Raw genomic sequence first — 144,179 nt, 5'->3', positions numbered from 1 at the left:
CTTATTCTAATTTTTTAATTCTTCAGTGAAATCCTTGCCGGCGGCTTCTATTCCTCCTGATATTTGCCTCATTCCTCGGTTTGCCCCAACTTAACCTTCTCTCTATTATTTCTGTGAGTCAGGTCATAATTGCAGAACATGGCAAACCTCTAATGGGATGAGTCTTCAATTGCGGGTTCAAAAGTAAAAAAAAAAAAAAAAAAGCCCACCCATCCCTCCAGACAGCAGTCATTAAAAACAGACAGTTTCCCCTCTAGAGTCATGCTCCGCCATTGTTTGCGCCGCATCGTTTCTTCTTCATGTCTGGTTTCTTACTGCCGTGATTGTGCCGACCTTCTACTTAAAACAGACAAAATGTTCGCTATGAGTTCAAAGCCCTCCGGCGGAGCGGCTACTGTGCAGTCTTGTATGTTGAAGCCACAACAGAGATTTGGGCCATCCCTGCATGCCCTTTCTGAAGGCGTGTTCATCAGCCCGAACCTTGGAGTTCTGCCACCTGAAGCCGAAGTCGGGACTCGAGTTCCGGCTTTGACCGCAAGAGGTGATGTGGAGGCAACAGCAGATGGTCAAAGTGCATCTTTTCATAACATCTGGTCCTCAAATTCCAAGTTTTGACCTCAAAAGATCCAAACGCGCACACGTGGAGGACCCCATGGCTTTGTATTCGGACCAGCAGAGTTCAGTTTTGCCCTTTTTTTTTTTTTTACAACAGCAGGCATTTGCTGATTTCTGGAAATAGTCTGTTGATGTGAGTTTTGTTTGCTCTAAAATGTTGAAAGGTGTTAACAGCCGGGACAGTTTTAATGCTGAGCGGATCGGACAGACGACGACCCGAACAGCGAGTTGGGGGTCTTCGTAGGTCACAGCGAGGCACATCGCAGCAACGTTTGAGCTGAACGGGATTCCTCAGCAGAAACCTCACTGAACGATTTCAGTCAAAATGAAAAGGCTCTCCGAAGCCCAGAGGCCTAATTCATAAAAGTGATTTGCAGACTCCAAATGTGCTGGAAGCAACACCAGAGACGATGAGCTCATACTTGCAAGTCGCTGCTCGTGGGTTCCTGAAAAGTCTTTTTGCTAAATATTTCTGCGGAAAGGCTGGGAATTTGTTCACACATCCAGAATTGTGTCAACCACTGGAGAGTGGGGAGAGTGAAATACTCTCCCCACTTGATAAATATGGTTTGCAAATTTTGAGGCTCGGTTCACGACTTTAGGGTCATTCGGTTTATGTACGGTTTTAACATGAAGGTTTTCTGTTCATCTCAGTTCTTGGTTTTTGCTTCAGCTGGGTTTACCACTTCGGGGGTCATGGTAATCCAGTTGGTTCGGTTCCGTTTGCGGTTTCGGGGTCGCACCTTTCAACTTGGTTTGGCTCACCGTTTTGAGGCCATGTTTTTTTGGATCATTTCATGGTTTTCGAGTTTTCGTTTCAGGAGTTGTTGGTGCTCAGTTTGGTTCAGTTCTTGGGTTTTTGGGGTGACACTTTTGGTTCCGTTTGGCTGGCTTTAATTTATCATCATGTTTCCTTAAAAAGTCTGGGAATTATCCTGTTTATGAAGCGTCGATGAAATGTAATTCTGCACTTTAAACATGTAAATCAAACGTTTTCCATACCTGTAGTTTCAACATCTCACTGTATTAGTTACAGCTTTTAACTAGTCTGATATTTAACTAGGAGGTTGTTTAAAATGAGTAGAAATTGTTCCAGTTGTTTTCAAAAACACTCTTGTACTGCGGCAAACTAATGTGGCTGGCAAACTGCTAATACAAGAAATGTCTGAGTAACATAATACTGACTTAAATGAAGGCTAAAACCTCCAGAGCCCATCAGAGAGAAAACTTATTTGATAATTAATTATCAACATACATGTCTAAATAACGAGGTAATTCTTCCAGTAAATAAAAGAATTCAGCAGATAACTGTAATTTTTCAGCATAGAACCATTATTATATTTGGCAGGAAATTTTACACAGATTGATAAATTAAAAATCCTAATTCATTCACAAAGCAAACTCTCTTACGAAGGCTCCAGCGAATCGCGTGACACGGTAAGAGTGGCACGGATAACAAAGCAGCAGCGCATTGCCGACGTCTGCGTCGTTTCTTTGCCTTTTGCACCTATATCGCGTTTATATTCCTTCTCCACAATTAAACCAGATGAAGCAATAAAACAATTAAAAATGTCTGGCCAGTCTGGTGTTTTCCACATGACTATAAATGGTAACGGGTTCAGGGTCGAGGCTCGAAACAAGCCGTAAAAACCTCTTTCTGAGGGAAGCCGCTTCCATCGCTGAACAGCTCTCAGTAACTCAGAGAGTCCTTGAGATTCTTCCCAAACAGGAAAGGTTGCTTGGCCTGTTTTCATGCTCACTCAAAGACTCAGTGTCCATCTTTTTATCCCATTTTTTTTTTTGGACAATACATAACGCTCAAGTAGAAATGAAAAGTATTTACTAACATTGTGTTATATTGCAGTGAGATAGAAAAAGAAAGGGAAAGAATGTCGCCTCCTACCAAGACACCAGAATTATGTGGGAGCCTTTAAAGAAGAAACATTTAAATCACAGCAGTGACAAAAGAAAAAACCCTATACTGTTACCAAGGTCCAAGTATGTGTACATATAAGTATCCTGCAGCCAGACACACACCCCCAGCTATGGTATAGGACCTTTTACCCCACCACCACCTCCACTCCTTTGAGCTGCTCTCAAAGAGGTTAAAATATCACCCTGACGCTCCTTCTTTTGTGATCCGACCCACCTCTCTTTCTCTCCCTCTGGCGCGCATTTCAGTTCACGGCCCCGGCTCTCTGTCCCCATGCGCGTCTGTGTGAATGCGTTTGCGTGGAGCCGCGCGTCTCGGGGAGCAAAAGAAAAGAGGCCGTGCTGCCCGGAGAACAACGGCGGTACCTACAGGCCGTGAGGCGTTTGATGGAAGGCAGCAAAATGGATCCTGAAGCTGTGAATGGGGAGGACAGAAAAGGGGCTGTGGGAAGGAATGTCACGGAGGCTCGAGGACGGGCCTGGAAGACGCAACTGTCCACCGGATGCGGCGTCTGGATTGTGCAAATAATTTCATTTATTAACTTTTTTCTTTCTTTTTTTTTTATCTTTTTAGGTCAGATTTTAACTGTGCTCAATGACAATTAAAAACATGAGTGAATAAATAAATAAAAGACTGCATATGTGAGTTAAAAAAGACAAAGTGAGAGCCAATCACAACTTATTTACATTTTAAATAGTGAAATAGTCTTTTCTTTCGTAGCAACTGGTGTGGAACTATCGAACTCTCGCAATAAATCAATTAGTTGAATGATAAATTAAAACCAGTTTGATCATTTCTCCCTTTTTCTACCAAAGACTAAATAACAAAATGCTTCAGTCTGGTGCATTGCTCTTTACCAGCCCTTTGTCGATGGCCATTTTTCTTTAGAGTTTTCAGTATTCATTGTATTTCTTATTTCGGATTTCATTTAGTTTGGATATTTAAAATATCTTCCAGTTTTAGTGTTTAATGTTCATTAGAGATTACTTGCACTGCGACCCCATTGCCATTTTTATGGACTGAAAATGGCCTCAGAACAACAATATTATCGTTTATCACAATAATAACTGGGACAATTTATCGTCCAGAAAAACGTGCGACTGTGACAGGAAGAATCAAACTGTGAAAGCTTTACTTGCATTTCCCCACCAGCTCAGCGGACCTGTTAGTGTGGCGTATAATCTATGCAGAGAACCGGTCCAAACTGGTGAGGCTTTAAATTGGCTGTTCCAGTTTCCTAACCCTATCAGTTAGTTGGGATAACCCCAATTATCATCAGTACTAGTTAAATCATTCACAGACACAAAATAAATGTGTAGACTAAGCAGACATGTGAATAATTAAATCAAAACATTGGACAGATATCCCAAAAACATTAAATATGGGGAGTTGTTCAGAACTTAACTCTGCTTGGTACTTCGGGCCGAAGTGGACATTTGAGAAATTTGTAAGTTTCTGATTTGCTTAAATTTCTGACTTGCTTTTATTTAAAGAAAAAACTGTGGGAAAGTAACGGCAGTCCATTCATTCACTCATTCAATTGTAATCACATCTGGCAATATTTAGTAAACATAAAACACTATTTGAACAACACACAGTGAGACGGGGAGTTCCACAAAGCTCATTTTTCGGCCCCACATCTTTTATTCATACATGCTGGAATCTGGCCAATGGTTTCCACCATTATGCTGATGATACGCAGCTTTATTTTGAAGGTCTTCTGATGATCCACAGCCAGTTAGAGCAGTTTGTAATTGTATTTAAGGCTTTCTATTATTATAGTTATTATATCTTATTATTTTTACATTGTGTTATTATTTAAATATAATGTTTGTATTCCTCTTTTTTCCACTGCCATCAAGAATTATATTATATTATAATATCAGAGGAAAATAAAATAAAAACATCTTATAAAATCAGATTGATAGGCCAGAAAATAAATGTATTTTTACAGAAGGACCCAAACTGGAGCGTCAACAGAACTGGTCAATCGGGTTTTCTCAGGCAACAAAAAGGGCATCAACAGCCGTGAACTACCTACATCTGATCATCTTCACAAGACTGTAAATATATGTAAATTAATAAAGTGTCAGATTAAAACTCGGCAAAGTTAGGAGAAGTCAAGATAACATAATCTGCAGAAACGCTGGAGAATCTGACCACAAGCCTGAGGCTTTGACATGATGTGTAAGGAGGAGGATTAAGAAAATGAAAAGCTGGAGATTATCTGCTGAGTCTTTCCTTATCTCATCGTTTCACAATAATTCATCACAACCGTCACCGGAGAAAAAAAAAAAAAAGACCGCCACACACACATGAAAAGAAACTGGAATTCCCATTCATCACCGTAAAGCTTCCTCCGTCTATGTTGCATGTGTAGCATCTAAAGAAGCAGCTCCTGAGATAAATCTAAGGGGAAACTGCGGTTGTAGTTAATGATGAAAGTAAAGCACTGAAGGTGAATTTTTTTTGGGGGGGGGAGGTTTTCATGTGGGTTTGGAAAACGTTTCCTGCGTCTCGCTGGTCTAAACTTAAAGACTGAGAATGGAAAAGGAAGTTTAAGATGAATGAATTAAAAGCCATCACTTAAAGCTCAGCACATAAAGAACAGCGAGGGCCTGAAACACCGCAGACCGAGTCAGGCAGGATATGAAGAGCTTCTTTGGGGTCATAGATTTTCAGAAGCAGTGGAGACACTTCCATATGCATTTCTATACACTTTGGGAGAGTAGAATCAAGTCTTTCTACACCATCCTAAATTTGGCTTCCATTTGTTCTTTTTGTGCAGTTTGTCAAGAATTTATTTCTATAAATAAGAAAGGAAAGACACACTTCCAGACTGCCGTCTGCACAGGTTTTCTTTAGCATGCTTCAACAGAGTAACACCAAACACAAGATGGATACAAACTGGCAATGTCCCTGTTCCCTGGAGGTGCGTTGGAGTCTACATACTTTTATTATTAACAAAAACACCAGCGCGGATACCGCAGACGACATCTCCCCTGCAGTAACGGCAACAACAACAAAGCTCTCGCTCATTTTCTTCCTTTTATCTCCGAAAGATTTATATCTGATGTCTCAAAGCGAGCAGAGACAGTCGACTGCCTGCAAGTGATGAAAAGGGGAGAGGGAAATATGAATGGCAACATATTAGGTCCGCAGGTCAGTGCAGCAGTTTCCTGTAATGCTACAGGTTAATGCAAAGGGTTTGGAAACGTGCGGTCGGTGGGCCTTGGGGGCGCCAAACAACATTCCTGAGCCAAAAAAAAACAAAGACAAAAACAAAACAGTTGTGGAAATAAATTCCCATCAACGGGCATCAACGCCGGTTCGCGCTGTAGGCCGACCGCGATGCACGTCTGCGGTTTCTCGGCAGAGTGACTCTCAGCCGTCTTCTACTCCTTTCATACGAGCAGGATTTACTAACACCGACCCGTCTTCCGTATCCAAGTGCGCCGAAATGAACGCGGCACCCAAGCGTTTCCCTCAACATACACTCTGGAGCCAGCCGAGGCCGTAAACAATCCCACCGCGCAACGCCACTCCGCCCGGAGCTCAGGCATGCGCTCAAATGCACAAAGCTTCCACCTCAGCTGCGCTTGGATACCAAACGAGCTCCGCAAACATGAGATGTGTGAAGCTGATTGAACAAGCGAAAATGGTTGTAAGTCACCTGGACTGGAGCGAGTGGAGCGCGGCGCCTCAAGAGGCCCACCGGGAGGCGTACGAAGGAGCTCGATTGTTAAACCGTTGTGCCGGCTGTAATCGAATGCTGGAAAAGTTAAGCGAATGTAATTGCATAATCAGAAATCTTTATCTTGACCTCACAGTGAGCATCGCAATGGTATTTCTACCGACTGAGGTCACACACGCTGCAGTCCAAAACTTGGGATTGTAGTGACAAAAAGAAAAAAAAATGTAGTTTTCAACATTTCGGCTAATAGAAATCTAAAAATGAGATCCGTGATGAAGAGAAGAATCTGTAGTGTTTCAAAGTAAGGATGAGTGTTTGGTAGTGTTCCTTCTGAGCATAGAGTAAAGCATGTTGGTTAAAAAGCTCAATCTTACCAGATAACATCTTCCCACCTCTTTGCTGTGTCCACAAACTGTTCAATGGCTTCCTCTGACAATGGATTTCTTTCTTATACTATAAGGCAAAGATCTGTCACCGAAAAATTACAAAGGCTCAAAAAACAACTTTGCGTTAGTCTATTGCATTCTTCAGCGAGGAATTACATATGGAAAATAACAAGGAAAAATAGAAAAAAGTAAATATTTTCCTTATGGAGGAAGTTTTGTTTTGTTCCCTGCTCAGGATTTCATGCCAGTGAGCTCTGGATAATGTTTAACACACTTCCTTTCCGTCTCTGTGTGTGGTGAAAAATTTAACTAGGGAAAATGTCTGCAAGCGTCTAATTTATGCTGATTTGTTTTTCATTTTCACGCAAAATCAGCATAAAAGTTCTACAGCAGGATGATGCTAACGGGAGAAAAAAAACATACTTTTTTGATTTCTCAGTCATTTCCTGTCGTTAGGCCAAAAAATATGTCACTATTGTCTTTTTCAATAAAAAACAAGATTTAATTCATGTTAAAGTTTTTCTTTACTTGTTCTAAAATATTAACAGGAATAAAATCCTGGTTGATTAACAGTAACAGAAACAGAACGTGATCAAACATCTGTTTTCGAAGGAGTAATGTTAGTTTATTGGCACTGGATCAATGTTATTTTTGTTATAGTGACGGTAAAAATGTCTTTTTGTAAAGTAAAGCTCGCTGATCCCTAAACCGAGGAACTTGCCTGGCCTCGTTTCTCACTGCTTCAGTTGTTTGACTTTTCATTCAATGCTCTGACTGTCAGTAATTTAGGTAGGAAGGTATTTACTTAAAGTTATTTCCTGACGTAGTAAGATCAACATACACCTGGCATGCTCTCCTGTCCTTCACATTTTCAACGGGGTTTGGTGTCACACTTGTTTTACGAAACTAGTCAAACAAATGTGCTCAACTGGACAGCCGAAGCCATTTCTTCTTCGTGAGCGAGTGTCATGTTGTCACTGAGACGTAAACACAGATAGTGTTTTTTTTTTTTCACCTAAAGAGAAAAAATCAGAAAACACAGAAATGTAAAAGTGGCCAGAAAGTCGCGCTAACTGCAAGACGTAGAAACGCCGAGGCTTAAACTGGTTCTTAGCTGCATATGTTTGTTTTGTTTGTGTTTCCTTAATCTAGATATGAAACAGATATCCATCAATGAAACTTTTTTTTAAATGCCAGATAAAGGAGCTTATTTACATTCAATCTTGACATATATTCAAATGAAGTGGCCGTCACCAGGCACCTTTTTTTTTTTTGGCTTGTTACAAAACATTAGTGAGAGTGAAACTATTTAGCTTCAGCAGATTATTTCTTTTTAAGGATTCATAAAAGGGACATTTTTGCTTTGAATGTTAATTCTTTATCAGGAGCTATAAAAGAAAACAATCAGCAAATATGGTTACATCAAATATCTTATGGATCAATGAGGAAATTGGCTAATGCTAGCTGGGTGTGTACATCAGTCTTCCCTGAATGTGGCTTTGGGAATATTTCCAAAAACAAGCTGATCAATGGTCAAAGTATAAAAAACCCACAATGAAATTGAACATTAATCCCACTTTCTTTGGTTTCTGACCAGTTTCTTCTGACATAAACCTAAACTCTTACGCTTGCTGCTGCAGTTCCCTCTAGAATGACTGGATTCATTGAAAATATTTCCCTCTGATTAAGTGACAAAGAAACGTACCTCAAATATAATCCCACCTGTCAAATTAAGGCTGCATGATAGCACAGCTGTTAGCACTCGAAGGCCTCGGGTTTCAGTCTAGATCTAGAATCTTGCTGTATGAATTTTTAATGGTGTACGCATTGTTTCTCTTCAGCTACTTTTGCCTTCAGTGAAAAACCAAAATCAAATAATCCAAACAGAAAGAAAATGGCTGAGCTTCCTCAAACCATTCCTCCAAGATTCAAACAAAATCTGAGCAGAGCTACGCTTTGCTTAATGTCTTCGTTTTTCTTAGTTCAAACCAAATGAAAAATCAGCGTAGCATTTTCTCTACACACTGAACACGCAGGTTTTTCTTGTCAGTCTTGGAAAGATCGTTTCCTCAAAACTGTCAAACTGGACAGAACCCAGCGGACAGAAGATGACATCTGTCCGCAACTCCCACCTCCTTCCTCGACCTCACATTTCATCCCTTCCTTTGAATCCCTGACCCTGAAAGAGAGGAAGGATCTCAGGAGGAAGGGAGGATGGCATCGTAGGAGGGAGGAGGGGGGTGAATGAAAGTGAGCTTCATTAGAAGCTCCAGTAGAGTGGACTGGGAAGCCGTGTTATTGGCTGTACAGGGGGTCAGGAGCACTGGGAGCACTGGTCTGGAGAGAAAATTGGGGACTCAACTTTTCCCCAGTTTGAGGAAAACAAAAGAGACACCAAAGGAGGGCTTCCACCTTGAATGACTGATTTTATTTCATTTAGTCGAGACCTTGGAAGATCAAAGAACATGTTGTGGTCTTGATAAATAACAGAAGTGAAAAATTAGGACCTCAAATAAAAAGATTTTGGTTGAATTCTTTCTGAAATGTGGTTTACATAGGATGTTTAATCAAAACCTAACTAGAAAAGTTACCAGTGGAATACCAATATGTTTTAGTCATTTTGTTCAGTGGAAGGGTTCATTTCAGAACTAGCCATTATTGTTCATCACTGGGGAAATTGTCCTGGTTTCTAATATCTTTTATTTTGACAATCCTCCTTCGCTCAGGTGTTACATGGCAGGAGAAAAGCATTACAATTTAATCCTGAAACAAAAACACAACAGATTGGATAATATAGGTCAAATGTTATATAGAAATGTAATTAAAAATGTCGTTTTACGACTGTTTTCATAGACTGAGTGCAGCATTTCCATAACCATTTGCATACGGTCGTTCTGAGCATCATTAGTTGTACCTCAATTTTTGGCGCTCTTAGTAAATCCTATAAAACAAATACAAATCATTCTTATGTAATTACTCGTCCAAGTTAATCATCGTGTCTAATATCTGTCTGTCAAACAGAATCACTTCCCTCGAGGCGTAAATATGACAGAGGCAAATTTTGTCTTATTCATTCTTCCAAAGAGCAAAGACGAGGGATTTAATTAGAACAAGAGCTGTGGGCAAATAAATAAACGCTGGAGAAGGAAGGAAGTTCGTGTTGCACAACAGTAAGCAGGATGTGAAAGCAGTTAAATCTTCGGCAACAAAATCATTTCACAAAGTACTTGACTTCTCGCCTGGTAAAAACCAACTTCTTGTTCTAGGCTTTTGCTGCATTTCCTTTGTATGGAGAGTCTGGACTCTAGGCTGTCGAGAAACGATTGTTCCTGGAGGCGTGTTTCTGTTCAAGTTTTGAACTTTACACAGTCGTTAACGTTTCGCCCTTTTGTATGTAACACGCCAGTTCGTCACTATGAATCTCACCAGAAATAGCCTGCGCTGTAAACAAATATCCTCAACTGGGAAGAACGACGTACCAAGCCCAACAAAATGGCTGTTGTCACTTATTCAATATTTGGAAGCGTGGCCAAAACAGACTAAACATCTCCGTTCACTTCCATCGCTGATATTTATAAACTACAGTCAGACTACTATCCTAAAACCTAAATTAAATCGGAGAAATTCAGGTCAATGGGAGAAAGCCCATTGAGAGATGAAGGGAAATGAGAATTGAGCAGAATTGCATACAAAGCCAATGGCCAGGCTGCTTGACTAAACTCTCATGTATTGACTGGGAATGTCCACCAAGGATATTATGAAGCGAAGGGTTGTTTTTTTTTCTTTCCATTACCAGTCGCTGTCTTAAATTCCTGAAACATACCACCATCCATTGATGTCCAGCCAACAACAATAAGATCCAGGTAAAGAAGCTGGAATCTGGACAGAGAGGGAGGCGATATCCTGTCTGGGTTCTCACCTGGGTCTGTCGTGATGTAGGTGTACCGATTGTTTGTTCTAGCTTTGCACCAATAAAAACGGGATGTTAGAGCATGTACATAAATTTCCTGCTTTGTGTGCTTCACATTCTTATCTTTCAAATCCTGTTTTCATATGTGTCGTCCGGCAGTATAGTGCCGTGACAGTCTTACGTGCATGTGGGCCACGCCTGGGTCAAACAGCAGCTGCAAATACCAACTCTGCATGTTTTCATCTTAAAGATCCAAGCCCAGCAATGTCCTTAAAGTGAACTGGAAGGCCACTTATTGTACTCTGGCACACACGGCATCTTCGCTGGAAGCGTCAAACAAAGCGAGCCGCACATTAAAATAAGCACAAACAGATTTTGGCACGTTTTTCTCTTCCCTACCTCACTTCACTTCACCTCTGATGGAGTGTGGACAAGATGGCATCTGCCTGGCCGTAGACACATCCAATTACTGTTCTGCACCACTGCAGCTCAATGCCATTTGAGGTGAGACCAAGTATGCAGGATTAGATGTGATTGAGTTTGTGCTTCGCCGGAGTTGCGCAAACCTGTTGTTTATCAGCGTTGGCTTTCTAAGATCGCGTACTGAGGGACACGCATCCTGCGAGCGTTAGCACAAATCGTTATTAAAAAAAAAGAAGAAGAAGAATTGTCTAAGCTTGCTCATGCAATAAGTCAGTTTTCAGACTCAAAAACTAAATGAGAACGGCTAGAAAACAAAATGTACCTGCAGGGGATGTTATTTTAACTCTAGGTCGACCGCACGGCTTGTATAAAGGCATGCAACGTCAACAGCAGCTCCTCCACACTCTGAGGCACACACCTCCCCTTCTTCTGTCCAAATGCCTCAATAATTGCACCCTCTGTCCAAAACAGGGGGTGGGGGGGACATATGTTGAAATGATGTTAATAACCTGCAGCAAATAATGGGCGATGTGCAGGTCTGTGAATGTGCACACCCCTACACACACACACACACACCCGCACACAGGCTGAACTGGGCTCAGATCACATCAGTGCGTTTAGATGAAAGGCGTTTAACACATCGGTACATCTGTACTGCCTGCAAGCCAGATATGCGCAGGCAGATAACTGAGGGTGGAGGGAAGTGGAGAGAGAGAGAAAGGAGTTAGGGAGCGAGGGAACGGGGAGAGATGCGGGTGTGAGATTTAACAACACACTTATCTCACGAACTGAACTGATGGTTCACGCCGGCTCGTGCTTTTCTGGATGCTATGCTAACCGACTGCTAGGCAGATAAATCCTTCTCCTTCCAAACTAGAGGATTATTTGAAGCCACATAGGTTGAAGAGTAGCTTGTTTGATCTTGATGCAATGGATTATTCTTGGGTGGGAAATAAAAATAAAAAAAATGTTTCTGGATATTTCTTGTAAAATCATTTGGAAGTACCTGATAGCTATTGCTCTTATGTCTTCATTTTAATATGTATTCACATAAAATGACTTCTATGAATATAAGTGTGAATGAACTTGAAGAAAAAAACATGTTTGGACTGATTTAGGAGCAGTAACTTTAATATCTATAAATAATAAACATATTTCATTACGCTGCTTATTCAGCACAGTTTTAATGGGTTTTCATGTCCCTCTGTAACATGTAGAGACATTTATGAAAATAAAAAAGAGAAAATACAGAAGAAAAAATAATACGTGCACACACAAACTTATATTCACAAAACGAGACATGCCAATTCAAACTTTCTATCAAAAATGAGAATATGTGAAGAAAAAACAATCAACTTAAAAATGCAGAATTAAATCTGAATTTTCAATCATTGCAAACAGCAGGAACCAAAGAAAACGCTACCATCTGTCCTAAAAAGAAATTATATCAAATATTAGTTAGAAATGACATAAAAAACGATATAACTTATAAAATAACTCAGAAAAGAACCAAGCATAAACCTACATATTTACATAACTCGTCAAAGTGAAGTCTGATGTTTATGCTAGCAAAGTTTCATATGAAAGAAAAAAGAAATAAACAGAGTGAGGTAGATAAATACACATACGAATTAAAAGAGATGCCATAATTTTAAAATCATTGATATGGCAGCGTTTTGGGTAGTTGATAGAAAAAGAAGCAAAGTACAGTGAACACACAACGTCAAGCTAACCCTTAGCTGCTAACGATGCTAACATTAGCATCAGTTTTGGAACTCCATTTTAGTGTGACATTAAAAAGCTGCTTCACAGTTTTCACTGATGACGGCATTTGATCCTCTGTATCAAAATATATGACTATAATTGGACTGATAAACTCTGAATATGGTAGCTCTGCACTGAAAAGAAAATATTTAGCCTCAGTCTGAGATGACTGAAATCTCTATTTTATCTGTGAAAACCCAAAAGAATAAAACCCACACAAAAACTTCTACATCTGGACTGATAAAGCAGTCTAAGATATGTCGAATGAAATTTTCGTGAATAAATAAACATAAAAAATTTGGCCAATATCACATATCATGCATCATCTGTTCTTGTGAGCTGGATCTAATTGTCACATCCCTAATATCAAAAACTATTTTCCTCTGATCTGAAACCCCACAACCGCATCCTCTCTGTACATATGACCCCTGGCTCGCTCGCCACTTCAGTTTAGCCTCTTTCATCCTGCTGTCCAAGTCCTCTGCCCTGCTGCCCTCCGAATGAGCCCTGCTGCTAACAGATTAATAAAGACCGAAGGAGAAAAATAAAAGAACAGACATGCACAAACCGGGGGCGGGGGAAGGAGAGATGAGCAGAGAGAAAGAAAGGGTGGGGAACTAATCGGCATCGCCCCGGTAATTTACGGCCCTTCATAGTGATGCAAAACAGTTAATAAATTGAGTTTATGTGGGGCTGTTGACTTGATCGCCCTTCAACACACACACACACACACAGTTGTGTTTTCATCACTTGTGGGGACTTCACATCGACTTCCATTAATATCTACAGACTAACCCTTATCATAATCCTAATCCTAACCCTAACCATCACAGACCTAACCACTAACCCTAAAACAACAATTTCCCTCATGGGGACCAAGAAAATGTCCCCACAAGGAGCAATGGTCCCCATAACCCCACATTGTAGACAGAAATAGGTTCCCATAAAGATATAAAAACCTGGTACACACACTGACTACATGCATTAATAGATAAAGTACAAATAAATACTCGGATGTGCAACAGCTGTCTTACAGACTAATAAAAATGCTTCCTGTATGTGTGTAATGAACAAAGAATTTGTCCTCTGCACTTCACTTCAGTCTTTTTCCTGTCTCTCTCTGCTCTACTTTAACATCACCTGCCTCGCTGTGTTTGTCTCCGTTTGTCTCTGTGAGCACTCTCTGTACATACTGCTCTTCTCTTGGAAGGAAAGAACAGGGAAGGCAGGCGTTTTCCTGCGCCCAGCGTTTATGAATCTGAAAGAGAAGGCCACACAAAGCCGGGTTGAAGGATTCTCTGGTGCTGCAAATGACCTTTGACCTGACTGTGCACATTCACACGCACACGCAAACACAGGACCTCTGCTGGCGGTCTCTATTAGTTAGTCTTATTCCCCTGGTATCATTAGCAATTGGGGATTTTAGTTGAGCTTTTATTTGTTTTAGAGTTTTTTTATACTTTTGGCTAGCTTCAACACCCCAGATTTGAATTGAGATTTATGCAATTATCTTTAAATCTGAACTTTATTTGGTGAAATATGCCTTTTTTTCATTCTAATATCCAATTGTAAATCAAAGAAGTTAAGTGATGCTCGTGTTGGGTCAGAGCAGTTTAGAATCAGAGGCAGGAAACCATGTTAAGCCCCCTTCAGCCTCGACAGCGGGCTTTTGAAATGGTAATGCTATTCTCTCTGTTTCCCCTCCGCGGGTAAAACGCCGCACCACAATGCACCGCTCATCTTCCTCGCCGCAGTCCACTCTCTGCAGGGGGTCCGATACACACCGACATCCACACGCAACAAAACCAGAGGAATCAGAGGAGCAGCTGCAGAAATGTCAACAAAAGTCAGAAAGAAAGGTAGATATAATAAAACCTTAGGCTGAATTTACACCTTAACTCCCTGCAGCGCACACACACACACACACACACACACACACACACACACACACACACACACACACACACACACACACACACACACACACACACACACACACACACACACACACACACACACACACACAGTCTTTTACACTCTGTGCCTTTGGTTCTCTTTGAGGTTTAAAACTGACTGGCCCCCAGACAGCACATTGCTTCATGTTAAAGGGACTTAAGGGGCCCCCGGGTAAAAATTCTGACCCGGTGACTTTGTAGGTCAGAGAGCGGCTGGTGGCTGGAGAGCAAGCGCGCTGCTCGGCCTGCGGAAAACCTTCTGTAAAAAAAGTCTTTAGTAGGTCTTGGTGGCATGCAAAACATGACTTCTGTCTCCGCGCTCCAAACCAGCGCATTGAAAAAGTACGAAGGACAAAACTGAACAGTGACGGCTTGTAAAAGTGTTCCCAACCCTTATACTTTTCCTCATTTGTAATGTTTGTAATCACAGACATTAATTGTGGGATTTTGGGTGATAGATCAAGACAAAATACTTTAGAACATCATCTGGGATAGAGCAATACTTTAACAAAAATAGTATAAACTTTAGGATCTGGTTGTACAGCTTACTTTTTGTGTTTTTTTGTTCTAAAAAAATAAGCTTAGCAAAAGGAAACCTAATAAATGTTGAAATAGTTTGAAAGAAGGAGCTCCTATTATTCTCTAAGTCTAACTCAGATCTATCCAATGAGTTGAACATAATCGTCCGTGATTATTAGCTTTTCTTCTGACATTCTTGCATGCAAAAAAACACGAGCTAGGCTGCCTTAGCATTAGCATGGCGGGTTGGGTTTCAGTTATATGTTAGCTTCACCTTGTGTAGCTGGCTGTGTGAATGGTGGCATTGTGGAGCTAAGACATTGTGCAACCACTCAATGAATGAGGCAGAAAAGAGTTAACCGGCTCGCTTTTTAAAGCTGAGCCTGGTACCTCCGACCCTTCAGGTGTCAAGTTCCATTAAATCTTTGCATATTTTAATCCAGACTCTCTTTAAAGAGCTTGGTGAGGGGCCAACTTCATAAATCTGAAACACTTTGGTTTAAAGATTAACAAAACAGACTCTTAAATAGGTCAGTGGTTTCCTTTTTTATATACCCAGAGGCTAAGGGTACATGTTTTCTTTATTTTTATGGTTCCAGGTTACGTGGAAATGGAAAGTGGAAAATAATTCCAGTTTCAGAAATGTAAAATAGCCAAAAAACTCTGAGTGACGACACTCAATGAGAGACTAAAGGTGTGCAAAGCTGAGTGCTTGATTTCTTGAGAGCTGCATGCTGTAGATTCACAAGGACCACCCAAGTAGAAAGTGGAGCATTAAGTGTGTAAGTGCTGCAGGCAGAAAACCTAAACTTAAGGGCTATCTTTAAAATCATTCATTCTGGTTAGGAGAAGTCCTATTATTGCAATCAGACAATAATAGGACAAGGTTCTCGTTATTTCATCGCAAACACCAATATTTATTTATGCCTTTATTCTTCTTGAAAAAGTCAAAACCTTCTATCACAAAAGCACAAACAGCATTTGTGGTCCACTGACTTCCACGTAGTACACGCTGGTGAGCAAGGTGTTGACAAGAGACACACACTGCAAACTGGCAAACCTTCAATCATTACAGGCAAAATATCATCATAAGAATATAATTAAAGCTACGAGGGGTGGTGCTATTGGACAAAAGTGTACAACCAGCTTCTATTTTAGCTTTTTGTTATATGTGTTAGCTTCTGTTTGACAGCCTAATTGGTTTGCTGCTTATTCTTGAAATACATTGCATCACGATTATTTAGGAAAGGCAAAAAGCAGGTCTTTGTTCTTTATACTAGTTGATGAAAGCCCAAAAATACGTTTGACCATCAGGAAAGGTCTCCAAAGTTGTTCATGTCAATTTGTACCTTTCCAGGCTCCAGAACACATTTTCTGAAACACCCATGAGGCTCTCTTCGTGTTTATCTGCCTGCCTGAACTGAATTAACTGAGAGCGTTTTGGAAACCATGCCAGGAACGTGCGTCTTTCGGTTAGGCTCGACTGAAAACTGGTTGCGTGTGCTGCTGCGATTTGCCAATGTTCTTCGTTATTTTTGAAAATACCCATGAGTCGAACTATTACCACTCAGCAACGTATTCCGGCGTAATACCTTGCTGTGGACGACCTCTCTTTCAAGATGCGCCCCGATGAACTGCTGCAATAAATTACAGTAATACTGTGCACCAACATGCTTAGGAGAAGAGTGGATTTCTCAACGGTGAATTTGGTAAGCCTGACGGCATGGAAGTACTGCCAGGAAAGCAGGTAATAAAATTATGTATTCAGCTATGAAGAGGGAAGAACTTCTGTTCCCAGCCAAACATTTTTAGCTTCACATTCTGTAATGCCAAAAATCTGACTTGACATCAAGTTCCATGTATATAAACCTGAATGCCTTAGATATACTCCTTAAACTTTGAAGGCTGAGTCACAGGCTTCCTCCAGTCTGTGAGAAGTACCAGAAAGGTGATTCTGTGAGAAAAGCATCGTTGGACAATCAGGCCAGTGATGGTTTTTTACGCCCTTCCAAAATGTAAAAGGCTGCAGCTCAGGAATGAGAAAAAACTCCAGGGAAGTATTTTAGGTATAGAAACTTCCATCTTTATGCTGATGAATGTAAAATCAAAATGCTTCTTATTACATGGTGAGCACCTATTAGCTGCTATAGCCAGTGATGCATTACTATGCATTGATTTATGTCCAAAAACCACATTGCTCCGATGCAGGATGAGCAGGAATCTGTCTGCGGCGCTCTTATTTCTTAACCGATTTCTATCAAATATGGCTTAACTTAAACCTGAAATTGCCAACACTTTGGCAGGTAAAATGTGTATTCGTCCTTGATAAAACTCTATAAACAGTTTGGTGTCAAATGAGGATTTAAAAAATGTCCCCTTTATATTGGGTAATATGTGTAATTTTACATACTGGTAAATGCTGCTCCTCCGCTAGGTGGACGTAGTTTGTTAAAAAAACCAAAGAGGGAGTCGATGTTTTGTCGTTCATTGAACTTTCAGAAATTCAGCTGCCGCGCGCCACAGCATAGGCAAAGTAACGTCGAAAAAACAGGTGAAGAAAAACTCAAGAGAAAAACTTTCTCTTGCTGTGTGTGTCAGCATCGCTCCACACGACGCCTTTTTTTTTTTTATTAAAACTTTTAACTGAACTGTGAAATGATTTCCCCTTGTACTTTGTCATCTAGTTGTCATAGTGTTGACAATTAATACTAAAACATTGTGTCCCTCAATTCAGATTCTTTGTGTGGTTTTCCAGACCACCAATATCCATGACTGGGTGCAAAACGATGCCGCGTATGTGACATTGTTTTGATAAGTCACCTGATGTCGATGATGAGCACGCACCAGCAGAAACATAAATCGGCGACCCTGCTCCCAACGAACATGTACGTTCATCACGACAACCAAGTTTAGAAGACGAATCCCAAAATCAAACCAGAAGAGGGCGACGGCGCGCAGTGACGCAACGCAGAGCAAACCATCCAAAAAACTTCAAAGAATTTGCCACTGAAGACCGAGCTCCCGAGCTCCCTCGGTCATGACATGATGAGATGTTCAAACTGCTGTATATTTAGCCTCTAACGATTATGTACTGCAGTGCACCTGACAGCGCTGCAGTACATAATCACACACCCATTCTTGTACCATTAGACGTACAAGCAGTACGAGCGCATACGGGATCTTAGATCTGTCGTGGCAGGCCACCTCGGGACGTTTTTCTGACAGATCCCTAAAACCCGTCTGACAAACCTCTGTTTACTCCTTGGTCTAGCTATCCTTAGAGGCAAACTCTTATAATAAAACATCACAGAAGACAATACAGGCATACGTTAGATAAACACAACGAGTTATATTAAAATTGCTGCAGAAGGAGGCGAGGAGGGAACTCTCGATGAAAAGGCAGACAAAGTTATGTGATGGCAATCTCACTTTACATATCTTTGTGGTGCTGTAGGACTTGTGTAAACCTGTGGCGTAAACCTGTGGTGAGTGACGCCAATTGACAAACCCTATATATTTGTGAGTATGTACTACACATGTCAGAGTGTAGCTAGAAGCTACAGAAAGTACAGAGTTCGTGTCGGGGCTGGTTTTTCCATATTTGCAGGCTAATCCTCCTTAGAAAAGAACCCGAGGAGCTTAATCTCGCATCTTAGTGGAGTGGAGGAAAGGGGGCGAGATAAAGAAAGGGGAGGGGGAAAAAAAATCGAGAGAAGGGAAACGCAGGAAAAGAGACGGAGGCGAGACGGTTGTCGGTTAGAGTAATTATATTAAAAGATGTTGACCAAAAACAGTTAAAAACTAAACATAAGATGAGATATTTAATGGCAGGTGAGCATCGAGTTCATCTTTCCGTGCTCGCTGGAGACAATTGTGGAAGTCACTGATCAATTTCTTCACCAGGCAGTTGTCATCACACTGCTTTATGTCCAAGGCAGAGTTTCATAGTTAAAACCTTAGTGTCCTGCTTTAGCTGTGTAAAGGACAGTCAACGTGAAGTTAAATGGAAAATGTGTTTGCTGAAATCATTTGATCCTAAAGAGACATCACACTTATGTACAGCTACAATCTTCAATAAATTCACATCTTGCCTTTTCTGGTAATGTGATGTTAGCCTCTTAACTTTATTTTGATACGACTTGCTGATATTTTCACTTGTGTTATAAACTAGTAAGGGTGAAAAACAAACGTGAATGGTTTCATGTGAGACAACTACAAAGTGAAAGCTAAGCATTCACTTTGAATAAGATAAGATAAGACTTATCTTTGAAAAGATCTTATCAATAAGCCTAAAAGCTATTAAAAGTACTTTAGACCACAACCTATCAGGTTTAAGTAACAAATATTACCTTTTGTAATGCAAGAAAATTACATTTCAGTAGAGAAACTTTTGTATTTAATTATTCTCTTCAGTCCTATGTTGTCATTTCCTGTTTTATCCCATCTTGTCCTTTCATATCCTGTCCTGCCCTCACCTGCTCTAGCCTAGATTTCTTAGCCTACTCTAGACTAGCCCATCTTGTCGTTTTTCTATTATATACAAGCCGAGGTTTCCCACAGAAAACCTCCTTAGCCCATTGGTAGGGGTCCATCAGAGGCCCACCATGTTTTAGTGTTAAAAAAAAACATTAAAAGTTACAAAAATTCAGAGATGCAGGAGCAAGAATCATTATTTGGGAATAATAGCCTCATATGCTAACAGACAGGTGCAAGCGCTCCCTCCCACCCATTTTAATCTGTCAACTATAAACCTAGCTTAATCCGTCTTTACTGTCACTGTTACTAGTGTATTAAATAAAACCTCTTTAAAATAAACAAATGATGCTCAGCCTGGTGGGGGTCATGTAAACCCTGGTGGCCCGCCAGGCTAAGAATACACTGGGGGAAACCCTGAGAGTCTCGACTTGCCTAAGCTAGAGTCTTTCATCCCGTCTCACTCTATTATTCTGAGATGTGGATTTAGGTTGTTGGATTACAATTTGGCCACAATTTTGTTGCAATAAGATGAAGACAGCAAAACCAAACCACTGATGAACTCCTGAAAGCAAAAATGTTTGGCAGACAGCTTGCTGCCCTGAGGTCTTTCTAGGAAACCTCACAACAAATCTGGCTAAGTCCTTTTCCGAGAGGTATTGAGATGACAAGGTTTTTATTTTTCCAGTCTAACATGTAAACTCTATCAAAACCTTTGGAGTTTTCTTCTAAACACACCGTCATGCAACCTCGCCGCGAGAGACAGCCAGACACAAATACACGCAAACACACTCAAAACACACGCCAGCACGCGTTCTACATAAATCTCCAAGACTTTCGTGACTATAAGTAACAGGATGCTTGTTTTAAAAAGCCTGTGAGAAACCAAAGACTTTGTTTAAACCCAAACTTCCTTCCCTGCATGTGGGTAACAGGAAGCGTCAGAGTGAGGACTTTTGAAGAGAAAAATGATGGAAGAGAGGTGAATGTTGTGTGAGATGGATGTGTATAGATAAAGCAACACTTGCCAGTCCTTGAATTAGCATAAAACAGTTTTCCAGATATTATAGTATTTAAGTTTTAAGCGCAAGAAAAGTAGCAACACAGGTGAAAATCTGAACAAAGGAGGTAGTTCCCTTCTTGCTAGGCAGATCATTCACAGAAATCCAATTTTAAGCCAACATAATAATTAACTTTTGGTCAGTTACAACAGTTAATGCAAACTCAGGTTCAGAGCAATAGGTAACGAGTAGTTGAAATGCTAGCAGATGCAGCTAAACTATATCAGTAATGTCACAGCTTGAGCAGATTTCAACTCTAATTCCTTCATTATCTGTTCCCAAAAGTTTGATTATGAACTGCAATGACAAACAAGTTAAATAAGCATTCTAATAAAACTAATAAGAATCAAGATATAGCAACATTTACCCTACTGGAATTGAATCTGTAATCCTCAAAGAGGTCATGCTGTGTGCGATGTGTGACAAATTTGAATTCATTTAATCTTCATGTTGGCATAAAGGAGCTCTGTACAAACGCCTTCCATCTCTTGATTCCTGCAAAAACATCCCGTCACGCTCAGGTGGGACGAAACATTCTTAAGCAACAGAGGTAAATACTCCAAGAGGGATGTTTTGAGTTTGGAGGTGTGGGCACGCCGGATCATCCATCCATCACATCATAAACCGGCCATCAGTCAACACAAACAGGTTTACGACAACAGCTAACTCTTTCATTCCACCCATTTGCAATTTGTCTGTTCATGCCTCCCAACAGCGAGAGACGAAACACAACCGGGGTTATCAATCTTGATTTATCGGTGCTTTCCAGCAGTTCCCAATGGAGATTACAGTAACATTTTTTTTTTTTTTTTTGCTTTATTATACGGTGCAGTTATAGATGCGTTTTCTTTTAGAGGTAAAATGGGTCAGAGAGTTTACTTCACAGTTATGCCGAGCAGCCAGTTATCAAATTAGCACCTTTCTAAACAACCACACAGACATAATGTATACGAACCAGGCAAGGGCTGGTGTGATAGACTTTAATGGCATGATCAAACTTAGCAAAACAAGTGTGGTTTTACATGAATTATCAGTTTCTTCAATTATGGGAGAATGGTGATCGGCCAAAACTTAAATGTGAAGTCGATCTTATCCACAGATCTTAAACACATCAGCAAAAGTCTAAAAATCAACCACTGACCTCTTGCGACTGATAGACCCAAACATCTTGCGATGTCTGCACATTTCCAGTTAATAGTCACCCCACCGTCAGCAACTTTTTTGCAATGTCAGATTAAAAAAAACAAACAAACAAACAAAAAATCAGTCAAAACCGGAATTGGCAGGTCAGGTGAAACACTGAGCTCCTTTAAATCCAGACTTAAAGCGTTTAGAGTTGCTATTGAAACGTTATAGATGAAACATTGATAAACTTTCTGATGTGTATTACTTGACTGTGTTTTCTATCACTGTATTTATTTTGTGTTTTTATGATGTGAAGCACTTTGAACTGCCTCGTTGCTGAAATGTGCTATGCAAATAAACTTGATTGATTGATTGACTTTTAAATATCGGTAATCAGCAGTCGGCCCGAAAACTGCAATCGGTGCACCTCCATTAATGACAGAAAAATTTCAAATGATAATGTTACTTCATTTAATTAAAATAGAACCTCTGTATTTCTGGTGCTGCTAAGGATTTAAATACAGATTTTCTTTTCTAATGCTACTTAATACATTTTTTGCTGTGGTTTGATTCTGACACACCCCATATGCAGATATTAAGACTAAAAACTTGCTAAATTTAGTTGTAGCTTCCAGGTTTTGCTCAAAATATGTCGACTGTTTTAGTCAGAGCAGCAGAAGTCTGACATCTGGTGAATTAGACTATCGGCTCAGGTAAGTTTGCCGCTTAAAAAAATGTGCATTTTTGTTGCTTCCTAAATGAAACGTTGCACATATTTCTAGTCTTACTGTGTCGTCAATAGACCAGTTTATGAAATCGATGGCTTAATGGCGTAGGCTTCTGTTCGTCTTAACAGAAGCAACAGAGATCTGATCTGGTGTCAATGCTACATGTGAACAAATGTGGTCACTGGTCCTGGTTTACTGGTCCTGTAAAGTAAAGAATTACTTTTTTTCACATCTATGTGTTGGAAAATTTAAAGATGGGAGTTTTGAGGTCGCTTTGAAGGAATTGCATGTTGCTTCTTCTCACAACAAAGCTCCCTCAGCTACAGACGCTTAAACACCTAACCTGGTTCCTACTCCGAAACATACAAAGAGCTGACGGAGGTGACGTGAAGTGACAGTCGCAGATAAAGACATCTGATTGCATAAATCCGATAAGCACACACTAAAGGAGGGAGACCTATTTTAGGAGAGGTGATGACTCCGTCTGCCGTAATGGACGCTCTTAGATTAAAATAACCAAGACGGAGTAACGGCTGGCTCCACGGGGAAGAGGAGACCCAGATTCTCCACTTATCTGTCTGAGTCATTCAGAGACGAGCTGGGATGGGCGGCTGAAAATAATTTGTGTCATATATATGAGTCTGAATTGTTTGGTGCTTCCTAGGAGACGAACTGTTGAGTCGGATAATTAAAAACAAAACAAACGAAACTCATTTTTGTCCTTCTAAAAAGAAGATTTGTCTCTAAAAAGAGAAGATAGCACTAAAATATTACATTTCAGAGAATCAACCAACAAACCATCTGCATTTCAGGAACCAGATCAATTATATGAGAATCACTTGTCCGGATTTACTTGTCCTGGAAAAGGTGCCAGGAAGGTGTCGAATCAGAGAAGAGTCAAAGGTCAAGGGAGCTTTCATGACTTCCTGCTGTCTGCGGAGCAGCTGAGTTGGTTTGGCTCAAAAGTGATGACAGAAAGGGATCACGACTGCAACAGACTTCTGATGACTTATTCAACATATTCTGTGTTGTCAAGGTTTAATAAAAGTCCTAACAGCTAAACATGTCTTTATTTTAAAATGAAGTAGGACTTAAAACAATCTTAATAGCCCTTAAAAGTGTAGATTTTAACCAAAAAATCTGAACAAAAATGACACAGGCATGTTCTAAAGACTAATGATATATCCTGTCTTATAATATCAAGAAACATGTTTGAATTTTATCCCAAATTAGCTTGAATTTTGTTCACCCTCTTCTCCTTCATCGAAAGCTTTACTGGCATTCCCAGCTGTCTGCATGCGTCCACTAATGTTCCGATAATCTCTCTTTGGTGATGACCTCCGAGTCTTAAAATTCAAATCCCCCTTTAGCTTCTTCATGAGACTCTACATGATTACAATTTGTAATAATCATACCCACTGTGTACACTCACTGCGCAAGACTCCACTGCTGAAGGAGCAACATGTTTTTAGGCTCGTCATGACAACAAATTTTTTTTTTTGCTGGACGATAAATTGTCCCACATCTTACTGCAATAAACGATAACATTGTTGATTTGAGACCATTCTCAACTAATATGATGGTGATGGCATGATAATGCAAGAACACATTCTCAAAGGTCAACAAACTGGAATATCAAGAATAAATAGACAAAGCAACAGAAATAACAAATAAAATGAATTCTAAAGTTTCTGTAAACAAAATTGCCCTTCAAAAAAAAAAAAAAATAATATATATATATATATATATATAAAACCGGCTAGTTGAGACCTCAGCACCCGACTGAAGACTTTTGTCATCCAGTCTTTGATAGAAAGAGAGAGAAAAAAAGAGAACAATTATAAATCATGCAAATGGAAATTACTGAGTTCGTTTTAATTTGTAGTGCAACTAATTGATATATCTTTGTAACAGGTAAACATGCTGTATCTGATGTAAAGTGTAATAATGAGCATTTGGGCAGTTCAATAAAAAGCTGTGAATACTAAATGTCACTGCTGCACAGAGGCAGCGTTGTTCAGTCTGGGCATCCACATTTTCCTTTCTACCTGCCCTCTTCCAAGATAAATTCCTGTTTTGGGTCAGTGGCAACCTTTCACTTCAAACACCATGAACTGTAATTTCCACAGAACGAAGTGGGCGAGATTCCTCAAACATCTTTTCCTTGATGGTAAGACACAGCGGAACAATCACCTGGTCGGGGCAAGGAGGAACAGGCAAGTTTCAAAAGCTGAGGAATGCGAGCAGCGTGTTTGCAGTCCATAGGGTCCATCAATCCACGAGCTGCTCTACAGTTTGGAGTGACTGGCGGGGATGGGTTGATGGATGGAGAGAGACGGAGGAAGGAAGGAAGTGATGGACAGCAAGGGTTGGGAAAGAAAGTTGAGAAGTGGATGAAGGCGAAGAAAAAGACGGAAGAATGGATTTCCTTTCCAGTGGGTTGCAAGCGGCGCCTTCGACTCCCACAAGTTTTCACTCCCTTCTATCGGACTCTTTACATTAGTCTCAATGTGAGTCACAGCAGTTGTGAAATCAAAGCCTCAGGCGACGACAAAGATGAAAACTATCAGCTCTGTCACCTCTGAGCCGTGATGAAGGTGGCGTGGAGCATGTTTGTGACAGGAAACACGGGGAAAATAAAAACATGTTGTGTGGTTTAAGTAAGTGAACAAGCCAAACAAAGACTGAAAAGGGAAGGGACGAATTAGGACTTCGCTGACTCGCACTACGAGAAATTGCTGAAACTGATTTTAAGTATGTTTTTGTATATATCAACAAACTTTGACTTGACTTTTAGCTGAACCAGTAAAAATCAAAGTAATGTATGCTAACGTTCTGATTTAAAAAAATCAAAAATGAAAAAATTGTTTCAAAAGCTTGTTTTTTAGTTTGGATTTTAAGTTAACATAAAATGATAATTACATCTTGCAGCTACAGACAACAGACAGGGCTGTCGTCTGCATTTGCCGGTGATTTAAGATCCTTTGGAAGAGAGAACGGCCCACAGCACCACAGATCCCACACTCTATTCATAACTTGCTTTCCTACATGTTCATCTTGTGTTTCACACCAAACCAATCTGGAGTTATTTGTTACCTAAAAGCTCAAGCTTCTCATCCGAGTTCAACCACGGGGTTACATTTAAAGTCCTAGGAAATGATAATACATATACATTTCAACATATTTAAATGTTTGAGAAACAAATATGCCACCTCTGATAAAAGCACTTGCATTCTTACAATCCAAGTCTTGTGAGAAAATTGTGAACTGTTCCATCTACTCAAAATGTGTTCCTTCAAGCTTGACGTGCTTTCTGTGAAGGAACAAGAGACAAAAATAAAGCGAGAAACCTAACATGCCCTCAACCTGACACCCTTGAAAGAACTTTTGAAATGCCTTTTGTATGAAACCTAAATGCCAACAAAACACCTGGTTGGAGATAAATGATGTTACAGTCTCCTGCAGCGCTCCAGCTGGCTCCGGCCCAACGCTGTTTGTATAGCTCTGTTTGCACAGCCATCCATCACAGAATATCTGCCGGCATTCCACAGACATAAAGCTTACGGCGCCGTAAAACTCTGGTAAACATGCGCCATTTGTGCACTCTTTCCGCTGGACGTCCGCGGCGGCCGTATTCGTGGAAAAGATCTCCACGGCGACAGAAACGAGTCTGGCATAAGGATCACAAACGGCGTCATCGGTGTACAGTAGATGTGAACGATATCTAAACATGTTCATACGCTAAAACCCATCCTATCTACTGTGTCCTTTGTTTTCAAGGCCTAAGATGGGCAGTTTCAGGACTCCATGATTGGAGGTGAGAATCATTTTATTTATCATTAAAACGTTAAAGGGTTATAGATAGATAGATAGATAGATAGATAGATAGATAGATAGATAGATAGATAGATAGATAGATAGATAGATAGATAGATAGATAGATAGATAGATAGATAGATAGATAGATAGATAGATAGATAGATAGATAGATAGATAGATGGATGGTGGCGCTGCACCAACAACCACTGAAGGAAGCAAAAACAAAAACCTCTGAAGGAGACACTAAGCACAACTTCCTTCTTCACGAAATGTAAACAAAAATGGATTAGCGTCTGGTTTTAGCGGTTGTAGATTTCTCTTTTGTCTTTGATAAATGACCACAAGCCATTTCTCCTGCTAGCGCTAGATTTACACGTTTGTTTTGATGGTTTTTACCCAGAATGCCCTGCGCCACGGTTCACTTCCTACTTTTGTAGCGGTTTCTGGTCCGCTACAGTCGAGCTGTGGCCGAGGTTTTTCCGTGCAGGTTTGTTGCTCCGCATCGATTTCGCATTCACACCTTCGAAAACAAACTTTGACTTTCCAGTCAAACGAAGTAGAGTTTGATTAAAGACGACCAAACAGGGTTCAACTCGAGTTTCAGGTGGAACATCACAGCACAGACCAACACAGTGAAAAGTTTAATAATGTTTCTCACTGACCTCTCTTCTTGGCAGAATGGAAAGAATTTATTTCAACTGTGCCATTTTTGACTTTTATAAGTTTACACATTTTCAACACTGTTTAGACAGCGTCTTTACTGTCTAAGCTAATGAGTATGCAGTCTGATCTTCTACCACAAACTTTGTCCTACAATCTGCAGTTCCCGTAACCTGTCGTGATGCACCTGGGTTGAACGTTAACACGTCAAATGTGCATGCAGAAACCAACGGACAAACTTGCAAACTCTTTCCCGCAACAGTCAAGCTCTGTAAGTTGGCCGAGGGGTGCGAAGGCTGGACGTGAAAAGCCACAGCAATGTCACAGCCACTTGTCAAGGAAGAGGACAACCCAGCGACATGGAGATACCGATACGGAGTGAGAGCGGGCATTCCACAAAATATGTTCAAGCCGCAGTGGCAGATAGTGGGAACATCTTTAGCGTCTACTCCAGGGGTGTCAAACTCCAGTCCTCAAGGGCCACTGTCCTGCAGTTTTTAGATGTGCCACAGGTACAAAACACTGGAATGAAATGACTTAATTGCCTCCTCCTTGTGTAGATCAGTTCTCCTGAGCCTTGCTAATGACCTAATTATTCCATTCAGGTGTGGTGCAGCAGAGGCACATCTAAAAGTTGCAGGACAGCGGCCCTCGAGGACTGGAGTTTGACACCCCTGGTCTACTCTGACTGCTCAGTCTGAAACCAAGAGCGGTTGGCATGGCTACCAGGCAAGAAGTGCTGAGTCGACGCTTGGATAACAAGACGGAACATGTCTTACTTGGCTACTGTCTGAGCGTAATGTTTGAGTCTTAAATTCTTTGCATTTTCTCAAAAGTTGGGCAACATGCTGCAGGTTTTCCATTTACAGTAAATACTGCAGTCTTAAGCAAATGCTTCACTGATGACTTCGAACTCCCAATGTCTGAGAGCGTGTCTCTGTGTGTTAAATATAAACCACTAAAAAAACTCATGTCCTTCATTCATATGTTTGGTATCAGTTAGCTCATGCCATCTTAGTAAAAACGTAAAAACGCAGCTTCTTGAAAGTCCAGGCTGTTCAGACGAAATAAAAACGATCCGGTGGTAAAACAGGTTGCAACGTTAATCAAATCTAAGTTTAAGAGCACAAAAATGCACATCAGTATAAGATTTCACTCTGCTGTTAGGCATTAAACGGAAATAAGGCCAAAATGGAAAAGCGATGTATGAAACATTTTGTTGACCCCAAAGTGTGTGCGTGGTTGTCCAACAGTTCAGCACTCGTTTTCTCAATGATTTAGTCAGCTGCTCGCATCGTTTTGCAAAACTGGTCACAATGTGTTTCACTACTGGCATGAGTTGTTTGATATGTGTTTGGTTGCCAAGCATCATGACCTATCACCATCAGCTCTAACTATATTATCTTTGCAAAATAATTTTTGTTGAAAGATTTCACATGTCTCCCATCTTCTGGGGTTCTTTTTATTGTGAGGTTCACCTTTTTGAGGGATATTTACTCTAAACCGAACGCCAGAGCAACCTTGCAATGAGGAAGGGGGGAAAAAAATCTGGGAAAAGATGCAGAAACATACTCTACAAAGTGCATACTTAAAAAAACAAAGATCTATAAATTTAGAAAACTGTGTCAACTATCATTTTCCTCCACGTCACCAGACTTAAGCACAACTTTATGTTAATGTTAAATCCCAGCAACATTAAGTTTATGGTTGTGACGATAAGGAATTGAAAACCTCCTGCAGAAGAAATTATTTCACTACCCAAGAGAGCAAAAAAATAATAATCCAAGAACCTTTTTTTTAAAAATAAAATAAAATGATAATAATAACAATAACAAATGAAATTTCTCGGGAAAAAATTTAAAGGTGTATGTAAAAAGAACAGCCTGTGGTGCAGGTTGTCCATATTGTGCCATTATTCTGTAACACATTAAAAAAAGTACTTTCTGGAGCTAATTTAGCACCGTCAGAACGATGCTTTAGAAAGTTTAAAACCTGCTTTGATCCATTGCTGTGGGACGTTGTTTGCTGCCTAAACCAGAAAGCCCCCCTGCTTCTTGCAATCGCCCCTGAGACAGACGACCACGTGGGTCACCTAAAGCATGTATGAACTCCATCTGCGCCGCATTAAAGCTGTTTAGTAAACACGCATGTGTACACACGACGGAAGAGTTTACAGAAACTCTACAGCTTAAAGCAATCTGTGAAGTCGCACATGTAAGACGTGACGGCGTGTACGCAAACAGGATTTGAAGGCACGGCTTGATGGATCGCACGCAAACGGGAGGTTTCAGGAGGCTGGAGATTGTCACGGAAACACAGAAGTCGATGAGAACGCCGCGTCCTGCGTGAGCGTGGTGGGCAAGAAAAACGAAGAGGAGGTCGACGTTTTCCTTCCCAAAGTCTGAGAACAAGCATCGAAACTCTTAGAAGATCTTGACGGAGTTCTCAAACCCTATATGTCAGGTCTGAGAAAGACATAAGTTATACTAAAAAGTACATCTCCTAAAGCATACCTTAAACACTGGGGATGAACAGATGTTTGGATTGTGCAATGAAGCTTTTTATGTTATTATTTGAAGAACTGAAGGGACTTAACTGGGCTTTATAGAGCTGACAGTCAGTATGCTTTCAAGACCTGCAGGAGTCCTGCCCCGACAAGCCGCTCTATGGCGGTTCCTCAACTCACTTTTACGACGGAAAACCTCGATACTCTTGGTTGGAGGTGCTAAGGCAACAAAAGCCTACAGGAGGAGGTTGCATTGAACTATAGCAGGAAACATGAGATGCCATTGGGACCCATCATGTCAACAAGATCCAAAATATGAGTTGATTAACTCATATATTCTAAGTTGATGGGGATTCTGCAGACCTGACGGGAGGTCTTCATAGAAAGTAGTGGGTTCCCCTTCCAGATGGGAAACGTTTTAGCTGAAATTTGGGTAGACTTCTTCCTTGAACTCTGTAAAGTGAGAATCAAATTCTTCGGTGGCTTTTCTACTCGTGCCAAGAGCGGAGATGCACCAAGAAATCCTCTGTCAACTGGAATCGACTAATTCTCGGCTTGACTGATGGTCGTACGGTTTTTGGAAAACCAAAAATCCAGTTTTCTTCCCATTGCTGAAAACTACCAAGGTGCCCTGATTAAAACCACTCTTTAATGTGGAAGTTGCTATTGAAGGAAGAATAATCAAAGTTGGCTATTTTCAGGATCAGGTGAGGTGAAAAGGTGGAAGTGTTCCTCTTGTAATAAAGACATGAAGCTAATCACAAACTGATTTATGCTCCTGGCAAATTTAGATGCAAAGTTACTTTTCATCCAACCTGCTTGGAAATGACACAAGCGTCTTCAAAAAGATCATTTGTACAAAGATTATCAGTTCAGAAACAACATTTTTAGTTTACTTAAAGAAAAAAAAGGACATTAAATCTAATTTCTACCTTGCTCAACAATCAGGGAACATGTCTTCATAGGCATTATAGAAAACAGTCACTTCTCATTTTTACCAATAAGCTTCTTCAACGTCTCCACTGGTTTTTCCTGTTGCTTTGGTGACGAGCTCGGTCTCTGCAAAAACTTTAAAATGACCTCCAATCAGATATTCATGAAAGTGAAAGATAACAGTTTATTAATGTGCAAGGGGTCAAATATCTAAGGATGCTCTGATCCTTAGAAATCCTTAGAAAAATACATCAGCATCAACCTGCTGGTTGATGCATTTTTGATTCATTTATTGGGAGTTATGATTTATTTAATTAGTGTGACATTGAATAATCATAACAGAAAAGGTTTTGGGGTTTTTTTTTTTGCGTTTTACCTGCTGATCATCCATCAGAGTCGATCAAGGGAACATTTTCTGATTTTGATATGAAAAAAAAAATCTTGCAATCCTAACAAATGTACATTTTTTTCTAAGATAAATCATAATTGCTTAAATTGATATTGGCAAGTGCTGACCTGATTTGATCGGTCAATAACAGGAATAGGTACACCTGGATGTTGAACAGCTGCAGGTGACAAACAACATATCACAAACTTTCCCAGCTAGTAAAATTAGAGCAGATTAATTTAGCTACAGAAGCTGCAGAAGTAAATTTAACTTTCTCCAGCCAATTTGTAGCTCAAACCAATACAAACACTATCAGTCAGATCATTTCCAATTGATTGACCGGAGTGCAGAATTAGGTCGAGTGTTTTCCTCGTCTTTCTCATTGGTTTCTCTGATACAAAAAAGCACTTCAGTAAATTTAAAAGGCCAAACTGTAAGCTGTCAAAAGGTAATTATTTCCTCTCTTTTTGTGGCAGCCTTTGAAGACCAACATGTAAACAAAAAGATGAAGAAGACTCAGAAACAAGTCGGAAACTGCCAGGAGTTACAATAACAGAGATAAATGTGTGCAAACTTGTGCCAACTTGGTGTGGGATTTGCATTTCACGGGTATGAAACAGATCGCTGAATAAATTAATAATGGGGCTGTCAAATCATTGGTGTTTACGATTTGTGTTTTTTTTCCCCTGCTCATAAAAATCTGAAGGAAGAAGACAGAAGGTTGGCAGCCAGACTGGCAGCCTGGCTCGACGACACGACTCAGACGGAGAGAATAGAGTGTTAAACTCGCCCTGCTGCTGCGGAAACAAATTGCATCTCTGTTGGTTTATTTTAAAGTTAAAATCAGACGCGTACAGGGACAGACAGTTACATCACCTTTTTTTTCCCCTCCTCCCCGTCTGGCGTTAAAGAAAATGTCCGTGAACGACAGAATGCGATGAAAGTAAAATCCAAAAATATTCTGGTTGTTTTTCGTAATCAGGGAAGGTTTAGTTGGATTTAATCTCAGACAGTGAGGGGGAAAAAAAGACAACATGGACAGTTCAAATCTGAAGTATTTAGGAGGGGGAAAAAAAGAAATTATGGGGAAAAAATGGCTTGTCATCATTTAACTGGAACTGGAAAAGTGAGCCAATAATGACAGAAACCACCTGCTGGTGTAGATTCCTGATAAGGTCTTCAAACTGGTGAAACTACACAGATTTTTACAGCCTGAACAGAGCATGAAACACGCAGCATAATTATCTTTCTTTTCCTCTGAAAATCAATTAAAAAAAACTAACAAAGCAAAATCGGCAGAGTTAATACAGAATACTCCGTTCCACCCACCAACACTCACCCCTCCCACCTCGCCTCGCCACTTCTGCTTGACCTTTGACCTTATCAGTGACGGAACGGAATGCTCCGTGGCCGTTCAGCAGCATTAGGTCGGCGGAGGAAATGAGAGCCGGAGCGAGTAAATGTACAACCAGGACTTCATCACTCGCTAATGGGCATTAAGAATAAAATGTTCCCAGTGTTGCTTCTCTTAAAAAAAAACAAAAAACAACACACACACACAGTAACGGCGTTAATGTGTGCAGCGGCAACGTTGCAGAGTCCCATAACTTTTACCGACACGCTCGTGGCTGTTTCCAATCTTCCTCTGGATGCTCGCAGTTTGGTGGAGCACGAAGCTCGACGTTATTCACAGCAAATATTACGTTGACGTTAATAGACTAAAGCAACAGACACGTCTATCTGGGGTTTGCTACGCGTTTCTGCTTATTTTGAGTAGTTATTCGCAAATCCAAGAAGAGATTTTACTACGCGATACATCGCGTAGCATCACGTAGTATCAAGCAGTGTCACGTAGTCTGCTTCTAGTATCAGGAGGTTTCATGGGAAAGCGCCACTTGGATGAGAACAACAACGCCTTGCTCCGAGATGGTAACAGTGAGTGAGTTGCAGGGAAGATGCCTGGGATCCATCTGACTTTCTGTGTTCGTAATAACGCGCTGAAATAAGAGATAAAATAGTTTCAGAGCATCTTTTTTGCTATCTTGTTGAACTGTGTGTACCTCCCCTGTCTGTGTGACTGCAGTCGAACACAACGTCTACGGTTTCTGACTCCCTTTTTGTGTCCGCTTGAGGCCTGAGGCAGCTGCCTACAACGTGATCTCATTGAAAACTGTGATTTAGCAAAGTTGGGCTTAGCTGCAGCAAAGCCTTGGCTCTGCAAAATGGCACATTGGTCGGTGCAAAGACTTATTAGTGTTACAGTCGAGTGATGTTATCTCTAGACCTCCAGCTGCAGTCTGAAAAGAAGAGAGAAAAAGCTACCTTCAGGCACTGGAACGTCTCTTTATGTAGCTACATGCCTCTGTTTCACTTTTCCCTATGAGGTCACTGTTACTTAAACCCTTCTTGGCTGGTTCATAGTGATAATTAACTTTATCCTTACTGTACAGATTCAAATAAAATCCAGTTGCGTTTCACACGTATCAAATATTAGCCTCATCCTTACAAATTTTCCAAATTAGCATGAAGCAACTTCAAAAGTACACCACAAACAATTCAGACAACTAATCCTGCGATCAATTTTCACCTTAAGTTGGGGTTGTTTTAAGATTTACTCAAGATGTCCATTGTTTAGGGAATTTGGCTAGCACAGACATTTCAAATTGTTGAGCTAGCAAATGGCTAAAATACTGACATTCATGGTTGTGTAAAACAGAATAGATGTCAAAAATGTATCACTATTTGAAATAATGTATTATTATTACATTATTATTGGTTCTATCTTTTCCGATGCCAAACCATTGCCAAAGCTAGTGTGAAGCAATAAAATAACTATGCTAACTCAGGCAGTTCTATATGGAAAGCAGTCAGAGAAATTCCTTCGTTTCCGTCGAGGCAGCCGCTACATGATAAATTGCCTCTTTTATCTCTCCTGTCAACAGGTGAATCCCTGGTCAATTGTGCTCCAATAAACCCAGAGGTGATGCCCGCACCTGCACATCCATCTGTCGTCTTCCCTCTTATCAGCTACAACCTAAAACACACACACACACACACACACACACACACACACACACACACACACACACACACACACACACACTTCCAAATCCATAAACAGATAAAAATCGCACAGGTCAGGAAATGACACAATGGGCCAATTAAATATGTGACTTTATTTACTGTCTTCGTCAACTCTGGAGGAGTTTAATCACTTCACTCATGCGAGCCATTTTCTCCATTTGGTCTCAAATTTAAATCTTTACAGAATTTTTTTTAAAAAGTGAACAAATCTGAGATTTTCATATTCATGAGTGATGTCGTAAAAATAAAATGACTTTTTCTTATTTTTCCCTTTGTACCTAAAAGCATGTATGCACTTACTTTGAATTTCCTAATTTCAAGGTTTTTCAAAAGTACAAATTCAAAATTCAAATTATTTCACAAGACATTTTTGGCATGTTATAAGTGAAATAATCTGCCAGTGGAACAAGTACGTCTTCATCAATTTTAAGGAATCATTGACTTGAAACAAGCTCCTAAATATTTCTGAAAAGTTGCACGTAATTTAGCCTTGTCTTATTTCAAGTGTCCTAAGATATTTGCACTAGAAACTAGACCAGTTTTTTGTTTTTTTTTTCTTTGCAGTGTTCCTTTATGTCGGTGCTTAAATAGAGCCTAGAGTTGAAAATGTTCAACAAAACACCCCAGGGCCCGAGAGTTCCTGTGAGAGCAGAGCGGCAGAGAAGAAGAACGGGCGAAGTGGAGGAGGAAAGAAGTGGAGACAGGTGTGTGACCTCTTCCGGGAGCCATAGGGCAGCGGAGGTGAGAGGTGGTGGTCGAGAGCGATGGAGGAGGTGCTCCCGGTAGCTGTGGTGATGACATGGAATGTGCCTGCGTCCTCCTCCATCCCCTCGGCTGAGGTTTATTGGCTGTCACCCCTTGCGGGCCGGCGGGTTGTACGCCCAGACCTGTCCCCGCGCCGTCTGACATGCGCTTCGGTTTACTAAATGCCATCTTCTGGCATCGGGAATGCATGAACAGCCCGATGGGTTGGAGGAGGAAAAAAGGTGCTGCTGGTGATTTTCGAGGGCAGCCAACGAAATAGATAGAAAAGAGCGCTAAGAATGCTATGAAATATGCAGATAGTAAGCTTACTTCCACACCTTCACACAGGCTAAAAGGACAAACATGCTGTATGTTGACATTACCGCCTGCCACTGTCAACATAGTTTAGGAAATCTGTGCATTTAAAGAAAAAAAAACATGAGCAAACACTGGAGTTCACGTCAAGTTTAAAAATGAAGCCAAATTTGCTTTTGATAAGAAAATCCTTACCCTAAGCTGAATGGGTTTCAGGCCTTGGTCATGACTCTCTCTCTCTCTCTGTTTGTGTGTGTGTGGGGGGGGGGGGGGGGGGTGTGTGCGTATGTGCGTCTGTGTCATTGCAGATTTTAGGAGCATTCAAGACTTTTATGTTCGAGCACAGTCCCCCGAGCCATGAATCTTTGAGCTGTGTCAAACGGCTAATAAGGTCTAGAAAAAAAAAAAAGTTGCCGCAGGCGGTGTTTAGTGCAGCCCTCAATTATATTAAATGATGAGCGATGACAGAGAAAATCACGTAAGGCAAACTGCTCTGTTCCACACCCACGTTTTTTTTGTGCAATAAAGGAAAGTATGTAGAAACGTCCTTTGCGGTGCGCATTATCATTGCTAATCTTTGTTAGCTAAATATAGCATTTGCATTAGGCCTAATTCCATCAATTTAAATGATCATCATCATTTTCTCAGAGCCAATATTTTTTTCATATGGTAGGAAGACGTGTAGAATAAGCCAAAACACAAAACATTTTACAGAGAGCTAACATTTAGATTTCACATCTAACCAAGAATGATTAAATCTTTTTCTAAATCCTCCCAAAACACGGAGAAAAACAACATCCAGGTATGAGTGAATGGCGTGTCCGTACTCTCTGTATCCTACCAACAGCTGAAACTGCTCTCAGGTCAGTCAGTGAGCAATCTATTTTTAGGAACGGCCAGAGCGAGTTCACACTGAATAAATATGTAGGGCAACTAGGCTCTGTTGACAAACACCCGGTTACAGGACACTGACAACCGGCGCAAAACACCGCAACTCCTTTGCCGTGGACATCAGATCTTAAAATGTTGTTCCGATGAAACTTTTAGATGACAGTCGGGAGTTTACGATCCCTCTGAAAGCTGCCACGTTCTGGAACGTGGGGCTGGTACAATGATCAACTGTCCCTCCTCATTAGTGGCCTTCTGAGGCCACTTTGGCCACGAGGCACAGAGCCAGAGGACGAGTAGAGGCCCTTCAATTAATAACGACTGAAGTAAAAGCTAAAAGCAAGAGGATGAGGGAAAAGCTAAGGGAATTGTGCGAGGTGGTTTGATGCTGCAGAACAGCTGAGTCAGAGTTCAGTGGAAACCCTTGCAACAACTTTTATACCCACTTTTAAATCTTAAAAGTGAAATGTTTTTGTAAAAAAAAATTCTTTCAAAGCCTTTTAACCTGACATCAAGTCAACGACGTCAGAAACGGATGACAAGAACCCCTTTGTTGCGCATGCCAAAAGTTGCCTTACGCTTGCCCAGAGTCCCACAGTCAAGCATGAGTTAGCAGAGGAAAAACTGGGAGCCGGCCCAGGCGGTTTTATGGACGAGAGTCACGGGACGACATGACCCAGTCCCCGAAAATACCCGCCGCCCCCTGTGGGGAACTTTAAACGGCGACCGCTACGTTCCCACATAAACAAGAGTCTCGGTCGCCCCGGGATTTCCGCTCACGAAATACCTGAAGAGTCGGGGGGGAAAAAAATAGGATGCTGAGGAGTTCACAGAGGGGTCTTGACGTTGTTTTTCGCACTTCGTAGATAGAAGCTGCGGAGCCACGGAGCAGCAGGGAAAGACGCAAGACTCGGCAGTAGAGATGGACGGCTGCAGGTTCACTTCTCAGATGACAAATGGTCTTCAATAAGGGTTCAAACGCAGGGCACGGCTAACCGCTAACAGCTTCATAATCAGCTACAAAGCACACTATATTACACTTGACCTGTGTGGTATTTTGGCCTGTGGGGAGGCCTACAAGACAAATTGGGGAGATAATGTGATTTATGGCATTTTTTGGGACGACAGTGACGGACAAAAATTTACCAAAAGATGCTGAAGCAAACCCCCCCCAGAAAATGTTTTAAAAATGGCTGCTTTTGGCCTGATTGTAACAGCATCTAATATGTTGAAAAAAGAAATATGAAAATGAAAAATTGCTACATTTTGTCACACTGTAACCACAAACCTAAAAGTTTTTTGCTACTTTTTTTTTTTTGGGAATAAACCAACACAATTGAGAAGTTGAAGAAAAAGGAATATCCAGATTTCAACATTTCTTACGTATAAAACTTTAATAACTGTGCCGATAATAACTCATCCGATATCTCGAAATAAAATCAAGTGGACCGTATCGCCTTCTGAAGATACCTAGTTTCTCAACTCCAACAAAAAACCTCAAACAGGGCGTGCTGTGGTGGCGTAGCGGTTAGCGCAACCCGTATTTGGAGGCCTCGAGTCCTCGACGTGGCCGTCGCGGGTTCGACTCCCAGACCCGACGACATTTGCCGCATGTCTTCTCCCCTCTCCTTCCCCGTTTCCTGTCAGCCTACTTTCATATAAGGGACACTAGAGCCCACAAAAATTTAGCCTTTTTGTTTTGGTTTGCCCTTAAATGACATTTTTTTGCACTGTTTATTTAGAAAAAGATCATGTATTTTCTTTATTATTATCTTTGTACGTACACATTGGAAGTTTTGTGTTTAAAAATGTGTTTAAGCTGAACTAAGCTGACGTTACAGCGAAGGGATACACATCTTTTTTCTTTTCAAACTACTCCTTTCATTCAAAGCTTTTTTTACGTCAACATGTGACGTGTTCATTTTAAACTGTAAATAAATGAAAAAGCAATAAAAAAAATAGAGATCAAACTACTTTCTGAAGAAGATTTTAAGGCAAAGTAGGAAGTCGTAATCGACAAGATTTGTTGCTGTAATTGCATCCAAAGAATTAAGGAAAGAGGAGCGGAAAACATGTGCACACCACACTTTTCAGATTAGTGCTTGTAAAACAAATCTGAAAAGCGTGTAATTTTCTTGCGCACGGCTTGTGTTGGTCACACTAAGTCCCATTAAATGCATTCAAGCGCAAACACTTCTGGCAACGCACAGCAACAACATAAACAAAGATGGCTGTCGTCGCGTGCTTATCTAGCTCAATGGAGCATAAAGACTTTATCTTTCCCAAATATTACAAGGCAAACGAATTTCCAGCAAAAAAACAAAAAAACACAAGTATTAATGGAAAATCCTCCAAAGAGATTAAGTCGGAGCACTCTGGTGAAGTCTGTATATACAGCAATAAGCTGCGGCACCTCCTGAGCTTCACCCGTTGTTTTCCGAAAAACAAATGACATCATCACCTTCGCCAGCTGCTCCAGTCGAGCCGTCACAAAACAGGGAAGGAGGTGAACACCCAGAGAACAGTGGGTGAAAAGATTATTCAAAAAGCCCAAAAGGAAAGTTGATCCCGTGCATTAGATCCAGGTGTTGGAGCGGAGAACATAAGGCCATCCCAATTACCCGGCTTGCAAAGAAGAAGAAGAAGAGAGAACGGTGGCTACGAGCGGTGGAAAATCAGAGCGGAAGTATTCGTAATTACAGGGACAGGCCGAGACACAGTGAGGCGGTAATAGCAGACAATGACTGAAGCATCTGATGTGCCAATGATATAGTTCCCATTTCGGTCGGCTGCAGCGAGGGGTTTGCGGTAGCTATTTGGGAAGAAATGGTTGGAATCCCCGGATTGAATCCCCTGAACTTCTTTCATTCAAACTGTCTGTAAGGAACCGAGAAAAAGCTGCAACTTTCCACCTGAATACATCCAAATTTCATGACCTGGCTGCAGTATTTACCTTTCTCAAAATACAGACATGCTGTCACATTAGCACCAAAAACAGTTTGACTTTACTAGGATTTTATGACGGAAACAGAGTAATGCGTAACGCTAGATGCTTTTCCATTGACCAAACAACGGCACAATTTGAAATTGTGAAAATAAATTTGCTTCATGGAAACACGGCAATTTCCACAAAAAAAAAAAGCCTCTTGTTTTTCGATTAAAAAGTTTTGCTGCTCGTATCGAAATTGGTTTACTTCGCAAAATTGCAACGGAAACACTTTTTTCCGCCTCACACGAGTCACATGATCAACAACCGGAGTTTTCACTGACGAAAACCATGAAGAAGGAGACAACAGGAAGCAGCTGGAGGATGACGGTGTGGAATGACTCATTGTCCAAACACACTTACTCATGTGTGACTTGATATGAATTTCTTATTAATAGGAAACGCCGCAACAGCGGAATTGTGTTTTTTTCGACATTAGCGGATTATTGACAAAGGTTTGAACACATTTGTAAAGGGAACGCAGCTAATCACGCAGAAGGAAAATCATATGTGGTTTTCAACATTTTACCAATTGAAAGACAACAGAGTCCATTGGCATAGAGACTTGACGTCGGGAAAGAAAAAACAAGAAAGGGAAGCATGAAAGACGGATCCAAGAGAAACCCCTGCAAACAAAACAATGGAAATGTAATCCCTCTCAAGTGCAAACAAGCCTGATGATTGGGAGGTGGAGAGAGGATGGGGGGGGGGCTGAATGGATCTGGCACGCCAAACAAGCCAAGGCAGCACTCTCACTGAGCATCCAGGCAACGTGAAGCTGCCCCACCTCAGCTCCCCTCTGTCAGACCTTCACAAGTCCCTGAGGAAAGATGGGAAGATTCCACCTCGCTCTCGTTCTCTCTCTTTTATTACAGCTGGCTGCTGTTGCTCATCTTCCTCTCATCAAAGACAGCAAAAGCATACGACTCTATGAGCTGCAGAGCAGGCGGCGGCTTGCTAACAGGTCGCCGCGGCTACAACCCTCCCCCCGTTTTGTGCTCAGACGCACTCTGACCTCTGGGGTCACCGCGACCAATCGGGGGACAAACTGACAGCGGTGGCTCCGTCTAAAGAGGAGGGGGTTAGGGGGACCTGGATGCCTGAAGCTGGCTGCGCCGAGCCGGGCCAGGCAGTAGAAAGAGTGTACATGGGCAGTAGCCCAGGGCATCATCATTTGTGGGGCGGTCCAAAGATTTAGAATGTTTTTGTAATGAATGCATGGTTTACTTTAATTTACATAAAACTCGTTTGCTCATATGAAGCACGTTGTTTCAGTATTGTTACATTTTTATTAATGTGTGAAAAACACAAATATTTGGAAATGTATTGAACATCTTTTGGGAGCAACATGGCGCCATCTCAGATGGGAAACGTTGACCCTGCGAATGTAGCTCTACCTATTAATGCCTCTAGTTTGCATGGAGAAATTTTTTTTTTATTTATTCTTTTTAATAGGGCACCAAAACTGGGCCCTCATCCATTTAGAACATGCCCCGGTGCAGAGGCCGAACCATGGGGGATGATGGCGCCTCCAGCTACACCATGAACCACCGCGCTAACAGAGGAGCAAAAAAAAAAAACCCAACAGGGTTTACATCTGGGACGACTCAGCTTAGTTCTGCAGCTGATTTTGTTCCTGTTGTTTGAAAGAAGATGGGTCCTCTTCACCGTCAAGTTGGACTGATTTTACTTTTTTACGTCTTCCCATGTCACTACCACAAACTTCAATATATTTTACTTGAATTTTATGTGAAAGACCAACAAAATGTAGTCCATTGTCGTAAATTAGAAGTCAAATATTGTTTTTGAGGTTTTGCAAGGACCAATTTCAAAGGCATGAGATGCATTTCTATTCACTTGTCGAATCATTTCTATGTGCAATTACAATTGCAAATCTATTTAGTCTAATTCTACATTTTGTGCTCCGAGTGATGTTACGATTTATTATTTATCCGACGTTATATTTAGAATGAATAATTGCAATTTCTGAACCATTTGAAAGAAGGTTTCTTATTGCTTATTTTTTTCATAAAATTTGACCATGTTCGTCAATCTGCTGATTTTGTCAGTTTCTTTATGATTTACTTTACATTGGTTGTTTTACTGCTAATTGCACCGACTCAACAAATTAAAGTTGTTGTTTTTACATGTTTGTAGCTTACGGTGTATTTAACTGTGCTGTCTTGGTACAGAGTTGTGTAAATTCAGTACATTTTTATCTGTGTTGAAAATGTTTCAAGTCATTTCAGCACGGTTTCTTAATACCGGATCGGTATTGACCGATATTAAACCTCTGATATCGGTATCGGTATCAGAAGTGAAAAACGTGGATCGGTGCATCCCTAGTGAAAAGCTCGTTTTTTTGGTCTTCGCGATGCCGTTTGTTCACTGATGTCCTCTGACAAACCTCAGAGGCCTTCACTCAACAGCTGGCTTTGGACCGTCTGTGGGGGAGCAGCGCTACGAAAGCCGAAAATCCAGCCTGCTCGCCGGAATCATTTCATACCACCGGGTATTCCCCCGCGTAAAACCAAGCTCAAGATGTCTTTCCTCACACCTGCACCGACTCACTCACAAACACAGGATTTTATAGGGACAGGGGAGACATGCTCCACTGCTTGCGTGAACCACACAGGTCGCAGACTCTTAGATGTGGGTCTGGGAGAGCAACAACAGAGGCTTTTCGAGAGCACGTTAAAGCTGCTGTATGTGGTTTATAGGGTTCCTAATACGCTCAGCGACAAAAGTGTTTCGACCTTTCTCCGAGCAAAGATTGGCCATAAATTTGGTGTACCGTCTACATGATGAAATTAACTTTAGTTTATGCTACAACTGAGACAGTATCCACAAAAATAAGAATAAAAAAAAGGGAGGAATGAAAACAATCCGGGTTAGTTTAAGAGCCAGACTGAAAACTGAAACGGAGCAGCAGCGTCCAGTCAAACCAAACATCCAGTCCTCCTTCTCAGATCAAATTTTCCACTCGCCTTTGCGTCTCTACTCAAAACACCATCAGAACTTTATCATAAGCGGTTCTTCTGACCCACGTCGTCAACATTCATGCGGGTTTTCAAGACAAAAAGTTATAAACTTCACAACAATCCCCAATATTTCTGCACACATTCCTTTTGCACATCAGCCAGACCAAGAAACATGTTATTTATATTTATTGCAGAACATGTCAAATTTAGGAACGTTCGTTTGGCTAAAGAAATCCAAACAGCGACATAAAAGCTAACCAAAAGATGCTCAGACAGCTAGCCTTGATTTGCTCTGAGGATCAATCGGTAAAGAACTGGTTGTTGGAGGGGAACTAATGAGTGGATGAGCGCCTGAGAAAATGAAATAAGAGAATGGGGGACCCACAAATCAACCCTGATTATCAGCCCTCCCTCTGTGGAATGTTCCACCCTGTGGCACCTGCAGGGAGCGGGAGACAAGTCTCACCAAGCTTCAGAGGAATCTGGGGGGGAAAGGCGGGGGAAGAACTGTTTTGGGAACCAAAAAGTGACATTTTAAAATATCTAATGTCATCATGGGGCGAAGGCTGGCTGCATTTCCAAATGTGCAAAAAACGTTGGGAAAAAAAATAAATAAATTTTTTTACTGTGCACAGAATTTTTTTAAGGAAACAAAATGTTTCAGTTTGAGTATATTTTTTCCATATAAAGTATATGCAACAAAAGTATTTTATATATTTAAGATGAGAAACTTTTAAGCTGCAGCACTACCTGTCACTGAGGCCCATCTACCCTTAGTAGTTTTATAGTTAAATAAAACTAATTTTTTTTAGCTTGCCTGGCCAAGATGACGGCTCTGAAATTAAACTCACACACTAAATGTAATCTTAAACACAAGTAATGAAAACCTGGAAGGGTCTGTTTATATGTGTAAATCCAACAAATGACTAAATCGAACTTCAAAATGGTTAAAAGGGGATTCATTATGTCAAGTTCCTTCCTTCTTCGGATCCATGATATCAGAAAATTAAGGAATTGCAACATTATGTCTGGAAAACGCTAAAGTTGTTGACGTCGGTTAGATTTGGTTTCTCAACTTTTAAAAACATACAACAGGCGCGGACATTAACGAATGTCTGAGTCCAGCCGTGTTGCCAACGCTCTGAGTGGAAAGCGTGACAGATGAGGCATTCTCCTTTCAAGTAACGCGTCCATCCTGGATTTTGACTGAAGCCACGCCCACCCAGATCGCATTTCATATAACCAATCAAAATGCAGAAAGTCATCCGAGACTCTGAGCTGGCATGAAATGCTACGAAGTCCAGCACGAGGCTTTCACGCCCGTTCCAATGCCGCCCTGTGCAACTGCCCATATGGCCAACATCACAGTCATTGTTTGTTATATTGCACATACTTACTGTACATTGTCATGGCTTCATATATTATACGCCTCGACTTCATTCTCATGTGAAATGTGTGAATTTATGAGCTTATCTTAAAGTCGCCTGAAATGATGATTATGAAAAACTTTCCTAAATGTTGACCTACATATTATGTCACCTTTTCTATGTCATTTATTTAAACCACTAAACTGCCGAACTCAGGCGAGAACACGCAGAAATTTCCAATGTCCCAATGAAGCAGTAAAATGGCTCCTTGAAAAACACTAGGTTTGATTCATATCAACTCTTAAAACTAGCAAGATAGCAAGATGCAGCTGAACCAAAAAGCAATATGAAGTCTTAATGCCTGCGGTTCCAATCACTTGTGCCAACTCTTTTTACTTTTCCACCCCTGTAATCCTGCCGTAATGACTCTCCTCTGCAGGCCATTCCTCCTCACCTGCATGTGATGTTTTCCCTGCACCAACATCTGTGTCAGCCCGATAGACCAACTGAACCGCCAACACATTCCATCTTTGTATGTTCGCTGACATGTTTTAGTGAAAAGATAAAACTTCAACTCCCTCCTGAAACAAATGCTTATTTAACATACAGACTGAAGTGAGAGACAAAGATTAAAGCATCTTTGTTTTAAAAGTCTGGAGGGTTAATAAATGGTTTGTATGAAAACTTCTGGCTGTTTTTGCTGTGTGGCTAACTTATGGCGCGCTGTGGCTAGCAAGTTTCAAACAAAGCTACTAAACACGCTAGCACACACGCAGAGCCAGATATTTTCCCTCAGTTTGAAAAAAATTAAATAAAATTGGTTAACATTTATGCTAAATATCCATGACACCAGCAGGTAGGTGGAGATGGTACTGTCACACCAAATAAACTACAGGAGAAGAAGACTGTTAGCTTAATTCGATTGTTCATTTCACAACACTCTGATATGTGACACTAACACAAATATTGTCATTTGTGAAGTTTACAATGAACCAGAAAAGGTTGGGGGTTTTTTAAATACCATAAAATCCCCACAACATGATGCTGCCGCCACCAAGTCAGGCTTCATAACTACCTTTGATCAACAACTTTATAACTAAATCTAGATGTTATTGGAGAAATTTGCTCAGACGTCTGACACTTTTGAATAACGTCGTCTCAGAATATGTGATTGTAATGTGATCACTTGGCATTTTTAGTGACAGAGAAACAATGCGTTCATTCTCATTCGTCTGCGCTGATGCTGATGACACCTTATAAAGACGTTGTGTCAACTCGCAGTCAAACTCAGATTGCATTTATTTTCTCTCAAAACACAAACTTTAGGCTTCATTTACAAAGGATGCAACTTACATGCCTATAGGCACCGACCACCCAAGTAATGTATCAGTCAGTGCCCCCACACATCCATTCAGTTAGCCAATTACACACACACACACACACACACACACACTACAAAACAATCAGGGATGTGGTGCTGGGGGTGGAGGGGTCAATTTAAAGTCAATGCAGCTCAATCAGCTGATTTGTGTTGAAACACAGGAGGTTTTCCATCACTCTGCTTACTTGACTTTCAGCTGATAAACTCCTCTTACTGACGTATTCTAATCTTTTTTTTTTCCTTTCTTTAATTGCAACTCGGATATAAACCAGGTTATTAATCACCAAATAAATACTATTTTAGCCCTTCCTGAAATGAATGAAACCTGAAAAAAGTGGAAAGAATGAATCGATTTTGCTTTCACGCAAAGCCGGCCGCATGTTAATTAGCAAATTATAGAAACATTTAATGTAATTTTCTACACCTGTAGATCCTCGTTGCTTTAAGTAGGCAATGCTGATAATTGACGAATAATTAAAATGTCTCATATGGAAGCATAATCAGGTTAATGTACAGTATGCTAAAGTACTACATTCAAAAAGTCGTCATTCACCAACACAAAGTGGAAAGAAAATCAGATATGTTTCTCCATTGTGTTTTGGGTCTTGACACACATAAATATCGATTTATCTTTCAACCTCTTCAGTGTTTTCTTCCAGGTTTTTTCCCCCTGTAATCATCTCCATCCATCTTCCCATCAACTCTAACTGGCCTCCCTGTCCCTGCAGAAGAACAACCATCCCCACGCCATGATGCTGCCACCGCCTTGTTTCGCTGTGGGGACGGTGTATTCAGGGTGACGTGGAGTTTTCTACCACATCGAACATTTTTGCGCGCTGCCTAAAAAGTTGAACTGTCGTCTCGTCTGATCAGAGGACTTTTGCTAATAACATGTCGAGTTAAAATTACATACAGGAGGACTAGATGTTTATAATAGGCTGCTTCTAAAAGCAAATAGTTGATATTTTAGAAAACCCTTCCAGTTTTACATTATGCACTTCTTTATGCTTGTCCATTATAAACTGTATTTTCCTCCATTTCTTCTAATAATTATTCTTCAGCTGTCATTTTCATAACTTTAGATTTCACACCAGGGACGCCCTGCTTTGGGAAGCACCGGTACAGAAAGAGGCAGAGGAAATGATAGGAGCGTCAAAAATGCAAGCTGCCGAGCTGAAAGGTGTGGCTTAGAGAAAAGCCTGTTGCGCTAATGAACCTCATAAATATTCATCAGGAGGGCGGGGCTTACAATGCAAATGACTGTGAGCGGGTCCACTCAAACATCAGCCGCATTAACAGCGCCCAGGGCCGCATTTAAACGCAGCTTCGTTGGAAGCTTTCAATGAAGTGAGCCACACAACTAAGACAGAAAATAGGAGTAATTCAATGACAACAAAAGTGCCATTTAACACTCATTTAAATCAATTCTAAACTGTGAAGGAAAAAATAACAAAACTTAAAAGGCGGATATGACATTTGAGAGGTTTTGCGCGCAAAAAAAAAAAAATCCGTCGTTTATATCTTGGTTTTCAACAAAGTTGGACACATTTTTTTCGCCGACTTCCACGAGCAGCAGTGGTTTAAACACACATCAACAATCTGCAGTGTGAGCGGCTCATAAGAGCATGCGGAGAGCCGCCTCACCTGCAGGACCAATAGCAGCCTAGAAACAACTGGTACTTACTCCGTGCGTAGATCTCAGCACGCAGGAGACAGTCAGCACACAGATCCTGCAACACAGAAACATTTTTAGTTGACTTTATTAGAGTTATGTGAGGGAGTTTTTTTTGTTTTGGGGAGGGGGTTTCCTGGCAGATGACCTGCACGGGAGCTGTGGTCGTGCACCGCACAACTGCATGCTGGGGCATTATTAGTTCGCACGGAGATTTTTGCAACAAGAACAAAAAAAAAAAAAAGAAAAAAAGAAGAGAAGTATTCTTACAGGAATTTCATTTTGTTATCCGCCTGGCTGCCACAGACTAGTTCCCCCCTCTCTTCACCAGCAGGAAGATCCTCTCTTCACCTCAAACGCGCTCATCGGCAGCTCCAAAACCTCCACTCCTGTGTCATCTACACGGATAAGAAGAGACAAAGTAGTCCCTCCGCTGAACCTGAGAACCCCTTCGCAAGTTCCGCGCTCGCGCGCGCTGCAAATGTGACCAAAAGAAAAAAGAAACATGAACAGAAATCTGGCCAAAAAGTCAGAAGTTTGTTCCCAACTCACCGAAGTCAAAGCGGTGCACAGGCTGCTGCGCTCTCCGAGCTGCTGCGCTCTGGGCTCAGCGGCGAAAAGCAGCGAAGGGGCGGAGGAGGGGCCACACGTTCAAACACACACACACAAACACACACACACGCATGCACGTCTCCTCGCGCACACAGACACACACACTGACGCACATGTCAGCGCCTCCATAACCGAGAATGCAAAAGCACACAGTCTGAAATCAAAGCTGAAACTCTCTCTGCCATCTGCAGTGGTTCGCCGATCTCGCGTTTATCACCATAAAAAAAAAAGTGCCAAAACTTTTTTTGCATTGCGATAAAACTACAGACTATTTTATTTTAAATGTATATTGTTTTCTTTATCACTTCACATATGTTAGTGTTGCACAAATTCTAGCAAGGCTAGGAAAAAAAGCACATGAAAATTTTTTTTTAAAAATAGTTTTCTTTCTGTTATCGTGATTTAATTGTGAAGCAGGCAGGAGCCTGGTCTGTTTGCACTCCACGCATAGCCATGGTGAGTTACTCAAGTTGCAAACAGTCCTCTTTTAGCTCTAGTGCTCTATTTTTATTCATCTTGACCTGAGCCTTCAACGCCGTTTTTAACAGCCTGTTGATGTATCTGTTACGCCGATGACGTCATCCTCCGGCCTGAATCTGAATAATGGTTCATCTGTAAGGCAGGATCTCAGTTGGTGATTTTTGTCCCTTTTTTTTCTTTTTTCTAGCTCATTGATGTCATATTTATGTGAGTCATCTCCATTTGCTCCAACTCCGAGTTAAAATGTGGATCGAAAACAATGTAAACTCACAAGATCACATGTGAGGTTCCTCAAGGCTGTACTCTCGGGCCACTTCACTTCAGCATACCTAGTCCCACTGCATTACCTCTTTCCTTTCATATGCCAATGTAACAAATCCAATGTTTTTTGTCACCACATTACCGTATTTGAATCATTGTGTCATGATATTAATAAATGGATGAGTAGGAAGCAGAGGTCACCGTTTTTGGTGCCCAAAACTCTTATTAAAGTCAAAGATCGTCATGCTAAATCCTACAGCGAACGCAAGCAATTTAAGGGCAAAATAATACTGATAAGAAAGCATTGTTGCTGTTTGATTTTATCGTCAACAGGCTTAATTTGATAGTCTGCGCAAAAAAAAAAAAAAAAACAGGCAGCTGCACTGGCCACCTGTTTGTAAACAGGGTAGATTTATCCCATATACAGACCATCAGAGATGTTCACTCAGACTGTTTTCACTGGACTAGAACTAAACAAGAGGAGACAGATGGGAGATTCTACACTTCTCGGTTGTGGGGGGAAAAAACTCCCTGAAAACCTGAGTTGCTCAGAAACAGTTGGCATCTTTAGATCGTGATTAAACACATTATTACATACGTGCAGCTTTTCCATTAAAATTGACTGTGTTTATTACGTTATCTATTGTTTTTGACCCACTGACAGAGAACACGTCTGTTCATATTCGACTTTTTGCCTCGTTAGCGCAGCTAGCCTCCTCCTCAGACAGTCTGTGTAAAGTAAACTCGCAGCTGAATGTATTGCACACGCATAAAAATGCAACGACTGCAAAAGCATAACGCATCAAGTGAGAGCAGCGAACCACATGTTGTGTTGTTTTCTTTTCTGTTATATCCTTTTATAAAAGGAAAAAACAATAATTAGAAAACATCTGGAGAGTTTGAACGTTTGGCCATGAAGTCTTGCATTTTGATTCGTAAATGATGAAACTGTAACCGAAGCGGCCAACTTCACCTGCAAGCAAACAGATGGTAATATGATGATTCACGCTGTCATTTCGTGGAGCTGCCGCCTCCCAGAGACGTTCAGCTCACCTGTCACTCGTGTCATCCACATCCACCTGCAAAGGATCAAAAGTGGAAAAGGGGTGACCTTTCAAAATCCCACAGGAATGCAACATGCCCAGACTTACTTACAGAAAAATTAAAGGGAAAATGTCAAGACACTTCTTTTTTTCTCTCTCTTTTTCGCAGTTCTTTTTGGGCGCAAAGTGGTATCCATCCGCGCATATCCGGACGGGGATAAAGTTAGTTTCTTTTCATTTGAAAGGAAAGGAAACCCGATCTGAACTGACTGATCCGCACCTGAAAGTACGTTTTGCATTAGATTATATACATATATATATATATTTTTTTTTTTATTTTTGCACTCTTTTTTTTCTCCCGTTGCAGATGCACGCGGAGCACAAATCACTGCGCTCAAGAGTGTCGGAGTCGCCGCACATCCGGGGTGGGCAAGTTTGCACTGCATGTCGAGGGGAGGGAAATAGAGCGGGGAAGGGGGACGGGAGGAGAGGAGAGGGGAGAGGAGAGGGGTGGGAGGGTGAACTGCAGAGGCGCACCGTGCCAGAGCCAGGATCACTGCAGGATCTCTCGCTCTGTGAGCGCAGCAACAGCCGCGGGAGTGAGTGCCTTTTCTGCTCACACTTTCTGCGTCCGAGTCTGCAGACGGAGTTGGCGCACAGAGACATGACACGCACATAGAGAGACGGGTCCGTGATCGGTAACGCAGGTGGATCGCAGTTTTACTCCCGTGAAGATGACTAGAGGCTTGAGGCGCCTGCGACAGCCTGCCTGGGTTGTGATTTGGCTCGTACTGTACGCCACCATACAACTATCCGACTCTGCGGTAAGTGCGCTTTTTGTTTGTGGGGGGTTGCTTTTCCCTACTTGCACAGATTTTTTTTTTTTTTTACTATTGTTATGATTCTGGGTTTTTGTTTGTTTTTTGGGGTTTTTATTTATTGGTGGGAGTGCTGGTGGTGGTGGTGGTGGTGGGGGCCCAGGACCCACGCAGCATGATGAGACCTGCCGCGCTCACCGAGCCGGCGCCGGGACGAACTCCGCCGCTTCCAACCGAGTCCGGATAAAAATGTAGAAACATAAGAGAGAGAGAGAGAGAGAGAGAGAGACTTGCTTCTTAACAAGCGTCCGCGATGCTCGTATGTCATTAATAAGCATGCAATCGGCGCGTTTGCACTTCTTCCCCCAACTTTTGGTGCACCGCTTGTTCCCCACCAGAGCAACCTCTTTGCTTTTGTAGCTTTCATGGCAGCTAACCCGGACCGGGGGGGTTTGTGTCCGGCTGCATGCGCTCTGACTGCGAACAGGAGAGGAGAGGAGGCAACCTGCAGCAACAAGCCAGCCAGGGAGCTTCTCACCCACATTCACACTTCTTCTTTTCTTTTTTTTTTCTTTTTTGCAGCTTGCATGTAATTCTGCGTAGTGAGAAAGATTCCGGCACAAAAAATAAAAATAACATATAAAATCTAAAAAGGCTGAATGTGGCGGGTTGTTCCTTTGCTCTTTGTAATAATAAGGGGGGGAAAATGCGATTCCAGACATTCCTGCTCTGTCAGTGATAACAGCGTCTGCACAAGCAGGTTTGCTGTGCGTAATCCTGTCGTCGTCCAAGAAAAAAGAAGCACAAATATTGATGATTCCCCCCCAAAAGTGTTCAAATGCTTATGTTTCGTTCTGTTTGGACCAGGGCTGACTCTAGAAACTTTTGAAAGGGGCACTTTTGGGTCAAAGCTTCTAGGTCATTGAATGTAGAAGTCCTATTTGTCAAGTTCCCTGTCAAAAATGGAAGAAGAAGAACTCGTGTGAAGTCTGAATTCTGACTGGGAAAGCCTCTCCGTATCCAATATGGCTGCCACATATGAAAACACTGAAAGTCGTAGGTGTAAGAGGTGTATTAGCAGCAATTAGCAACTGTGATCCTTTCCTGATTTTTCTTCTAATTTCGCATTTTGACGCATGTATCGTACAACGTGTGTATTCATTGGGCGATGAATAAATTGAAACTTTAGCTAGTTGAGGCTAATTCTCTCTTTGCAATATTCAGTTCTGTTTAGCCAAAGTAGGCATCAGTTAGAGGGCTAGCTAGCGAGCCTGCAGGGTGGGTCACTGCCCACCCCTGAACCCCCCGTTAAATTCGCCCCTGCCCCAGACGCTAAAAAAATTTGACCGCCCCTGCCATCTTAAACGCGACATCTGGTTGAAGTTCCTCCTTGCACATGATCTGGATTCAGGAGGCGTTTGTGTTTACTCATAGTTTACGCCATCCTCACACGTAGTCGCTCCTATAAAGACTCAGTTCTCGCCAGACGCAGGTGTGTGTTATCTCTTGAAACCCTGCGGACAAAAATCACTGAATGCCTCTCATGTAATGTTTCAGCAGCTCTGTCTTCCTCTCTCTCTCTTTTTTCCCCCACATGTTGAATATTCACACCTCATTAATAATTCAGAGATTCTGCTGGATGATAATCCCGCCCATAATCCAGCTCTGTCCAATCAGGCTTGCTCTCGTTTCTGCTCCTTCTTGTTCTTGTTTTTTTTTTTAACTCATCCCAGACTTTTCTTGCATCCCCCATAATTGAAGCATCAGCTTGTTTACAGAACATATGCAATACGCAATTTGTCTGCAATGCTTGATCCTTGGTATAAAACTCTCATTTAAATATTTCTGAAATATTTAATTTTAGTCACGATTATGTAAAGCTTTCCTGTGATCAGATGTTGACTTAGGATCCCTAAGACAGGGTGAAGGTGATTGGACAGAAAAATCCTTTATTTTTTATCCATTAAATCTATTCACAAGCACCTAACAGTGTGTGTGAGATATTCTGTCGGCAAAGGTAAAATTAGCAGAAATGATTGAATTAGCTTTAAATTATAACTTTTGAAAAAAAACAAAAAAAAATATCTTCAAGATTTGCCTAGGTGTATTTAACTTAATTTTTCAGTGCATTCGTCAGAAAGCAGCTTTTAGGTTATAGGTAAAATATAAATAAATAAAAATAGCTGGATGAGATCTGCTTTAAATTTATTATTCTCCATAAACATAGGCTGAAACACTGAGGTGAAAACAAGAAATTATGTTCATCGTAGTTATTACTGTTTCTGTTATAACAGAGGTGCAATGATAAAAGGTTGAGTGGCGCTTTCACAAGATTATGGGTTGTGAAGAAGATGATGCTAAAGCAAAGGGGGGCAAAACAAACAAACCAAAAAAAATGTAGCAGGACTGAAAGTGAAACTGCATCGCTGGTCTTGGGAACAAATGTTTGAGCCAAGTGCTTTCTCACTGTCTGTATCAGTGAGTTTATTTTCATCAGAGTAAATATATTTGCAGACCTTGAATCCAGTGTGAGTAAAGGAGGAACCCATCTTACAGAGGAGGAGATGGAGGGAGTCTGACTCGGGGAGTTTTTCCCCGGTGGTCTCACTGACTCCCTCTAGTGGCGGCTGGCTGTGTGTATAATACTCATCAAAGCTCGCCAAATTACTTCACTCTACAAAAAGTTAAGTAATTGCTCATATACTTTGATATATATGGCATTACGGATAGATATATCAATTTCCAGGAGGAAATCCCATTAAACTTCAAACTGAAAAAGCTGATGTTGTTTCAGCAGATTTCCATAACAAATCCGTTCTAAAATTGCACAGACTCGTTTCCTTTCCATTTCATAACATAAAAGTTGTAGTAAAAGGAGAGCGTCACGCGTCACTTGTGCTCTGAGTATTAAAGCCGGCTTCGATACGAATCTCCTCAGCGCCAGGTGAGCGAGTTCAGCTGTAATGTACACCCCAAGGTTCTTCCTTTGAACCCGTCATGCCCTGCAAACCACAAACACACACTTAGCTGCACGCCCCGTCATGGGTTCCCTCACCTTTACACGTGACCTGGAGCCCAGGTGGAGTTTGAGGTGGAGGAAGAGGAGAAGGAGGAGGAGGGAGGGTGAAGAGGTCGACTGACTGCATTTGTGAGGTGAGGGAGCTTAGTCATAACATCCGCGCAGAGATATGTCTGCGACGTATGCAGCAGATAACAGAGCACGCCTTCCAGTGCAGCAGAGGAGGAAATCTGTGCATTCTCTCTTTTTTTTTTTTTTACCGCATTTCTCGTTTGTTTGTTTTTTCATGATTTTTCTTTTGTCTCCTGGTAACGCTTTTTATTTGTCTGCCTTCAAATGACCCTCCTCCTTCTTGTGTACACAGGACTCTAATGTATAGACATAACCTTGTAAATTTACCTTGTAAATAACACTTTCAAAGCTCATCTTTTATTCCCTGCGAGTTCTATGAACACGTTTTGTTGCTCTGACTTGATGGGGTTGGTTTTGTTTTTGTCACCAGATTACATAGCATTAACGGTAGAATAGACATGAGCCCGCATTGTTTTAGATTCCTGGTGTTTCTTAGTTAATATTTTAAGCTATAATAACTTTACATGTATTTTAGTTTGAGTAATTTTGAGATCATGGTTGAAATTGGGATTGTAATTACATCATAACCCAAAGCAGCAGAGCCAGCTAATTTAAAGAGTGGTGGAAAACCGGAAGAGCTAAGTTTGCTAAATGTAGTTAGCATGTCTGCTTACTAAGAGCATAGGTGCTACAGTTAACAAAACAAACTGAATGCCTCGAAAAATATTTTTCAAATTTAAAAATGAGATAAAGTGCCAACTTTATTAGCATTATTAGCATCTTTAATACCATAACTCTTGTTAGCTTGTTGCTTCGGGAATACATCTGGAGGCTAGCCCATTCCAGCCGCTCACTTCCTGTATTTACTTGTCTGCTTGCTAATGTTCGTTCCAAATTACTGTTGTTTTCAAAAGGAGCGATGGGTGCTACCTCTCTGGTAGCTACGCTGCAGGTGTCAGGATTTTTTTTGCTACTGGAAATATGTTCAGCCAGCTGACTTTGGTTTTCTTCGCAAGGTAAAAGTTTTTGGTGTAGTTCCCCAATTTGTTCCAGAGAAAATGACCAGAAAAGCCTCATGTCTGCACAATCTCACCAATATCTATTACAACCACCCAGAAAAGTATGTAGCCAAATACTCGTGGTTTTGAAAGTGTGATCACACTGTTGTTTAAATTAGAGTCAGCTGTTCCACATTCACAAACCTGTGGTTTTTAATCCTTAGTTACAGATATTTTTATTTGACTTGTCTAATGCCGTTTAAAATTACCACCAGCTAAACCAAAAGAGAGCCAACATGCAATTGAGAAAGATCTAAACCAGTGGTGTCCAAAGTCGGTCCTGGAGGGCCGGCATCCTGCACGTTTTAGTTCTCTCCCTGGTGGTACCAACAACCTTTAGGTCTTCTAACGAGCCATCATTTGAGGCAGGTGCGTTAAACCAGGGAGAGAACTAAAACATGCAGGCTGCCGGCCCTCCAGGACCGACTTTGGACACCCCTAATCTAAACAAATACATGGAACAAATCTAATCTAGAATGCGCTTAAAGTACTTTTATATTAAAATTGTTTATCATGCTAAACAAAAGTGCTTTATTTCCTTCCTCACAAGTAGAGAGCCTGACTAGTTTACATTAGCTTGTTACGTAGCTGTCTGCTCATTTTACTGACAGATGTTTGCAAGCGGGCTGCACAGTGGCGCAGTTGATAGCACTGTTGCCTTGCAGCAAGAAGGTCCTGGGTTCAATTCCCGGCCCGGGGTCTTTCTACTTTCACGGGGTCTTTCACAGTCAAAAACCATGACTGTAAGTTTAACTGGTCTCTCTAAATTCTCCCTAGGTGTGAGTGTGTGCATGGTTGTGTCCTGTCTGTCTCTGTGTTGCCCTGCGACAGACTGGTGAACCCCGCCTCTCGCCTGGAACGTTAGCTGGAGATCGGCACCAGCAACCCTCCCGACCCCAATAGGGACAAGGGTGTTAGAAAATGGATGGATGGATGAGCTCCAAGAGATAATGCTGGTTTCTACAGAGCCCTCTAGGGGGCATGGAAATTTTTTTTTTCTTTTGCGTTCCCTCACAATACTCAGGGATCAGTATCCTGCGGCATAATTGAATACTGAAAGCCTTTCTTACGGTGGGCGCCGTACTTTCTGCTTTAATATAAGGTTATGTGAGGTTTTTCCATGAATGTTAATATCTCGTTGTGAAATATCTGAAGTTTGGTGTCTTTTTCTTCAGGATAGAAAGGCAAAAAACCTATGAGATGAACAGAAACTTTTGGTAAATAGGAAAGAAATTAAAATACATCCTAACTTGGACTATTTCTGAGTTATCATCGCGGGTAATTAGTCGTCTGACAGTTTTGATTGTGTCTCTGTTGTGTTTATAGTCTGAATGGTTTAAAGGGCCGTTTTCATGATCAGTTCCATCTCAACCTTAACAAACACAAACATGCAGTGAATAAATCAACTTTCAATCAGTTTTTTGTACCAAAGACTTAATAATAATAATAAACACGTTTTATTATTATAAAACACGGCAAACTAATGGTGGTAGAGGGCCGCACTGGGTTAACTCGGGGAATCTCATCTGTCCCATCTCAGTGAAAACTTGTTTATTATTATTAACTGTTTGGTGCAAAACACTGATTGAAAATTGATTTATTTACTGCATGTTTATGTCTGTTAAGGCTAAGATGGAACGGCACTGAAAGCCCTTTAAACCATTCAGACTACAAACACAACAGAGACACAATCAAAACTGTCAGATGATTTATTACCCACGATAATAACTTAGAACTAGTCCAAACAGCTTGGATGTATTTTTATTTCTTTCCTACAGAAGGTTTCTGTTTATATCATAGGTTTGTGGTGCCTTTCTATCCTAAAGAAAAAGGTGCACACTGTCAGATATTTCACAAGGAGATATTAACATTCATAGAAAAACCTCACATAACCTTCTATTAACACAGAAAGTACGACGGCCACCGTAAGAAAGGCTTACAGCATTCAATTATGCCGCATAACTGACCAGTAGATTATTGTGAGGGAATGCAAAACCTTTTGCGAGGGAACGCAAAAGAAAAATAAATTCCCATGTCCCCTAGAGGGCTCTGTACGTTTCCAAGCCAGTTTCACTATAAAAATACCAGTGCAGCAAAACCACACCTGTAATTGACTTGTAATTAAAAATAAATGTGCAATAAATCTAAAAAAAAACACACAACTAGATTGTTTGAATTCAGCTTCAAAGAAAAAAACTAGAAGTCTAATGTGAAAAGATTATTAAGAGAAACATAAATATTATTAACCCTCCCACGATTATAAGAGATGAGGTCCATTTGACTTCTTACTCTGTGCGCAGTTCAGCAGGGTAGTATTGACCCCGCGAGCGCCTTTACAATGTTTTGTTTTTGTGTGTGTGTGGTTTTGGGAACTGACGGTCTAATGGGACAACTCCCTGCTTTCCTGGTGTGACATCTGCCGCACTCCTCCTGAGCGCTGCGCTAAGACCACGGGAGGGTACAAAAATATGTATATTTAAACATGAGCTAGTTGTGGCATTCCAAACAGAGCTAAAAAGTCATCATGTGGTGTAGTTAGTGTTCAGACTAGATAAGGCATGTGTCATTAATCCATTTTAAACACTGTCACACTCTATTCCCACTGCACAGCGCATAATTCGACAATGTTGCCGGCCGGATGAAATGAACTCACGGGCTGTGGAGCCACCATTTGATGATCACTAGCCTAGAGGTTAAGACTCACAATGTGGTGTCAATGAACTGCGGATGCCACCCGTATTAGCAGGTGGACAAAAGAGAGCTAAGACTAACACCAAATGTTTAGACAGCTAATTATCCCAGTGCAGTATAGACACTTCTTCCTTCTCTGCTTCTAGCTGCTGCATGAACACCCTGTCATTTAAAGAATTAGCTGCTATTTCTTTAATTTGAGCTCATCTTCATTGCAGGTTTCTTATATTCTGCATAGTAATAATTCCATTTAATCTAATTCTGTTCCACGTCTCTTTTTGTCAACTTTGCACTCTCCTACTCACCGTTACAAAGATGGTAAATATGAAAGTTTTTCTTGGGAGAGTTTTTGTTCCATCTCACAGTGTTTGGTCTGGCCTTTCCCAATAAATCCCAATTGATCCTGAACAGGCCTGATAGTTGTCACTGCTTGAAATTCGCCTTGTTCTCTTGTTTCTAGAACTGACAGAAACCAAACTATAGATTTATTAGCAGAGATAATATATTTTACATATCCAAACATCAGCATCTCAGCTTTAAGCCACATTTTATGGAATCCAGTAACATCGATGGTCACTCTACTCACCAACTTCCCCAACCAAACCCAAAACAGGTTTTGTGTCTTTAATATTTGCTCTATTAAAGACATATCATATCTCATCTGCTATGTGTAAGTCAGCAGGACAAAAGGTTTAGCCAACCTACTGAGGGACAGCTGTGGAGTCAGAATCACATAGTTTAAAAATACAAAGTTTGATTCATTTGGTTTAGACAGAAGTTACTTATTCTGATTTTCTCCTCCCCGTCCCCACCAACTTGCAACACAAAGTTACACCCTCGCTTTCAGACCAAATAATCTGCGTTCTACAAAATGGTTACCCCGAAGTTATAAACCTTTATGGGCTATTTTTCCCCTTTTCCCACCCAAACAAATGCATTGCTGAGGTGAAGCGTTCCCTTGCAGTCAGTCAAAATACATCTGCTCCACTGAATAAGTTCAATACGGTCGACTCATGTTGTTTGTTGAATCAGTCTGTCGACGGTTCGTAGTTCTAGCTTTCTGTTACACATACCACCAGACAATGTCAGCATTTCACTCGTGTGTTTTGCACCTGCGTCTCAGATGACTGTTTTGTGGTATGATAGTATCTTCTCCTTCACCGGACCAAAACAAAAAAACAAAAAAAAACAAGGGAGAAAAGTATGAAAATACATAATCTACCAAGAATCAAAACGTTATTGCCTGTTTCTGCCACTCTGTTAAAAAAATAAAATAAATGTTCTTATTATAATGAGATAGTATCACAAAATAATGAGACATTTTGGAAATAATGACTTTAATGTAAAGTTGACAGTTTTAATGGACTTTAAATGCAACTTTTAGAGCAACTTTGCATTAAACGTGTCATTATTTACCAAATGACACTTCAGGACAACGTTCAGGCATTCATAAAGACTCCTTCATGTTCATGACAGGTGGTATGTTTATGACAGTGTCATGTCAGTCTTATTATGCGCACCCTGTCAAATAAAGTGCTACCTATGAAATTAATCATCTTTATTTAAGACTCCGTCAAATGATCAGTGGTGAGCCGGGGGAATAGTTTCTCTAAATCACACAGGTCCACAAAAACATCCGACAAATCAGATATTATTTCAGTATGGCCTGTGTAAACACTGTGTGATTGTAAAACTAAATTGCATGAGTGAGTTATAATTTGTTTCTATTTTAGTATATTGTGTTACCTGTAGTAAAACTTATAGTTAGGAGCTTTTATGAAATCGAGATGAATAAATGTATGCTTTATAACTCTGAAGCAAGCCTGTAAAATGTAGCCTCATCTAACATTGCCCAATGATTAACGGACGATTTTTTGCTAGATTATTTTTCTCTCCTAAGCAAAACAAAGCCGATACCTGTGACCCAGCCACTGTAGAAGCGGCATCCATCGCTCCTTTTGAGAACCGTGCTATTTTGAAACGACCATTAGCACGCTAGTGAGAAAAAGCTGTTCGAAATGCAGAAATATCCTGATCTTACGGAGGAATAAACTGTCGCGAGCTTGACTGATGCTGTCGTCATGAGGGAACCTGTATCTCCGTCTGAATCCATCGCATCTTGCGAGCAACTTTCCTCTTTGATCGCTTCATACCTCCCCCATATGCTTCAAACACGTCGCTCGCTAACAAACGCACATCCACGCACTGACACGCAGATCAGTAGGCAACTCGGGGCAGGAATCGCACCCGCAACTTTAGTATTGCAAGAAGACTCCTCTTCCCATCGAGGTACAGTCGGGAAAGCAAAGCAAACAAAACGTTTTGGCCTACGCCATGTCAGTGCGACTGACTTTTTTTCTTCTTTGGTGTTGTTTTGTTAAGCCAATGGAAAAGCCAAAGCCGTTACCGTTTGTAACGGATTCAGACTTTAAAAAAAACAACAAAAAAAAAACCACCAAAAGCTGCAGAAACATGCACTGCCTGTCAAGTTCAGCTTTAATCCTGAAATGCGAGCTCTGTTTTTCACTTTGCTCTGCTAATCTCTTTTGCGTGCTGCTCTCCGAGCTGAGTTAAGCGTAATTATCTCTGGCAGGTTTATTTTTAGTGTTTTATGCAGATACATCCAGACTCCAGCCCAGCAGTTTTAGCTTTTGCTGAAGCTTGGATTTGTTCCTGCTTCTGATTTGCGATCTCTGAGTGTGTGTGTGAGTGCGTGTGTGTGTGTGTGTGTGTGTGTGTGTGTGTGTGTGTGTGTGTGTGTGTGTGTGTGTGTGTGGGCGCAACTCCGATCCATGGGATGACCAACAAGTCCACCTACACACAGTCAGTCATAAGACGTGTTGTTCTCCTTAGCTCCACTCTCTGACTTCTTGTGTTTCAATTTTCCTCCAAACGGACCTTTGGTGTCTAAAGCTCTGCCTCGGGTCAAACTGAAACAAAACATATGAAGGAAATGTGAAGGAAACGGCCAATAAAGCTTTCGGAGCAACTTCTCTAAAATATCTGAATGAAACAGATAAGCAGCTGAGGCACGGCGCTGAAAAAGCATGCCTTGTAAATTTGCCTTGTAAGCAGGAAAAGTTGTTTGCATATTTTCCCCTGAAAAAAAAGAGGGTTTTTAATCTGTCTGTGATCTACAGATGTCTACTCCTCTCTTCTCCTGCTTAAACCTGAGCCAAATATACAAAATGCCGTATGCGTCTCCCCCCGCGGCAGAATTAAACTATTACCGACTATTTGTTAGCAGAAGATCAGGCTGCGTCACTCAGCGCCTCTTTATTACCGTTTGCAAACCGTCCCGTCTCGCGTTACATCCTTGGGGTCTGAGGCTTCAGACGTTATTATTGCCGCTTCGGTGTCTTTTTTTTTTTAAGTTTGAGAATTGACATAACACTCAGTTTCTTATTACATCAGCCTTTTATGGTCTTTTAAACACCCCAAAGCTTCTCTTTTTTCCTTAGGGTTTTTCTGCCTTTTTGCACGTAGAGGTGACATTTAGGAACTTTCTCAGAGATCTGCAAAACTGTAAGTCCAACATTCGACATTTCACACGTCCGTCTCGGGTCTCGATACATTACTGTGCCATTAGAAGTTGGGTTAGTTTTCCAAAACTGCATATATTACTTCTCTCTGCACATGTGATGTCCTGAATGCGTGTGCAGACGTGATGATATGTTTTAGCCACTACACAATCAACAGTGTCCAATTTTAAAACCCTTCTGAAAACGCATTTTTCCTTCACCGGTCTTGATTTCACTTAACTTTCATTGGTATTGATTTGATCTTGATTTTCTGTTTAACTGCGTCGTTTCATTGTGTTTTGAATTGTAGCTTTTCCTCTATTTTTAAGCTTTCTTTGGTCTTCATCACTGATGTTCAGCCCTTCGTTCCAGGCGTCGAAGCGCTTTGCTAACGAAGTTGTTGTGGAGATGAAGGATCTCCAGCAGCAATCAATCAATCAATCAATCAATCAAATTTTATGTGTATTGCACATTTCCGCAGCAAGGCATTTCAACGTGTTTTATATCATATCAAACAAAGAAACACAAAGCAACATAGGATCAACAATCAAAACACGACATTAAGTCAAGCTTCATCAATAAATTTGTAATTGATTACGTTTCAAATACAATCCTAAACAGGTGTTTTTAGTTGAGTTTGCATCCATAACAGGTTTACCTGTTACACAGCAGTCAGTCTTGCAACTAATCGGAAGAGGTTTAGAAATATCACTGATATTTGTGAGAATAATCATACCACAAAAGGTTTCAGTCTTTGTTAGCACACATTGTTTTTAAGGTGGAATGGCTTGACTTGTAGATGGAATCCATGCTGCGTATTGCTCTTTTTTTTTTTTATTTGTTTGTTTGTCGTGCGCACTAAATAGCAAAACTATATTTCCCTAAACTCTGTGTGAATAAATGTCGGCAGTTTTCTGGAGAGAAAGATATTTTTGAAGAAATGCAACATTTGCGATCTCTAACAGTATTCGTTTTTGATGTAATGAGCACCGTGTAGCAACATAGAAGTCAAGAATTAAATATTCATAGACCAAAAATGAGTCCGAAATTTGCAGCTTTGATTTCAGCTGATTCAAATTTCTCTTCTCACGCTTCATTTTAGCCTTCTCGTCATATTTAATGATTATGATAATTTATTGCAGGTTCATAACAATTTATATACCTCTGCCAAGATTAGAAGCAAAGGTTGTGTCACAACAAGTGTGAGTAGCTGTAAAACAAAGTTTTGAATTGAGATTTCATCATCTTATATTAGCAATTAGCACAATTAGCATTAGCAACTACAAACTGCACTCTCTGTGTACAGACTCTTACCTTAGCTATCAGATTTCCAAAAGGCGATGAACATTTATAAATCTTGCATGCTACATGTGACAGACTGAAAGTGCATCAGGATAAGACGGGGCAGCTTTTCTTTAATTCATTTAGCCTCCCTGTTATCAGCTGTACTCTCGCACCTAGCTTGTTTAAAAGTACCAACCCAAACTAAAAGTTGACAAAGGGCCATACAAAATTGTTCCCTTTTATAAAAACTTCTTAATCCTGTTATGTTTTTTCCAATTTAATTTTTAAACACCTCAATGACACTAAAAATGACTAACTATTAGCTTTATTTAATCTTTTTCAACTTCAACAGCATACAGTGTCATTGTTAGCCTGTTAGCGCTTAGCTAGGGTGCAGTCGGTCAAGATAAATAATTCATCTCAAAGTGAAACACAAATAAGTATCTTACTAATATGCAGCGAGGAGCTGTGTACAAAAGTCATGTGGCTTAATGAATGGGGTTCAATCTGAAAGTGACTCGTCTTTTATGCTAATAAAGAAGAAGAAACCTTGTGATCCATCTGTAAACACATTCCCTGCAAACCAAGCTACATCCCACAAGTTCAGGAATTATGTGTCACAAATCCAGATTTTTGTTTTGTTTATTGTTGCCATGGCTACATGAAAAAAAAAAAAAAGAGAGACCAGAGCACACAAACTAATCATGAGTCACACGGAGAGAACGTTTAATGTTTTAGCTAACAACTCCATCCATCTACCAGAGCAGTTAAGGTGGGATGGCATCTTCCATCTACCTCCATTCCACAATTCAGTGCATCTCACACGAGCTCAGATACCGATGACACACTGCGATAACTAACAATACACAGAGTGATGGGTGCCCAACTGGCTCCTTTCAATGTGCATAAAGCTGTTTTGACTACTTTGCGTTCACAGTGTGGAATGGCGTCTGCTTCTCTCTTCTTCTGCTCCCGTTTTCCCCTCCCTCGTTTTTAGCGCTCCGCTCCCCACGCGCCGCTTTTGTGAACACCTGTTTCTGTCATCACGTCACTGAGAAAGTCTCAGGGCTTCCCTGAAGGCCACATAGACAGAGTATTTGTTTCTTTATATGCTTCATGCTGTGTTAGCATCCATGTCCACGCCATTAGGGGACATTTTGAAAGAAAGAAACACAAATATGTTCATTCTAATCAATGGTGTTTCACTGTTTGCAGTCGGAACAGACTTTTCCTGTTTCTGTTTAAAATAACGTGTTACCACTAGGGGACAGTAAAATGAGTTGTAAATGCAACATTAAAGGGGTCGAAATGGTTTAATTAGCTAGTAAATCAAGAATATACTTAAAGTAGGCCCCTAAACAAAAAGCTGATTTGTTAGCAAAGCTAAGCTAGCAAATACACATCCAACAGACTCAGTTAACAGATTTTAAAGCCATTTTTCTTTTGGTAGCTTTCTTGTGGTCTTCCCCAACAACTGTGAAAACTTCAGAGCTGTTTAGTTGTTCTTTATGTCAAGAAGGGGAATTTTTGTGCATTTTCATTCCTTTGCGTTTTATTTTCATCTCCAAATAATGTTTAAAACTTTCCTTTAGAATCTCTGGATAAGTACCCAGGTTTAGTCTTGGATTCGTGTTAATTGTTACGGTTCAGTGTCGCATCAGGGTCCTCGCAGTCACAGAAGTGCAAACGTGCATGTTTGCATTGCTCAGGTGCTCACGATTAATCCCGGGTCAGTGTGCCTGCTGGTATGCAACTAAGCCTCTAGCATCTAAAGGATAATGTTCAGCAGGTCGCAGTGTGTGTGTGTGTGGTGTGTGAGCATTTTTCCCTCTTGTCGAGTGACACAGAAACAGCAGCAGGATAAAGGAAATAAATCTAAGTGATCTGCTGCTTGTTTTTGTATTTATTTAGGTGCTAACGTTTCCACTAGTGCCGTTTTAAGTTCATTCTTTTCTCCAGGTTACATGTTTTTGTTGATTTAAGGCAGGCTATGACTTTATGACCATTACTTTTTTTTAAAAATATATCATTATGAGTGGTGCATATCACTTCATGTGTCTTCAAAGTGGTGTAGTGTGACTGCAAAGGGCTCTTCCTTTACAAAGTGTTTTCCATCTGCATCACTAACACGGTGCAGTTCGTAGACACGCGTTTTTGTCGCCTTTGTCTGTGTGATTCTGGTTTCATGTGTTTGTGTCAACCGTGAATTCATGGCATTCCTCATCTTCTCTGGACAAAAGCCCTGAGATCAAAATAAAACAAGATCTGAGACGTCTGTCAGATTAGAGAGAAGACAGGAAAAAAATCGAGGCGGGGGACGATGAACCCGATGGATGAACCCGATAAAAAGAATACGTGAAGTGTACCTCAAAAAAAAAGAAGGCAAAACAAAAATGGTACGGGAGTAGAAATGTGTTCGACTCAGGGAAAATAAGAGGGCTGAAATCTGGAGAAATTGTGCGTATTTGTAAAACACTGGGGGGCAAAAGACAATTCTTTTACTTGCCATCTTTAGCCGCGCTGCTGCAATAGAACAATTTCGTTAACAGGAAGAGACCTGGAGGTGTAGCTATTATTAATTTAGTGCAGTGCACCACAGCAAACAGAGAAATAATTCAGAAAAAACTTTTTAAAAATAACTCAAAACCACTCGTGTTCTACTTTTCTCTCCCTCTCTGTATCAGCTATGCTACACACAGACTTGTTGCCATAGCAACTGACAGACAACAATGGCACCAATGTATCAGGACACAACACCAAAAAGCAGAACAGTTTTACGTTTACAGGCCTGTTGTTAATTTTGCAATTATTGTCAAGTGATCGCCTGAACACAGTGGTGGTTGGTTAGCTAATTTAAACAAATCTTCTACTGATGAATCCAAACACACCAAATTCTGGAGCACATCTACACGTTAAAGTTGTCAAAGTCAAGCTAGCATAACTGAGCTACTTCCCAATCCCTTGCTATTTTTTAATAAAAAGTTTTTCCTGACCTTGTTATCTTGTTGTAGCGTCAACAATTAGCAAACTACTGTGTCCCTTTTTCTTTTATATATCACAGATTTAGCACTTTATATGTTGACAACTTGACAGCAGAAATCAATGGTAGTCATAGGGGAGCAGCATTTTCAGTATAATTTGTGGGTGGATTGAGTTGACATCAACATTTTAACGTGTGCTAATTATTTGAAACTCTGGCTGGGGTTAACTTGTATTTAGGACTTTCCATATTTATGATGACAGTAAAACAAAAAAACATCTGGAAATAATAATTTTTCATACTCTGTTTTAGGGCATGGTAGTACAGACCTAAAAAAAAAAACCTTGACTTTCTATTTTAATAAAACTTCTTTTCTTAAAAACAAATTACAAATGGCAGACAATATTTCAATCATCCCATCTGTGAGTTGACCCGAATTCAGAGTTCAAATAATTGGATGTGCTGACATCACTCTGAACTATGGAAACCCAGGGAGCGCATTGGTGAAAAATAATCCAGATTTTTCCAAAATTAAATCTTCAAAAGCAAAACATTTGATCGATCAAACTGATTTATTGCTCGGCCCTACTTTGTTTCCCACAGTTTTCTAGACTAAATAGAAACCCTAAAGAAGCATTTTGAAGATGCTTTTCAAATACAACTCTCATATTTTCTTTCCTTTACCAGTTTCTGTGTGTCTTTTCTTATTAGCAGCAGCATCTAGAGCGTATGGAAGAAACAGGGAGGCGGAGCTGAAAAAAACAAAACAACAACAACAAAAAAACCTGCAGCGACCTGCCTGCTTAAGATCCCACCAGACACATTTGTCTGTGGAACAAGAAAGAGCTTGTGGAGCGATCCGAATCTGAATCATATGATGCACGAGCTTCATACTCAGTTTTACGATTATAAAAGAGCTTTCCAAATGTCACCGTGTTATACTTTATCGCTTCAGAGTTAAAAATAAGTTTCATGTAGTTCCTAACGGTTTCATCGGTGCATCTGCTCCACTTTTCTGCAGGAAGAGAAATCGATTGCGATGAATCCGCTTCTGTCTTTTAGTGCGTTAAAGTTTTCCCACCAATGCAGGACGCATTCTGTGTTGATGTACACTTAAGAAATATTTTAGTAGTTTAATAATAGCAATAACATTTATTCTGAAGGTAAACTGAGAAGCTTGATGGATATGGATGCACTAACTGAAATACATTTTCATTCTATTAAATGTCTCTTAAATCCAAGCTTAAAACTATTATCAGCCATGTCACAAGTAGATTGAAAGTTATTTTCTTTATGTATATACGTTTTATTTGTATTTTCTTCAAATATTGCAAGTCAAAAAAAAAAATGTCCTAACACTACGCTAGTCGAACCGTTCTTTTAATTGATGACCACTTTTTTTTTAAATGTTTACACTGATACTTTGAAGATTTCTCTTTGGCAAAAGAGCTCTGAGCCTCTTAACCATCACCCTAATCCAGGGGCCCGGAGCCACATGTGGCTCTTCAGTCCCGTCACTGTGCCGCTTAAGAATTTTGGCCAAAAAAGCTAAAGAATTGAGCAAAGTTTTATTATGTGAAGGTGATAAGAAATGGCTCCTTTTGCTTTTTTTTTTCCCTCTTCTTTTTCTTGACATTTTTGCATCATATGCATGGCATTTCAACAAAGAATTACACTAATAGTGTGTTGTTTTAAACCATTTCTTCTATCAAAATATAATATTCCAACGTAGACATTGTAAACATGTGGTGACTACCTACATAAACAAATTTGCCATAGACGAAATTGGAAAAATGAGCTCATAGTGACAGTTTTAGAGAATGCGTAAAAACTGCAGCTTTAAAAGAAAGCCCATGCACCACACAGAGCAGGTGCAGATATGCTGTGCTACTGTCACACCAGTGGGAGAGTGAGCAAAAAGAATGAAAACTAACATTCTCAGCAGCATCAGTCGCACAGCTGTGCCGTGTTTCCCTTCCCTCTCTTATCTTCAGATAGGGAGAGGCATATTTTGTCTACAGCCGAGGCTCCTGCCTCAATATTAAGCTTAGACGGCGACTAATCCAGACACAGAGACACCGTCGGTGTGCAGATTTACAGGGTTGAGAAGTCTGCTGTAATTTATGAAATATATTTATTTTCTTGTGATTTGTTAGATATTTAAATCACAATTTTTTTTTGTTTGTTTTGAGAATCTGACATGCTCAGTTGTTTGTCTGGCAATGTATTCTTTTTTTTTCTTTTGTAAAGAGAGTTTCAGTGATATTCTGGTGAATTTAAAGCTTAAATAAAAATTAAGACACAGTAAAGTTTCCTCTGTTACTGGATCTGTCGCCCATCCATGTGTCCCAGCATTCCTCGTCCCTTCTTTCCTTCGGCTCTCCTTCCCCAGGCTACACATTTTCAGGCGTTTCTGCTGCCGCTCCCATCTCTTAACTTTCTTGTTGCCCGTGGCTACCACACACCGTACCGAACAGTAATGTATGTCGAGCCCTGAAAGGGAAAAAAAACAAAACAAAAAAAAAGGACATGTTGGAACGGGAGCTCCAGGTTTGTGCCGTGGAGGGCAGGGCCGGGCAGGGCTTTGGGTGGGACAATTTGTCCTGTAAACCTCTTCGAGATCCACAGGAGATATCCTTAAAAAAAAACATGGAACGCTGCAGATTTACTCCGTAGAGCGTAGGGATCGAATCGAAGGGTTTGTTCTTTTGTCGTTCTGCATCGTTAACTCAGCCTTAATGTGAAAAAATAATCTGTTTTCTTATAATAATAATAAAACTGATTATAAATAATAATAATAAAATAAAAGACTTCAGCTCGTCTACCTTTTCCCAGTGCTCCCAGTACTACACCACTCAGTCAGAAACGACCAATCAGAGCCAGGAGGAGGGTCTTATTGCTGTCAATCACTCTGGTGCTTTGCTCTTTGCTAAGCTACCTCTGGTTCACCACAACATGGCCTGCCACGAATGCTAAGGCTAGTTAGCATAGCCATCTATAACAGCGGTTAAATGGTTTTCCTGTAACACTAAGTAGTTTTTCCACCATTAGCACATTGAGCAGCACATATGGGAGATTGATTGACAGCGCCAAGTCCCTCCTTGTGGCTCTTATTGCAGTTTGTCCATCAGAGGGCGCCGACGAGCTGTTTTATTTTGCTTATTAAGACGTCCCATCAGAGATCCATTCTGTGTGAAGTTCATCAGAAAGCTAATAAAAACTACATTTATTATTGTACCATGATTTATTTTAAGTCTTTTTACACCACATCACAAAAACCAACATATTAAGGTACTAACTGTAATCTCAGACCCCTGTTTTAAAGTAAACCCTGTTCAGTAAACGATATTACCTCTCTTCTAAAAATTCAAAAATGTAGTTACTGTTAGTCACTCGCCTGAAGACACTGAGCACAATTTCCTTCTCAAAATGTAAACTAAAATAAAACAGCGTCAGATTTTAGCAATTGTAGGATTTCTCTTTTGTCTTTGATAAAAGACTACAAACCATTTCCTCTTCTTCCGTTCGTTTTGGTTCAGTTGACCCAGAATGTCCTGCGTTCTAGTCCACTTCCTGATTCTGGAGTGAATCTGGCCCGCTTGCATCCACATATCCATTTGTACCGCACCAGATTTCACTTTAATCGAACCGAGACCGAGGTTTGTGAACAGTGAACAGCGTTCACTATTTTGGTCCACATCAGAGTTCGATTGCGCATTCACACCTCCCCAACTGAACCGGACTGTCTAGGCAAATGGACTAGAGTTTGATTAAAGCGGACTAAGCTGGGGGTGTTTGAATGCTTCCTTAATTCTCTGTAAATTATTCAATCCTTTGATTGTAAACTTTAACTGGAGTCGAAATGAACAGAAATTCATCAGAATTAGGAAATCATTTCTGAAGCTGATAATCTCATAAAGGACTATGTAAAATGAGAAAATAGAGTAAATGTTACTGAAGTGTTAATGTTTTAAAGTGTGTTGCATCAGGGGTCAACTTGATGACACGCTCAGAATGAAAACGTTTTTTACATGTGAAACCTCTGAGATTGGAAGGAAGGCCGGTTTGTCGCGGAGGGCGGTCAGCTTCCCTGCTGGCATCTCTCAGCGGGAGGTCTCCGGGGTCAACACTCATTAGGCCAAATGAAAAAGAGAGGAGAGGAATGAAAATTGCGGCGAGAAACAGAGAAATTCCTGGGAATGGCAGCGGAATTCCTAGACTGCAGCGTGACGTCCTGAACGTCCGCATACGGGACTCATCAGTCGGGCTGTTTTCCTCTTCTAACAGCCTGAAGACGTTAGATTGCCCCACGGAGGGATTTGTATTCCTTTCTTTGAGTGAAAACATTTGGTTTGGTTGTTGCTCTCGGGGGTTTCAGCAGCGCTGAAGTCGCCAAAGTCCGACTGCGATGAAAGGGACCTGCGGCTTGAAACAGCGCCCTGCGATGTACGTCTCCACTGCCACATAGAGTGTAACACATGTAACCCTGCTGGAGATGAGTATTTGTTTGAAGGATTAAAGTGGGAGTGTCTTGTAAAGGCAGTTCTAAGTAATGATGTTCTTGCTAGCAAGATGTTTTAGTTCTGAGGCTGCAGCTTTGTCATTTTTTACATGTTAGTTCTCCGGACTTCTTGCTTTGTTGTATTCACCAGGCAAAACGTCCAAGAGAGACACAGCTTACCGACAGGATTCTGTTGTTTTTTCAAATAATGGAAAAAACTGTGAATTGCAACAGCATTAATACTAGGGATGCACCAATATAACAATTTTGGGACAATATATATGGTCAATATTAATGTAGCTACTTTCCTATGGAAAAAAATGACCACATCACCAGCATTTCCTATCTGCTTCTGTAAAACACCGTAAAGTCACACACAAATGGCAACAAGATGGACATGACTGTCTGTCATTAATGTCAGCCCAGTTTTACCCGCGGGATCAATACCGATACGTTAATAAAACGACAAACATAGTCCGATGCAGCACGCATCCCTAGAACTTTTCAAACTACAATCTGTTTTTATGTGACATATAAATACAGTCAATGACAAGTTCAAGAAAAGAATGCGTTTTGGGGTTTTTTTTTCTCCTGTCAAAGTGCTGACCCACGACAAAGTGACTGCTTGCTTTTTGCATTTAGACTAAAATCTTTGCCCGTTCTTTTTTCAGTACAAGTAAAAGGTCTGATTAGATTAAGAACATCTGTGAACAGCAATTTTGTTTAATGTCATTTGGGTCCCCCTGACTTTGACTGGACCATTCTAACACATGATTATAAATCAATTTAGACAATTTGATTGTCGCTTCTCACATACACCCCAGTATTGTCTACTACAGCCTGCAACAGGTTTTCTTCAAGGATTGCTCATATTCTGCTCAGTCCCGATAACACATTACATTTATGGTGGTAACATGACAAAAATGTGGAACATATAAAGCAATACAAGGGCACTTTTGCAGGTATTTGAGTAGAAGATGCCTAAAGAAACCCTAAATTACATTTTAACCTTGACTAAGACAATAAAACTCACAAAAAAATATCTAAATTTAGAGGTAAATCACATGGCTACCAGTGATTATAACCTAAAGTTTGCCAGAGATTTTGAGAAATTAAGGCGATAAAAACTGTGTACTTGTGTCATGTCTTTTTCTACACTAAAGTGAAAATGTTGCCACAGACTTAAATTAATAATACCTTCAATAATCTTCAAAAGGAAGTTATTGTAGAATAATTTCCATATCTTATGAATGCAATGTATGCAAAAGTAGACTAAAGAAAGGCTAAAGATACTTTCCACTGTCAACGGAAAGCAGCAACATTGTTCCACACTGTAAAACATCATACTGTCTTTGAAAGCAACCCTTGTTTATATAGTAAACCCTGTGTAATAGTTTAACAGGTGGGCTGCAGAGGCCTTCTGTGTTTGTCGAGTGTGAAAGCAAGCATCTAGTTCTCTCTTTCCCGTTTCATACCCTTTAACCTCGCAAAGTCTGAAAACATAATAGCACAATCAGACGGATGGAATCCAGATGGGATTTGGAATAATTACCGCAGTAAGTCTCAGAGCTACTCAGAAACTCGTAGATGTCCTCCTTAATCCCTTTATTTACCTCTTTTTCTTCTGTGTCTGTTGTTTGGACTGAAGTGTTCCCCCCCGTTTCTGGTTCATTCTGTGGATAAAATATGCAGACAACAGAGAAAGTCAGACACGGAAACATGAACTTTGGTTGGTTGAATGAAACGCTGTGATCAAATGAGAGGGTTTAGCAGATTTCAGATTTTATTTCCATTTTGCTTTGGAGTGCCTTCGCCTCTCTAATGCTTTGTTGTACAGCTATTTCTGTGCATGTGCCTTTCTATTTATGCACGTGTGTGTTCATGCCAGGGCAATGTCTATACCTGTCTAATTATCAGTCTTTGATAAGTAGGGGGAATTCCAGTCTCGCCAATGTAATCCTCAGGTAGAAGCCTTCCGCTCTTCTCCTCATCATTCTTCTCATCACCTCAGCCTATACCCATCTTTTCCTTAATTGCAGTAAGCTCTAAAAACAGTTAGCATTTCTAGGAGAAAAAGTCACCTCTCAAAATTCTGCCTAAATTCTACCAGCATACAGGAAACATAGTTACAGTCGGTGCTGGGATTAGGTCTGTACTTAGGTTTGGAAGTCCCAGTTTGGTTGGTAACTTATTGGTGGTGGTGTTGTCTGTATGTCTGTATTTTGTAGCTCACCAACAAAGGCAGAGTTTCGGTCTGACCTTTGTTTTAAGTTCATAGTTCAGAGTGTACCATGCTGTTGAGGTCACAGTTTAGTCCGGTTTCTGGTGTTTAGGTCATGATCGGGTCTCTACCTCTGGCTGTTGAGTTCACGGTTCAAACTCTGCCTGATACGGTTCTGTCCATACATTACTGTTGAGTTTTTACTCTTACCACGGACATGTCGGCATACCACCTATCAACACACCACTGGATGGCATTAAAAAACAAAAAAACCACCTAGAGAACTCTTTTAGTGTCGTGTGTTAATTTTAAATCCCTGGTGCTGTATTTAAGTGTGTTAGGCTCAATTAGGTGTTTTACGTGTGGGGATTATATAATGTAGCAAATTGCCATATCCAACACTCCCTCCCCACAGCCACATCAACGAAAGGCAAAAAACCCTTGCGCAATACTTAGTCTTCAATTCCTGCTTCATTACTAGATATTCTGGCACTGATGTAAATCTTGACTTTTTTTTTTAGAAAGTATTTATATGCCAATTTTCAATTGAGGTTCATCAATGACATAAAAGAAACATGTGTTGTGTCCTAATCTGAATGATGAACTGTGGCTGACAGTTTTGTACGAATACCTGAACTGTTACACCCCGGCTTTCTTTTTTAACCCCTCCAGGGGGTCTTTTTGTGGGCTCTAGTGTCCCTTATACAAAAGTAGGCTGACAGGAAGGGGGAAGGAGAGGGGGGAAGACATGCGGCAAATGTCGCCGGGTCCGGGAGTCGAACCCGCGCCGGCCGCGTCGAGGACTCAAGGCCTCCAAATATGGGTCGCGCTAACCGCTACGCCACCACGGCACGCCCACCCCGACTTTCTACATTAAGACATTGGCAAGTGTATCTCACATCACCAGCTTTCAGGACATGGCATGGATTCAAACTGATTCTGAGTAAAAATAAAAAAACATATTCTAGAGGAAAAATAAACAGTTGTAATTGTTAAAAAGTGCATTGTTGTATTTACATTTGGTTTGATATTATTAACCTCATTCAGCAACAACTACAGTGCCTTTCAGAGACCTAAAACTGACTAAGACATAGCCACCACAGGAGGATCATTTACATAAAATATGGCCACAGTTTATTACTATTCTACCGTAGTAATGTGACCCATTGCAACTTACTGGTTTTTTAAAGTTGTTTTTTTTCCAGTCTCTTTATGTGCAGATTGTGATTACCATCATTTCTATATTAGAATATGAGAATCCTGAGAAAGTGATCATATGACAGAGATTTGAGTCTTCAGAGTTGTTTTTCTTTTTGATTAATTGATTGATTTTTACTTTGTTTCTAAGGTATGCAAGTTGTGCATCTGTTTTGATTCATTTATGCCACCTGGAGAGAGGGGAGGAATCGATTTAATATTTTTTGTAATGAAGAACAATATTGTATGATTTAAGCTCTTCTCTCTAATGGTTACTAAAGTTATATTACCGTCACACCAGACCTCCCTAGACACGTTTGCTCTTCATATAAGTTTTGCTACGCAAAGGAAAATCATCTGGATACAATTTAGACGCGGCTGGTTTCTAGCAAATTTACTGAAAGCTCTTTTGTTTTGTATACACAAATGCACGTGTGGCCTTCGAAGGGGACTGAAGGATTTTTGTACACTCAACCAAGAAGGCTTTTATGGAGAAAAGAAAAAAAGAAACGCTGGGAACCTCTGTCCTACAGTATGCAGATTTATCTCTGCCCAGGACTGTCAGGTCGACTTGCTGAAAATACCGTGATAGAGGTGGGAAGACATCAGAGAAGGAGAGATTTAGTGGAGCAAATGTCTTGCAGCTCACTGACTTTTCAAAGTGGATTACATGCTCAGTGCTAAGAGGGTGGAGAAATGGAGCAAGAGCCACCGAATGACTGTCAAAGACCTTCTGTCAAATCTCAAGCTTATGTGGAGAACTCAACCACTTATGCAATTGGTAGATTGTGATACTGAACAAATGCTTGTACTCACCCAGTGAGATGAAGCTCTTCAAACTTGAAGGTTTGTCCTCTGGTGTGTCTTCCAAGCATGTTTTAGCAGCAGGAGAACTTTATCCTGAACCAGTCTTCTGTCCTGCTCCACTCAAGAAGCCTGCTTAACTTTCACTATCTGTACGTGCCCAAGTGGCTGCCGGCCGGTACTTTCTACAAAGGCCTGTGGCCATAGCAACAGCTACAACAAACCTGCTGCCACCAAAACGCAGCTTTTTTTTTTTTTTTTAAGCAAAAAACAAAACGTTTTGCTTTTTAAAAACGTTTAAAAAGCAAAACGTTTTTAAAAATAACATTTTTACAATGGTTTCCTTTTTAATTTTGTTTAGCTCACTATATTTGTTTACGTTTTTTTTTTTTTCTAAACTCAGGGGGAGAGGTTGGTTCAAATGAACCCCACGTGCCCACTCTGTCCCCAAAAAATAACCAAACAAAAACGACGCGAACTCTGCAAACAGCTGCCATTAAACTGCAGGACCCCGTAGGAGCCGCGTCTTTCCTTTCCTTTCCTTTCCTTTCTTATTTTTTTAAAATGGATGACGTCGAATCTCCATCTCGCTCACTATCCCACGTTCGTCTTCTTTGCGTCTCACTCTCACTACTAGCAAACATGGCGCCCTTCTGTGGTTTTTGTTTTTGTGTAGGTCTTCCTCAGTATCACAGCGCCATCAATTGGTCCGGCAGACTTACTACATCGCTTTCTGTGGCGCCGCAGCTTGGACGCATGTTTCTTAATTATTAGCAAAAATGTACTGTACTAAAGTTGATTTGGCTTCAGAATTGGAGCCGTTGTAAGATTGAATAGTTGATCTCTTGAGTGCCTTAATTTTGGTCCACAAGAATAAGCAATATTTATTGAAGTACGTCACAGTCTGGATTAGAGGGAAGCTAATTTTCTTGTCTCTCTCAGAGCAGCATGGAAAATCTCTAGATATCTTATCTTGGACCTACAAGAAAATTCACGTCAGGCTCTCCTGGTCAAGTGATAGGCAAGAAAAATAAAGGGATGAGACTTTAAAACGACAGAGTGGAAGAGGTGAAAAGAGTGAGAGCTGCCAGGCTGGGCGTGGGAGAGCAGACAGCATTGAGTTGAAGCAGACCAGATACTAATGTGGAGATCCAAGGCTTGTAAAAACAGCGCTTCAGAGACGGATTAACCCACACACTCAGACACACACAGACACAAAATCATGTGTACTTGACATCCATTCTCTACAGTAACATGCTAAAATCTAAGATAGGAATCAAACCGTCAACCGTGACTGGCCATGACTGGCACAGAGAGACAGATAAGCTGCTAAATCCAGGAAACAGGCAGAAAATCTGCTCAGTGGAAAATGATAGACCAGCATTGTGCAGATGCCACCTGGTTCATAGCGTATGTAAAGCTGTGCAAGTCAATGAAAAAGCATTTGCCCCTGTTTAACGATTTGCCTTTGCGTCACGTTTGCAAATGTGTCAGAACATCCAAACATATTTTGCTATTACACAAAATGGGCCGAGTAAATAGAACAAAAAAAACGACAAAAGATGATTTTAATTATTAGTGGAAAAAACTATCTGAACCAATCTAGCCTATTGTTAAATATTGAATCACCTGTGATTAAAATACTATTTTAGATGCTAACATGTCATAAAATCTATGTTGTTGCGATATTTATTCATTTTAGTGTTGATTCGGTTTGTGGATAAAAGACCAAAGAAAGATCATCCCACTTGCAGCAAAAACTAAGAATATGTCATTTTGATGCTATCCTTTAGGGGGGGGAGTTATTATTATTTTTATAATTTTTTACCGTATAGCTGCTTTCACATTTCTTGACTTTAAAAAACATTCGTCTTTTATTGCTCTAACAAAATCTCACATGGAAATCTTTAGAATTTAAGTCTAGGGACTAAGTTGGCCTTGAAAGAAAGTTAATTTAGTGTCTGATGAGACTTTTTTTTTTTTTTTTTTTGCTTAATTAGCCATGTGTTTTCAATCACCGTCAGTGAGGTTTCCACTGCCAACTTCTTTTCAGTCCAATGGCTGAGTTCACGAGATTTCTATGAAAAACATCCTAGTGTTTCAGTTTCCGAGTTCATGAATCCATGCAGCCTATTAAGGCTCCAGGGGAATCTGGAAGAGCCGCAGTGCTTGTTTGTCACATTTCCGTCTGGGTTCAACTATTTAATTATTGGTCAGAATTCAGATTTAAGCTGCTTTTCTCTCAGTTGTTGCCGATAAACGGTTTGTGGCTTGTTCTCTCGTCTTACCCATTTTGATACACAGCTGCAAGCAATGGGCGTGTGTCAAGGCATTTTTATTCATCAGGGAAATGACTATCTGAAAATTCAGAGACAGTACTGAAATAAAGTTTATGTTGAATGTGTTGAGTGGACGTATAAAAGTTGTGATTTTGTCATAAACCTTTTATGTTGTTTTTTTTTTTCTATCAATTGAAATTCGGATTTTTCTAGAGTTTGCCTTTGGAAGAGCATACAGCGCCACTAAAAGATTCATTTATTTTAACTCATTTATTTGTAAGAGTTTGAAATTCCAGGTTGTTACAAAATAATAAGCAAGTCAATTAATTACATGATAAATTAAAACAATCATTTGCATAATTTATTGTGGTGTTTTTTTTTAACTGGATGACAAAAGCCTTCAGTCTGGTGCTTTGGTCTCTATTAGCCTTTTATTTTGAAAGGCAGTTTTGTTTACAGAGACTTCACAATCAATTTTATTTGTTGTTTCTGTTGTTTTGTTGATTTATTTTGGATATTTAAAACGTCTTCCAGTTGCCAGCGTCAAATGTTCATGAGAATTGAAAGTTAATTGATATTTGAGAGAGCGTTCTTGCATTATTATCCCATTATATTACTTGAAACAACATTATCGCTTATTACACTCATTACCGGAACAATTCAACATTTATTACCGTGACAAGCCTACATGCATATAGAAAAAGTCAGACTTTTTATTTGTCCTGGGTTTTTTTTTTTTTTTTTTAACAGAAATACAGAAAATCCAAACAAATAAAAGAATTAGCTAACGTCTTGTCACTAAACGTACGGCGAGGACGCAAATACAATCGCTAAACAATCCTGACCTTGATTTGAAATTTAAACAGAACCACGAAAACATACAAGCGGACAAACGCGGCTCCTCGTTCCGATCCCAACCGTGAGCTGAGAAAGCTGAGAAAGCCGAGTGCCAACCTGTCTGTCCTCCTCTCCCTTCCTGTCTGTGGTGAACCCGTTGCCTCTCCATCTTTCTCACATCCCGGCTGCCCGGCATGCGTGCAGCTGATGCCCGTCTGGCATGCGCCGTGTCAACAGAGCATGGGAAAAGTTAATCAGCAGCTTGGCATCTTCCCCTCTCCTCCCTAGGAACTTCTCAGCTCTCCTTTCAAAACTATCTACCACAGTTTTACTTCTGTTGCCATCTTTTTGGGATTTTCTTTTTTCTGCGTATTTCTACTGAGATCCGCATGATGTTTTTTTCTTGTTGTTGTTGTTGTTGTTGTTGTTGTTGTTGAGCTTGTATCTTTCTTCCAAGCACGAAACAAACCGCGGGCGGGGGGGAGTCCTGGATGGGAAGAAATGCCACCTGTTGAAATTGTTGTTATTGTGATGACGGAGTGCCCTCTAGTGGCGAGATTGGAACTCAGACCCTCATGCTCTTTTTGATAGGAGGAAAATCACTGTATATATATATATATATATATATATATTAATTGTTCTCTTACAGATAATTAAAGTTAGCTCTGTTTTTGCTTCTTCTGTAGGCTTGCAATGGATGTGGGGGCTCCAAGTGTGACTGCAGTGGAGTGAAAGGAGAAAAGGTAAAAAAGAAAAGTGTGTTAAAGTCAGTGTTTTTTATAAACAAAGTACGTATTGTAAAAGTACTTGCGTGTTTTGATTTATTTTCACATTTTGTCGCAATGCAACCATATCTTTGTGAAATGTAAACACGTAGTAGTGCATAGTTTATTTTTAATAAAACAGATTTTAAGTTTTATTAACATACTTTTCAGTCTGCATTTTGTAAAAACCACCTTTTTCTGCAATTCCAGATGTTGCAAATTTTTTCCAAAGCCTACAGGTTTACCCTTTGCAGCTGTAATTGCAAAAATAGATTTCTAGTCAGCGGTGCCGAAAATGCGGCCGAGAGGCGATCTGCGGCCCTCTTAGTGATTTCATATGGCCCCCGGAGCAAACGCAGACAGTTGATGCACTTTAAAACATCTTTTAGGGTGACATTTTTACAGAAGAAAACCTTTAAAATAAAATAAAATTTTACTTATTATGATGTTAGTTGTACAACAAAAACTATTTCTCGTTTATTAAGCAGGTTTCTGCATCCATCTTACTTTTCTAGTATTCGACGTTTAACATTTTTCCTGCCCTCTGATTAAAACAGCAAGCACTTTAGAAGAAAGAACGACTTTCCATTCTGTTGCTGACTTAGATAAAACAAAACAAAAAACACTAATTTAGCTCCAAAAATAAAAATGATCAACCAAAACAAAAAAGAAGTGCGCATGTCGGTCTTATAATAATGCAAGCATGCAAGAACCTTTCCATGTTTTGGACCTGTAATCGTTTACAGAACACTTTTTACAAATATTTGACCATTATGCTCATTTTAATAAAAATTTTGCGGCTGATAATATTGTCCCTTTTTTGTCTAGACAATAAATCAATAACAATATATATCGCGATAGACACATGATCGATATCAATAGATATTACGTCACTGAACTCCGACGCAGAACCGCACAGCATTCTGGGGGATGTAGGCAGGGGAAAGACTTTAGCCGCTGAATCTCTCATGGCTAGCTAAGCAAGGTTGGTGGCATCAACAAACTCAGTCCCTCTTCGGTTACCTAGCAACAACCTGTTTAGTAGCTCGCACAGCAGCACTTTCGGGTTTCTGTGCCTCATAGCTGCTTAAAAATAAAAAACACAATGCCGTGGAGAGAAAAGTGAGGATAAAACAGCAAATGTCATGCCACCAGCTCCAGTGGCAAACTTATCAATAATTATCAATATTGACTGATATGAAACGCTTATATTGTGATACGTTTTTCAATCATATCGTCCAGCCCTACTGTTAACTGACATAAGGAAAGCTGTATGGTAACCTAACAGTGTCACATTATTGGACCCTTCTCTTATTTGAAAAGTGAATCTTCTACCAACAAAGAACTGCGATTGTTCCTTTACGAATGTGATATCATATGCAAAAACTGCAGCTCGATTTATTCTACGTCTACATTTTGATGTTTCACAATGACTATAGCTGCACGTCAGGCTTGTCAAAACTATTAGCAACATGTAAATAATCAACTGACTGTGTGTGTGTGTGTGTGTGTGTGTGTGTGTGTGTGTGTGTGTGTGTGTGTGGTGGCTTGCAGGGGGAGAGGGGTTTCCCAGGTCTTACCGGACAGCCAGGGGTCCCAGGGTTCCCCGGACCTGAGGGACCAATCGGAACCAGAGGAGAGAAGGTGAGTTTGGCTTAACGCGCAAACATTTCAGATCACACACACACAGAACTTAAAATAGTTTTGTCAAGAAGTTTTAACACTGGACTAAACTCAAGGATTTGGATGATCCATAAGAATCAAGAGTGTCGATCATCACAGTGGGCCTTTAGCTTTAGCAAAACAGGGCAAATTTTCTGAACTGACAGAAATATAGTGAAAGTGAAATCAAAATGGGAACAAGCATATCTCTTTCAAAAACTGTGTATGTGTTATTTTTTGTGTGTAGACTTGTATTGGGAAGTTTAACAATTTTGTCAAAAAAAAACCCCAATAATTGAATTAACTCTGTAAACAGAATAACTATTAAAACTTAACCATTACTAGTCAGTTTAAACTTAATCCTACTCCTTTCCGAGATCTGGGATAAATTGGAGTGGACCCTTTGAGCCAAACCTTCTTGTCCAGCATCAGTGTCTGACCTCATAGATGTAATTTTTTTTAAAAATTGGCTAAAAATTTATATAAACAAGGTTTCTTATGGAAAGCCTTCCTAAATGAAAATACCTACAGTTTCCACGTATTTTCCGTTATGTCTGGAAAATGTTGGCCAACGTTAAGAATGAGTCGTCACTCAAGTTTGCATGTCAGTGAAATCAGCTGAGCAAATAGCTAAGCTACAAACAGCATGCTTACTTTCTGTTTTCATATAACTCATTGATTGTTCTTTTGTCATCTTTTTATTGTAAACCACACGTTATTAGAAAATCCTGGATGAGTCAGACCAGGAAAATGTGTTCTTTATAAATCAGGATTCTTGATCTTATTTCGCTACATCACCCCTGGTCACCTTGAATCCTAAAGTGTTCAGCTCAATATCTCCCAGTTTTTAACCACACAAATGTTTTATTAATGATGTTCTTTGTTTTGTTTTGCGTTTAGGGAAGTGATGGACCTTCAGGACCATCTGGTCCAAAAGGAATAAGAGTATGTATATCGACTTTATTTAAAGCAGAATTTCATGTTAACCTGTAAATGTTTTGTCTGTAACTTCTATCATTCAAAAGGAAGAATCAAGTTTAATGCTGTTTTATTGATTTGTTTTTGATTTAACCTAAATACACGAAAAGAGTTTTTTTTAATTTTAATTATTCGTTTATATTCTTATTCTTTGTGTTTTATTTGATTCTTTCGGAGGCATTTCTTGACTGTATTATCCATTCATCTTCAGTTGTAATACCCCATGATGGACACCAGATGTCGCCACTTTGCCATATTTCAAACATTGTTGGATAAAGAAAGATTTATTTTTTTCTCTTTACAGAATCTCTAAATATATATATATTTTGTTTGTTTCGTTTCCCAACAGGGACCGCCCGGATTGCCTGGATTTCCAGGAACGCCAGGACTTCCAGTAAGTTCAAAATAATCCAGAACCACTCCTTTTGCCAAACCTAACCCTCGTATGTAACTCAACTACGCATTTCCTGTCAGGGTCTGCCAGGACAGGACGGAGCCCCGGGCCCGAGGGGAGTGCCCGGTTGTAACGGGACAAAGGTTAATGGGACCAAATTAAAAATTAGCTGGTTTTTTTTATTTTTATTGTATCATACAGTAGCTTCTTTATCCTGAGAAGAACCCTTTCTTTCTTTCTTTCTTCTTTGTCTTCAGGGTGAACCTGGTTTTCCAGGAAGTTCAGGAATACCTGGAAGACAAGGACTTCCAGTAAGTGATTAATAAAACAAATTACTTTTTCTAAGTAAACGTAAAATAATAATAGAAAAAACTCTTTACTTTTCATTATAGAGATTCAGGCATACGGCCCATGGAAGAGAAATTTAAGCACCTTCTTTAGTATTAAGGGTATTCACCTTTTATTCACAACTCAAAGCATTTTTCAACTTTAGGAAGCTTTTCGAGGAACCCTGTGTAGTTTGTCTTTCCTGGAGCCTTTTGAAATGATTCAAAATTACGAGTAATGTGTTTCACTCGTCTGAGCTTAAAATTTTCAATGTATTTTATCTGCTTCCCTTAAATATGATAGACTTTTAAGTGGAGACTTATTCACTTAACCTTCCTTGAAGACAGGGGTAGAAAAGTACAATGAATGTTAGAATATTTTACTGTCTTTTCGTTCAAAACCTCAAATTAAAAAAAACTACAACTCGTTTGAAACGTCTTTTAACATGGGAAGGCTGAAAGAAAATATAAATGCAAATATTTTTCTGTTTTAAAAAAGCATTTGTAAATGTAACAGTTGCTACAGTTTGGATATATTTTTAGTTTTGCTTAAGAGTGTCAGAAGTGCAAAATGTATAAAGTTATGGTTGTAGAACAACGGGACGTGTTCCTGAACGGAGCTCACATTCATTGCTCTTTTGAAGCAAATGCAAGCAAAACTACCGGTTCAGAGTAGTTTTTAATCACAAAGGTTTTTACCACTCAAGATTCTTCAAACGCAAAGCACTGATTTTCAGAATGTCACCTGTCTCCCATCTGTCTCCTCCTTCATAGGGTCCACCTGGTCTCCCAGGAGAAAAGGTAGGTGTAAGACCACCCCAATGTTTAATTGATGCCTGACATTACGCTACTTTCAGATCCAATGAAAATACAAATTTCTCCATTATATGATGAATTATTTGAAAAGTGCAGAATCTTGGCTCAGTCTTTCTACGGCCTGGATCCTCGATCGCTGCGTCACCAGATATAACAGTTTCATTGGACTTTTGAAGCTCTTTTTGTAGATTTTATTGAGACCTTCCTCTGTCAATAATACCATTTTGGTAGCGTGAAGCAATCTAATAATTTCCCATAATTTCCCAAATTGCTAACATAATGAAGATAAAGCTGGTTTTTAACAACTTAAATTTCGAGGTTTACAGGAAAAAAAACCCAAAACAAAGCAGCGGTGTATAAGATTAGTAGCTAATGCTTAGCAGCTAGCATTCACCTGAAAGCATCTAAAAGATTAGTTGTCTTTTAAAAGGCAGTATCATGTTTTTTGCCAGGCACATGATGCCATTTTATATCAAGTAACTGATATCAGCTGTTATAAAAATGCTACGTATGTCAAATATGACTTTTAAAAAAATGTTACTTCATAATTTATCGTCTCTTAATGTTTCAACATGACATGCACACCACCACACAAAGCAATGTCCATAAAGACATGTATGATCCGGTTTGGTATAAAATGACTTACCTGATGAATGGAGTGGAAACTGTGCGCCACTCCATCTCGTCCAACATCACCGTCTGACCTCAAAAATAAGAAATCAGCAAAAACCCATCTAAACACACACTTAAAGTTTCTGGAAAGCCTCTTCAGAAGAGATGAAGCTGTAGATTGCTACACAAAGGTGGCCTGGCATCTTTTCACACCACTCAAATTCATGTGTGTATTTATAGACAAGAGACCCAACAGTCTTGAAAATATGATGTACATTCAGCTCTTCTTCTAGAAATGACTGGTTTTCATGGCGTATGGCTGATGATGAATGATTTTTCTTCCTTTTCCTCAGGGAGACCGTGGAGATGTGTTTTTCACCAACAATTTTGGACAAAGAGGAACAGACGGTTTGCCCGGATTGCCAGGATCTCCGGTGAGGAAGCCATTCTTCACTCCTATGTTGAATTTAACCAACAATTTCAGAAACCACTGATTTCAAAACAACTCATTTAAAATGTAAAAAAAACCCTAATAAGATTTACCTTCACTTAACCTTTATGTAGAAGTTCAGATCCTTCTCACTCATTTCGTTACATGATTTATATTTATATCAAAATGTTAGAGAAATATCCATCCGATCTGCAAAGCAAATATTTATTTGTTTTACAAGATTTCCCGCATAAAAGGAGAATCCAGTGATAGAGTCAGTGCGTCTTTTATAAATAATGAATTTAGACTTCATGTTTTTGTTTCTTTATATTTTCACAGGGCAGTCCTGGACCCATAGGTTTTCCAGGCCCGACTGGCCCTCCAGGACTCCAAGGCTACCAGGTAAAGGAGAGCTTCTGAAACACACAAACACACACACACACACACACACACACACACACACGTTTGCGTGGGTATATTTGTGGGGACTTTCCATTGTCTTCCATTCATTTCTACAGCCTAAACCTTACCCTTATAACCCTAACCCTAGCCAAAACTCAATTCACACCGTAGTCCTAAATCTAACCCCTGACCCAAAAAACAGCGTTTCTCCTTGTGGGGCCAGGCTTTGGTCCCCACAAGGAGCAGTGGGTCCCCACAACGTAGTATGTGTCAGAAAAATGGCCTCACAAGGTATTAAACACACACACACACACACACACACACACACACACACACACACACACACACACACACACACACACACACACACACACACACACACACACACACACACACACACACACACACACACACACACAAATCATTAAAAGCACTGGACTAACATTCCTGAACTAAACTTGAACATTTTTCCTATGGTCTTCCAGGGTCTTCCAGGTCCTCCAGGTCCTCCTGGACCTAAGGTGAAATCAGTCACTTTTTAGCCTGTTTTTCATTTTTACGAGTAAATAAGCAAAAGACGGTCATAAATAATGTTTCATGCTGTAATGTAACGTGCTGAATCTTGATCAGCTCTCTTTGAATTTCCTGAACAGGGAAACATGGGTTTGAACTTTGAAGGACCCAAAGGAGACAAGGTGGAATACAAGTCCAAAAACACTTTTTGACTCATTGTACTTTGATCACAGTTACTAATAAAGTTTTTTTTACAGGGTGATCAAGGGTTGCCGGGTCCTCCCGGCCCTCCTGGACCAGGTCAGGGGGAACAGATCAGACCACCACCAACAGAGATCCAGAGAGGGGACAAGGTGCCTTCATCCTTCTAAATTTGATGTTACGCTTCTTCCATTCCTACAGATACAATCAGATTACATTAGAAGTCCGTAGTGACTTTTTTTTAGCATGTTGGTCTAAATATTGGCCACAATTTCAGAGCAACAGAACCAGAAACTGACCCAATATTTGCATGTGGGTCCTTTTGAACTTTTCTCCTATTTTGTTTGACTGCACACCCAAACCAAAATAAACATTCTAAATGTTAATAGAAGAGGCAGAAATGACATAAACAAATAATTAAATGTCTTTACTTTTAAGAATTTTCTGGATTTTCTTTTCTAAATAAATGAAGTCATATGAAAATAAAAAAAAAAGACTGGTTATAATAGTTATATTTGTCCATTACCATCAAGGTTGACCAATTGTAGACCATCATCAAGCTCTGTACCCTGCTACAGACTTCATTTTTAACTTTCACCACATGGTGGCAGTAGAGAGTACATAAGACATTTATATATGAAGTAACATGATTGCTTAAAAATGTAATACTAGTGATTCAACCAGAATACTGTAAAAAAAAAAAAAAAATGTTCTTGTTAGTTTCATTGAAGTGCTTCTGTAACTGTTAAACGTTTCCATTAAAGTTGTGTTTTTCTTCTTCCTCATTATTATCTCTAAAGGGTGACCCTGGCCCTCCAGGTGCACCAGGTGACCCAGGCAACCCAGGTCCACCTGTAGGTATCAGCTACCATCTCACCACCAGATTCATTCATATGAAGAAACCCTGTAAAGACCAGGCAAGAAAGACTAATTTGTATGCCTGTCGCTGTGATCCGATAGGGTCCCTATGGTGGCCAGAAGGGAGAGAAAGGAGAACCAGGAGAAGCAGGAAAACGAGTGAGTATCATCAGTCAAGAGCTCATCAAATAGATTGTAACCACCATTGTTAGACGTCTCCCTCTGACCATGAGATGCTCACTGGTGATTGTGTTAGCTACACCTTCGTAGTTCTGGTGTTGGACCCTCTTTTTCCTTCAGAACTGCTTTCATTCTTCATGATGTAGACTCAATGAGGACCCAGAAGCATTCTTCAGAGATTTCCATCCATGTTGACATGATAGCACGTTAGTTTACGTACAATGTGAATCTCCCTTACCACAATATCCCAATTCTATTGGACTGAGATCTGGTGACCGTGGAGGCTACTGGAGCGCACTGAAGTCCAAAGTTTTCTCCTCTGTTTTTAGTAAGCAAATCTATAGTCATTTTCGCGTTTTCACAGGGAAAACCCGGCAAAGACGGAGACCCAGGAGCTGCAGGATACCCAGTGAGTTACAACCAGCATACCAGCAAAATGTACGAGTTTGCATCTCTTTTAAAACCGTGACAGTTACATCTGTGACTTTCCATCACCATCAGGGACTCAAAGGAGAGTCTGGAAATCCAGGTCTCCCAGGCCGAGATGGAGAGAGAGTGGGTTTCTTCCGAAAATGTTGCTCATTGTCTGTCTTCCCATATTGTCAACAGCTCAACAGGTAATGTTTGAAACTTCTAAAGTCACTCTCCCACCTATTAACAGGGACAAAAAGGCGACCGAGGATTTCCGGGACCTCCAGGGCCGGTATGTATCTGAGATTCATTTGACACCAAAATCATTTGCTGAGTGCAGAACCGTTTTGTTTCCCGTATGAATTTTCTCCTCTTTAATTAATTTATTTTTTTGCTTATTGTATTGTTAGAGTAGATCTAGAAAATCAGTCCCTGAATGTCTGAACTTTGGGTGTATAGGGTAAAAAATGGTAAACAACAGAGATATTTAGCTACATGCTACGTTTACATCTTCTCATCATGGGCATAGTATAAATGTTCTACTAATTTTGGCCTTTCGTAGATTTTTTTGAACCGTTATTTTCCCAAGTTGTCTTGTTATATATTAGCTAGCTTCTGGCATATTTCTGGTGGGATATTTGATCACTCTTAGCTAAGACTGGAAAAGTTTAACCTGGTTGATTTTTTGGGATAGACCTGACTTTTGATCGTAGACCATGAGTCTTTTCAACAAGATTTGAGGTCCGATGAGTTGGGGATCACTATTGATCAAACGTCCAACCTTAAGGACTGCGCTGAGATACATTTCTGAGCTACTGCACTTGTCAAGTATAAACTTTTCTCTTTCTCTTTTTTTCCCACCAGTTAATTCGGCCTCAGAATGGAGCTGTTGTTGGTCAGAAAGGTGAACCCGGTGTTCCTGGAACTCCTGGAGCTAAAGGAGATAGAGGACCACAAGGTAATCCTAAGACAGATACAGGCACAAAACCCACTCGGTAAATATTTTTGCTTGTAGTTGAACAGTTAGCAGTTTTGCCAACCCCATTAAACTTAGCTTGCTAAGATCTTAACACTGGCAATAAAGTAATTTGGTCAGAAGATGATATCGGATCATCATAATTTTGGTTGCGCTTGTGATGATTCTAAGTAGTTTAGACAAGAATGCTTCAGAATATAAATGGAGTATCTCTTGGAAGTTGATGAGCAGACTGAGAAAGTTATTTTAACAAATTTTGAACATTATCGCTAAAGTTCAGGCAATGTTCTTTTCGGAAAATAAAAACAATAAAAATTGGTGACTTAAGGTACTTTCCTCATTTTTAATGATTATGTTGATCTTTCTCCTGCAGGTTTCTCAGGGCCTCCGGGATCACCAGGGGTTCCAGGCATAGGCGGCAGCGGTCCTCCGGGTTCTCCAGGTTTCCCTGGAGACAGAGGTCAGAAGGGAGAGCCCGGCATTCCTTCGGTTGCCTTGCCCGGTCCCCCAGGACGTCCGGGAAGTCCCGGAATTCCTGGTCCTCAAGGGCCGCCTGGACCTCCCGGCTATAGCTCACCGATCGATAATTGCCTTCCTGGAGATCCTGGGCTTCCTGGAGTCCAGGGTGCAAAAGGTTTCCCTGGAGAGCAAGGCCAGAAAGGTAAGAAAATAAAAGGAAGCTGCTCAGTAATATATATCTGACTTATTTGGCTTAGTTTTACGAAACAGAAATCTGTTTCCTAATATCGCAAAAAGTTAGCGCACCCTACACACAAAAGATATTCTTGCCTCCTTACTCTGAAATAACTTTAGCCTCTTTTGGAGACTTCTTTTAGCGTCCTGCAGTCTGCTTTCAAGATAAACTTGGTTAGACAGCTAGATGTGGACATGTTGGCAGATGTTTAAAATGTCATCCACTTGTAGACTTTTTTTTTAATCAGTGAGTGAAATGGCTGATTTTCAATCAACCTATTTAATTTCCTCCTATTTTTACTGTTTATTAATGCTACTTGAATTTATTAGTATTGTAACAGTCGATATTGCGTGGATGTTGTGTATCTTCTTGCCATTTTATAACAACATCAAGTAACGTTGTTACCTTCAGCTATTATATATATATAGCATGTAGTATATATATGAAGACAGCAACTTCAAAAAAAATGTCACATTGCATCATAGCTGAAATTGGACTCTGTCTCTTTAAGAAGCTCCTACCCTTTCCGACACTCCCCTTTCAGCAACAGTGCTTCTCTGTGATGCCGTTTACAACTATTCTCAGGACCATTGGACTGAGAGGTAGTTTGTAGAATAAGCTCAGCAGGTGTTTGCCAAATGTTGCTGCCACTAGTCTGGGGGAGCAGTTTGGGGAGGTGCAGGGAAGAAGCGCTTTGTGGGGCGAGAGCTCAACTAGGGACTGAAGCTCCAAGAAGGAGTTTTGCATAAATAGGCTGCGCATTGCATGAGCAAGCATTTTGCACAGCTCAGTGGTTGCCATGGGAGATTCAAGGATTTCTCAAACATGCATGAAAGAATCAAAACAACACTACAGGTATGTTTCTGATGAGGGAATAAAATCATAACGTAAGGCTCAAAAAAGTTGATTTTGCATATTAACCCTCTATTAAGAATCCATATTCAAGGATTTAGAACATGGGGGTATTCAGATCTTTTCAGGACCGTAAAAATACCCCATCAAAGTAAAATAAAATGAAATAAAAAATTACCAAAGTAAAATCAAATGAGTAATAAAAAATTGTTGGAGAATTGTCAAGTGGTTCATAAGAAATGTACAGCTGTGCACAGAAAACACTGACGACGATCACGATGTTTCAGGTCAGAAGGGAGAAACCTGTGTGAACTGTATTGACGGAGGCAATCCTGTACCTGGGCCCCCAGGGCCTCCAGGACCGCCAGGCTTCCCAGGTAACGTCTGTGGATTTTTTTTTCTTATTTATGTGTTTATTTCTGACATCAGCGGCAATTTGGTTACTTAACATGTTCAGATCTGCTCTGTTAAAACATATATATTCGGCATTATATTTTGCTTACCTACTTTACCTCATAACGAGCTGTAAGTAAACATTTGGAGCAGACGTTTGATTAATCATGAAGCAAAGAAGCAAAAGTCAACATATTATGCCAATTTATGGCATCTTAAAAAAGTAAAAATGTGATTATTGTCAAATCAAAAGGCATTTGCTGGTGTGTGAGCTGTGTGCAGTAGGAAATGTGATGATTATGGCTAGTTAGCTGTAGTGAAAAGCTAAGCCATAGTTGGGTGTACTGTTTGTTGTGTACTCTGAACCAGACATTAAAGGGTTTTTAAATATACTGTGCTTCCATTTATTTTCCTAATTTTTATCAGGCATTCCTGGCCCGCAAGGTTTCAAGGGAGACCTAGGTTTTTCAGGAACACCAGGCCTTGGTGGACCCCCTGTGAGTAGTTTTTGACAAGCATGACTTTTGTATAAGATAGCTATTTTGGGGTTTAGCTGTCAAAGGGTTAAAGGAAAAAATGATCTTATGTGCACCACCAAAACAAAGATTACTGCCAAACTTGGAGGATCAAGAAATCACTAAACCCTCCCGCGGACATAGCTCGACACTCAGGAGGAGTGCGGCAGATGTCACGGTTGGACAGCATGAAGACAGGAGGGTGTCACATCAGACCATCAGTTCCCGAAACCACACACACACACACACAAAAAAAGGTTTGAAACCACACACAAGGTCAGTGCGACACCACCAGACCAAAAGATAAAAAGCTAGAGTTGTCTGAATTACTTTGCCTCTTAAGACCGTGGTAGGGTTAAATAGAACATATTTGGCCTCATGAAGTATCCTAAAAGCTCGAAAACAAACCCACCATGTCTAAACCAAGCCCATTCAAGAACAGAATATAAATAAATTAACTAAAGTCATCTATCAAGAGTTTGGGACTCAATCAAACCACAGAGAGAACAATTATCTACTAATGGAGAAAACATGGAACATTGGTGAACTTTGTCAGGAATGTCCAGTCTACCAAAAATTACTTCAAGAGCATATCAATGATTCATTCAGTTGGCCGCAAAAGGACCAAGAGCAACATCTTATTGGCCCCCGTGAAGGTCAGTGATAACAACTCAACAATAAGACAGAACCTGGGCAAAAATGGCTTCCATGGGAGAGTTTCAAAGTCAAAACCCCTCTGCTGACCAAAAGGACACAAAGGCCTGCTTCACGTTCGCAGATACAATTCTGCGTGATTCTCAAGAATTTTGGAGAAACTGGAACAAAAGTGGAGCTCTTTGGAAGATGGCAATACACTGTTACATCTCAAACATGGTGGTCGCAGTGTGATACCCAGGAGCAACTTCGTTTCCTTGGGAACCTGGTTGACTTGTTGGAATTTATGAAACCATTAATTCTGCTCTTTACCAGAAAATCTTCAAGGACAATGTCCATCCACCGTTTTGACATGCAGCAGAACAAAGATGTGGCAAGTGGCAGACAAGTTTACCAATGAAGGACTCAAAAGAATCTGATTGAGATGCTGTGACGGAACCTTAAACAGGCCAGTCATACTTAATCAGAGCCCTCCAATGTGGGTGAAGGACAGCACTTCTGCATAGGAGACCGAGCTAGAATTCAGTCGAAGTGAAAGGCAGTAGTTGCTTTCAAGGGTGGGAGAACCATTTTTAGGTTTAGGGGCAATTGGTATGACCACAATGGTTTGGATAGTTTTTGTCCCCTGTTAAATAAAAACTTTATTTGCTAACTTTATTTCATTTGGAGATTTGTGAAGAATACCCTTTTCACGTCTTTGTAGCACATTACAGACAACAAACATTAAGAGAACATTTGTTAATTTTTATTGCTGATGGTAATTATTGTTGCTGTTGAAAATTTGCGGTCAAAGGTGAAAGCAAGAGCAAAAGAGTTTTGAGCTTCTACATCTGGAAATGTTGAATGATTCCAAGTTTAAAACTGATAATGATAAAGAGACTGAATCATTCAAATCTGAGCAAGGCTAAATCTAAATAACTGAGTTGTTTTTCCTTTTAAAATTTAAGAGTCAGTCTCTTGCCTATCTTGCCTCCTATTACATGTCATTGTCTTCCCTCCATCCCTTGAACTTTTGTTTCCTCTGTAGGGTATTCCAGGTCCTACAGGTGCTCCAGGTTTCCCCGGAGAAAAAGGAGAGCCAGGAGATACCTTCGGAGGTGGTGGTGTGAAAGGAGAGAAGGGTGACAGTGGTTTCCCTGGACCACCCGGTCTGCCTGGCCTGGATGGTCGGCCCGGTCGTGACGGAGCGCCTGGGCCTCCTGGCTCCAGGGGAGCTCCTGTGGGTGACTTTCCAGGATTTTGCGCTGCCTTACATCAATCCAACCCCCCATCGGACATTTCATACATGTTTGTGTCTGTGGTCTGCAGGGGTCTCAGCAGTTAAAAGGAGACCGAGGTCCCCCTGGTGACACAGGTCCGGCCGGCATCCCAGGAGACAGAGGTCCGCCAGGCAGCCCTGGTTATGGAATCCCGGGTGCGCCAGGGGAGAAAGGTGTTCAAGGCAACTCAGGAGGACCTGGCATTCCCGGAGAACCAGGCAAGAAGCAAATATATCGATTCTCATATGAACTGGTTTTACTTTAGTTTTTTAACTAAATACATCACTGATCACCCCTTCTAAAAACATTGCTACCCCTGCATTGGATTAGAAGGTGTTCTGGTGTGGTTTTAAAGGTCAACAAGTTATTAAACCTTAACAAATGTTGAGCTTAACTTAACATTCGGCAAATAGGTGGGGCTGTCGTTTAATGACGTAAAAGCAGCTCTTGATAGACACAAGAGCTGTTTCACAAATGTGTGAAACTGCGTACCGACATCAGTTGGACAATTTACATAAATTATCTTTCATTGGCTGTTCGAATAGCTGTGCTTTTAAGATCAGGAAAATGTACTAGGAAATCAACATTTACCTCAATTTGCAGGTCGAAAAGGCGAACCAGGTCTGACGGTCGGAGAGAAGGGTCAGCAAGGACCCAAAGGGATGGATGGCAGCCCAGGGTTGCCCGGTCCACAAGGTAGCATGCCACACCTGTGAAGTAAAGCATTTACCTTCACCATAACAACAGTAATAATGCACAAATTGCTACTTCTTATCAGGTCAGCCAGGTTCGGATGGACAGCCTGGTTTAACAGGTTTGCCTGGACCAAAGGGTGAACCGGGACAACCGGGCATCGGCCTTCCAGGTCCTGCTGGAGTTAAGGGTAAATGGATATGTACCCATCCGTCTTATGCTTCTTTTGCCTCATAAAAGTGCTCATGTGAATCTTTACATCTGCTTTTGGTTCCTAATTACCGATGTTACCAACTTTCACGTCTGTTCGCTAGGATACCCGGGTATTCCGGGCCAGCCGGGAGCACCTGGAAAAGTAGGGAGAATGGGAATAGATGGACTCCCCGGGCCACCAGGGTTTCCTGGACCAAAGGTAGGCTAATTATCTCTCAAATGATTGACAGGCATTGAAACAATCTTTAATTTTGGGCAATATTATTTTTCCTGTCTTGGATAAATCTGTCCACTGAATATTTAATATCTTCCCCTCCTGACTGAGTGAAATGAACCATTTATTTGTTCCCTGTCTGTGCATTTAAAAGGGTGAGGCAGGCTTTGGACTTCCTGGTCCACCAGGTACACCTGGAGTAAAAGGAGCTAATGGATTCCCTGGACAAAAGGGAGATCCTGGTTTCCCCGGCACCCCAGGTGGACCAGGGCGACCTGGGTTTGATGGCGGACCAGGACTTAAAGGTATTACAAATATTGTATGAATACATTACATTTATTGTTAATACAGCAACTTAAGACGATGGTTAAAAATCACAACAGCTTTTTTTGACAGCTACCCCTTTACTTGTCCTTGTTTAGGGGAGCCCGGCTCACCAGGCCAACCTGGACCTCGTGGGCCCCCTGGAAGCTCAATAGGTGGTGTACCAGGTGCTCCAGGCCTTCCTGGTCCCCCAGGGCCAATGGGACCACCAGGTACGTCACAAAAGATTGGGTCGAGGTTGATTTCTTACTGTCAAAGGAGTTGGAACAGAGAGTTATGGGGTTTTTGTCCATTTTGTATAACATTTCTGAATGTTTTATGAGATTAAATACTTGTTAGCTTTTTTGTTAGCATGACTGACTCTTTTGAAGTCAATGTTTGGTGTTGGGATTTGGATGGAGTGTGTCGCCTTTAATGAAGTCAACAGTTTCCACATGAGCACCTTACGAAACGCTGCAGCTTGGGTTTGTTAGGTTGATTTACAAGCACAAGTCGCTACCCTGTGTGTTTGTGATTAGAGCAGGTTATACTTATGTAGAGAGTTAGATGCCATGTCTGTAAATGGCTGCTCTACTATTTTGTGGGACCTTTAGTATTTGTCTATGAAAATGTCTCTGTGTCTTTACGTTGTACCTCATTTTACCACATTTTTGATCCACCAAATGTTGGAGAAACTTCCATGAGCGTCTCTTCCTGTTTCTTTGGTCCAAACAGTCTCATGTGAATGCAGTTGGCACAACGCCATCTCACAGAGATGCGCTTTTGATGCCCGACCACTCTTAACATCACTTAGTGCGATTTCCGCAAGAGCACACCAAGCAAGAACTAACACCAGCGTGTCAGTGTACCTGCTTTTGCACCAGCGCGACCTTTTGCCGTTCTCCTTTTTCAATGTACAGACCAACTTAAGAACAGGAAGTTCTTAAGTGTTAGATCACTTTCAATATGCAGTTGCTGCCAGACAATCCGTGCTAATGCAGTTATTGTGTATATAGTTCAGGTCTAAAGTTTATATACATTCTTCACTGGCATGAATGTCATACTGTTTCCGGAATTTGAACGGTTGACTGTTAATTCGTTTTGGTGTTGATTGATAATGTCATCACTTTCCTAAAATAATGACCTAAGTAAATTTTTGCCAAAAGGTACCTCACTTTTGGCAAAAAAAATAAATTATATGTATATATATAATACACAGCATTACCCCTAGTGTATCATAAGCCTGGCGGGCCACCAGGCTTTACTTGTGACCCAACCTGGCTAAGCATTGCTTATTTATTTAAGTCTTTTTAAAATTCTAATGGAATTTGAAATGTGACATATTTGCTGCTGTGACGGTTTCGAACACAGACTCTTGCATTTTTCCTTTCATTTAATTTATGTTTGTCTCATAATGTGAATGAAAATCAGCTTCAGGCGGCGGCTGATTCTGCCAGGTTTCCTGGGAATGTTTTCATAAATTCATGAAGTAATTCAGACAAGGTTAAACTTTTATTTAGCATTCACTTATTAAACTAACTAATTATAGCATATCATCTCTACGGACCATAAAGTTTGTTCAAAAGAAAGAAAAATTGAACCTTAAAAAAAACAACTGATTTGAAACTGAAAGTGATTTTGAGGTTGAAAAATAGTTTGGAGCTGTAAAAACAAATATTCATACCCGAAAAGTTTGAAACTGAAAAAAATTTTAACTAAAAAGAAACAAAAATTAAGCTGAAAATACACATGCCAAAGCTTTTAAACCAAAAAATAATCTAAAACTGAAAACAAAACCCTTGAATCTGAAAAGTAGTTTTGAACCTTTTTTTTTTTCAGTTTAATCTTTTTCCCCATTTGACCTAACTTTATGGCCCCAATTTAGCTCCATACAACTCAGTAGATAATTTGGATCGTGATTAGGGCTTCGAAAAATGTGACATTTGTAATATTTACAAAATAAAAACTTTACTGCCTTCTCCATGGTTTTACTTCAGTATCTCAAGGCTAAAAATGGTTTCTCCAGGAGAGAATTGCTAAAGACTTGGCGTCAATTCAAATCAGAAGCAGTGGAGGTTCAGATGTTTCTATACTGATTTATATGATCATCCTTACAGGATACCCAGGAGGAAATGGAGAGAAAGGAGACCCAGGTCCACCAGGCTTAGACATCCCTGGGTCCCCAGGTGACAGAGGGAATCCTGGTTTTCCTGGCCCTCCTGGACCAATAGGAATCCCAGGACCCCCTGGAGGACCTGGAAGGGACGGCGCACCTGGATTTCCAGGTAAAATAATGTAATCTGTAGCCTTGAATTAAGGCACAGTATTTATTACTATCTGGTATACAGCATGTTGTGAGGCATAGTTTCGCTGAACAGTCCAAGTATCTGTTGATCTTTTGATCTGATCAGTCGGTCAAATGCTGAATAATTTTTTTGCATCGACGCAAAAATCCATCTAGCATTTTCATCGCTGAATGGGTAGCTAAGCTGCTAGTTTTATTAACATCATAGACTTTTCAGTTTGTGTTTTCTCCTAACACACGTCATCTGCTTTCTCTTGGGATGCTGCAGGTCCGAAAGGTGACATGGGTCCAATGGGACCTCCAGGACCATCAGGGGGACCTGGCTCTCCGGGAGGACCTGGTGCACCAGGCCTAAAAGGTATTTACACGCAAGCCGTCGTTGAGTTTAAAGTTTAAACTCAACGTTTAAACTTTAAACAAACTAGCTTTGTTGGCCACCAAAGTTACCATCTGCTTCCTGATAGCTTCCTATCAGTTTTTCAATTAAAGGGATATTTTACACATTTTAATAAATCCGAACTACATTTCGCCAGTCCCAGTTTAAGATTTAAAACATTTATTAATAAATAAGTAAAGGTCAAAGTACTTTGAACCACACAATCTCTTAGGTTCCTATGTTTCTGTGCCACAGGTGAGCCAGGATTTCCAGGCAGTAACGGCATCCCAGGTGGACCTGGTTCTAAAGGAGAAAAGGGAGACCAAGGCTCCCCGGGATTCCCAGGACCCAGCTCGCCAGTAGATATAACAGGGGCTAAAGGAGATCCTGGAACTCCAGGTACGATAGAAAACATTCAAACATCACCTCAGTTACGGTGCTATCTTTAAATTTCCAGTAAACTCTCAGCATAAAGATACATTAATAAGGAATTCCCCCTGTGTTTAGGATTACCAGGCCTTCCTGGACCCAAAGGCATCGCAGGTATAGCTGGTGACCCTGGATTGCCTGGACAAGATGGACGCCCTGGCATCCCTGGACCGCCAGGTAAGGGGTTACGTCACGAATGGATGGACGGAGGATGGACAAATATTCCAACGCTAAAAAGACGTCGGTCCTTTGGCAACAATGTGTTTTGGCCGTAATTTAATGTCTTTATTTTGTCCAGGGCTTAAGGGAGAACCTGGTTTTCCAGGGAGTCCTGGTGGTCCTGGATCTCCAGGTCAAAAAGGCGCAATGGGAGATATGGGAATTCCAGGTGGGTGAGCTGTTTCCCTCCCTCTGCTAGTACCGTCTGGATATTTTTTAGTTGGTGTTAAACACATCGATATTAATGGGAAAAAAAGGGTGAAAAACACCCTTTTTCACTTTTACATTAGGATATGTTTAAAAAGGATCCAGTTTTGCAAGGTTTTGAAATTGTTTTAATATAATATATATTTCACACTGTCAGTATTTAATGAGTATGGAGGCCGCTTAGGTACATGAAGGAATTTCTTTCTTTTGCATTTCTGCGGGATAAGTTTGCGTTCCCCGTCTGTCTGTGTGAACTGTCTTTTCATTATGACTATGAATTTCAAAAACACTGTTAACACCATTTAACGACAACATTTTTGACACACTGACTATGTTAAAACTTTGTAGTGTTATGTTAACAATAAAACTAAAAGATAGCAATTTAGTATGAAAAGTTTTCTGTACTTGAACATTTGACCCAACAATGTCGATCTTTCCTCTTTGACACAACAGGACCTCTGGGGTTAAAAGGCACACCAGGTCTTCAAGGTCGGCCAGGAACCCCAGGTCAGCCAGGAGTACCTGGCCTCCAAGGACCAAAAGGTGACCCAGGTTCTGCTGGCGTTGGACCACCCGGACCACAGGGACAAAAGGTGACAGAATGAAGTGTTTTCAGTCCTTATTTCACGACATATTCAGGGTTCAGTTCGGCATGACAGATCTTGTCAATTCTCTCAAAAGGGAGATCCAGGTCAGCCCGGATTCCCAGGAGGTCCTGGATCTAAAGGAGGTCCGGGAACACCTGGCCTTCCTGGTTTACCAGGGCTACCAGGGGCTAAAGGAGATGTAGGCCTTGCAGGATTCCAAGGTGAGTAATTTTATTTTGGTACTCTCAGTAAATCTCTCATGTAGTCAAACAGACTGACTTGTCGTCTCTTGGTAGGTCCTCCTGGTGTCCCCGGTCCAAAGGGTCTTGATGGTGGGCCTGGTGCCCCTGGTCTCTCAGGAGCTCCAGGCAGACCAGGAGAGTCTGGTCGACCAGGGCCACCAGGACAGGTTGGGGAGAAGGGTCAGCCGGGAAGAGATGGGATCCCAGGACCAGCCGGTATCAAAGGAGAACCAGGTAGGTGGCAGTTCATACGGTGCGGATGCCCATTGAACATCTTTTGGAAATGTTCTGCCTGGCTCAGTTCATTGTTTGTGTCTACTCCAGGAATTTCTGGGTTTGGCGTTCCAGGTCCTCCTGGGATTCCAGGATCGCCAGGTAACTTATTTCCCATCATTCTGTATTTTAGCCTTAAATGTTGTGCCACTGTTCTCTGCAATCACTGGTACTTCCTGTGAAGGTGACAAAGGAGACCCAGGCCTTCCTGGTCCTACTGGAGGCCCAGGATTTTCCGGCCCAAAAGGGGACAGCGGCTTTCCAGGTCCCCCAGGTCGTCCAGGTGCCAGTGGCCCTCCAGGTCCTCCGGGACTGCCATTCCAGGGCCCTAAAGGAAATCAAGGACCCCCTGGACCACCTGGAAGAGCAGGTAAAGGGCCTGGGTGGCATTTATCACCACATGGTCGGTTGGATGTTCCTGCCTGGTTTTCTGATGTCAGATAGAAGAAGTCAGTGAAGCTACAACATCTAAGCTAAAAGCTAAGCTAAAGCTAAGACATTCTAAAGGTGTGCTTGGTTACCTTTTCTGTGGTAAAATGATTTCATACATATAAATCTTGAGCAAAGACAGGATCCAGTTGTCTGTATCCCGCTCTCAGAGAACCAGGCAGAAGCTCCACATTGAATCTATAGTCTGTCGTCACCGTGTTGGTTGATTTGCATGCGTCATTGTTTCACCAATCAGCACCGCCGGCCAGAGAGCCGTGCCTCTGCTCCGCTCCATGTTGAGCACCAGGTTTTCAACTTGACACCAGAGCATGTTGGGATTCTTCCCTCCTCTCACATCCCGCCACAGTCTTCACCGGGATTTCTCTTCGTGCCGGAACGTTACGTTCACATTGTTGTGCCCGAGTCGCCATCTCATGTTTCCTCTTTACCCAGTCCATCCACCCACATGTTTCCTCACCCATTTTCCCCGCTCTCTTTGATCCCATCTTGAGGCCTGGTGTAAACTCCTCATCTCTCCACGGTCCTGAGCTACGAGTGACTTTGTGTGTGTTTGTCTTTTCACAGCCTGAGTGTGTGTGGTTCCTGTAGATCATTTGTCAATTGGATTTAATCACTCAAGCCACAGACAAACTCAAAACACTCTCATAACGCTGTTTGATTTTGGTCCTCAAAATCAAACAGGCATTGTTTTTTTTTTTGGAGTTATTGTGTCACATTTAGCATATCACAATTATAAATGAGAACGCAGCAATTGTTCAGCGGATGACAACTACTGTCACTGACAGCAGATCTGACAGATCAAACATCATGTAGCTAGAGAATGCTGTAATATCTGTGACTGGTTGTCAGTCGAGCTGTGGCTCACCGCTACGATGCTAACAACCGAGATGTGCTCCAAACACCACTGAGGAAATATTTGGAATATTTTGATGCTGCGTTCTGTGAAGTAATTGTGACTTTTACAGCATGTAGCATTAACAAATGCTGAAATGTTGTTTCAGTGGAGATCATAGGAAAGTGAATAAATCCTTAGAGTCATGAAAGGCTAACAGCTAGCCTCGCATGCACTATAGTAGCAAATTTTAGTTATTTAAAACAACTCAAAATGGAAATGTTTATATAGATGCTAATACAATGCCATATTAGCATATTTAGCCTTTCTCTTAGTCTACTAATGCCAATGTTGCTATGCAAAACAACACTGAATCAATCGGCTAACCGGCTAAGCTAATCAGGATGATATCCAAACAAGTACAAGACCTGGGGAACAAAAGGCAGAGGAACATGCCACCATTGATCCAAAGAAAACTCACTATCAGCAAACTTGAAGGTCACATTTGGTAGCTGCATCGTAACTTTGATTAATAATTGTTGGCGACTAAGACAACAGCAGCAAACTCAGCATAAGTTTAGATAGTTAATATCCATTACCAGTGTTGTGTTAGACAGATATAAATATTTTCAGGAATCATTTATTGAAATTTCAAAGTTCACCAAAACCAAGGTCACCAGCTGTCAGCTTTTTGCCAAATTGTTTCACTTTTCAAATAACGTTTGCTGCGTAATGACGGATAGTTTACTGAAAACGGTCCACCGAACCAAACTTCAAAAACATCAACATGTCAACGTTCCGAACAGGATTTAATGGCTACTCAAGATAATTCAGTAGCACATAGTACAAGTTTTTTTATTCATATTGCACCTAGACAAATGTACATGTTTAATAATTTGATAGTTGCAATAATCATGCTGTAAATGTAAATGTAGCAAACATGGTCTTACATTAATGTAAATTATTTGATAAGCTGCTAAGGCCATCCAGAAGGCCTTGATAGGCCTTTTTCTATTCAACGACGCTGAAGATGTTGGCAGTTTCTTTTAAATTCACAATGTGGTCGTCTAGCTTTGCTGCATTGTTATGGTTTTAAGATGGACAAATTTTCAAAGAAAACCTACAGTTTTAAATTTCAGTGACAAAAGGAGACAGAAACCTGATACTGTTTTTCTTTTAGAAATGTTTTTTTTTTTTCATTAAAAATTGCTATTTTCACAGGCACCACTGAAATTTAGATGCATATAAAATTCATGTATTACTTTAAAAGGGTAGTTAAATTCAGCAGGTCAGAAATCTCAAATCGCAGACGGTGCATCTCGATCAATAAACCCTGAATCTGAGCAAGACTATTTTTGAGTTTGTGACTGGCTTCACTGCCCTGACTGGGTTTTGTCCCACCAATCAAGCCACCTGCATGGAGACTTGTTCGTCCCAACACCAGACGTCACACAGTGCTGGACAGAGTGGAAAATCCGCTGAATATAAATCGTGTAGAAGTCACTTCACATTTAAAACGCCCACAGAAGTAAGCGGCTTCTTCATGTGAAAATTCAAACTTATAAATTCGTAATGTCTTATATTCCATTTTGATCTGTCTACAAACCGGCAACGAGGGAGATGAGATTTTGATCTCCTCCTTTGCTCGTACGTCAGCAGTTTAAGTTTGCTACCAACGATGTCATTGACGATGAAATTCATTACTCTACAGACATAAAGATATAAACCTGTGATATCATTTCCACTAAACTCCGTCACTGTGTGAGGTCAGAAGGAAATCAAATGTCAGTATGAAAATGTGATGCTATGAGATCTTACCATGTTTCTTGTGGCTTGGCCCCGCCCACCACGGCGTGGCCTCCTCCCCCCGCCCACGTGACAACTTTCGCGTCCGGCTTCGAAGGCCCCGCAGGTCAGATGAACGGCATCCGGACTTCTCTTGCACGTCTTCTTGCAGCAACACTTGTGTCTAATATCACTCTGATCCACAGTGATGGAAACAAAATCAACTGAAAACTCTGAATCATGTTTTGTTTTTTTTACTTTCTTCCTAATAACTCCTTTCTCTTGTTTTTCATGCACACTGATGATAGGGTAGTCCACGTTTAACAAGTAAGCACGTTTAGAAAAACAGTGAAAGTGATGAAATGTCTCTTATGAGTAGAGTGGGTCACCAAAAGTACGTCAGCCTGGATCACATGGTCTGTCACCAAATCAGGTTCACTGAATCATTTATCACAAGCATTCACCATGTGACTAACTCACCAAGGATTTGCGTCCTTCTTCTTTGTTGTGATTTCTGTATAATTCACAAAACCTCTATCATTAATCATTGGATTAATTATTTACTTTTTATTTATTTGATATGTTATGCTTTAAGTTTTTTTTTTTTTAGAATAGAGTGCTTTCCACAATCTCAACTTTTCACCCACACCTTTAATCCCTGGAGTATAACAAACCCCAGAGAAAATAACCTCTATATATCGCCATTCTTTTCTTTTTCTTTTACTGGAAGCACTCCTAAAAAACATATCAATGTTACCAAAATTGAATTGTCACTTCTTGAATATCCCTGCTGTTACAGTTTTCTCTGCCTAAACATCTCTTCTTCTTTGTTTTTGTTTTTTTGCCCTGCGGCATCCTGGTATCGGTTTACCTGGGAATTCTGGGAATCGTAGGTCCTCCAGGTTAGACCCACCGGATTCTTGGTTTGGATTAAACATTGTCACGTCCGCTTACGACCATAACATTGGGTGAAACATTAATTCAAGCAGCTGCGTGGTTGCCGTGGTGGCAAGACTTTCTTTGAGTTTTCATCATGCATTCCAGTTTGCTTTAGCAGTCTGAGAAACATTCAAGTTCTTTAAATGAGATACGACACTTTGATGGTGCTTTTTCCTTGCTAGGATGAATGGATTATGGTGGTGTCATTGTTTCATAACCTATTTTCGTTCTACAGGACCCAATGAACATCTCAAGCTACTACTTAAACATACAAACACACTAATTCACACATTAATCACATTATCCCGTTTATCACAATCCGATCATCTTTCGACTCTGAAAAGTTTTCTTTCTATGATGTGAAATATTTTGACATATTTTTTTCAAAACATTGTTTTGACCGCAAGAGCATAGGTAGCACGAATACAAATAACGAAAGGTTAAACAAAAAAATTTATTTACTGAGACATTGCAAACACATGGACGTTTTTTAATGCGAACACGTCATATTGTAATAAAGCTGATTTATGCGTTTCCTCATAGGCAGATTGATGGTGTAAAAAAAAAAAAGAACTAACAAAAAATACATGTCGACACATAGAGTATGTGAATATTGTTCTTGTTTTTTATTTCTAGAGATTAAATGTTATTTTTTGCAATCCAGGTCATAACAGTGTGACGTGAAATAAAAAAGTCTATTATGTAGAATTACAGTTTCTAATTGAGACGGTGTTATTTATATTACTCTAATGGATCTGTAGATTTTGTTCCTATCAATAAAAGTCTAAACTAAAGCATAATAATAATCTGTACTGTAAGTAAGTAACAAAGGGACATTCAGGTAAGCCTAAACAACTACTTGGCTGTAACTAAAGGATTTTGTGGGCTTTCTAGACTATTGGAAATTGACCTTGCATATCCATTGCATACAAAGACACAACGTTTGAAGTAAATAACACTACAACTGAGAGTTATTCTCAATAAAAGCAAGAGGTTATTTTTTTTTTACATAAAACTCAATTTACTTCAGCAATAACAATAAAATATCATTATTTAATTCATGCCACGCCACGCAGACACTCAGTTTGCACCAATGAAGATTCACTCTATTTAAAATCCCAGTAGTCTGAAGCAGCTCCAACAGCAGTGGAGTACTGGGAGTACTTTAGTTCATTTAGAAATCGTAGACGACGTAGAGAGCATGTGAACTGTTAACCCAAAATATGAAGAAAAAAAAGGCTAACTTCACAACGACAGAAACTTACACTACCGTCATGCAGTAGCATCCTATAAAATTGTCAAGAAAAATATGTCATATTTTGCTGTTGCTACCAAATAAAGACCATGGCTGACCTCCTGCCCTCTGCATCTGTAGGTGTGCCTGGGCCAGAGGGTCCCCGCGGTCTCCCAGGAAGTGGCGGCGTTAAGGGAGACAAGGGGAACCCCGGAAATCCGGGTCTGCCCGGCCAGTCTGGTCAAAAAGGAGATCCCGGTTTTCCAGGAGCACCGGTAAGTTCCCGTCGTTGAAACAGCTACGGTATTTTCCCAACTGTTAAAATAGTAAAAAACACAGATACAGTTGTCAAGCTGGATACATTTTTTTCTTCTTTCTTTTTTTTACAAGGGCCCCTCTGGTGGTCCTGGTAGCCCTGGTCAAAAGGGAAATATAGGATTTCCAGGCGTTTCCGGGTTCCCAGGTTAGTTTACACCAACTCCTTTTGGCTACTTTCTGATGCTACAAAACTGGACGTCAGGCTTTCTGTGTTGACTTCATATAAAAACAGAAATCCTCGTTTCTTTCGTCTTTATCAGGACCAAAGGGAGACCCAGGACTTCCTGGTCCCAGTGGACTTCCTGGAGATCCTGGGGGCGACGGAGCACCTGGTGGGTGAACGGCGACCTGAGCTACACGCAAGCTGAAAATTAAAGCTAATGGGGTCATCATCTTATGAATTACTTCTACACAGGCCCTCCTGGAGATCCTGCGCCTTCACGACCTGTTTCTTATACGAAAGGAGATCCAGGACTTCCGGGTCCACAAGGAAGCCCGGGAGCTACAGGTCCACCCGGTCCGCCTGGAGCCCCTGGATCCTCAGGTGGGTACAGCAGCACTTTGGTGACGGGCGATGATGAAGGAGGTGTAATTCAGTCTGATTTTAGTTGCTACATGTTGGATGTGTGAGTTAGTCTTGTGCTGTGTGGGTTTGTGTGGCGTTGTTTGCTCCATTTTATTTTCACATAATGCACCAGACTGGAGGAAGATATAAGAAAGTATGCTAAAATTAAGCATTTTCTATTAATTAGTTCATAAAAATAGATCCACAAAAAAAAAAATTCTTAAAATTTGCCTGAAAGGTTTTTTTTATTATTAAGATTACATTAAAGAATGACCAAATCTGTATTATGATAAACTGTGATTTATATCACAGAAGAGAAAAGTTTTTTTTTTTGTCAGCACAAAAAGAACATGGATTTAAAGGGGCAGTATTATGTATCTTCCATTTTATGGCACAACAAAGTAACGATGTTACCTTCAGTTGTTGTAACTGTATATGTAGCAAATATGACTTAAAATAAATTTCAGTTTGTTGCAAATCTGTCAACTCTACAGAGCAACTCAAGAACTACTTCCTTTCTGACTTCAAAATAAGAGTCTCAATAGTGGGTACACAAGGGTTTGATTTTAAAGCACTCAACAAGTCTTAGAGCTGCTTCGCCCCTGCTAATGGCCAATCTGAACGCTAAGTTTAAAACTGAAGTGTATTTTTTTTTTTTCCCCTTCTTCCAGGTCTACCAGGCCCCTCTGGAGATCCCGGTACACCTGGTCCCCCAGGCTTCAACGGCCCACCTGGCAGGAAGGGAGACACTGGACCCTCAGGGCAACCTGGTGAGTAATGTCATAAAAAAAAAACAAATAAATAAAAAGTCATCTTTAATTATGTTTTTGTTTTCATTTTACTGATCACAATGCTCATGAAATCTACATATGATGTATAAGGCGTGTGTTGTTTTCACTCCAACCAGGCCAAAAGGGCAACCCTGGCCCACCTGGGTCAGATGGTCCACAGGGCCCGCAGGGTCTTCCGGGCTCAGGGTCAGTAGCCCACGGCTTCCTCCTCACCCGACACAGCCAGAGTGAAATAACGCCAGAGTGTCCTTTCGGAACCAACTTCATCTACGACGGATATTCCCTGTTGTACGTGCAAGGCAACGAGAGGGCTCACGGGCAGGACCTCGGTACGATGAGGCACTTTTTGTTTGATTCAACGTTTACTCTTCTCCGACCTTTGACCCAACTCAAACTCCTTGCCCAATGCTTGCGATGCAGGCACCGCCGGCAGCTGTCTGCGCCGGTTCAGTCCCATGCCTTTCATGTTCTGCAACATCAACAACGTCTGCAACTTCGCTGCCCGTAACGACTACTCCTACTGGCTGTCAACTTTGGAGCCCATGCCTCCGTCTATGGAGGCTGTGACTGGAGAGAGCATCAAGCCTTACATCAGCAGGTAGACATGGAAGGATGGGTGCTGTTTGGTTTTAAACGGTGGTTTTTACGTGTGGTGAAAAATAAAACGCGTCTTCGTGTGTTTTCAGGTGTTCTGTGTGTGAAGCTCCAGCCATGGTGATTGCGGTCCACAGCCAGACCATCCAGATTCCCTCTTGCCCCGCAAACTGGAGATCCCTGTGGATCGGATTCTCCTTCATGATGGTAGGGTGCCGTCTGGACACGTGCTTGGCCTTTTAGGGCGTTTCCACATGCCCGATGTTCCAGTAGCAGGTTTTCCCCCAGGAAACCTGCTAAGAACGGTGGTTGGGGCGCTAGGTCAGTCATTCATTCAGCGGCTTGTCGTGTTTTTGAAACACGAAAGTTGACAGGAAATTTCAAAATATCACTTGATAATTATGCGTTGTTGGAAGATTAATGCTTGAATGCCGACTACAAAATCTTTTTTCAAAAATGCTAACATTTTTTAAAAAACTAAAATGAATAAGCAATGCTTTGTTGAGAATTTGTTTTGGGTTTAAACAGGATTTGCTTAAGACTTATTATTTGGGATATTATAATTTAATATAAGTAACTATTTTAGTTGCAGTTGTTTCATAAATCTAGTTAGCATTTGATAGTTAGTATCTGGTTCAAAACTGACTATTGTGGACCTTTAACAGAATGGACTCTATATCCCATGATGCTTTAGAACTAGTAGAAGAAGAACTTGAGGTTAGAGGAAGAAGTGAACTTAGGACCGTTGGGTTTTCCGAGAAAAGAGCTGTTAGCTGAATGCCTAAACTCTGTACGATTCGTTCATCCCTTTTTTATTCACTAAAGTTCATCTGAATAATCCATCTGACTCCTTTTCGTCTTTGAATTAGTCTAATATACAACAGCTTAGCCTGGTAGGGGCCCAAGTAAAGCCTGGTGGCCCGCCAGGCTTATAATACACTGCGTATGCTCAGTTTGATTGGGGAGAAAAACAGCAACATTCGTTTACATTTTCAGCTGGTTTGGTTCGCTTTCGCACTGCACTGTCAAAACAATATAAACCAACTGAAAAACCTGTTCACTCCCTCGCCTGTGGGGGCGCTGCGCCAAGAGTCACTGAAGGAAACGACACAAAACCCTCAGAAGATGATGTGAGCGCAAATTCCTTCTTCACGAAGTGCAAGGAAAAATGGAGAGGCATCAGATTTTAGCGGATGTAGAATTTCTCTTTTGTCTTTGGCATGAATGTTATGAATTTTTACACAGTCACATATTTTTTTATTTAATTGTCATCATTTTTGTAATTGTCTGTTTTCATGAATGCCTGTCATAGGGACTGATTTGAGCTTTAAATCAACCCAGTTCCTGTGTGAGCGTCTCAGATGAACAACTAGAACTCTGCTCCTCTCTCTCCCAGCACACTAGCGCAGGGGCCGAGGGCTCCGGTCAGGCCCTGGCCTCCCCCGGCTCCTGCCTGGAGGACTTCCGCAGCACGCCCTTCATCGAGTGCCACGGCAGAGGGTCGTGTAACTACTTCAGCAACTCCTACAGCTTCTGGCTGGCTACTGTGGAGAAACTTGACATGTTCAAGTAAGTTTTCACAAACCCAACTTGGGTGATTTGATGATGATAGGGGTTATTAAACAGGGTGTTCGGCACATCAAAAGTCTTCAATTCATTTATCTGAAATCCAAAATGTGTTCAGTTCGTCTTTAAAAAAAATATTGTATGGCCTTAAACACATTAATTACATGCCTTAAGTTTTGTTATGGCAGGACTATTTATTCTCATATTTTCTTACGTTTTTTGGGGGGGGGGTTCTCGTTCTCGTGCGACTTTTCTGTCAGGCAAAGTTTAATCTTCATTGCATTCAGAGACTTTGGTACCCTAGTTTACTGGTACCCTTGCTAGCTAGCTAGCTTTTTTTTGCATCCATTATGGGTAAGTGCAAATTTATCACCATTTGGGCGGACGCCGTTTGTCTTCACTACTGGCAAACTTCTGTTGCCAACCCGTACGACGTTACATGCAATCTGTGCAAACCAAATGCCTTGACTGCAGAGAGCTATTTGTGATATGAGAAGCACAAAGCTGTGATTTTCTTTTGTACATTTCTATCACAATGTAGATGTTAAATTTAATCCATTATGGTCTTAAAACAGTTCTTTGAACTGGTCCATCTGAACTGGCATGGCCGTACTAAAATTGTTAGCGCTGGCTGCACTAATTTGAAATTTGCATTTTCAAAGGTTATTGAACCTTCTAAATTACAAGTGATGACATTATTTTACTCTCAATTAAGCAAAGTAATGTAATATGGAATAAATGTTCAAAGGAGTGGGTGGAAGTGAACTTAATTGGTTCTCTGGAAAAAGAGGCGCAAAAGAAAACCACTTTGGAAAGCTTAAAGAAAAAAGATGTTCATAATACAATAGCAAAAAACCAACTTTCAAGTATGTTTAATGTAAAATAATATATTTTTGTAATCCATCATTCCTATGAAAAATATTACCAAAGCATTTTTTTTTAGAAATGTATAATTATATATTTTTTTAAGTTAGTTTTTTGTACTTTGTAGCCTAATTTTGACTCTTCAAAATAGAAAAGACAAGAGAATGACATAGCAGCTTTATTTCACCGCAATAAAACTACATGTACTTTTACGCTTTGACACATTTTCAATATGGTGGATTTCTTATTACTACTTTTTTACAGCTTCTCACATTTGTCTTCTGTCTCCACCGCCCCACAGGAAACCCCAGTCAGAGACGTTAAAGGCAGGTAACCTGCTCACACGTGTTAGCCGCTGTGTGGTTTGCATGAAGGCAACGTAATGCCACGAGGCAAGCAAGCGCTACCGGCGGCGGCGGCGGCGGCGGAGGGGACGCCCGGTCCACAACGAGACGCATTTGGATGAACAAGCCGGGGGTCCGGTGAACTGCGGTGGATTTCCAATGGTGCATTGACTTCCGGGGAAAAAGAAAAGAAAAAAAACAAAAAATACAGAAAATCAGAAAATATTGAAACAATGGTGCTACTGTGCAACACAGCTTATACGAGTTTTAAAAAAAAAACAAACAAAAAAAACTGACAAATATTCTTACATTTAGTGTTTGTTTTTCTTAAGAAGTACCTCAAAATGAAACAAATAACCGCTTGATGGTGCCATGATGGATGTATGACAACAAAAGTGAATTTTTTTTCCAGCCTTTTTTTCCCCCCTATTTAAGGACTACTTTTTTTTTTTCCTTTCTTCAAAACATCTATTTTTTCTACTCTTTTTTTTTTAATTTTTTTTTATTGGCCTTACTGATGGTCTCCAACGGTTACCAAATCAGCACTTTGACTTTCCAACATCCAGGATGAGAGATGCACTGATGAGCTTTGCTTCACTGAGACCGACTGTCTTTTTCTCTTAAAAAACAAAACAAAACAAAACAAAAAAAAAACAGAAACGTCTTTCGTCACTATATGTCATTTACATCCCATTTCATGAAACTAACCCTGCTGTATCCCACCTGCTAACCACCAGCCTACACTTTAGTCCTCTTCCTTTTTATTTTTGTAAGTAACAAAATATGTATATTCTGTAAAACACCTTTTTTTTTTTTAATCAAATTAGGCCTGAAGCTGTACCAGCTGTTTGTTGCGACAATTTTCCAGGTTTTTTTTTTTTTTTTACTTTCTCACACACACACACACACACACAACTTTTACTTTTATTGCTCACTCAGATATTGTATAAAGTAAGGCTTTTATGAATGGAACAGTATTTTATATATAATAAATTTATATTTGAGAAAAGAAACATACAAATACAAATATCCATTTTTATTTTATTTTATTGTTATTTTTTTTGGCTGTGGGGAATTTTACGCCTGTTTTGACCTCAGAACTGCCAAAAAATAAAAATACAACAAAGCACATTACTCGACAGAGCCATTTCTCACACCATGTACCAGTTTCTTTGAATCCTTATCAAATCCCAATCACTTATTAATTTGTCGAGTGGATAACTGTTGGTTCGGTTAATGGTGTTGCTTCTAGTGTAATGTCACAAATTATTTGTGCAAATGCCATTTAATTAAAATTGTGACTAGTGAATTAGGAAGTGCTTCATGTTTTTTTTTTTTTCTCTTAATATTTCCAGGTGCTGGACCTATCTGTGAAAAGAGATTCAGGTTCAACCAAAATGTTTTAACCCACTTAACGCTGGCTTGAATTGAAACCTCGAAACGCAGGTTTCAGTGTCTGTACATTTAAATGCTCCTCTCTTATCGGGCGGAAGCTCGCCTGATGTGATGTAACCCGGCGAAAGCGGTTTTAGGCGGGGCGGGGGAGGGGGAGAAATATTTTCCTGTGATTTTTTTGTTTGTTTGTTTGTTTGTTCTTTCATAAGTGCTTTTACAAATTCTAATTTTTTCAACCTGCAGGTTTGATTAGAGATGTGCATTTGTCTGTCTTATTCTGTTTTGTTATGCTACTCAGAAGTTGTTATAAACTTTTAAAACTGAAATAAATACTATGTCTAAAGTCTTTGCTCTTAAGTTTTAAGCTTATTACCAAGGAAGAATAGTTTGAGTTGATGTTCTATTTATTTTTTAGTTTACAAATGTAGCTATAATTTTAGCAGCATGCTACGTTTAATTGGTACTGTACCAAGAAAAATGTTAGATCGCAACAGCAGCAGAAAATTTACATTCAATACAAAATATTTTGTGCTGCCCTTTTTTCATTTGGCACAAGTGAACGTCAGATTTTTTTAACCCAAACAAGTCCGGCCACAATGAGTTTTATTCTGCTAGAACTCTATTCAAACCCCCGTAGAAAGTACAAAATTGTCCATGTCATCCTTGTTCTGTTCAGGATTGTTGCTGGACACCTACAGGCTATGGCATTTGTCAAGAGGCAAGACTTCAAGTACAAGCTATTTCATCACAGAGACATTTAAACATGGCGCACACACATTCCCATTGTCGATTTAAAATGCGTTTTCCTGTAAAATGATTTGCTTTGGACAAACGCTTCACCCTACTTTTCACATTTCCTTGAGTATTATTATGAAGCATCGCTTCTCTTACTTGAGTAAAATTTCAGAAGACTTTACCCACTGCGAACAACCTCGCTGATTTAAGAACAAATATGTTGCAAACAAAAATTCAGCAGACACAAAGCTACAATCTAATCAGGCTTAAGGAACTAGTCGTCAGTACCAGAAAATGCCCACCAGATGGCAGCATTCATTTCTCCTCCTGCACTGAGCAGAATTGATGCATGGCGGCACGACTTACTGAAAGTTCTCAGGTTTATAAAAAATATACATGGCTGAAGTGAAGCAACTTTTCCTCAACAGATCTACAAGAGATCGTCAAAAAGCTAATAATGACAAAAGAAGCTATTTATTCTTTGCGGATGCCATCGGATTTAACGTTGGTTTCTCTGAACGAAATCATAACTTGGCGTCAAAAACCTGACATCAACTGGGAATTGTACACACTCACTTTAATGGCTGATTTAAATGAAACAGTCATTAAAATGACATCAAAAATAGAATGTGATTTAGATGGAGAATAACAGATGAAAACACTTTCATAAAAAAATGTAGATCTGTTGGTTTTTTTGCATTGTGACTGGCGTATAGATTTAAAAAGATCTCAGGGTGGTGTGGTGTACATTACGCTAATGCACATTACGCATGGTGTACATGTGCATTTGTGGTAAGGTCTCTGCTTGCTTGAATCTATGCAGCAAGTGGATTTTCTCTGGGTACTCCCCACCCCACAGCTCAAAGACATGCTTGCTATTGAATGATAGTGCCCCGGTTCGGCTTTGTCGATATTTTTTTTTTTAGTTTCTCCTGCAACGTTTTCCTACGGATGCAACAACTGGCTTGGTTTGGTTCTCGGGTTTCTTTAGTGCTCCACTTCCAGACTCGCTGTAGAGAGGGTCGCAGATTTGCTTCCTGGCGTTTATCCAGGTCTGTTTCCTCAGAGTCATAAGCTGTGTAAAGCTGCAGCTGCTTCTTGGCGATACATGCTGATCTTTTGTTTAAGCGCACCGTCTTGGCTTCGACTCTGTGTGCTTAAAGGAAAGACAGTGACGCACGATTGAACACCAAAGCACCGCACTGCCTAGAACAGGGGTCACCAACCTTTTAGAGACTGGGAGCTACTTCACGGGTCCAGAGCAACACGAAGGGCTACTTGTTTGATAAAGACATACATTTTCCTGGCTCACCCTTCATAACAATAATACATATACAGTATGTATATAAGATTACATGCTGCCTGATCATATTAATGTTAGGGACTACTGACAATAGTTATCAGTAATAATTTACCATGCAGCTATTATGTGATCAGAAGTTCTTAGTTCAGAGTTTTAAGTTTGATTCCCTTTTGGAGATTTTCTGTGTGATTCTAAATTACCCACAAGTCACTGAGAGTCTGGATTGTTGCTGTACAGCTGGACACACTGTGAGATTTTCCTTTAAATAAAGAAAAGAAAAGTTCTTGTATTTTTTATTATCCAACCCTCTTTATTATTAACAAAATTATGGAGAGAAGAAAAAGTTATTTTGTGCCAAAACATCTTGTATGTAGCGCACATCAGTGTGAGTCTGTGGGGGGTCAAAGGGCACGCCAAAGCCTAAATCTGATTGGTCAGTTTGTTTTTTCTGTGAGCTAAAAATATTGAGTGGAGTTTGAATCTCCAATAGTTCTAAGATCCCGCCTGAGGTTTTTTACAGTGTGCAGTTCTGGCGGGTCGCCGGTTTATTAGCTTTTTTTGTGGTTTCGCAAACTTAAAAGCTGACGGGTCACCCGCTGGCTGACACCAGCAGATGTCGAAAACAAAATGTCCGACAGATCGGAAGGTGCAAAACTATCACTGCACCTGACCTGCAGGAGCACAACCACCTCTAAAACGCGCATCATGTGCGCTTCGCACAAAAGCGGAATAGCGCACCCTTTTTTTTTCGTTTTTTTTTTTTTTTTTTTTTTTTTTTACACAAACAATGCTAAATCATAAAGACATGGAAGCGAAGCCTATATACCTGTGAGATCCACGGAAAGAGGAGGACGTTGATTCCCAGGTTCAGGTGGTGTCAGACGTCCAAAGGAGGAGAAGGTGAAGCAACAATGTTTGCTTAATTGTTACTCTTGTGGGGAACGTTTCGACTAGATGAAATTGTTTAGCCCGCAGTCTTAGCGCGACGCTCAGAAGAGCGGCAGATGTCAGCCAGGTGACCCATCAGCTCTCCAGTTCGGGAAACATCAAAGAAGCTCATAAACCGGCGACCCGCCAGAACCGCACACTGTAAAAAAAATAAAAATAAAAATATATATATAAGCTCTGCCGGGATCCAAACGACCGCTCTTAGAACTACGGGAGGTTCAAACTCCTGTCACTCATTTTTTAGCTTACAGAAAAAGCGCCAAGCCGGAAATAAACAAAAGCAAACTGAGCAATAAGATTTAAGCCTTGGCGTGCCCTTTGACCCCCACAGACTCAGACGTGCGCAACGTACAAGATGTTTTGACACATGAGATCTTTTTTTTTTTTTCCTCCACAATTTTGTTGATTGTAAAGAGGGTTCGGTAATAAAACTTTCAGAAATTATTCTTTTCTTTTCTTACTTCAAGGAAAATCTTAAGGTAGGCAGAGTGGCTGCAGCCGTACAGCTGCAGGCGCTGCTGCAGCCGTACAGCTGCAGGCGCTGCTGCAGCCGTACAGCTGCAGGCGCTGCTGCAGCCGTACAGCTGCAGGCGCTGCTGCAGCCGTACAGCTGCAGGCGCTGCTGCCCTCCGATGAAATCCTGCAGGCGTCTGCGCAGTTCTGAACTTTAACCATAGAAAAGAGTTTTATGCATAAAGCAATTTATTTTAAACTGTTTTTGTAATTTACTTTAAAAAAATATATAAATATAAATAAATGTTATTAATTCAATGTAAAAACATTTCATTTTTTTTTTACATTTAATGTTACCCTACCCTAACCCCCTAAATAATTTCGTTGCCAGTGCTCCCTGATGACAATGGCTATTTTTAGAACTTACTCTGCAGGCGACTGACAATGTCCCCTCGGGCGACCGGGGGCCCGCGGGCACCGTGTTGGTGACCCCTGGCCTAGAAGGTCCAAGGTGTTCAACGCAAAGGCTGAACAAAGCCAACTGATTTTAAAGAACATATGGGTTTTACATTGGGTTTTTCTGATCAGTCATAATAGAGCTCTTTCAGCCAAAGCATCAGATGAATGGCCAAACTTTTCATATAGTTCCCCGAAAAGGTAATTACAGAACCAATGTGTCTGATCAGATCTCTTTGATCAGTTCGTTGTGACAGCAGTTCATTATCTGCACAAAATACCACAGCAATTCAGTCTTTGTGGTCATTTTGTTGTCTGCGACTTCTATACCGTTTCCTTCTTATGTCGAATACCATGCGCAACCAACACATGTGAACAACAACAGAAAATAATTCTATAAGTTATCACAGAACATCTGCATAACATTCCCAAATTGTACACAGTAACATGCCTGCACAAAATATCACAGAAATTCAGTCGTGGATGGAGAGCCTGTGTTTGGCCTGGGACACAACAGTACAGCTAGCTGCTAGCTTAGCCGAAAGCATGGACCTAAAATCACGACAAACAAAAAAAGAATTCAACAATAGCTACCAGCAAAACATGGTGAAAACAAAACAAAAAGCACCATACACAACATAAAATAGTCAGCTTTTAAGTCTCTGAGACCAATTATAACATATTTTGTCCAATTGGGTTGGATTTAACAAAGGCTCGTATTAGACCCCATAGTTGTCGCTTTACAACCATAATCCTTATTGTATTCTATTGGGATGTTCGGTCATAAACAAAAAGTAATGCATAATTGTGATGGGGAAGGAAAAATGATGCACATGTTTAATGTTTTACAAATAAAACCTGAAAAGTTTGGCATGTTATCTATATTTAGCCAGTACATCTCTACCATCCTTGCATTTCCATCCAGGTCTGGCCTAAGCTTGGGGTACTTGGGTCCTGGCAGGTATGTCACTAGGGCTTTGGGTCCAGGCCCACTTATGTCTTTGATACATAAGTGGGCATTGGGGCATATTAAGCCGGCTGTTTCATTAGACACACACATACACAGTCTCATTGCACCTGCTTTCTCCTTTATGTGAACTCAGACTGGGCGTTTAATTATGTGTTCTCGGAGTTGTCAGAATGTTTGGTGTGGCTTTTCTTCTGGGGTGGGGTGTGGTTGGGTAGACGCTCTTGGATAGGACTGGGTTTGTTCCAGTTCCTGGTATTTTTTGATTCCCATCCTGATTGGAGGCAGGGCGATAGGGATCATACAGATCTGAATGGTTTGGGTGAGCTGGCTCTAGCTGGAGTTGTTTCAGGAAGGGGTGGGCTTGGCTTCTTGTTGGGTTTTAGACTTTGACTTTGGCCCTGTGAGCCTGACTAGCCTGAATGTTAGTGAATCCACATCTGGAAGGGGATACAACCTTTTTTTTACGGTGTGCAAACTGTGCCAAACAATAGTGAATTAGGTTGTACTTTTTGTTGCAATATTAAAGTTAAAGAGTTAACTGATGTTGCCACTTCAAACGCTTGTAGTAATCAGAGATCCTTTGGGAATATTAGCTCCTAATCGCTTGATCTGCATAGTTCCTGGAAAGCCATGTCTGTGCTACATAAATAGAAAACTTTCTTGGATGGGAAGGAGGAGGCGGGGATGGAGCTGCCCTGGAGATGGAGACGGATGTAGTTGTTGATTGGCAGTGGGGTCATGGCCCCGGAGGTGACGGGTCTTCTGTCATCTGCTAAAACATTTGTTTTGTGTGTGCGTGAGTGCGTTGAGGCAGTCGAGTGGATGTGTTCCAAAGAATCTGGATGAACTTCCTGATGAAGATGTCGACAGACGAAAAGATTCATAAGATAAGACCAGTCATCATCCATGTCATCTGGGGTCTGAACTTTGGCCCACATCACGCAGCGTTTAGACGCATCGGACACTGTTTTGAAACTCTAGCACCAGACCCATTTCGGCTTGCCAGTTTGTCCATCACGAAAGAGACTGCACCATGTCACTGGCTGTCATTATCCACGCGCACGCGGATCGCATCGCCCTGAAGCTCTGGGGCTTGCTGCTGATGTCTGTCAACAAAGGAACGGTGGCTGCTCTGCCCCAGGGCGAGTGCTTAGCTCGGTGGAAATCATCCAGTGCTTAGCTCGGTGGAAATTCATCTGCAGGATTAAGGTTACATTAGAAAGCGCCACCTAAAGGTCACGGTGTGGCGCATTCCAGTCGACAATCTCCGCCATCAACTCCTGAACCTTTGTTACACACAAACACTCCCATGGAAAACACACACACTCGGTGATGCGAAGTTAAGCCTTAAAACCTTGTGTTGTAGATGATGTCAGCCACCCTGATGAGACAATAATCCGAGGTTTGCAGTTGAGGAAGACAGAGATGGGCAGCCATCTTCCTCATCAGCTTGATTAGCCTTATGTTAAGCAGAATCCCTTTTTAAAATAAGAAGCCGCTTAATTGTTGACCGTGGAGGTTTTTGAGTATCATGTCTATGAAACAAAACATTATGAATCCTCTTCATTAAAAGCCTCTGGGCCAGTCTAAGGTCTTTTATATTTCCTTCATTTTCTTGCAGGATTGCGCTCATTACCTCCATTCATGTTCCCATTAACTTTGACCAGATCCTCTGAAAAATTAAAATACATTATCACATTTCATCAGGGAGATGTTGTGTTCAGGCTAATGTTTTTCATGAAGCCCAAAAAGTTACATTTTGGCCTAATCCAGAGCACCTCCTTCCTCGTGTTTGCCGTGACCCATGTTGCTCGTGAGAAAAGTCCTTTCTTTTAGCAACATCTCTCTTCCTTCCAGTCTTCTAATTAAAAATTAAAATGTTTTTAGTGAATAACAAATTGTAGCCTTATGTGTCAGATTATCCCATCTGAGCTGCAGATCCTCCGGAGTTATGATGGAACAAAGTTTCAGTGGTGTCCATACATAATGATACGTTTCGGTGTAGCATATATTTCATTTTCAGATGACCAAAGCCATTTACTGGGGGCACTGCAGAGTTTGAGATGTGGCCGGTCTCCCTCGGTTTGTGTCATTGAACCAGAATTAGGACTCAAGATGAGCTCAGTTTGCTTCCTGGCCTACTGTACAGGACGACAACAGAACATGTAAGTGCAACCCCAGCCTGTTGTTTTGCAGAGGACCAGAACTCTTCCCCAAGCAGACCAGCTTCGGAGGACTTTGGCTTGTTTTGACAGTTGGACTTTGAGATGTTAGGTCGGACTCCTGAGTTGGATAAACAGTGTTTGTCTTTGACTGAAAACCCCCACCCCACATCTGCAAAAGAAAAAAAAAAAAGGCGCTTCAGGAATGAGGAAACACTCACTTGTTTTTCCTACAGCTTTCATTAATTGGCGACATGGGTCAAAGGTTCACCATACAGTAAAACACAAGAACGGTTTAGTTTTGTTTCGGAATGAAGACGGTAAGATGCCTGCTGCAGTCATGCGATCATAAATGTTTAGGCGTTTAAACTGTCATTCATAGATTCATTATCAAGTGATGTTTGTTTTTTTTAAGATATAGTAACATTGATGTGGGCACTGATGAGCCTTAGACAATCGTCAGGCACAAGAAATGTAATAAATGTTCTAAAATTTCAGAACACCTTCACTTCTGTTGGCATCTCAAGACAAAATAAAGAGCCTGGAAGGTCTGACAAGTGTCTGGAGTAAAGCATCCACAAAGCACACAGTGCAGGGGTCATCAGCTGGGTTCAGCTGTGGGCCAGTGTTTTTCCACATTACATAACACGGGGGCTTCACAGTGGACATGCAGGTGTCACTTGTACATGTGGAAAATCTATACTTCTATCTGTGGCTCAGATCCAGCCAGAGAGCGAATAATTAACTCTTTGTTCGTTCGCTGCTTCATCATGGTGTCCGTTTGGTGAGGCATTTATGGAGCTGAGATTAAATGAAATAAATTGATAGAACATCTTAAGGGGAAAAAAATGCTTTAGAGAATGAGCTATTGGGAGGATAAAATGTTTATGTCACCATGTGCTTTCTGCCATTTTCATAGGATTTGAGGCTGTTTTGATGCGACATTTTAAGAGAAAAGGAAAATAGAAATTTCAATCTTTATTCTTACCTTTGACTCTCCTAAAATACACAAAAATATTCCTTTTTTTTCCAACAATATTCCCATTTTTTTGATAATGCATCTGTATTTTTACCAGACATTACTGTTCGCTGCCCTGAAAATGCGGTTTTGCTGCTCCATAATACCCACATTCCTAAGAATACTACAAATCAGGTAAACTGTGAGATTATTTAAAGACGCAAAGAAGGCCCACACACATTTAAAACATCTAATTTAAGAGCTAGTATGGAAAAATTATGGTGTTTTTGAAACTTTGTTACAATTCTTATGTTTTTTATCACCCTGCAGAAATCTGATAATTTTTTAATAATGTGGGTCTGGGAACTCCACCCATGGGTGAACTAGTCTTGTTGTCGTCTTTTAATTCTCTGATATTTTGTCTGGTTCTTGATTTTTCCAAGTACTAAAGAATGTAGTGTCTTCCGGGTGTGACCTATAATAAGTTCCACTTACCTGCAACCTGGAGCTGGATATGACGTCAAACCCGAGGTAACGGCTTTCTAGCTAGTCGGAATTTCAACATGGCGGCGCCCATAAACCTAGCTTGAAACGGCTCTTAGAAACATTATGTTAAGCTTTACTTTGGATAAGGAAACACCACTTCTAATTTATTCTTTAAAGGGGTTTTAAATGCTGGTCTTGTAAAATAAACATGTTTTCACCACATCTTAGTTGATGTGACGGTCGGCCATATTGAAAAGCGACGCCCCCATTACAAGTCGGGTCACTCCCAGTTTCCCAGTGAGAAATGCAACTTCCGAGTTTCCAGTTTTTGTTTCGGACTGGGAAGTCGGAATTTCCCAGTTCCGAGAACGACGGGAAAGTAGAATAAACACACACACTCACACACACCCCGGTGTGTTTCCAATTAACTCAAATCCCAAAACCACAATCCTTAACTCCATATAATTTTTCAAGACATTAATTACTAAACCTCTGACATTCTCTAACTCAGGATTGTGGCTTTTAGCAAATGAAAAATAATTTTGGTAATTCTGACCTGAAACGGGAGAAGTTTGAAAACATAGAAATTAAAATAAGTGTCTGTCTATTCAATATATGCACTGCAAAAATACAGTCTTGCCAAGTATTTTTAGACTCATTTCTAGTGCAAATATCTTAGTAAACTTGAATTAAGACAAAACTAATTTAAAAGTAATTTATCGGGCAAGATATAGGATCATGTTTTAAGTAAATAATTGCTAAATATGGGTGAAAAAGTGCTTGTTCCATTGGCAAATTATTTCACTTATGATGGGGGGAAAATTGTCTTGGTATAAGTAAATTCATCTGCCAATGGAAAAATCACTTTTTAACCAATATTAAGAAATTATTTACTTAAACGAGCTGCTATGTATTGGTGAAAAGACACTTGTAAGTTAGTTTTCACTTATTTCAAGTGTAATGAGTCATTTGCACTACAAACAAAGACCAAATATGCTTGGTATTTTTAGTTACCACTGTGTTTTTGCAGTGTGTAAACTTCTAGTTTCATCTGTAGCTATTGTCATGACAGGTGGTCAGAAAGGGTTTGCAATTATTCTAAAACAGACAAGAGAGACGCAAAGTCTTACATGAACACATTTTTATTGCAATAGCTCTATCGAAAGCAAAAAACTTTTGATAAATATAAACACTATGCCGATGCTCAAATCGCGTTCGAGTCCCCCTCATGCCCCCTTTTCCCTCCACGGGGAAACAAAAAGGGAGAAAGAAAGAGGGGAAAAAACAAAAAGGAATAAAAAATAAAACATGAGATGGGCCACCTGCTGAGGTGCCGATCAAAACATGAAAAAAAAAAAAGCAACAACTTTCTTTATTTACACAAGGAGGATTTCCATTTCCAACACAGATCCCTCTTTTTTTTTTTTTTTTTCCTCTTACACGGGACGTACGTCGCTGAAAAGTAATGCACATACGAAGGATACACACCTCCTCTCTCTTTCCCGTAAAGCTAACAAACAACAGCATTCAACTCGGGAAAAATAAGAGCACAAGCAGCAGGGCAGAGCGGGAGTCGCTTCTTCTCCTCAGCTTCCACCGAACCTCATTCCAAAAATCAAACGCATTCAGAGGTGGGTGAGGAAGAAAAACAACCAAAAAACAAAATCATAATAATCATCTTGATCCTCACGTTTACCTCCGACTAGTAACTGTACTACACAGCAGCAAATAAACTGGATTATAGTTACAAAAAAAAATAATTAGGCAGGTTGTTTTTAATACAAATAACTGCAAAATGCCTACGTAATTTAAAAAAAAAAAAAAAACATTTTATTGTTCTGCTTTTTCAAAAAAATACGATTTTTTTTTTACTTTCTGTAAACTAGAAATATGAAAGAAATCAAAAGATTTGACAAAAATCAAAACTAAAGTTTGCATAATAATAATAATAATATTGATAACGCATTACCTTATGTCATTTCTGCAAGGATATACGAGTCTCCTCATTTTCGTACCCATTTAAAAACAACGAGGAGACATCTGAGGTTGCACTGTTGCCAAAAAACAAAAAAAAACAAACATGAACCCAAACTTTTCTGGAAATCGAAAGAGGTGAGAGAAATTTTGAAACGACGGGGTGTAGAAGTTGAACATGAAGGCAATCCAACATGGACATTTCTGAATAAATTAAGAGGGATTAGTCCACAAATCCCCACAAAACTAGCACTACCAGTATTTTTTTTTTTCCTGCCATAGCATTAAAACCCAAGCGTAACACGTCGCTGTAGCATAGTAAGTACACAAAAAAAACAAAAAAACTAAATTTTGCAAACAAAACAAAATAGAAAATAGAAAAGAAAAACCATCTCGTTTATCTCTGGCCGCTGCGGCCGATGTGGGATTAAATCTTTGCTGGATCAAAGGCGGTAAAAGGAGGGCGAATGAAACAAAACAACCTCGAATTGTTCGGTAATATACATGTAAGACACGTCACAGGCTTAAAAACAGCATTTTGTGGAGGTTATTCTACAGTCTTTATATCCCTTTTACCTCCAAATACATGAGGGGGGAAAAAAAAAATCTGTAACCTTCTCTACATGACAAATTTCCCTCTTCACCTGTGTCCTTCTAAATTTTGTCAACACTGGAACTTAAAAAAGGAGGAGGCAGTTCAGTCGGGATGAGGTTTAGCCCCTCGTTTTGATATGGTACCCATCCTGCTGACGATGCTGTGTCAGTGAAAGGCCGTGATCTGGCCGTGCAAAATTAAAAACGGAGGCAAATAAAACTATTAAATACAAACCAAGTGAACATCAAGCGTCTCTAAAAGACAGAAAGCACGGGCAGAAACGGTAAAGAAACAGGCGTAGTGACGGCATGAGAAAGGAGGCGGTGTCCGGTGTGTCCCCGCCTGCTGCACCTGGGCCGACCGCTCGGGTTACTGGAACCGTCTTCTGACGTCATTTCCTGCCTCTGACGAACACCTGCGTGTGAAAAATCCTGACCGACCGAAATCAAGAGCCTGTGAGAAGGAGTCGCCTTCGTCAGAGCGCGGCGCGTCATTCATGCCGCGTTTGGCGCCTGTACCTGCCGTCCACCACGCTCTCGCATGAACTGTAAGGACCGCACGTGAGGTAAAAGTGAAAGCAACACACACAAAAAAATAAAGGAGCCACAAATGTGTTTCTACTTCAGTATAAACAAACAGCGCTTTGTGCAGAAAACTGAAACAAACCAACAAGCAGCAGAGAGGGGAAATGATACGTATCCACCAGCAAATTCTGAAAAATTGTTATTTTTCCCCAAGCAAATAGGTCAATTTTTTTGTTTTCGCACTGATGCTCTAGATTGGAAAACGTAATGGTTCTTAAAACCTGTCAAGCTACGCTACACTTTCTTTGTTTTAAACAAATTTAAATTCAAGTCTTCTCAAAAACAATTAAAGCTTCTGTTTTCAGTGACACTTGTTCCCCTTTTGTTTCCACTCCATCGTTTATATTTTTAAGTTTACAAAGTGAGACACTTCGAAACTGCTGAACTGTTGAGGTTTCCAGCAAAGGAAGCCAGAGCTAGCATGTGCAAAGTGGAACTGTCCTGATGTTTTCAGTCGTCTCCATTTCCAAGCGGATTTTTAACAATTTCCACTCTGAAGAGTTTTTTTTTGGAAAAAATGTTTAGTTTTTAGTGGCAACAAAAGTCAGTTTGTATGCAGACAAGAGTTGGAAATGGAGCAGAAAACAACAACGTTAGTTTAGATATCATTAATACCCCTGGCAGATTTGGGTCTAAAGTAATCTCAAAATTTAAAAAAATAAACAAACATTGACTGGAAGTAATATTAATGAGTTGGAGCGGCTCAACCAGAGTCAACCTTTACTTTTTATATGTTGTAGTTACTCTGACATGTTTCAACCTAAGAATGTGTTTCACACAGGAAGATTTTTGGTGGTGCACAACCTCCAACTTCCATTTCTTGTGCAATTAAAAGCCTTATATAAATTGTCTAAATACTGGTGGAAACTAGCAAAAATATTGGCCAGAATTGTAGAAAGTAAACACAAATGGATTGAAACTATTTTCACACAAAGTTTCGCTTTGAGTAAAAATTATTCTAAATAAAATCCACCTGGGGTTTGAATAATTTCATCTGAACTGTATAAGTGATAATCAGTCATGGTATTATTAACATACTGACTACATCTGCAAACGAAAAATACTTCTATACTGCTGGCTGTCTGAAAGTGTAAACAAAGGCAGCAATCTTAAAATGTAAATGAACACAATCGCCTTTTAGTAGTACAATTGCAGACAAGATGGAGTTAGGAGGTTGTGCGTCACCAATCTTCTTCCCCACAAAAACATGCAGCGTACGTCTTTTCAGTCCGAGTAAAAACATCACTTGCTCCAATTCTGAGAATAATGTTCTTAGCAGTTTTCCTTTTTGTACGCCTTTACTTTTATATGTTGCGGTTCCCCTAACATGTTTTAATTTAAAAATTTGTTTCACACAGGAAGATTTTTGGTGGCACACAGTCTCCAACTTCAATTTCCTTATAGAATACTCATTCAACATACCATCAGCTTCAGTAAAATTGACCACCGTGCTAATTTATTATGAAAGTATAAAACATTTATTAAAAAAATATATATATATATTCTGAATCTGGAATTTTAATATTAAACTCCATGGTGGACATACTGCTCAAATTCTTTGTTGCAATCTATTTGGCTTTGGTTTTAATACTCCACAAAGTACACAACCTAATTTTTACACAAGAAATATTGTTGGGTGGTCTCAATCCTCTAAAATGTATGAGAAAATTAGCTGCTGGTGTGGATTTTTCCGCAATATCTTCCCTCTCTGCTGAGTACCTTCAGTCTAGGAAGCAAACTATGAAATGTACCGGGACATCTGTACCTGTTGTACCAAATAAATAGATGTGCAGTCAGTAAAATAAATACTGTAACGCTGTACATTTTCTTACTGTAGTAATACACAGATACTGGTGCAGTATTGCAGCAGATTTGGGAGCCGTGTTGTACCTGGGAACTAGCGTGCTCTCCGTGTGTGTGTGTGTGAAGCTAAAATGGACCCAGCCACAAGCTTTGTACTAAACAAACTGAAGAAATGTTAAAAAATATATATGTGCATATATCTATAAAGGTCTTCTACAAAAAAAAAAAAAGAAAAATAAAGTTAAATTAAATAAAATTGAGGCTGGATTATCAATAGGGTACAAAAGATTTATGGTAAATGATGACAGAATATTTCAAGCTTCCAAGTTCGTACCATAATGCCGGCGCTTTTAACTCTAAATTTCCCTTTTTTTAAAAATAATAATAATACCGCATAAAGAGAAATGATAAAAAAAAAAAAAAAAACTGCCTGTTTGTGTTGTACACCCCTCGGTTAAAGTTCACTGACCGCTGCGTGCTGGATAGCAGTTTTGAACTAACAGGAGGGGGTGGGTGGGAAGAGCAGCAAACACTGGCAGCATCACTCGTTTAAGGGGACGATTAACAGGACAGGATATGCATATAAAACATAAAAACATTAACAATGAAAAACTTAAAAAATAATAATCATAATAATAATAATAATTAAAAAAGGAACAACCCGCAAGCGTTTTTTCTGGTTTGTCATGTTGAAAATGTTGTCTGTGACCAGATGAAAGCAGCTTCTCAGTGTGACTGAAGGTCAAAGGTCACTGTTGGAGGAAGGGGCGGGGTGTGGGGAGGGGCTAAAGGTCAAAGGCAGAGTCAAGTGCCCCGAGATAAGAGATGACGAGGAGCATGAGGAAGAGAAGGAGGAGGCAACATGGTGGACCTCTGCCGCTCAGTCTGCAGAGACAGAAAAACAAATTTTAAAAATGTGTCATTTGGCAGGAATCAACCTCCATAAACATTACGGTACATGGAATAGTTAAAGTGCAAAGTCTTTTGTCATGTTCTCAGCCTGGCATGTTGATTGGGAACAACATGCCATGATTGGGAAATGCAAAATCCCAATCCCGGATTGGGATTTTGCGTTTCAAAATCCCAATGAAACGCAAGCATGCGTTTCATTGGGATTTTATGTGAGGAACCAACATAAAGTAGCTAATCATTTTGAAGTGCATTAAAAGTCTGAAAAGTGTGGCGAGCAACTGTGTTCATCTGTCAACTTCCCTGTAACTGTTGAAGAGAAGCATCTACTCTGCTTAGTTGTCTGGAGTTGTCACATCATGTTTTGTATAGATGTTTTATGAAAGAACACCATAAATGTACAGATTTGATCAAATGCAATATTTCTGTTAAACATAAACCAACATTACAAAGAAAAAAAAAACCCTCGCCATTTCCTTATTACAAAACTGTGCGGTTTTAGTATCAAGCACTTTCCGAGGCTTGAAAACACCTAAAAGAAGCTCAAGCATTTTCAAGGATTTCAAGCACCATGTAATAAACAAGTCAATTGCTCTGGGTAAGTAAAAAAAACAAAACAAAAAGAAGAGGCACTCCTAAAAGTGGCGAGCAGAGATCAAAAACAGAAAACATGTATATGGAGGCTTTATTGACAGCCAAGTTGGACAGAAAATATTAAGTTTTTTCCAACATTTTGAAGCACATTAAAAATGATGTAACTGAAAAAAAAATCTTAAAATGACAGCAAAATATAAAAACAAGAAAAAGAAGACTGCCAGAAAAACAAGAAAAAAAGGCCTGCTAAATAAGTGTAGGTAGTGGACTTTGCTGCCAGAAGACACAGACGCAAACATACACACACACACACACACACCAATAAGATAAAGTTTGCTTCTTGCCCTGCCATCAAGGCCGAGCTCCGGCTGTCAGGTCGGGTGTCGCGGGCGGCCCGGAGGCCCCGTTTGACCTGTGCCATGGCCGCCGTCCAGCTGCGTTATTCCACTGAGAGCAGCGCTTTGTCTGACAACAATGTCAGAGAGAACCACGACACAATGCAGAAGCTTTGAAATGGGACGGGAGGAGGAGGAGCACTGCCGGAATGCTGCTCCCCTGTTAGCCACCAGGATAGAGGGAGGCATGGAATGATAGAAAGCCAGGAGGAGTGAGGGAGAGCAGACGGTGAACAACAAGGTTAAACCGAAGCACAAACAGGTCCTGGAAAGCAAAAACAACACAACAGGAAGTGGAGAGCAGTAGAAGTAGTAGTATAGAGGAAGTCGCGTACTGATGAGCTGAACGATTGAAATGTGAAGGTGAAATAAGTGCATTTCTGGAGTGATGATGCTAAGAAGCTAGCAACACAATATGCTACGTCATTCCTTCTAAACAGAGTTTTTTGGGACAGTTTTCAAAAAACTGTTTCGATCTGGAAAGCACATAAACATAACGTGTTTAATAATGGCAGACAACTGAAGCAAAGTTGAAATGTTTTCTACATTTCTGCAGCTAATCTTGTGGAGTGATACACTTCACTTTGAAACACAGAGGCCGTTCGGCAGACCTGAACAGCGCCAACCAAACAATGGGCTGTTGTGAAATTGTACATTTGTAATATCGGCTAACATATGATTCGAACATTTTTAATTTGTCACTTCAAATTGGCTACATATGACTAGCCGTTAGCTTCCCCCACATGAAGGGTTTATTTACCTTCCTACTGCAGTGAATCACAACCAAAGAAAATCCAAACTAACCTTTAATATTTCATATGGGTCTTCGGTTCAGCGGTAACCAGAACTAGCCCTATTGGACAGCTATATTTCAATGTTGTAGTTTTACTTTAAGTAAAGCTGCAGTATGCAACTTTTATAAGCAATGGTTTTTTTTTTTTTTTTTTTTTTTTACATATTTATTAACTGTCAGCATGTCGTTACAGTAGAACATGAGAAAAATCATCTGTGAAAAAAATAGATTAAAAAAATTTTTGTTCTGCTTCCTTCCTGTGGTCCTACTGCCACCTGCAGAACTACACCGGTCCCAGTCAGAATCAGCCAATCAGAGGAGGAGGGCCTTAGCGCTGTCAATACCTTCGGCTAGGCTACAGCTAGTTCCCCACACCAAAATAAAAATAAATTATACATTTAAAATTCTCTTGAAAATTAAGCAAATATTTGGAAATTGGCAGCCGTTTGGACACCTTATAGTTAACAATATAAATGATTTTTTAACACTTTTTTAATGCTAGCCATGCTAACATGCTAAAGGTAGATGCCCAGGTCCCTCTTGAAAATGAGATCTAGATCTCAATGGGGTTTACCTGGTTAAATAAAGGAAATATATATAGTTTGAAATTTGAACTCTATTGTCTTGGTGCTAAAGTGTTAATAAAACCCTGTTTCACAGCGACTCCTCCCCAACACACAACATTGCATCCGTTTCTAACATGTATAATTAGTAAAACAAAGATCTGGAATAAGCCATAAATATTTGATATCTCTACAAATCAGAAACAGAAATCTGTGCTTCTATGGTACTTTCTTTTTTTAAAAATGTACAACAGCTCTATGCATTTAGCCGTTTAGTAACATACCCTTTAATCATTTTATATTGTTTCATGTTCTAAACAAAACTTAAATGCAAACTATAAACGAAAAGGAAAATAAAAAGGGCTGCAGAGTTTGAATAAATCCCACAGGCTCACTGCAAAACCAGTAGTGTAGGAGTGTAGCTATGTGCTAACCTGTTGTCTGTTTTCTTAACATTCTGAATCTTTATATATTTACACAGCAAATAACAAGCTTTAGCTAAACAGTGCTTAATTATAGCCGCGACAATAAAACAAAGTTGACTCTGAACGTGGGCATGTGCGAGGCAGCCAGAGAGCGGCTGAGGGAACGTCTGAGGTCTCTGGGTTTTTCTTTGCAGGCCAGACGCGGACTTTGATCAAAACAGCGCTTTCAGGACACGGGCCAGGCCGACCTGAGCTGACCTCGCTCCAGTGTGCGTACGCTCCCACACTCGCCACAGAATTGGGTTAGAAAAACACTGTTCACCAAACACCTGCGCTAGCCAGGGGCTCCTGATGTTGTTGCAACACATGCAGGTGGCTCAGGCCCACCGCCTGTCTCTCCCTCCCTCTGTCTCAGCCCCTCTGCACTCGCTGACTCACCGCCTCTCACTCTCTGTCCCTGCGCGTCCCTAAAAACCCATTCACTCGGATCAGACAGACAAAAGGCATCATGGGAGTAAGCCACGAGCCGGGGTAATGAGTTTAGCCGACATCGGTTGGCGTGGCAGCCGAAGCGATGGTCTTTCAGGAGCAGACTACGGGACGAGGGACTTGATTCCCTGTCACCTTGTCAAAAAGTTCAAATTCAAAATACTGGATTTAGGTTGTTCCCGTCAATGAAATCTTCATTATGTTGTGTAGATATAGGCGGGCTGCTCTAAGTGAAGCATTCATTAGGCATTATTAGATAATGGATATGAAAGTAGCTCTCAGTCCTTTGTCTGCACTCAAATGTCATCAAATGTTGAGCTCAGCAACACGTTTCCATTGACTAGGATGGAACACATAACAGAAACTATGACGGAGTATTAGGGTCAGACTAAGAGTTTTTTTTAATTGGAAGAATGAGTCATACAATTAGTTGAACAAAGAGACAAAAGTACCAGAAGAAAGTCATAAAATGACTAGAATAAAAGCTGTTTTAATGAGAGCAAAGCTTTGATCGAGTTCTCCAGGTGTGACATGGCCGGCTCGTCTAGAACGTGATTCTTTCTTCAAAATCGACTCAGTAATTTGTACAATTATTTCAAAGTCCTGAGACTGATAATAATTTGACGTGAAATATTAAGTATGTTCCATCTGTAAAACTGATACCAAAGTATAACTTCCCAAGATGTCAAATGTTCCTCATTTTAAATGTCTTATTGTTCACGGAGTATAATTATGACTTCGTTCTAGCAGTATTACGACTTTATTCTGGCAATACCAGTTTATGCTCATATTTTGACTTTATCATCATACGACTTTTTTCTTGTATTGTTACAACTTTATTCTGGTGAGTTTATTCTCGTGTCATTGCGTCACTTTCCTTGTACTATTATGTTGTTATTCTCACAATACGATTTGTCATACGACTATTAATTTTCTATTCTGGTTTTATTATACTTTATCTTCGCATTATGAGTTTTTTATCGTATTATTATTTATCGTAATTTAAATTTATTCTCATATTTTTATTGCCGTACGACTTTATTCTTGTAATACCACAACTTGGTTCTCGTACGACTTTTTTCTCTAAATGTGACTTTTCTCATAAAATGACTTTATTCTCGTAATTTATTCGTTTTTCCTTAGCCTGGCCCCAACACTCGTGCAAGTAACAATAAAATTGCACCAAACGCTACAAATAACTGTGTTGGTGAAAAGTTAAATATTAATGCCAGTGAAGTTTCTTTGCATTTACCACAATTAAGCATTCTCATTCATTTCAACATCTAAGGAAGTTAAGAGTTCAACAAAGCTGGATGACAGCAAACAACAAGATAAATCCATAAAGGATAAACCCCCCTAAATAAACATTAGCACACATGTTCAGAGTTTGTTTTTGAAAAAACTCTCCAATGTCACATTCCTGTAAGTCCAAAGGTAGTCCGGTCAAATCTTGCTTGGTCATCGCAGTGTGCTTGAGAGGAAAGGTTTACTTTTTTTCCCACTGGGCTTCAACAGCTTCCAGAAAAGCCTCAGTGATAACAAAAAGGAATAAACTTTGAGAAGCTGAGGAAATCTAATCTTAACCTAACCATAGGCTCATGGAGGCAGCCTCCCAAGGTCTGACCATTCAAAAGTCTCAAAAGAATCTGACTCTACAAGCCTTACTTATCAAGTAAAAATGTATGAATAATACTGAACAAGCATGACTCTCTTAGAGAGGTTGTTAAAAATTTAGCAGCAAATATTTGGTACTTCGAGTAAAGATTCACTGATATAAAAATCTGACTCTATATTGATATCCGGTATTAATAGTTGCGTTGTGGCCAACAACAGATATTTATTTAAACTGGAGAAGCAACATTCAGTGTTTTTGAACAAACTTCCAGAAAACTGCATCAACTATGAACCCATCTTTCAGGAATGATTCCGCTCCGCCGGTGAAGTGCGCAGTGCAGAGGAGCGCAGCAAAGACGCATGCAGTTCAGGATTACTGATGTATTAAAAAAAAACAATTTAACATAAAAACAAGCGTTGCTTAGCCTGGCGAGTGGGACAAATAAAGCCTGGCGTCCGATCAGGCTCAACATACACTGGGGGAAACCCTGCACCTCATACAGAGTGGTGGAGAGGTGATGCTGTGGGCTGGTGTTGCCACATTATCTGGGCTCCTTTTGGTCATTTGTTTGGCCATAAACTCCCCTGGACAGTAGCAGTGTTATTGAAGAGTTGCTTCGTATTAAACTAATAGAACATAAAAATCTGTTGAATATAAACTCATAAATCAAGGTTTCAGTCTATGATGAGGGCAAACGTTTGAGTGAACAAACATTTAGAAATTAAGCAACTCCTCCAAAAGATAAGCGATACAGTTTCTGTGCTAAAGCATTCAAATGACTTATTCCAGCCAACCAAATGTCTAAAAAACATCAAGTTAAATATTATTTGTATGGTGTATATAGTAGCGATGATGGCAAAAACAACATTTAGTGTGTTTGGCATGGGAAAAAGCAGCTGCTGTTTGTTTGGGCTGCACAGGAAGGTTTAGATAGATCCCCCAAGGCAAAAACTGCTCACAAAGAACCGCTTCTGGATGACATTTAAAACTATGAGAAACACCTTGAAATTCTCTAATACTCCAGGAATTTGGCGACCATTGGGAATCCGGCTAGACCCAACACGCCCAGAGTTTTGAGGTTCAAATTCCTCTTTTAACCAAATATACCCCAGCATTGTCTGGTTGCTAGATTTATATACTCCGATGAGCCCCCCTCCCCCCAAAAAACTATAAATTAAAGTTCCACTCAAACAGGAAATGTGATTCTAAAATGATTTTTCAGGTGCTGAAAGGTATAAAATGATCAAAAAAAGTCACGATATGTACAGTTTCAGGAAGCCACAAAATCTTTCCCCTGACAGTCGGATTGCTAGCTTCAAATCAAAATTGCTTCGTGTGCAATCCTCGTGGTTAATAACTCTAACATCTGTCCGCCAACATATGAGGCTATTTAGGAGGTAGAGAAACTGCTGCGTGCAACACACACTGGTACAAGTGTACGGTGGTGGGTTGGTTAGGTGGCGGGGGGTCCTGTTACGAGCAGCACATGCCTCAGACCGGCCCATAAATTTATGTCAGTCTCGAAATAGAGCTGTAAATATAGAAGGGCCTTGCTGTAGAGGTGGGAATGAGAGAGGAAAAGGGCAGCCTTGCACCATCTTCACATCTTCTGGCACATCTTAGTCCCCTGCTGGATTCCCCTTAAGTGATAAGCCTGCCTCACACTCCTGCCTCACGTCCTTTACCACCTCAGAGGCACTTATCCTGGGATGATTTAGAAAGAAGAGTCGGTTCTCTTGCCGGTGCTTTAGCAGCTACTATTTCATTTACAGTTTGCCACCTTGACATCCGCCATCGTTCGCTTTTCTCCACTTTACAAGGTCTTTATTCACAATCAAACAAAATTCAACTCAACTGACTGAAATTCACTAATGCTGGCCCACACTGTGACTACAGCCAGCGGGTGAAACGCAAATGGGGTTGTGTTTCCTTTGCGGAAACATTGGCTGATACTAAGGCTGGGCGATATGGCCTTAAATCAACCCAACATTTCTATTTGCATCTGCAAATAGAAGAAAATGTGTACTTTTAGTTAAGAGTCACCAAAGAAATAAGCACAACTGAACAACGCTAGAAATATATAACTTAAGTTCCAACTTCCTTGCTGAAGACAAAATATTCTTTAATGAATTATATTTCAATTACTCGTTTCCTTTTCAGTTTTTCTTTTTTTTTTTTTTTTAAATTCAGGTAAGCTGATTGCAATTTTCTGGCTGATTCTGTTTTTTAACCAATAACAATTTAGTAGCTCAAGATAGTGGTGAAGTTGCTAAGTTGGCTGGAGCGGTGTTGCCATTACTAATTGCCCCCATGGAGAAAGGAAATGTGGGAGAGAGTCTGTGAGTTTTTTGAAGAGGAATTTTGTTTACAGAAACATTATACGTTCATTTTGTCATTAGAACCAAGGCCTGCAGAGCACCATCATCTGGAAACCACTGCAATAGCTGTGTACAATTCAATTACAATTTCAATAAAAACACCAAATTTGAGCTATTTTTTTTTTATTATTCTCATTATACATACCAAATTACATTTTCAAGATTTAGCCAGAAGTCTTCTGCCAACTGGATAAGAAAAATCAAATCTACACAAATCAAAACTCAGCCTTCACCTCAATCCATCCCCTCCCTCCTGGTCTCCTGTGGGTCAAGAATCCAGGTGTACCTCAGTGAGTTCAGCTCTGCCGCTGAGAGGAAACGCATTCCCGAGTGATGATGCGCTTCCTCTCAGCTCCGCTGTGTGTCTTAACATGCCGCCGCGGCAATTACGGTGCCGCATCAAAGGCTGCCTGCCATGACTCAGTGCAAACAAACGCACATGGACCTGGATGCAGGGGGGAAAGACTGCACACACACCGGCCGACACATGCGTACGACACTCCTTATGTTTCACGAACGTGAACTGAATAGATTCTACATAAACTAGCAAGCGGATAAACAAACCGGTGATGAAAAGGAAAAGCAATCTGACGTAACATTTAAGCACACAGTAAATAAAGGGAAGCAATCAACCTGGTTGGTAAGGCTAAAAAAAAAAAACATGTATATGGAGCATGTCTACTTAAATAATTTAATAAGCTGACTTCTGGAAGAAGGTGCTCTAGTGAGACTTGACAGATGATGAATGAAAACAATTGCAGGAAAATAGAGAAACAAAACCTTTAAGATGTTGCAACGCAAAGCCTGTCCGTGAGTTAGAATGGTCTAGTCAAAGTCCAGACCCAAATTCAATGATAATACTCGAGCAAAACTAAAAACCCAATCCAATTTGACTTAGTTGTTAGTACTTTGAAGAGAAAGGGAATAATTGCAGTCCCCTAAAGAGCAATTATTTTTAACAACCATTGCAATTCAGTAATCTTATATACACGTCTTCTGAAATCATGATTTAAAAGAAAAATACAAAGGTACTTTAAATAAGTAGATTTCAAACTAAAATGTTATTTTCCTAGAGACATCCCCAAAATCATGAGTGCAATGCGCAAAGCTGCGAATGTCGGAGTGTCCACAGTGCTAGGTCGCTAATTTGGGAAAAGGATCTGTGACGGTTCGAAACTACAGAAAAATCTAACTCTGATCAGGAACAAAGTGGCAGTAAATGCAAAAGTTTCTCCAAAGCGAAAGACTGGAAAGACAGTAACTGATAAAATGATACAGTTATGTATTTCTGTACGTAAACTGGATGAGTCTGTTGTGAAATAGCCCTGTAGAAATTAATATGACTGACTTGAATTGTGGAGACCATTTCTAAAAAGTATGCCACTATACTAGACTAACTTGGAAATCAAACTTAAAAACCAACAAGCATATGTACGGCTGTATGTTTTCAGGTCTTAAAAAGTTATGGTTTCAAAAAATATCAAGACTTAAAACAGTTCCATATAACCAGGATAAAAGTTACAAACTGAACATTTCCAAATCAATTCAATATTTTATGCATGTTACGTTTCAACTTAGATAACAGAGCAATTTGCAAAACAATTTCTTTGAAGTATACAGATCAGATAAACTGCAATCGGAGATAAACAGAAGAGATTATACGGAATAGTCTGTCTTTACAGACTGCAATCCCACGTTTCTTTAGAAAATGCTTTATAAATCAGTTTACAGAGCCTTATTCAAAATAAGGTCTTAATTACTTCAATACAATATTGTTAAACATGAATGGGGAAGGGGAAGCAGTATGGAACATTTTTTAGACTTAATAAAAGGAAAAAAAATCTAAAGATAACCTTTTAGTAAAAATACCAAGATTTCATCGTATTTTCACAATTGATATAATAATTTGATAAAGAAAAGGATCAAATAAGCTCACTCCTAATTATTTTTGCTGTAGTTTTGCAGAATATTGTTAGTTTGTAAGAGCTTAATTGATCTGACTTCTAACAATGCTGTTGCCTCCTTGCAACCAGCTGAGTGGCAGTGAACAGCAACGGGTGGGAGAGGGACGGGTCTGTCTTAATCTACGCATCGCACAACACTTCATATAGACTTCAGGCCACAGGAATGATTTTTCAGGTTTTAAATTGTACCTTTTTAAATACTTAACATACACACAACGATTGTGTTTATTTATATAGCTCCTATTTGAACTGCATTACAAATCCCAGCTAAAGGCCTTTTACAAATCCCATTCAGCGCAAATTCAACTTACATCAACACATTTCATTGCAGCATAATCTAATCATAGTCACAAATGGTCATAATCAAGTTTATAAAATAATACCAAAGATGTATCAATTAATCAGCCATAATTGGTTACCCTTTTTCTAGTGGCTGGTCATACAGGGAATAATGTATTTTGCTATTCATATCACAACTAATATTAAGAACTCAAACCATTTTCCATCTCTAAATGCATCAGCCACAAGTATGTTTTTATTGGTTTTCATTTACCGTGCAATGCCCTCTCAGATAAGCAACAAACGGTAGATGAAGGGATTTCGTTAGTTTGGTGAAAATCCAATAAATAGTTGGGATTTACACTTTAATATGACAGAGTATCAAGGCCACACAAAGATTTCTGTTTGAGTTACAAAAATAATATTTGGAGACTAAATTTATAGCATTATGACAATAAAGTTATTATATTCATAGAATAAAGATACAATATTACTTCATTGAAATAATAATATAATATTGATTCTGGTAATGAGTTTTTCCTCATTTTTTAAACGTTATTCTGGTAATGACTATTCTCGTACCATTACAACTTTCTCTTATATTACGACTGTCCTCATAAAATGACTGTCATATAACATTATTTTTGTATTATCATCACTTTATGCTGGTAAGATTGTGATTCCATTTTCGAATTATTGCTTTTCCCCCCCTTATTATTATTACCTTGTTCTCGTGATTTCTTTTTTTCCCCTCACAATGTTACTACTTTATTCCCATCATTTATTTTTCTCTTAGTCACAGCCATTTGTGACTAAGAGAAAGTACATATGTGAACCTCAACATATATGTACTTCATGTGTTAAGGTACATATGTATTTATGTATTTTAATGCATAAATGAGAATACTGGGTTTTTTTCTAATTCCTTCACTTTGTCATTTAAAAATACAATCTTCAACAAACAATCAATCTACATTTTTGGTGTTTTAATTCTATAAGAAAAAGAAAATCTGAATCAGTCAAGACCAAAATCAAACATTTTTCTGACACTGAAAACCAGAAATAAGCCAGGCTGCTCCATTCTCTATGGCATTTAAACATTATACAGTTTTTATTTAAGAATTCTAATAGAAAATAAGGAAAGTGGATTAATTAAATCACTGCAAAGCTGCACGACAACTGTTGTTCAGTTAAATGTGCTCCTAAAACAATGTTTTTCAAGGCAAATGTTTCCAAAACATAAAAATGTCTCAAGTGAATGGCTTAAAGCAGACAAAAAGCGATTAAACACAGACAGACACACACACACACACACACACAAGTAAAATCTGCATACATGCTGACAGAAACAAAAACAAGTGCAAAGACAGGAACACAGAGACGCCGCCGCCAGCTAGGGCCTTTTTTTAGGGTGACTCAGTCCACAGCTGACCTAAGATAAACCTCTCTTCATTGAGAAAACAAGCCGTCTACCAGTCTGCTGGCACAAAACGCAAATAAAAAAAGAAAAAGAAAAGCGGGGCCTAAAAAATGAACCACACATTTGTGCCTCTTCCTGAAACAGCGCCGTTACAGCCGAGGCTGCAGTTCCCCAGACAAAAGCCTTCAAAGACAACAGCTGGCAGCTTCAAGTGTCAGAAACAGAACATCTCACAGAGTTGATTTAGAACAGAATACACACTTTAAAGAGCTGCACATTGATGTAAAAGGGCTCAAAATAGCACAGTTATTTTAGACCCATAACACTTTTTTTCCCTTTTACTCACTTCTAATTTGAAACAAAGTCTGAGGTGGCATCAAATAGAAACAAGTCAAACTCACCCTTGGTTGCTGTGGTGACTCCATCTGATTTGGTGAAGTCTATGCTGGCGTAGGCTCCATTCTCTGGCAGAGGTACCATTCCTGGTGGCGCCACTGATGCATTCCCGCCGCCGCTGCTACTGGCCCCTGGCGCTCCTGCGTTGCTCCCGTCTTCCCTCAGCTCCAAGGCGATGTAGTTGAGGCCGTTCTGGTAGCCGACGGACGTGTTCCTGCACTTTCTGCTGGTGCCAACCCCCGAGGAGGCGGACGCTGGGATGTTCCCGGACATGGCGTCGGTTTCTGCGTTTCTCACCTGGGCCTGGTGAGCTGGCGAGTCTCCTGCGCCCTCCAAGGACATCCACACACTGTCGAAAGATGCCGAGCTGGCCCACCTAGAGGTCTGTCCCTCCGTTTGGTAGGATCCATTGGCGTTCGGGGCTGAGGGGTTGGACAGAGACGGATGGGTGGCTGAAGACGAAGGAGTTGAATTAGAGGATGAGCTGGAGGAGAACGTCTCTGAGCTGTGTCTCCTCCTGCCTTGGGGGTCCGCTCGCACCACCTTGGGCTCCAGCTGTTGGGTCGAAGAAAAGTGAGGTGGGGAAATGGTGGACGAGGAGGTGGTGGAGGCAGGGTGACCATAGCGTCCCTCTATGACGCAAAGATGCTGCAGCATCGCTGTGGGGCTTTGAGTCCTCTCACCTCTGCTGAGGTTGAATGACATGTCCGTGTAATCGTCTCCTACCGACCTCCAGTGACCGCCTGAACCGGAGACCCCAGAGCTGTTAACCAGAGGTCGGATGTAGCTGGGCGGGTTCCAAGGAGCAACGAGGCTGGGCCTGGGCGACTGGTTCTTACCCAGACACCCAGTGGCATCATGCTGGTCCGACCCAACCTCCACACTCATGTAGTCTTGGGGAGGAGAGCAGCAAGCATCGCTGGATACCAGGGAGGGGGCTTCATCTTGAGTGGACAAGGGATAGGGAGGGGGCTGCTGTTGGTGAGGGAAGTGTTCTCCGAACTCAATATTGATATACTCTCCGGGACTTGAGGGCCCTTCGCGTGGGACGCTGGTGACTGGGACAGACCTTGTAGCACACGAGGTCTCTGTGGCGGGCTCGCCGACCCGCAGCGGGCCATGGAAACTCCTCCTGCCTAAAGGAAGGCGGGTAGGCCTCATGACCCGTCGGTCAGCCATTGCAGCAGTTGTATGGTGAGCTCCATAGGGAGGAGGTGGGTGGGAGGGAGTGGAGGTGTTGCTGCCCCCTCCTATTCTTTTTTCTGGCACCAACATTGAAGCAGTCGCAACTGACGAATACACTGGTTTGGCAGGGGAACTCATGGGTACGTATTCCCCATCCTCTCTCTCTTCCCTTTCCCTATTGGGGGCCTTATAAGAGCGGGGGAGAGAGAAGTAAGGACTGTAAGACTTCAGGGGCCCCTCGGGAGTTCCTGGTGTGTAATACACAGTGCTCTCTTCACCTGGGAGCTTGCGACCACAGCCGCTGTAGGACATGTCCATATATTCTCCGTTTTCAGGTTTCTCAGCCATGCTGTTACTTCCACCAACACCAGCAGAGACCTGGAGAGGAGAAGGAGAGGTGCCACTGCTCCCTGGGAGCATCATCATGTAGCCGTGAGAGTCCGTGGAAGATTGTGGGTTATGGTGGGCTGAGCGCGTGCCTAAAGCTGGGCTGTGGAACTGGGGTGAGTGGGAGACCTGGTAGGAGTAAGAAGAGGGTTGCATAGGCATGTAGTCAGGAGGAGTGTCCCGAGGCGACGCCGCTGCTACGCCGCACATCATGGGCATGTAGCCGCTGTCTTCCTTGGCAGAAGAGCAGGAAGAAAGAGGGGGGCGTTCGGCTCCGGCCTCCGACCTGGAGAGTGTCGAGGGACGGCTCTGCTGACTGTGTTCGGAGCATGAGCTGTAGTCGGAGCGAAGTGAGGAAGAGGAAGAGGACGGCCCACCCCGGAGCAGCCCGCTCCCAAATGGCAGCACCAAGTCTGACCCCTCATCCAGCGAGAGGTTCGTCTGGGTCATTTTCTGATAAGTGGCTACTCCAGAGGCTCCGGTCACACCGGCAGCTGCTCTGGAGAAGGAGTGCGTCCTCCTCCTCAGTAATGAGGAAGAAAAGCGCTCATCCTCGGTCGTTGAGGTACTCTCATCGCGCGGTGTCTCACATCCACTGTTGTTTCCAGAGCCCACACTGGTGCCGAAAACGTCCCGGTTCCAACCCATGGCCATGTAATCGTTGAGGCAGTTCTCCTCTCTGATTGGTGGGGTGTTGCCCAGAGAATCCGGCGTGTTACTCCTCACCCGGAAGTACCGGAAGTCACCGGGACTGGAGCCGTACTCATCGGAGGAGTTAAAGCCTCCATCGGATGGGGAGCCACATATAGAGGCGCTTGATGGGCGGGTGAGCGTGTCAGAAACAGAACCATGGCCACTGCTGGAGGAAACGCTGACTGGGCTGGTGGTCGAGGGGAAGTGGGAGACAGGAAGTGAGGCTGAGCGGGCGTGACAGGTGGAGGGGATAGCTCTGACGTAGCGGTTGCTGGTAGTGCTCGTGCCAGCATTTCCTGTTGCAACACCACTCCAGCTGCTGCCACTCCCACCGCTGTCCTGGCGACCATGGGGAACACGGGCTGCGTTGAGGTGGACCAGGCTTCCCGTGGCAGAGCGAAACGGCCGATTCATCGTCCCCTCGCCTTCACTAGACGTGCGGAAGCGATAGCCGCTCGCACCGGAACTTTTACTAGAGGGTGGCGTGCCGACTACAGACTCCGTCCTCGACCGCCGCTGCAACCCGGTCTGACTTGGAGGGAGGTTACCCAGGTGGCGTCGCGTGGTGATGAACGACATGGGGTTGGAGCCTGAAGACTGGCTTTTGCTCCTCGGCCGGAATTCTGCAAAAGCTTTCAGGGCTTTCATCGTTTCCAGGATGGTCTCGTGCATGTTCTGGGCCACCACCGAGTCATCCACCTGCATCCATATTTCCCCAGGCCCGATGGAGGAGGAGCGGCCCACCTCTATGAAGAAGAAGCTCTCAGAGTGTCCACAGCGCCTAATGTTCATCAGCTGGAGGTTAACGCAGGGGGTTTCAGAGTTCAGTTTAACGAGGTGAATGGTTTTAGTAGACAGGCATAGCCGGTAAACACCTGTGAGGTTTTTAGTTTGACCCAGTCCTTTAGGTTTAACATTAACCTGCCAAACCTCCTTAAACACAGTCCCAGGGCTGACTGTACCATAGCCATCATCTAAATCATCAGAGTCCACGTGCCCCCTCTTCCCCTCACTCATCAACTCACTGATGGCCACATACCAATCCTCCTGCTCCGTCTCGTTTTCAGCCACAATAGCAAAATATTCGTCCTTAGTGTACAGGGCAATGAGGTGTTTGTTTTTAGAGTCCGCCCTTTTGTTCACCGTGAAACACTGGTAGAGGTAAATAACCCTCTTCGGAGGCGAAGCGGCCACCGCTCCTCCGCTCGGGGCGGCCGCGGCGGCAGCGGTGCGCAGGCTGTTTCTGAATTTCTTCTCGCTGTCGTAGTATTCCAGACGACTCGGCCCCAGATGGCTGGCAGCCCGGAGCACGAAAAACCGCTTGTGTCCGTGTTTCTGCTTTCTCAAATAGCCGCACTTTCGAATATCATCCACGACTTCCGAGCTGTTAGCGACGGTCACAGCGGCGGATACATGGCCGCTGCCGCTAGCGGCGGGGTACTCGGCTGTGTGTACCTGGCTGATGGAAGAGGAGGAGGAGGCTTTTCTGCCCGGGGACTCGGTGGTGTTTTCCCCGGAAAGATGCTGCTGTGGAGCCAGCTGGTAGTGATGGTGCTGCTGTTGATCCTTTGGCGAGTCGAGGCTGAGGTTTTGGTGGTGGTGAAGGTGATTGGGGGGCGGCAAGTGTTGGTGAAAACGAGAGCCGCCTCCTCCGCCGCCGCCGATATTAATTAACGGGGAAGGGGGTTCCCCGACTGAGCCGTCTCCGTTTGTGTTGGCGGCCGCAGGACTCGTCCCCACGTCCCTCTGCTGAGGCTCTACCATCAACATAGCCGCCTTACCCTCCTGGTAATTCGTGAAGTTAGCCATCAGGGAATATAAGCAAAGGTCACTTTAGTAGCAGGCTAATCCGAGTGGACTCGGACCCCATTCTTGTTTTGGGAGACGAAGCTCCTGAGTCCGGCTAGGCCAGCTAACGGTGACTCGTACGGCTCAGATTTGCAATCCTCACACACCGGCTTTGTTACTCCGCCTGAACAAAACGCGTCTCTCCGACTCTTTTCGGCGACGAATACACTCCACCGTTGGCTTTTATCACGAAATAAAGCCTACCGTGTAGAACATGGCCACGCTCAGTCTTGCTTCTGTAACCGGGAGGATCCAGCTAGCTCCTTTAGCAATCCGTTCCCTTCTACTCCTGTACACATCTCTACGGGCCACAGCACAAACAACACATGACCCTCTGCGTCAGCCAGCAGGCGGGAGGAAGAAAGACTCAAACGCCGGCTGTGATTGGCCCATCACTTTGACTGACACGTCATGACAGACTCCTGGACCAATCGCTGCAAGATATTAGCACTTTGCGTCAATGCGTTGAACCAATCGTGTTCCAAAGATACAACAAACGTTTATAAATAGGAGGTGACTTTTGCAGGCTTTTTTACGGTCTCCAAAAAGGGATCTCGGACCTGTAGAAACAGCAACAATACTTCTGTCCAACTTTTACATAGATATTTAATGTTCATTTGTATTATAATGAAATTTTCGTTGAATAAACAAACGCTTTAAATTAAATCAACCGGTCAGTCTGTCAAAAAATCAGTTTTTATTGATAAAGCACTTACATGCAGTTAAAGATAACACAAAACTCTTTACTGAGGTTAAATAGAAGAACAACAACATAGACTATAATGACAGAAAATGCCAAATAAAGTACATAAATAATAATAATAATTATTATTATTATTGAACTACAATAAGTAAAAGATAGAGTTGAGAAAACACAATCGTATTTTTGTCATGAGAAAATTGTAGCAATAGATATAAAGAGTGTCATTAAAATTCTAAAACATACACAAAAGTGTATCATAAGAAATAAATGAAGATAACATAAAACTAATATTTAAAATAAACCCCACTGTAGTAAAAAATATGTATTTTATCAGAGTCCACATGCTCTGCTGACAATATGGTTTCCTTAGATCAAATAAAAAATGAAATATAAAAAAAAATCTTGATGAATAGTCAATTGCTTCAACCTCACTTTGTCTGCCTTATTCCTCAGTAATATTTTGTCGCCACGTAACCTCAGAGTAGCTATGCAGCACTAAATGCTTACTGAGAGCGCCGACATGTTTGGGGAAGAGTCCTCTAGGAGGAGAACCCTCTCCCCCACCCAGGGGAGGTATCAGTGTTCTTCCACACTGTGGAGAATGCCATGCTCGGCTTTCCTGGCTTCCGCTATGCTTTGCCTACAACCATTCACTTTAACCTTTTCTCTCAAGTACCTTCCAAGCTAATGAGTGGGATCATATGTTGTGCAGGTGACCCCAGAGGGAATCGCACCCCTAGTTCCATGCAGGACCACCTGTCAGGCTTTGAGTAATTTGTCCTTGTGCTCGACAAAGACCTAAAACGTAATTTAGAATTATTCCAGTGCACGGGAGAACTCTGTGCAAGGGTAAAATAATATGACAATTTAAGTTATACAGCTACTTAATGCTTACTTATCGCTAATGATGCATACTGCAATCATAGGAATGAAAGAACTGATGACAAGAACCCTTAACTACTGACTCATCTTGAAGTGAGACAAACACCAGACTGAATTGTTACACCTTCTTCTTTTTATTGTAAACAAATTACATTTATGACATTCAAGGAAGCAGTGAGACTTCTATATAGTAACACTTATTTGGCATTGGTTATAAATTAAACCTCAATTATGTATTATAGGATAAAATAATGAATATAATCATAGAATAAATGCATTTACTCACACTAAGGTCTGTTTAGATTATTTAGTTACATGTTATCAAATTTTCTCACGTATATATGTTTATATACATATAAACAGTGGAAAGTTGGTTTCTTCTTAGCTACTGTTAGTTCCTATACAACATATGCATGCATGCTTTATCATGATAAAGCATGGCCTTTCCATTGAAACACTCAAGATTAGCAAACTATGTCAAATTTAGAGCTGATATAGCAACTCGGTTATTAACATATTTTTGGTATTAATGGATGTTAGTTGCTGCTAAATGTGATGAATTTACAGTCAATATTAATGTTTATGAAGTTTGACATTTGTCCAAAGGGCAAAAGGAATTGAACCTTGATTATTATTTTTTTCAGTGCTTAGATTTTGTGATCAAGCTAGCTTTTAATCCTCTCAGGTATTTCTGCTACCCCATCATTAACCGCATAAATCAGTTTCACTATCTCCAACTCCTCCTCTCTTTAGCTCTGTTACAGGACAACCGGACACCATTATGTCATCTGAAATACCGTTCTTAAATCTCTCTCACAATGACGCCTAGCTACCAGCTGAGTCAACCTGCAACCTAAATCCTCCAAGGGGAGATTTCAGCTGTTTTTCGATGGAAATCTAGTTCTTCTAACTGTGTCTGTCATGAGACCTTCCTGTACTTTCACCTGCCGACTATGCTTGGGAGAACAAATCATATTGTGCGTCTTCCCTTGTTTCCGTCTCCGGTTTTAAAGGTGTGGAGGAGCATTTTTGTTCTACTTCCTCTGAGATTTTCAAACTGTTGACTTTCTCGCACAAAGTAATCCACCGGGGTTACGTCATCATGGCTTCGATATTTGATATTCGCATTCTTCTTCTAGCTCTTTTCTTTGGAGTTTATAATAAATAAATGTTATTTTGGGGTGTTTTACTGAACATTGTTTTACAATACAAACAGACAAAATTTCACCAAGTATTTTGTGTTCAGTTTTTAGTGCAGATATAACTTTAAAGTAACTTTTCAGCAAGATACATGAACTTAAGTTTTAAGTCAAAAGTTCCTTAATACTGATGAAAAAGGACTAGTTCCACTGGCAGATTATTTTACTTATTCCAAGACATTTTTCCAATGTTATAGGTGAAATAATCTACCAGTGGAACTAATATTTATTTGAATTTGAATACTAAATAATTATTGGCTTAAAACAACCTCCTCTTTCTTGCTGAAAAGTTAAAGTCAGTGAAAGTCAGTGTTGTCTGGACTGAAATGAGAAAGTGAAAATGAAAAACATTAACGTTTACTGAAAGTAAGAATTTAAAGGAGTTAATTAATCATATTAATTGTAATTAAAGTAATTTAGCTTGTGACATTGTGAGGAATCTAGTCCAAGGGAGCAACTCCCATCTCTTGATTGACAATTACAACACTGCTCCCTCTGCTGGCCTGAACTGTATCTTACAGTAGATTTTCTACATCTATTGTACTTGTAACAAAGAAGCGGAGTCAACAAAGCAGAAACACACACACACACACACACACACGGGGAGCACAAAAGGGGAGCATACCTCCCTTTGTTACAGACTCATGATGTTGTTTCAGAGTGAGCTCTCAGCGCTGCTGCTGTTGACATCGCATCAGCAGATCAGCAGATGCAGACAGACAGTTCTTAGAATAAGAACGGAGATTGTTAAAATGTTTTCATTTTACAAAAAAAAAAAGTTTAACCACATTTTGTTTGGGGACTTCTTTTTTTGTACCTTTCATCCATTCATTGCGAACGAACTCAAAATTACTCGGAATAATCACCTTAATCTAGATTAAGATATTCTAGCATTTCGGATGTAAACATTTGTAGGCGTGCTGGAGCTACTCTGTGGCTGAGGTGTCTGAAAAACAAAGTGCAGTTCTGGGTAAAAGCCAGATGGGAGCCATGTGGTTGATTGTCATAATTACTTTGATACGGTTCAGCTATTGCTGACAACATACAGTCCGTGTTTTTGTTGTTGTTTTGTTTTCTATGAGCAACATGGCTCACTGCCCAGGGCCCCATACAGCCAAAGGGTGAAATGAACAACCCCACCAAAAAAAAGTTACCTGTCATATGCTCCCCAAACATACACCATAGCTGCCACGTGAAACAGAAGTTATTTGATTATTGATTTATATTGGACTCCAAATTAAAGGTCAGCTTTTAGGGGTTATTTACTTCGTCTGATCAGCTTTAGTTCAGGATTTAACATATTCAGAGTTGGTCAAACCTGAACTGGATTACTGACCAGCGATTCTTCAAATAACCGACTAGAGAAGATTCCTTTTTGTTTTCTCTATACAAGTTCTAAATCATACATACATCTACAGACATCTACATAAACTGCATGAACAGTGGGATTTTCGACAGCTACTGACACCTAACGCTGTCGTGCGCTTAGAGATTGAGGGCTATCGGCAAGAGTTTTTTTGTCAGAATGGAAAATTGTGGGGAACTGCGAAGAATAGACAAAAACTATGTGTGTCCGTGTTACACTATCACTCCCCTCCCCTTGGGCCTAGGAGAGGCTCTCATATTTAAAAGAAGTTGCTGGGAGCCATGAAAATGCAAATCAACTCTTGAGCACCGGCCTTTCTGACTGTCATGCGTGTTGTAGTTCACCCATTTTCCCTTCTGTGCACCACCCAGGTCTGTTTACCAGTTCCAGGACCTGGCCAAAACCCCTCAGTGTTATTAACTTGAGAAATAAAGAGATTTGGTTAAGTATAAAATACGCATTAATGCCGAAAGTGTTCTAATGTTACAAGTCATACAAATGGAACACATACAGAGTGACATTCACCATCCAGCGCTTGGCCACACTTAGCTCACCTTAGGGATGTAACCAAGTGTGCATCGCTAAAGTACAATTTTTAGGGTAAATCTGGTGATGCATTGTCAACATTGCATGTCTGTCCAGCTCATCCAAGATTGTGTGGTGGAATGCAGACAGAGCCACCGCTTTACACATTTCCAAGAGAAGTGTTTCTGCTGACGTGAGAGCACTGCGCTCCCCAAACATACACCATATGCACCATAAAGCACATCAGTTGTGTCAACATGTGACAAAGTTCCAGTCATTTGCACATGTAAAATATTGGTCATTATGGTACCATAGGCACATGCTCATGGCATACTAAGTTGTTGCTGAGTCTTCTGAAATCGCCTCCTATTCTGGACTTTGTGATTAAACATTCCTACTAGCATATTGGAATAATGGCTCAAAAAAGCCCGTATTCCAACATGTACTCCTTCAAATGGAGTTGTAAATGCATGTTGGTGTTGCAGTGCATTGGGCCAAACAGTCTAACACATTTTGAGAAGTCTGCAGGTATTGTTCAGTTATAGAAGTACGCCATGAAGAAGTATGATTGGAGAAAGAATATTCAAAAAATGATCTATCTTATCCGGTAAAATAAATCTTACAGGTGTGTTAGGAGCACTGAACAACTTAGTTTTGGTTGAATTGACGATATAAAAGCAGAACATGCAGGAATACATGCAACATACTTTTGTTGAGCGTGATCTTCCTTTGACATTCCACCCATCTGTAGATTTATCAATACGTAACTTAATCAAAAATAAGAAAGAAAAAAAAAACATGTTCCACAGTGGTTCGTTGTACAAAATATATTTTTGTGAACAATATTCAAACTAAACTGTTCACTGATTGTTTTAAAGACCCAGAGTGAGGTCATATAGGAGTATCAATCTGTATTTTACACCACAATACGTGGCTGAAGAAACTACAGATAATTTATCAGTACATATAATTACTGTAGTTGCTTAGCTCTTGAGTTTAAATTGAACAAAATAGTTGAAAGTATGTGATACTTTCTGATAGAGTATAAGCATTTTTATTCTTTCTTTTTTTATTTATTTTGTTAGTTAAGCAATAAATATACAGTAACTCAGACATGATCAATCATATTTATTATATTCTGTATAAACTAAAAAGGAGACAGTTCAAAGTAGAGTTGAGTAAATAAACACCTACACAATTAAAATTTTTGCAATTAATTCTAATAAAAAAATATATTGTCACGTAACGTTTGAAAAACAAATTTTCTAGCATTTATTTTTTCTGTCAACTTCCAATTCACACTCCCGTCCAATTGGTGGCAGTAATGCGCTTTTACAGTTGATCAGGCAACCGCCATTAAACTCCAGAGGAAGACCGAATTTTTAGCAACATAAAATAAAGTTTCACAATGTACACCAAAAACTAACTGTATGTATGTAACAAACTTCTACCTTCTTGTCATTGCTTGCTGCACTACTGACGAGTTCAGACGTACGCAAAGCGCTTTCAGATAACGACGGATTTGAACAACGATTGTGTTGTAAAAACATGTCGAGGGAAAATTACTCCAATAGTGAGAAAGCAGAACAAGGCTGGGTAGAGAACGGACCGTCTCCCATTGAACTGCAGAGAGAGATCCAAAGACTTGGATCTGTTTTGGAAAAGGAGAGAGCGAGGTTGTGTGACCTGACCCAAAAGCTGGAGACCACCCAGAAAGAACTGGACAAGACAAAGAATGAGCTACAGACACAGAGAACTATCAAGAAGATTTTTATGAACAAGACATTAGAGTTAAAGGCAGAACTAGATGCGACAAGGAGAAATGTCTGCAGAGAGAGTTGGAGCAGATGAAGACTTCATACAGAAACCTAAAGTGGAGGTATGAAGCGGATGTTTCTACCCTAACACAGCAAAACAAGAATTACCAGCTCGAAATGACTCGTTTGAAAGAAGCTCATCTAGAAAAAGCTAAGAATGACCTTGAGATTATCAACACACTGAGAGCAGAAAAGGAAGATATGGACCAGAGAAGGAGAGAAGAGTTGTCTGTCCTGCAACAAGAATCAAATAATACAATAAGACATCTTAAAAGTATTCTGGACCTGGCTACAATTTCTTTCGAGGGACT

The 144,179-nt window shown here is 40.6% G+C and overlaps 3 protein-coding genes across 9 annotated transcripts in view; 1 reads left to right on the top strand and 2 right to left on the bottom strand.

Moving 5' to 3' along the window:
• Positions 1–47,192, bottom strand: part of col4a6 (collagen type IV alpha 6 chain) — a 123,756-nt gene extending 76,564 nt beyond the window's left edge. For 2 of the 6 annotated variants that reach the window (XM_023346026.1, XM_023346031.1), the window contains exons 1-3: positions 46,863–47,192; positions 46,581–46,785; positions 46,323–46,368 (exon numbers count right to left, since the gene is read on the bottom strand). In XM_023346026.1, coding sequence (XP_023201794.1) covers positions 46,323–46,368; positions 46,581–46,591 — 57 coding nt within the window. In that variant the 5' untranslated portion in view covers positions 46,592–46,785; positions 46,863–47,192. The remainder of the gene's footprint in view (positions 1–46,322; positions 46,369–46,580; positions 46,786–46,862) is intronic. The other 4 variants (XM_023346028.1, XM_023346030.1, XM_023346027.1 and 1 more) reach the window with 3 other exon arrangements.
• A 2,043-nt stretch (positions 47,193–49,235) lies between these two features.
• Positions 49,236–107,962, top strand: col4a5 (collagen type IV alpha 5 chain). Of its 2 annotated transcripts, XM_023346032.1 has the most exons (51): positions 49,236–49,530; positions 76,675–76,731; positions 78,307–78,396; positions 79,315–79,359; positions 79,742–79,786; positions 79,867–79,929; positions 80,044–80,097; positions 80,887–80,913; positions 81,894–81,974; positions 82,310–82,372; positions 82,858–82,893; positions 83,026–83,067; positions 83,143–83,238; positions 83,887–83,940; positions 84,047–84,103; positions 84,489–84,533; positions 84,626–84,679; positions 84,786–84,827; positions 85,400–85,493; positions 85,885–86,172; positions 87,345–87,434; positions 87,877–87,947; positions 89,647–89,838; positions 89,928–90,096; positions 90,482–90,574; positions 90,657–90,761; positions 90,886–90,983; positions 91,153–91,303; positions 91,421–91,534; positions 93,419–93,586; positions 93,875–93,964; positions 94,238–94,381; positions 94,490–94,588; positions 94,710–94,799; positions 95,291–95,430; positions 95,519–95,645; positions 95,721–95,900; positions 95,991–96,041; positions 96,124–96,309; positions 99,125–99,133; positions 99,900–99,908; positions 101,321–101,454; positions 101,570–101,642; positions 101,758–101,829; positions 101,913–102,041; positions 102,734–102,832; positions 102,970–103,182; positions 103,274–103,451; positions 103,540–103,654; positions 104,844–105,016; positions 106,179–107,962. In XM_023346032.1, exons 1-51 carry the CDS (start codon positions 49,441–49,443, stop codon positions 106,258–106,260), a joined length of 5,067 nt encoding a protein of 1,688 aa, XP_023201800.1. In that variant the 5' UTR covers positions 49,236–49,440; the 3' UTR covers positions 106,261–107,962. The 2 variants fall into 2 exon arrangements, with proteins under 2 accessions (XP_023201800.1, XP_023201801.1); XM_023346033.1 differs by lacking the exons at positions 99,125–99,133; positions 99,900–99,908.
• Positions 107,963–117,211: 9,249 nt separating this feature from the next.
• On the bottom strand, positions 117,212–137,678 carry LOC102236425 (insulin receptor substrate 2-B-like). Its single transcript, XM_014471532.2, has 2 exons — positions 133,269–137,678; positions 117,212–121,928 (listed from the first exon to the last, which is right to left on the bottom strand). Exons 1-2 carry the CDS (start codon positions 137,335–137,337, stop codon positions 121,924–121,926), a joined length of 4,074 nt encoding a protein of 1,357 aa, XP_014327018.2. The 5' UTR covers positions 137,338–137,678; the 3' UTR covers positions 117,212–121,923.
• Positions 137,679–144,179: the final 6,501 nt, after the last annotated feature.

Source organism: Xiphophorus maculatus, chromosome 14, assembly GCF_002775205.1.
Source record: "Xiphophorus maculatus strain JP 163 A chromosome 14, X_maculatus-5.0-male, whole genome shotgun sequence".
Lineage (NCBI taxonomy): Eukaryota > Metazoa > Chordata > Actinopteri > Cyprinodontiformes > Poeciliidae > Xiphophorus > Xiphophorus maculatus.
This window is presented reverse-complemented; position numbering and strand designations above follow the sequence as displayed.

Excerpts from the sequence above, each read along its gene's own strand:
- col4a5 (XM_023346032.1), top strand. The coding sequence starts at position 49,441 with ATGACTAGAGGCTTGAGGCGCCTGCGACAGCCTGCCTGGGTTGTGATT. Across the intron at positions 90,984-91,152 it reads CAGGGTTTCCTGGACCAAAG|GGTGAGGCAGGCTTTGGACT; the intron begins GTAGGCTAATTA and ends TGCATTTAAAAG. Across the intron at positions 94,589-94,709 it reads TGGCATCCCTGGACCGCCAG|GGCTTAAGGGAGAACCTGGT; the intron begins GTAAGGGGTTAC and ends TATTTTGTCCAG.
- LOC102236425 (XM_014471532.2), bottom strand. The coding sequence starts at position 137,337 with ATGGCTAACTTCACGAATTACCAGGAGGGTAAGGCGGCTATGTTGATG.